We start from the raw sequence: 138,978 nt of genomic DNA on the forward strand, positions 1-138,978 counted from the left end.
GACAGGGTAAGATAGTTTTGAAAGTTGCTTGCCTTTGAAAATGGTGTGTCAGTTATGTTAGGCCTTAGCCAAAGTTGGTTGCTTCAACGCTGCTAATGTGACTTTGGGTGATTGCCTAGGTAGCTAGTTGTCTCTGTGATTTGTTGCATGTTTTGGAAGTTGTTTTACTGAACTTCCTAATTACCCAGGTAACATTATTTCCCTTCTCAGATCTTTGATGGGGTTGAAGACTATATAAATGTAGTTACTTTCTCTCATGACTTGGCCAAGTTATTTATTATACAAGACCTAAGCTAGTTAGAATAGCGTATTTGTACTTATTGTATATAATTTCATAGTAGGTTTAGAACTCTCTTATTTAAACAGAAGGGGGAGGTGTTGCGGGAGGTCCTCCCACTCCTCCAGCCTATCGCCGCTGAGATACCAGCCCCTTGGGGCGTGGTCTCTCTCCCTTTAAAAAAGCGGCCACTTCCCTCTCCTCTCTCTCTTCACTTCCTGCTCCGCCGGTGACTTGACTTCCTTCCTGGTTACGCAGAGGGCTGAAAGTGATCTGTAAGTTTTTCCCCTTTAAATAAATATCACCCTATTAATCATAATCCCAAATTGGCATTGTTTGTGACTTACGCCTTCAGTCGCACGCCTTTAATCCCAGCACTCCAGAAGGATCTCTGTGAGTTCAAGGCCCGCCTTTTCTTTCTTTATTTTTTCTTTCTTTCTTTTTTGTTTTTTGTTGTTGTCATTGTCTTTTTGTTTTTTGTTTTGTTTTTCGAGACAGGGTTTCTCTGTGGCTTTGGAGCCTGTCCTGGAACTAGCTCTGTAGACCAGGCTGGTCTCGAACTCCCAGAGATCCGCCTGCCTCTGCCTCCCGAGTGCTGGGATTAAAGGTGTGTGCCACCATCACCCTGCTCTTTTTTTGTTTTTTGAGACAGGGTTTCTCCATGTAGCCCTGGCTGTCCCGGAACTAGCTCTGTAGACCAGGCTGGCCTCAAACTCACAGAGATCCACCTGTCTCTGCCTGCCAAATGCTGGGATTAAAGGCGTGTGCCACCACCATCCGGCCAGGGCCTGCCTTTTCTATATAGCAAAATCCAGGTTAGGAAGGGCTACACCATGAACCTGTCTCCTTCTCCCTCCAAAATTTAAGTGATATTTCCCTTTTTAAATTAACATAAGCCGGGTGGTGGTGGCGCACGCCTTTAATCCCAGCACTCGGGAGGCAGAGGTAGGAGGATCTATGTGAGTTAGAGACCAGCCTGGTCTACAAGAGCTAGTTCCAGGACAGGCTCCAAAACCACAGAGAAACCCTGTCTTGAAAAACCCAAAATAAATAAATAAACAAATAAATTAACATAATCTTGGAGGCGGGAGAGATGGCTCAGCGGTTAATAGCATTGCCTGCTCTTCCAAAGGTCCTGAGTTCAATTCCCAGCAACCACATGGTGGCTCACAACCATCTGTAATGAGGTCTGGTGCCCTCTTCTGGCCTTCAGGCATACACACAGAAAGAATATTGTATACATAATAAAAAAATTAACATAATTTCATTTAAAAAGTTAACTTCACATCAATCAATTTCTTTTCTTCGTCTTCTCATAAAACCCACAGGAAGTGCGGGTGATAAAGTATTTAATTTTATAACTCACTTATGAGTTTGTTTTCTTGAAAAAAGTAAGATAGTTCTCACTTAGCCTTGGGTAGGCCTCTAACAATACACACAAAGCTCAAGTACAGAGGAAGCCACTGTAGAGGGGAAAAAAGCTGTCACAAAAGCAAATATCCAAGTCAGAGAATCCAGGCACATGGCACGTCTGCTGCCAGCCAAGGGAGATGGAGTTCTGAGCCCTCCGATCAATCAGTGTGAAGAACGGCCTGTCCGTACTCTGGAGGCAGGTATTAAGCTGGAAGAAACTGTTCAGGAGTGGAAATTCAGTTCTCTGGCACACCAAAAAGTACTTTCCCCTTTAAAGAATATTTATTAAATTCTGTTAGCAGCCAAACATGACTCCATTTTTTATTATTTTCATTATCAGTGTGTATGGTGTGTGTGTGTGTGTGTGCATGCCTATCACGCCCTGGGCATCAAGGGGCAGTTCATGGCTGCTGGTGGACAGAGGGACATTTTCTTCATGAGCTGACCCATGCTCCTGTAAACAGTCCCAGTGAAACTGCAGGGGTCTCTCACACACAAAACAATAAGCTTCTTTATACACGCATGCACACACTACTCCAGTGCTCGGTCTACCTTTTACACTTGGCCCCACACACCACAGAACTTAAAGATTCCTTTTCTCCTCACATATCTACACAGGGGCTTTCTTTGTCCAGTCAACCCACATGTCACACTTCATCTTTGCCTCTGTCTTCTAGGAGAGAGATGACACCCACAGTGGAGTGACCTGTGGCCTCCGACGGATCAAACACACTCCAGTGGATGGCCTCACACCCATGGGTACATAGACAGAATGAACCAAACTGAAGAGAGATATTTTTAAAAAGAGAAGATGAGATTATGAGGGGGTTGTCTATGGATCTGGGAGGAGCTCCAGAGAGAGGTGAGGAGAGGATATAGTCAAACTACCTTGGTATGCATGTATGAAATTCTCAAATAATTAATTAAAAATTATAAGTTTTACCATATTAAATATTTTAAAACACACGGTTCAGTGGCATTAAGAACATTCATTTACCTTGCTGTGATATAAGTTCCCAGGGATTATTTCTTGTAAAAAAGGAATAACTTCTTGATAAAAATAAAATTTTCAATGAATTAATTAACAGGTCAGAGTTATAGAATATATATATGTGTACTATATGTGTGTACATATATATAATATATGTGTACTAAACATCAACTGTGGGCCAGGTTTCCACATGCATCAGAAACACAATGAAAAAGAAACCATGTCCAGGATACAGCTCAGCACAGAGTGCTTGGGCAGTGTGTGCAAGGCCCCAGTCCATCCCTGGTCCTGTGAGAAGAAAAACAGCTCCTCCCTCCAGGAGCTTCCTAGTCTAGGTGAGGCAGGAGGGCGATAAGTCTCACAGCTGGATCTGAAAAAACAAGTTAGAAGGAAAGTCGCTGTGTAAAATAAAAGGTGACAAATTGGTTCCCGCCTAGGGGGACACAGCAAGAATCTAGGAAGGTGTGGCGACAGGAAACTGAATAGCTGGCAATGGGCAGAGAAAGGATGTTTTCGTAGACCCCAGGTCAGTGATGAATGTCACATGCTCAGCGAGCACCAGCCAGAGTGTCTGCTAAGAAGTATCATGCAGAGCTGTCCCAGCCACACGTGCCTGGTGTCACAAAGGGATTGAAACAGGGTGGCAACAGAGATGTGGAGCACGGTGAAACAGGAGGATACCACAAAGGAGTGGACAGCATAAGCCACGAGTCTCGGAGCAGAGGCAGAAGGAAAGAACGGTTTAACACTGCCTGGTCTCCGGAAGAATAACAAGATGGGCTAAGGACGGTAGGATATAGAGGGAATGAGAAAAGAAAACTTTGTTGTTGTTTTTCCAAGACAGGGTTTCTCTGTGTAGTTTTGACTGTCCTGGAACTAGCTCTTGTTTGTAGACCAGGCTGGCCTCGAACTCATGGAGATCCACCTGCCTCTACCTCCCAAGTGCTGGGATTAAAGATGTGCCGCCACCACCTGGCGAAAACTGTTTTATTTTTTACTAGTTTTTGAGTTTCATACATTGTCTTTTGATCATATCTGGCACTTCTCCCGACTTTTCACAGATATACCCCTACACCCATCTTTCTCAACCCACCCAACTCTGTGTCCTCCCCACCCTTTTCCAGACCAATTTGTACTGCCCAAATAGTCCTAGATGTGTGGCCTCCCACAGGTGATCAACTCATCCTGGACTACACGCTTAGCGAGAACAGTCTCTCCCTCCTCAACAGCTAACAACCGCCAATGACTTCACGGCTGAAGGTGGAACTGTGTGCCCAGCTCCCTCCTCCTGCTGAGGTTTGGTCTGGCTTGGGCTCACGCAGGTCTTGTGCAGGCTGGCCCAAACCCTGTGAGCTCATATGTGCAGTTGCCCTAGATGAAACTATTAAAAAACAAAACAAAAAAAAACCCAACTTTTACCCATCAGAATTTTCTGATTCTTCTATAATTTAACTACTCAAGCTGTGTTTCATTTTCACTTTTCCAATAAAGCTATTTTTTACAATTTGAAAAGTATTTTGAAGTTCTCAACAGGGTCATAGGAAGCTGAAGGGATAACACACAGCAGTTCCATGTACTCTTCAGCTAGTTTATCTATTTATCTATCTACCTACTTATTTATTAATTTTTAAGACAGGCTTTCTCTGTGCAACAGCCCTAGCTGTCCTTGAACTAGCTCTTGTAGGCCAGGCTGGCCTCAACCTCACAGAGATCTTCCTGCCTCTACCTCCTGAGGGCTTGGATTCCAGGTGTGCACCACCACCACCTGGCTCACCTAGTTTTATATAAAGCTCAATGTCAAGTTCAGGACCCACTAAGGGACATTTAGGATGTCCCCAGTTTGGGGCTGTTAAGAATAAAGCTGCTATGGACCACTGTGTATAGGTTTTGTATAAATGTACATTTTCATTTTTGAGATGAAGGACAGATCAATGGTTGCCAGGGGTAAATTTGTTGGGGGAAAAGAAAGGAAAGAATTAACTATGAAGGAGTAGATGAAATAGTTTTCTGTCTTGATTTCATCTTTTCTGGGATAATGTTCGGAAGTGACTTCTGGGCCTCAAATGTTTAGTCTGTCATCTTTCCCCCAACCTCTCCACCCCCCACCCCCACACAATATTGAAAGGATAATCTTTCCGTTGAATTATCATTTAATCTACATCTTAAAAGTAAGACACAAGAGCTTGAGGTGGTGACACACATCTATAACCCTAGAACTTAGGAAACTGAGTGGGAGGATTCTGAGTTTGAGACCAGTTTAGATCACATAATGAGTTCCAGGCCAGCCTTAGCTGCCTAGTGAGAATTATCTCAGAAAGAAATAAGAAAGGGAGAAAGCAGGGCTAGAGAAGGGAAAAGGAGGGGCTGGAGAGATGGCTCAGAGGTTAAGAGCACTTACTGCTCTTCCAGAGGTCCTGAGTTCAATTCCCAGCAACCCACATGGTGGCTCACAGCCATCTGTAATGAGATCTGGCGCCCTCTTCTGGCCTACAGGCATACATGGAGGCTGAACACTGAGTACATAATAAATAAATAAATCTTTAAAAAAAAAGAGAGAAGGGAAAAGGAGGGAAGGTGGGGGGTGGGGGAGGAGCGAAAGGTAGAGAGAAGAGAAGAAAAAGAAAGAACAGAGAATGATAGCCATTTAGTGGCTTTGGAGAGAAGTAGACTTGCAGCTGAATCTGATATTACTATAATCAGCTGTTGGACCGAGAAAAATCAGTTAACCCTGCTATAGTTTTGTCATTTTTTTTCTCAAGTGAAAATTTCTGTAACCTCTCGATGACTGCAAAATAGTACCCAGTATCAGCACGGTAATTTCCTAATTCAGTGTTTACAAAACAAGCAGAATTTCTGGGCGTGAGGTGCACAGTCCCACCGATTACTAAGTGAATAGGAAGTGGAGCTAAGTGGAACTGAGAGAGCAGAATACGGCACACTGAATACTTAAGGAGAAGCAGGGGGCTAGGCAAATAATACCCGTTACTCAAGAGGCTGAGGCGGGGCAGTTGAGCCTGCAGGTCCAGCCTGTGTAACAGGGTGAATAGGAGGCATACTGGAGACTTGGGAAGTGAGTTAGGAATCTGAGGAGCTGGCTAACGTCTAGAACTGGACAGCTGAAAGGGTCCCTAAAATAAAGTCTCAAGACTCACGTAGGAAAAACACAACAAAACTCAGGAAGGTGTGGAATGTGATTGCTAATTTCAGCCCGACACGTGTAGTGATATTTTATTTGCATTTTAATAAATAAAGCTTGCTGAAGATCAGAATGCAAAGCTAAGCCACTAGAGGCCAGGGAGTGGTGGCTCACACCTTTAACCCCGGGGCTCAGAGACAGACAGATCTCAGTGAGTTCAAGGCTACCCAAGATTGATCCAGAAACGGATCCAGGTAGTGGTGACTCACACCTTTAATTTGGGAATCACACACCTTTAATCCTAGCACTTGGAGGTGAGACGAGAGCAATATGGCTGGGAGGAGAGAAGAATACAAACGGGAAGAGACAGGACTCACTAGAGTGGAGTCTGAGGATTCGTGGAGACAGGATCGCACACTTTCGGTTGAGCGTTGGTAGATGTAAAAGGTCTCTCTAGTGGCTTAGTGCTCTTGGTTTTTATTATTCGTGTTACAGACAAGGATCTGGTTGCTGACAGTTTCCTAAACTACAGGGACTGTGAAACATTAAGACATGTAAACAAGGGGAAGGCAGGTGGATCTCTGTGAGTTCAAGGCCAGCCTGGTCTACTAGAGCTAGTTCCAGTACAGGCACCAAAAACTACAGAGAAATCCTGTCTTGGAAAAAGGGGGGCAGGGGGGAGGCTAAACAGTTTTTATATTCCATTCAGCAAACACTGACTCGTTCTTGGCATTAGGTCTATGGCTAAGACTAAAAACAAAGCCGTACCATGTTGGAGTGCTGTCAATGGATGACCTCACCGAAGAGAGGCCAGCTCTTGGTACAAGCCTGGGCAGGTAGAGAAGATCAAATAGAAGCAAAGACTTTTGACACTGTGTGTCAAGTTCAAGGGGACTAATAAAAGCTAAAGGGCAGAAATATTCCTAGATTCTAGTATGCACCGCATACAGCGACCAAACAAGTGACGTAGATACACTTCTGATTCCAAACAGGCTTCTTGAGGCCGAAGAGATGGGTCAGCACATAGAGTAGCCTGTTCCCACGCCCGATGATCTCATTTCAGTCTGTAGGGCCCACAGATGGAAGGGGACAATGAATTTCCTCAGTTGTCTTCCCACACAAACATCATGACATTCACACTACCCCAAAAACAAACAAACAAATAAAGTGCTAGAACAGATTTCTTATTATCTATGTTCTGCCAGCTGCTGCTTCTATGAAGCCCCAAATCCATTGAACATTAAAAAAGTAACCAAAGACCTACCTATAACTGACTTGAAATATGAAAAAAAACCCGAGATTATCTCATGTAAGATTATAAGATTAGTATAAGGTAATGTATGGCTTCATATACTTGGGGAAGAAAATAGCAGGAAACTCTGAGAATGTCTCCCACAATGACAAAAAAAAGTGTTTTAGTCTTGCGAAGAAGTCCTGGGTACTGGTCCAGGGAAGCCAAAAGCACAGCGCATCAATGGCCACAGGGCAAGTCCAGGCCACCATGCACTTGGTGCTTCCTGCCACCCTCCCCACACAAGCTGTTATGATCGCAGAGTTAAGATGCGTGTGCAGGGTTTAATCAAGGTAAACTCACGGCATTTATCTGGAAGGCTACAATCAAAAAATAGATAATTGATCCAGACTTTCATCAACCACTCTTTGGTTAGTTGAATTCTGAATGACTGAATTCTTCTTGAGGTCATCCTTTTGTATTTCCTGCTTTGCCAAACACCTCCTCTAAGGTCAGAATGAAACTTCCTCCACAGGTTTAAATGATTTTCCTTCACCTTCATTCCCAGGTACATGAGGAGATGATTCAAACTGACTCTTGTAAGAAAACGGGCTACGACATAAATTGCATCCAATGTTTCACCTAACCCAACCTTTTAAACTATCTGTGAGTGAGAGAAAGCCGCCCTGGAGACTTCTCTTTAGAACAGGGATTGTGTTTACATGAACACCCCAGGTGTCTGCGGGACCAGACGGCACAGCTGAGATCTCAGCGCAGATATTTTCTGTTTAGTGCTCTGTTTCCACGTGGGGACATTAAGTCAGCTTTCTCTGGCCTGCTCCAGATTTCACATATCAAGTCATCTTTTGGTACTCTTCTCATTTTTGATGAAGTAAGGGTTAGTTTTTAAACTGAGAGTTGCCACTGAGTGTGGTGATTACACCTGTAATCTCAGCACCTGAGTGTAAACAGGCTTTCTCTCTCTTTTTTTTTTTTTTTTTTTTTTTTTTTAGTTTTTTCGAGACAGGGTTTCTCTGTGGCTTTTGGAGCCTGGCCTGGAACTAGCTCTTGTAGACCAGGCTGGCCTCGAACTCACAGAGATCCGCCTGCTTCTGCCTCCCGAGTGCTGGGATTAAAGGCGTGCGCCACCACCGCCCAGCTTAACTTTTTTTTGTTGTTGTTGTTTTTTGTTTTGTGGCTGTTGGCTGGCTAGTGACTGCCTGGCTTCTGGCTCCAGCTATGTCCCTCTCTTTCTCCCTCATTCTCTTCTCCTCTTCTTCTTTTGTTTTCCTGAATCTAGATTTGTTTGTTTGGTTGGTTGGTTTTTTGTTTGTTTGTTTTTTAAAAGATTTTATTTATTATGTATACAGTGTTCTGTATGCATATACACCTGCAGGTCAGAAGAAGGCACCAGATCTCATAGATGGTTGTGAGCCTCCATGTGGTTGCTGGGTCTTGAACTCAGGACCTCTGGAAGAGAAGACACTGCTCTTAACCTCTGAGCCATCTCTCCACCTCCCCCCCCTTTTTTTTTAAAAGATTTTTTGTTTTTTGTTTTTTCAAGACAGGGTTTCTCTGTAGCTTTTGGAGCCTGTCCTGGAACTAGCTCAAACCTAGATTTTTTTTTTCCTCCAACTTATTCTCTCTGCCTGCCAGCCCCACCTATACCTCTCCCGGCTAGCTATTGGTCATTCGGCTTTTTATTAGACCAAGCAGGTGCCTTAGGCAGGCAAAGGGAAACAAATGCAATACATATTCATATAATTGAACAAATACAGCAAAACAAATGTAACGCATTCTTACATTGCTAAACAAATACAACATAAACAGATAGAACACACCTTTACACAGTTAAAGTAATAGCCCACAGCATAAGCAAATGTAACACATCTTTACAAAGTTAAAATAATATTCTACAAGACATGAGTCTGAGGCAAGAAGATCATCAGACCAAGGCCAGCATGGGCAACATGGAGTTCCAAAGCAGCCTGATTTCACCATAGCCCCACCCCCCTGAAATGGCAGCTAGGGTTACCTCTTCTGGGGGTGGGGGGCATTGATGAGGACAAGAGAGCATAGAAATAATGATACAGTTGGTGTAGGGACAAAAATCCCCATTCACGGTCTTGACCATAAGTCTAAAAAATATCTTTGGTCCTGACCTGAACGGAGGCCAGAAATGCCAAAACATGCTGGGTTCAGATTCCTACCATTGCTCCTAAATTATTTTATGGATCCCTCTTCAGACGAGGAACTGTTACAAAAAACACTGGAGGCCCAGTATTGGAAAGCTGTTGCCTTCTAGCCAAAACTTTGCAATCTACTTCTAGGCAGAAACATTCCACAGTCTCTACCTCTTAAGGGATTTAACCCAGTCAGGCCAACCAACCATCTGACCAATCGTGTTAATAAGGATGCCCTATAGGAATGTGTTCTTAATTTCTTTTCTATTCCAGTGATAAGAGACCATGACCAAGGCAGCTTATAAAACAGAGTTTAATTGGGCTTATGACTCCAGAGGGCTAGAGCCTATGATGGGGGAGCAAAGGCATGGCAACAGGTGGCCGGAGCAGCAGCTGAGAGCTCACATCTTGATGTCACAACCAGTGAGGCAAAGATGACACCAGAAATGGTAGGAATCTTTTGAAACCCCAGTGACACACCTCCTTCAACAAAGTCACACACCTAATCCTTTCCAAACAGTTCTACCAACTGGAAACCAAGTATTGTAATATATGAGCCTATGGGAGCCATTCTCACCCAGTCACCCACAGATGGATACACACACACACACACACACACACACACACACACACACATTTATGCCAGCTTATTAACAACAACTGAATCCGACCCAGAGGCTGCCAGTAGTTTTGTCTTTGAGGCTGGGTGGCTCAGCAGTTGGAGCAGTGCAGCAGGTGCTGTCTCTCACTGGGGAGAGCAGAAACCAAGTAGCTGAGCAGTCTACAAGGGTGAGCGCATCACCAGACCCAGTCTGGTTCTACAAACCTAAAAGGCTCTAGATGACCGGTGGGGTCTGTGGTCCATGATGAACGCCTTGGAAACGCTGTTGCTGGTGACAGAGAAGGGGTCAGCAGCAGTAATGGTAAATCAACTCGGAGGCAAGAAGTAAAGCCAGCAATGCCGGCCAAAACCCAAGAATGTCTTCTCTGGTTCTTTGGCCTTTGAACTCTTTCTCTGATGCTCCCCTCCTCGGCATGTGGCTGCTTGTCTGCCATATGATTGAACTCTATGCTGGCTTAACTCAAGCAGTATGACTTTCTCACTCTGTCATCCCAGTAGCTTGCCTGCCTGAAGTTTTTAATTCTTTTTTAAACTCTAATAAAAATGCCCTTGAACTTAAAAGGGGAGATAATCTATTTGAAACACTTGGGCGAAGCGTTGTACATGAGATCATCTCTGACGTCACGGAAAAAGGCAGTCACGAGTTATCTATTCTCCTTTGCTTTCTATTTCAGTGATAAAACACTGGCCAAAAGCAGCCTGCGGAGGAGAGTTTATTTGATTTACACTTCACAGGGCATCACTGAGACAAGCCAGGATAGGAACTGAAGGCAGGAACCTGGACACAAGAACTGAAGCAGACCCCATAGAGGACTGCTGCCTGCTAACTTAGGCTCCATGGCTGGCTCGGCCTACTTCCTTATACAACCCGGACCACCTGCTCTGGGGTGGCTCGGGGGCTGGGCCCTCCCACATCAATCAATAATGACCCAATCTGATAGAAGCATTTTCTCAATTGAGCATCCATCTTCTAAGATGCCTCCAGCTTGTATCAAAATGACAAACTAACCAGCACACTTCTATCCCTCCAATTTCCCACCATCAAATCGTCATTGTTGATCTAGATCTGGGGACCAAGTTCCTTGCCTCCTGCCCTTCTCCTGAAGCCAATCTGTCTCCTGCTGTCTTCACAGAAGCCTCTCCTCCAGGATCAGCCCTTTTTGTCAACAATCTCATCAACCAGGCTTTTCAACTCTGCTTGTTTCTTCCCCTTCACAGGTAAACTAAAGAACTGTCTGTGACTCCCACTTCTCCATGAGTTCCGCGGTTCAGTTCTCAGCTTCCTGCATCTTGTCATGCAAGCTGGCTCGCAAGAACTACTGATACACATCCCTAGGGGGGGTTGTGTTGTTCAGACTGAGACCTTTCAGGATGAAAAGGCACATTTTTAAATACTCAGGAATGGTAGGGGTTGTACCTGTCCCATATACAAATTAGGACCTAAGGCCAACCTATCCACGTCTTCACTGGGATGTTCCAAATTTCTCTCAGGATGAAAACAGGCCACCCATTTTCCTGACAACAGGACTTAGTCTTGTGTTGAAGCAGTGGCTACAGCAATGTGTGCTCGGCCATATGAGGTTAATGGTTGTTGTGGAACCAAAGGGACCTGTTTCTAGAGAGATTTCTGTAAAGTCTCGGGCCCACCTAACAGTAAAGAAAAATTTTATTGGTGATATTAAAGAAAATACAAAAGAATATAATTTGAGAGACAGTTTTGAAAAGCATGAAAACCATCCAAAAGATTGAAACCATCCAAGTTATGGAAGACAGGCAGAGTGGGGGGAAGGATTTGCTTTTGTAACTTAAAAAAAAAAAGATTTTATTTTATGTGCATGAGTGTTTTGCTTACACCTCATTCCTGTGCCTGGTGCACGAGGAGGTCAGAAAAGGGCATTGGACTCTATGGAACTGGAGTTATGGGTAGTTATGAGCTTCCATGTGGGTGCTGGGAATCGAACCCGGGTCCTCTTCAAGAGCAGCAAATGCTCTTAACCACTGTGCCATCTCTCCAGCCCCTGCATTTGAAACTTTTGATAATCATGACACAGCTGATGTCCTCCATCTCCCTCGCCCCCATATCTACTCCTCCATTTCCCTTAAACAAACAAACCCGCAGGCCTCCCAGAGATATCAACTGAACACAGCACACCAGATCACAATAAGACTGGGCACACACCCTCATATCAAGGCTGGGTGAGGCAACCCGGTAGGAGGAAAAGGGTTTGAAGCACAAGCAGAGAATCAGAGACATCCCCGCCCCCACTGTTAGGAGTCCCACAAGAGTTCTAAGCTACACAATCACAATGTATTCGCAGAGGACCTAACTCAGACCCATCCAGGACCCGTCACTGTCACTTCAGTATCCGGAGACCCTCTGGACCCTGCTTAGTAGATTCTGTGGGTCTCTGCATTTGCTCCCATCAGAGGAAAATGCTTCTCTGATGACCACTGGGCGAGGGAGGCACTGACTTATGAGTGCAGCAGAATATCATTAGGAATTCATTTCATTGACTTTTGTTTTTTTGCAGTCATATTTGGTTCTAACCCCTATCTTCCCAGACTCTGAAGCTATAGATTCAGAGTGTGGTGTCAATTGGCTGCCCGTGCCTGAGATCTTTTATCAGCTGTAGTTTTGCTTTGTCTTTTGCTTTTCACTGTGGTGGGAATATAACTCGATAAATAGTGGTAGTGAAGGCCGGGCGGTGGTGGCGCACTCGGCCTTCCCAGCACTCGGGAGGCAGAGTCAGGCGGATCTCTGGGAGTTAGAGACCAGCCTGGTCTACAGAGCTAGTTCCAGGACCCAGGACAGGCTCCAAAACCACAAAGAAACCCTGTCTCGAAAAACCAAAAAAAAAAAAAAGAAAGAAAGAAATAGTGGTAGTGATACCAGGAACTAAAAAAGAAATAAAAAAAAAGGAATTTTTAACTATTAAAAATTAACTTATAGATCAAAATTATCTTAGAAAATATTCTTACTTCATTTATAAGAGTTTTCTATTTTCTATCTATGGGCATCTCTCTGTAAACAATCAAATGTGGTGAAAGCTAGAGCCAGGAAAAGAGCGAGATGGGCAGGAGAGAAGGGACGGGAACGAAGGCGAGTCTGCACTGTCACGTATCTAGATTCCGAATATGGAAGAAAGCGTGAGGTTCCAGTCATTTCCTGTAAACGTTCTTTTCATCTTTCTTTATGGCAGAATAAAATCCCATTGTATACATGAACTGCACTTGCTTAATACATTCATCTGCTGATGGACATCTGGGGGGGCTCCATTTCTCAGCCATTGTAATAGCACAGCAGTAAACACGGCTGAGCAAACACTGTGTGGAATGTAGCGCCTGGCGGAGTCAAGCCATTCTGTAGTCCTGGCTTTGGCTCTGTCTTCTGTACCAGCCGACAGTCCCAGCAGGCTCTGCCTGCCTTATCTTTGCGGTCTTTTTTTTTTTTTTATGACATCCATTCTTCAAGCAGTGAAGAGACTGTGACCATCACTTTGTGGAAATGGAAAAGGAAATACCTGTCCTTTTCTGGGGACTATCTAAGCATGACATCTTCATTTCTTGTTGGTTTAGGTGGTTTCTTCCTTGAGAAGTGGTCATAAGGACATCACCGTGGTCCATGTGGTTCAGTCCTCTTTGCCTATAAATGAGTCAGTTTTAGATCAAACAGGTATCCAATGCATAGACCCAGGCTTGCCTGGGAGGGGGGGATGTGAAAGTGGGGATTACATAAGTAGCATTTAAAAACAACTAGCTGGGCAGGACTGGTCTCTCCTTTAATCCCAGCACTCGGGAGGAAGACACAGGTGGAGCTCTGTGAGTTCGAGGCCAGACTGGTCTACAAAGTTAGTTCCAGGACAGGCTCCAAAGCTACTGGAAAAACCATTTTAAAAGGAACAATTAACAATTATATTGATTGTATAAGTATATTCTTATTGTCTGTATCAGAAGTATTAAAAGGCATAATTACAGGGGCTGAGGAGATGGCTCAGTGCGCAAGGTGCTTGTGCGCAAGCATGAGGACCTAAGTTCAAGCCCAGCACTCATACAAAGAGAGAATGGTGGTGTGCACCTTGATCCAAGGACTGGGGAGACCAAGATGAACTTTGGGCCTGACTCAGTTAACTTTAGTGAGAGATGTCTAAAAAATACTACAGTGGAGAGCAACTGAAGAAGACACCTGTGCTGAGCTCTGGCTACGACACAAATGCATACATACTTGCACATACACAGGAACTAGTGCACACACATACATACATACAAGCATAATTAGAAGCCTGACTGCATACCTACTCTGCAACCTAAAATATTGAGGCATTGAAGGTGAAAATCATCTCTAAAAGTCTCCTGGATAGAAAGATTATATTAGCAGATTACATGGCCCAGTTCTGTGTTGTTTAAACCCTTAATTCTCCACTTAAACTAGACCTATTTCCTCCTTACTTTTCTCAATTCTATAAATGCCATTAATCTACTTTTTTTTTTTTTCAAGATAGTGTTTCTCTTTATACCTGTCCTGGCTGTCCTGGAACTCACTTTGTAGACCAGGCTGGCCTTGAACTCACTGAGGTCCAAAGCCTCTGCCTCCCAGTTGCTGGGATTAAAGGCGTGCGCCACCACCGCGCAGCACGCATCTAGATCTTAATCGAGTAAACTGAACATCACGCCCAGTACTTTGCCTTCCCCTCTGTCCAACACACCTTTTGAAACGTTTCAAAAATATACAGCTCACTCGCAGGCCACACCTGCCCAGATGACTGGGTAGGCCACTTGTGGCCCTTCTCCATTCTCTCTGTTCCCCCCAAACCCAATGGTGGGGTCACCCCTAGCACTGCGACAGACCATCTCCTGCTGGCCTCCCCTCCCCCCAGCCTCAAACAGCAGCATCCCCCCGTGAACATACCAGGTAAGCAGGCCATAGGATCTTCTCTGGATTTTCAGAACAAAACACTCACCCACCAAAGACAAACCCAGAAATCAGCACCTATAATCACCACAAACCCATATGCCTAGACACCAATATAAAAGCACAATCAATAAAAGCCAGGGCACTATGTCTCCACCAGAGCACAGCCAGGCTACCACAGCAGGTCCCAAACATTCCAACACTATTGAAGCATAAGAAAAAGACCTTAAAACCACAGTATCCAGACAATAGAGATCATTAAAGAGGAAACAAAGAAATTCCTTAAAGAAATCCAGGAAAACATAAACAATTGGAGAAAATGAATATCTCCCTTAAAGAAAGAAAAAAAAAAAAACACTTGGAGGAAACAAATAAAACTGTTCAAGGCCAAATATAAGCAATAAAGAAAACAACACAAACTGAGAGAATTCTAGAAATGAAAAATTTAGGAATTCAAGCAGGAACTACAGAGGCAAGCTTCACGAACAGAATACAAGAGATGGAGGAGAGAATCTCAGACATTGAAAATATGATGAAAGAAATACATACATCAGACAAAGAAAATTTTAAGTCTAAAAACTTACACAAAATATCCAGGAGATCTGGGACATTATGAAAAGAACAAACCTAAGAATAATAAGAATAGAAGAAGAATCCCATCTCAAAGTTCCAGAAAATATTTTCAAAAAAATCATATAGAATAGTCCTAATCTACAGAAGGAGATGCCTATAAAAGTACAAGAAGCTTACAGAACACCAAATAGATTGGACAGAAAAGAAAGTTCCCTTGCCATATAATAATCAAAATACTAAACATACAAAACAAAGGAAGGTGTTGAAAGGGGGAAAGACCAAGTAACATATAAATGCAGAATTACTTTATTACCTATCAGAATTACACCTGACTTCTCAGAAGGGCCTGGACAGATGTGCTGCAGACTCTATATGAGGATTTTTGCCTTCTCCTATTGTATCTTGTTTTTTGTTTCTCTCTCTGTGTGTGTGTGTGTGTGTGTGTGTGTGTGTGTGTGTGTGTGTGTTGTCTCTTGGAAGTGCTCTTTTCTGAAGGGAAACAGGGGGAGTGGATCTGCAGGAGGGGAAGTGGGAAGGTATGGGCGGAGTGGAACGAGGAGAAACTCTAGTCAGGATGTATTGTACAAGGAAAGAATATTCTCAATTTAAAAAAGAAAGAGATTACATTTTGAGAGCTCATGAATGAGTGCAGCACTGTTCACGGGTTGGGATGTGGACTGAAGAAAAAGGAAAAGTCCCTCAGTTGTCAGGATACTTACCACAGCTATACAAAGTGCTGGTTTCAATCCCTAGGACTGATAACCCTAATTCTTAGTATTTGTAGAGTAGCTAAACTACCCATTAAAGTTGCTTGTCTAAGACAGGTTTTACTATGTAGATCAGGTTGGCTATGAACTCTTTAATTCTTTTGCCTTAGCCTCTTGAGTACCGGGATTATAGTTTTGTATCATATACAACCACTAAAACGTTTTGTAGCCTCAAAAAACAATAACCTGTTCCCATGGTCATGTGGTGAAAACTTTGATTAGCTCAGAGAGACTGCCGACTAAACATAGACAAAGAAACTTTGCCTTCCTTTGCCCTGTGAAGTATTTTTGAACCTTCTCCCCTCCACATTTGAGAGTGGTTTTGCTGTTTAAAATAGACTCCCAAGCAGAGCTCAAATGTCAGCTAATGTTCATTCCTGACCACAAGAAAAGAGTATTCTTCAGGTACGAGTTAGTGTTGTTGAAACTGATGTTAAGGAATTAACAATATAAATTAACTAAGATGTTTTAAAACAGAAATACTTGTAATATATTGATTTGTTGATAAAAATGTTGACAGAGGCTCCTGGGAGCCTAATGCTTTATTTCTTCTAGGAACAATGGCTCATTATTTGCTATTTCATCGTTAAAAAAATGTATTGCCCAAGAACTACAAACAATAAGAGTCAATTTTGTTTATAAAATAGTGAAATACACATTGGGTTTTCCACTATAAAAAAATGTCAAGGGAAGTTGGGGAGGGAGGCAGATACAGGAAATAAACCAGGGTACACAGGTAGTCATGGAGGTTGTGACTCTGAACCAGAAAATCACAGCAAAATTAATGCCCAATGCCTTTCCCAAGTGAAATAATACAGCCTAGAACGCAGCATTATGAACAGGGAGCTGGTCTAGAATTTGAAAGGCAAGTTTACTGAAAAGAAGGAAGAGGAAAAGAGTACAGTTAGGATAAGAGAAAAGAAGACGAAGAGGATGACATTTAAATCCCTCCAGGCAGTCTTTTACCTTCTAGAAAAGTAACATTTGAGCAAAACTATCATCTACAATAGAGCAATAGGTAACTTGATGTCTTTTCTGTCAACCAAACATACGGACTTAATTAAAACACTTAATGGATTCTTAATTAAATGATTCGAAGTGGGAAGACTCATTTCTAATCTAGATCTTTTGAGGTGGGAAGATCCACCTTTAATCTGGGCCACACCTTCTGTTGTCGGCTGTAGAAGGAACACGGAAGAAGGAAGCCTGTTCACTTTGCCTGCTTGCTCTTACTCTCCATGGCAAATGCATTCTTTCACTAGCATTGGAGCCTACTTCTTCAGGATTCCAATTTATACTAAAACGTGCCTGAGACATTCAGTCTTTCAGACTGAACAACTACTGAATCGTTAGACCTTCCATTGGTAGACAGACATTGTTGGATCACGGCCTGTAAGCCAGTCTAATACAGCCCCTTTCCAAAGACAGACAGACAGACAGACAGAAGGATGGATGACTCATTCTACCAGTTCTATCTTCCAGAGAACCCTGACTAGTGCAGGTAATATTTGCCATAACTATTTATTATCTACAAAGTTTTAATATAAATTGTTGGATCAATTCAATGGCCCTTTCTTACAATATCATATAGTAATTTGCCAAAACATTTGTAATTTTTCTTTGGAATGTTTGTAAGACATGAATTAGAATGAGGTTTTCAATCCTACGAACTAGACAACAGTGGGTTTATCTTAAAATTTAACTTTTTGTCCATGGTGATCCATTCCTATAACCCAGCACTCTTCAGGCTGAAGTAAGATCACAAGGCAAAGTAAGCCTAGGCATATAGTAAAACTATCCCAAACAACAATTTTTTAAATTAAACCATTATTTTTTCTTAATAGTTTTTACCTTTCTTACTTTTGTTTTTCTTTTCTTTCCTTCTTTCTTTTTTGCCTTCCTCCCTCCCTCCTTCCTTCCTTTTTTTTTAAATTAAAGTCGAAACACAATCTATGGCTATCCTTTCCCTCAAGGCCTAAAATACAGCAGGAATTTTCTAAATGCGAAAACTCTAAAGTACCACTAGATGGAGCAAGAACAAAAGACATCTTTATCGCAAGTGAGGCTTTCCGAGGGTTTGGGCTAATCTTAGAGGATTTAAGGAGCTCAAGGTCAGCCTCAAAACCCAGGCTGTAGCTCAGTAGGAAGTGTTTGCTGAGCTTGTGAAGTCCAGCACAATAGGAACCTGCGCACCTGTGATACCTGCACTCAGGAAATACATCCCCTTACTAAACAGCAAGTTTGAGGCCCGACAGAATTACTTGGGACTTTCTTTAGAAAAAGGGGGAAATGGAGGATAGCGGCCATTTTAAGTGCTACCAATTCCAATCCTGCTTGACTGGTGTGCTTAGCAAGTTCCAGACTGCGAGGCTACAGTCTGAGACCTTAGATTTAAAAAGTTAAAAAACAGTTGTTTTTGTTTTCAAAAGACACTTACAGAGCTGTTACACCGAGAACGCGTAAGAGGGATTGCCACCAGAACTACACGCTTCCCACACCAGTGTTCTCAAAAATGCTGGCAAATTCTTACAGAACATTACAGTAAACCAGAATTGTAGGTCTTAAAACCCTTTCCGTTTTTGTATGTAGAATGCTCGTGTGTGTGAGCGCAGGTGTTCTCAGTATCTTAGGACAGAAACTTGGTTGATCTTTGCTGCTTATGCCAGCTCACACTTCCACTGCCACTTCCTTCCGTAAGAGCATTGGCCTGCTGGGATCGTAGGCCTGCACTACCACCCCCAGCCTCACTGGGGCTCTGGGGACTGGAACTCAGTCCTCACACTTAAAGTATTTTACCCACTGAATCATCTCTCCAGACCCATAGTTTATACTTACACACACACCATCACATATATGTGCTGCTGCTGCTGTGTGTGTGTGTGTGTGTGTGTGTGTGTGTGTGTGTGTGTGTGTGTGTATGCTGCGCTTTTTTGTTTGTTTTGTCTGGGTACTGAACCCAGAACTCTTGACATGCTGGGTAAGCTGTCTCTCTTGAGCTACAATCCAAATATTTTTCCCAGTCTTTTGTAACAGTAATACTAAGTAATATGTTAGCTGCAAGGGGTCTGTTTCAGGTGAGTTGCTATATGCATAGAGCACACATTACAGATATAACCCACTTTTTCTTCTCGATGCTTTTATACATAGGTTGTCTACCATCTCGGAATTGTACTCCCGAGTAAGGCAAGGTACTGCTTTGGGATGGAAGCCTCACAAACATGGAGCTACTTTGGGGGAATTGGCGGGCTAACCTGGACCAGTACTCTTCTTCCGGTGGACTTTTACTTGCACCATCATCGCCCTGCTGGAAAAGAAACCAAACTCACTGTGTGAAGACTGGCGGGAGAAGAGGGCATTCTATATTTCTCTAAACTCCTCGGCTTAATGTTTTGCATCCAAAGACAATAGCAATATTTTTCTAATTCTTCACAAAATGTTTAAGGACCTCATACACAAAAGAAATTATCCTATAGGACGGAAATAACCAAGACTACGGAGCAGCAGGACCTGAAGTTTAAGGACATGATTCGCTGCTAGTTCAGGCCAGCCAAGTGCAGCAAGAGCTGCGGGGCAGACACGTGACTGGAATACAAAAAGACCGAGGTTGGGAGTGAAGGCAAACGGCACGGTTCGGCTGCCACCTGACTCATTTCCCACTCCGGCCATGAGCACACACCTTAGCCCCATCCCTCTGGGTCCCGGGTGCTAGAGGCCCGCTCTGCAGCAGGACGTTTCCCCCGCGGGAGCGGGGGTTGTTGGAGCTGAGCTCTGGGTGTACTTCCTACAGCTCAGGGAAGCCACCGAACACGGACCAGCTCCGTTACTGTGCTTGCGGCGCTGTCCGGGCCTGGCCCCAGCCCCTGATACTCCGCGGCTGACAGAGACGAACTCTTCGCGGCGGCAGCGGAGTCCGGAGAACTCCAGGCCAACCGCGGCCTCAAGGCGGGTGCGGGGCTGGGCGGCCAGGGGGCCGCAAGGTTCTAGGCTGACGCGCTTTGCGCTGGCTTTTTTTGTGGTTGAGAACGACGCGACGATCTGCTGAGAGGTTTGAACTTTCTGGCCCGCTGAAAGCCAGCGAGAAAAACAGCGGGCGACGCTGAAAGAACAACACCTACAGCTCCAGCTTTTAGGGTTAGAAGAGGCGCGCGCCGCACGTCCGCCCGTCGGGACGGCCTTAAATACCCGGTCAGCGCGCGCGCTGATTGGTCGGCGCCCAACTCTCGCCCGTGCTTGCACTCTCGCGCTCGTGCTCTCCCCCCCAACACACACACACTTTAACCCCACCCCCTTCTCCCCCCACCCCACCTCCCCTTTCCCTTTCCCCGCCTCTTTTTTTCCTAGGCGGTCTCTCTCAAAAAATAAAATAAAACTGGGCGGTGGTGGGCAATCCCAGCACTGAGGAGGCAGAGGCAGATGGAGCTCTGTGAGTTCGAGGCCAGCCTGGGCTACAAGCGCTAGTGTAAGACAGGCGCCAAAGCTACACACAGAAACCCTGTCTCGGAAAAAATACAATAAAAATAAATGAATGAATGAATGAATGAATGAATGAACGAATGAACAAATGAAAAAATAAATAAAACGGCCAATTTCCTTCTGTGAGCACAAGCACACACACACAGGTTTGTGAGAACATCACTGAGACTTGGCTTCTGAAAAACATCAGAAGCCATCCCCCAGTTGGAGGCTTCATTACAGATGGTTGTGAGCCACCATGTGGTTGCTGGGATTTGAACTCAGGATCTCTGGAAGAGCAGTCAGTGCTCTTAACCTCTGAGCCAACTCTCCAGCCCCCACTGGTATGAATTGTTAATCCCAGCACTTGAGAGACAGGCAGGGGAATCTAGGAGTTTGAGGCTAGCCTGTTTTACATAGTTAGGTCCAGAAAGAAAAAGGAACTAGAAGGGTTGTGGGTAGAGGCACAAGCATATAATCCCAGCATTTAGGATGCTGGGGCAGGAGGTCAGCAGTTCAAGGGCAGCGAAAAGTTAAAAATCTCCTTTTTTGTTGTTTTGTTTTCAGGTTGAGTTATTTGCCGCCCACCCTTTTCACACCTGAGTTTTGTTTTTCCTCTGCTGTTCTCTGCCGGGCAGGGAAGGCTTCTAACCAACTTGGTGTCTACGGATCCACTAGGAGAGCACCACCGTGGACATGGAAGAGTACAGGCAGGGAAAACCTTCCAAGAGCACCGCTAGTGACGGAAAAAGACAAATTTTGTTGTTGCTATTTTTGTTTTTGTTTTTTCGAGACAGGGTTTCTCTACAGACTTGTAAGAATGCTGTCTGCTTGCAGAGCTCTCTCTAGCAGCTAGCTACACCATATACAAAGACCAGTGGGGAACATAGAAATTGTTCATCCCAACACAGAGTCTTGTGTCCCTTCCAGCTCTTTGTGGTACCTGTGAGTGACTGTGTTTGCCACAGCACCTAATATCAGTCAAGGTACACAGCCTCAGGGGCTTTGGAACTCACTACGGGGACCAGATTGACCTTAAATTTGCTTCAATCCTCCAGCCTTTGCTTCCCTTGAGAAGGCAAACAACTGGGTAAGCCACCACACCCAGCTTCTAAGACATTTAAATTCCAACCATTTCTTTTTTCTTTCTTTTTTTTTTTGTTTTTGTTTTTGTTTTTTGAGACAGGGTTTCTCTGTAGCTTTGGTGTCTGTCCCGGAACTAGCTCTTATAGACCGGGCTGACCTCGAACTCACAGAGATCCGCCTGCCTCTGCCTTCCGAGTGCTGGGATTAAAGGCATGCGCCACCACCGCCCGGCTAATTCCAACCATTTCTTTCTTTTTTTTTTTTTCAGAATTACACATGATTTTAATCAGGTGTGGTGTGGTCAAGCCTCCAACCATTTCTTAAACCCAATCCCAAGCCAAACCTCTCAGTGCCTTCCTTAAGCATGGGCTTGTATTGGACCCTGTGGTCATTTTACGGTTAAGTACACTAAATCTACCCTCTGCTAGAATGGAAATTTAGTGTTGAATGCTACATTTCTTACTAGACTTGTGGGCTTTGGTTTGCTTTGCTTTTGACAGTTTCTGTATGTTGTGGGGAGTAGAAGAAGCCCCTGATTGAGTGAAGTTGAGTGAATGTGACCTTTGACAGGTTACAACCATGACAAAGACCTGTGGATGGCCAAGGTCTCAGACCCATGGATGGCCAAGGTCTTAGACCCATGGCAAATTGGCAAAGCCATTTTCCCATCTGAGCCCGTCACATTCTGATTTTGATCCAAGTAGAAGTGTTTATAGACGTAAAATCCAACTTATATGTGAAAATTAATTGTTGTACCTAAACCCAACACAAAAATAATTCTAATGAACTCAATATACAATAGCTAAACACAATAGCTAAACCCAAACTGGGATTAGATACCTACTAATTAGACTTAAACCTTAATAACACACTAACAAAATTATTTGCCAGAGAACTACTAGCTACAGTTTAAAACTCAAAGGACTTGGCAGTACCATCTAGATCCATCTTGAAGAGCCTGTTCTATAACCAATAAAGTTCATTATACCTCATCATCCCATGCTAATTCAGCCTATATAGCACCATCTTCAGCAAACCCTAAAAAGGAGCAATCATAAGCAAAAGAATAACCATAAAATCATTAGCTCAAGGTGTAGCCTGTAATATGGGAAGCAATGGGCTGTAGTCTCTTAACAAGAACACCCACATTTCCCTTTATGAAACTGAAAGGAAGAAAAGAAAAAAAATAAAAAAAAGAAGAAAAAAAAACAAAAAAAAGGAAAAACAAAAAAGAAAAAAAAAGAAGAAAAAAAAAAGAAACTGAAAGGACCCAGGAGGAGTTAGTAGTAAATGAAGAAAATAGCTAATCTGAATAGAGCAATGGAGTATGCACACACCACCTGTCACCCTCCTCAAATGAGATACATGATACCTAATATATAATCACCCATCAATCAAACTATGAGAGGAGATAAATCATAAGGCAAGCATACTGGAAAGTGTGCTTGGAATAATCACAGTGTCGCCTAACCTCAATAGAGCATCTGTTCTACACCCAGAGGAATCCTCTTCTTCCTGGATGTTTACAGCCTGAGGCTACTCCCATGCAGAGAACTCCTGGCCACAGAGACCAACTCACCCCTCCACCTATGCGGCACCCAAGAACACTCTGAGGTTCTGAGTTGACTATTGGTTCCATTCCACTGGGCGAGCACATCTCTACTGACCCAGCTTTTCTGTATGTCTCTCTGGTTGTCTGTCCTTCTTCCAGTCCCTCACTGACCCTTGTCAGGGGTCCAAGAACCAAACTTTGAGGGAACAGTAGTATGTTGTCCAGGCTAGCCCTGAACATTTAGGTTTAATGAACCTCCTTAAGTAATAGCCTTAAAGACAGGAAACTCCTGGGTTAGCACTATTGCATTGAATGAGCCCATATTAAATACCTCGAATTATGTATCAGTATTTCTACTGTTGTCTCAGCTACAGGTCACCTCAGACCCTAATGTCTACCTAATTAGGTGTTTAATCTTTAGGCACCAAGTCTCATCAGTTTTTGTAATTTCTTTTTTTTTTTTTTTTTTTTTTGGTTTTTTGAGACAGGGTTTCTCTGTGGCTTTGGAGCCTGTCCTGGAACTAGCTCTGTAGACCAGGCTGGTCTTAAACTCACAGAGATCCGCCTGCCTCTGCCTCCCGAGTGCTGAGATTAAAGGCGTGCACTACCACCGCCCGGCTGTAATTTCTTTTTAATTCCTATTGTTTATCGTCTTGATTATAAGAATACAGCACTTTTCATCTGAATTAATAACTTTCTGACTGATCACTGAATCTCTTGAAACTTTCCAGTCCAATTTTATTCTCCAAATTAAGACTTCACTCATCTGAATAAAATCCCTGGCCTCCCGCAGTTAAGTCTTTGCTGCTCCCCTCTGCCTTGGAGCATTTAACCATAAAGACTGTGATGAGGCAGGATAGGGTAGAGGTTCCTTCATCTAGTATTCTTACTGAGACCATTTCAGATTTAACTAGAATTTGATCTTCTTGACGGAGAATCCTGTGGAAAATTACCCTACTCTATTCTAGGAACCCAAGGTCAAGATGCCCAAACTAGCTTATCTTAAGCTTCTGTTGAACTGCTTGCTTGTACAAACCTCCCCCTCCAGCTAATCACTTTATCTTAATTTCTTGTACAGAAACCTCTCCAGCTAACTCAGCTTTTGTTGAACTGCTTGCTTGTGCAACCCCTCTCCCCAGCTAACTGCTTATCTTAGCTTCTGTAGAATTGCTTGCTTACTCAAAACCTCCCCAACAACTATACGTCCTGGGTTTTGCTTTCCTAAACCTCACTCTCAGGACCTGAGTGTCATCCCAGTCAGCTAGAATAAAGAATTTCAGTTGGCTGTAAACTATCCGATTGGTCATCTGTGCTGGGCTGTAACAAGACTTCCATTTGTTAGCCTTAAATTACCTTCTGGCTAGAACCCTCCTCTTCATTCTAGTAAATATGCTTTTTCCTTGCCCCTGGTCTGGGTTCTAGTCTTGGGCAGGGCATTTTTCCTTGGCCCTCTTCACCCTGCATTACCTTAAACTTCAATAACCTTACATCTTATTCATTTCACATAGAAAATTTTAAGGTAGGTGCAGCGGTCTAGACTTGTGAAGTCAACACTCAGAAGGTGAAGGCAAGAGGAGAATTACTGCAAGTTCAAGACCAGCTGGGGCTACAAGTCTGGCAAGAACTCCCATACCAAGACAGTCTGTCAAAAATAAATAAATGGAACATGTACATTGCTCTCTTTCTGAGAAAAAAAAAATCAAAACTACTGCTTTCCATAAGAGCATTTAACTTTTTTTTTTTTTTTTTTTTTTTTTTTTTTTTTTTTTTTTTTTTTTTCTTTTTTAAGACAGGGTTTCTCTGTGGCTTTGGAGCCTGTCCTGGAACTCGCTCTGTAGACCAGGCTGGTCTCGAACTCACAGAGATCCGCCTGCCTCTGCCTCCCAAGTGCTGGGATTAAAGGCGTGCGCCACCATCGCCCGGCTGGAACTAGCTCTTGTAGACTAGGCTGGTCTCAAACTCACAGAGATCCGCCTGCCTCTGCCTCCCAAGTGCTGGGATTAAAGGCGTGCGCCACCATCGCCCGGCTGGAACTAGCTCTTGTAGACTAGGCTGGTCTCAAACTCACAGAGATCCACCTGCCTCTGCTTCCTGAGTGCTGGGATTAAAGGCGTGCGCCAACATTGCCCGGCCATTTAACTTATTTTTATGGGCAATTAATACCTGTTAGGTTTCAGGGAGTCCATATGTCTAGAAAGGAATTCAAGTTGGACTATAGAAGGATTTTTGGTAGTTAGACAAAAGTCAGCATTCCTCAGGTAAATGTTTTCTGTGCCCAGGAGTCATTTTCCCCAGCTACTCATCTTCCTTATTGTGTGAAGTGAGGACGTGACTCAAAGATGTGGGTGAGGGGAAGGTTGTTACAGTAGACCTATGGGAGAGAACAGACAGAGCCGTCTGGAGGAGTTCAGAGAAGGGAGAGAAGCAGCGTAGCACACTGGACATGGCCAGCCTACTGAACTAGCCCAGGAGAAAAAGCGTGGGAGGAGAGCGGGAGATCACAGAGGGAGGGGGCCGAGCGGAAAACCAGGGGAGCTCACGGCCAAAATCGCAGGGTTATATAGAAATGAGAAGCCGGGGGAAGGGAAGACCATGACTGGCAACGTTTAAGGTAAGGGACGGGTGAGAAGAGCTGAGAGGAGCCAGGGGTACCAAGTGAGCCTGGAGGCCAGCATGCTCGTTGGTATGTTGACGGGCACCAGGGTTCGCCATTCGTCTGGACTTTCTTTTGGACCTGACACTTAAACATCTGCAAGAATTGTCCACCCCTGCTCTTTCTCACTCTTTGCCTCTCTTGTAGACAGCCCTGGCCACGCCCAGTTGGCTTCTCTCTCAGCTTCGGACTTCTCCAGAAGCCTTGGATACTTCCCCCTAACGGAGTGGCCATTTTGGCAGTTTCTTTCCTGTACCCCATATCTCATACAACTGTGACCATTATTATTACAAAATTAAAAAAAAAAAGAATTAAGACACGAAAGAAGGAAGGACATGACTGCTTCTAGGTTCCGTGCGGGAGAAAGTTTATTGTAGGCAAAAGGGAGACATAGCCAGAGGCAGAGACAAATGGGAGCGTCCAGAGTGGTCAGGACCCTGAGCCACGTGCGGAGGGCAAGGGCAAAGAGGGGAACCAGGTCCAGCAGCCAGGAGGCCCAAGGAGAGAAGAGGTAACCAAAACGGATTATATAGGGAAGGGCAGATGGGAGGAGAGAAATTTAGGGTAGGGGTGGGGTATGCCATTCAGGAGGGCCCTGTAACAGGCAGGGATAGAGGAATGCTGGGAGGACCTGGCACTCAGTGTCCAGTCTGGTGTGTTAAATAGGCCCATTCACTATTTGTCCTGGGTTTGAAACCTAACAATTGCACCATTTCTTGCCCTGTTATATTGAGAACCAGGCCCAAAGTCACAAGCCTCTAAATTCCAGCCACCTGGGAGAGTGAAGCCCAGAGATCACAAATTAAAATCCAGCCTGGGCAATGAATGTAACAGGAGATCCTATCTCGAAATACAAAGTTAAAAAGAGGGCAGGGGATATAGGTCAGTGGTAGGGTGCTTAGCACACATGAGACTCTGAGTCCCAGAACTACCAAAAACATTTTAGAAAAGACAGTGGCCATCCCAATAACAGAAATGTTTTTTTTTGTTCTCCCAGAATTAGAATACCCACAGTGTTTTGTTGTGTGCACTCAAAAATGTTTTACTCATCATTTTTCGTCTGCATTTCAGAAGCATCTTTGGTGTACTATATTGGGTCCAACTTCTTCAAATTCTGCAGCAGTGATCCACATGTCTTGGAAGGCAGACAAAGATGCAAGAATAGACCCCCCCATCCACACTGATATTTGCCTCTCTGGGGGAGCGATAACCTGCACAGGGGTATTGGCCGGTGCCATCTTTGCCACATCCTTAACCAGTCGCTTATCTAAACCAGGGAAAGTGGTGGATCCTCCAGCAAGGATAATATTGGAGAAGAAGGCATTCCTGAGATCTGCGTCGCAATTCATGATGCTGCTGAGACACATCTTATCAATGCCAGGCGCATCAACATTCAGAAGCCTTGGCGAGAAGAGGGCCTCTGGGCAACGGAAGACCTGGTTATGGAGTTTGATAGTCTTCCCATCAGGCAGGGTGTACATTTTCTCTAGGCCAGGTTCCTTGGCCATTTCTTCCTCATAGTTCATCGCCACGTAACAGATATTCTCCTTAATGTCCGTAACAATCTTCCTGTCCCCAGTTCTAAGCAGCATGACATCATCGTCCTTCAACAACATCATGAGGTAGCTGGTGAGGTCGAGCCCCGCCACATCTAGCTGTTTTACACCGTGAGGTAGACAGTAACCCTCAAAGACCGGCACACACTGAGTAATCCCAGCGCCTGAATTCAGCACCAGGCCAGTGGTGAAGCCGGCAGCAAAGAGTGCCAACACAGCCTGGACAGACAGATAGAAGGCAGGGACGCCCAGGTTTTCAAAGAACACTTCAGAGATGTGCTGCCGGTCCAGCAGCGGGTTCAGTGCAGGCTCTGTAACCAAGACTGGGCCATCCCTGGGCTTCAGGTTCAGGCTACAGTCATAAATATGCTTCCACATGATCTCCATGTCCCCCCAGGAAGAAATGAGGCCCCGGTCCACCGGATAGCTGGAGGGAGAACAACAAGATACGTAAGGCTTTTGTGCTTTTGTGGTTGTTGTTAATGGTGGTTTTTAGATTTTATATAAATTATATATATGAATTAGATAATATAAATATATAATTAATATAGAATGGGATTTATATACATAATATATTATATATAAATATATATTATATATATTAAGTTTGATCGTTCTTGTTTTGATTCAGTCTTACTGCATAGCTCTGGCTAAGCCTAGAATTCAATTTGCAGACCAAGCTGGTCTGGAATTCAGACTCTTGCCTCTGCTTCTGCTGGGATTAAAGGTGTGCTACATAGACCTTTAATATGTGTCCTCTCTGGTCTGTTTCAGCTAATGTGAGTATTGATCAGTATTGCTTTCTGGTCAACAACAGAAGATAAACGCCAGTAAATGGCTACCTTTCTCTACAGGCATTTTGCTTAGCCAGTTTTTTTCCTCTTTGGAGAATGTGACTTCAAAAAGTTGGGAAATTTCCACATTCTGGTAGAGTTGTAAATAGTTCAAGAGACCATGCTAAAGCTATAAATTAAGTCACATTCTTAGGCGGACACATATACATTTGAATACATTTGTATAAAGAGAACAGAGGTTTTCGTGAGGGGGTTTCTCTCCCTGGTCCTTTCAGGGTGGCTTTAGCTCTGGACTCTCCGCCCTCTCCCACACCCACCCAGGCTGCAGCATCTCCTGGTACCTGATGGACAGGAAGCTCCTGCGCTCTTGAGCTTGGTCACCCACACACAGCTCCAGCGCGCAGTCCACTGCAGTGTTGTGGCCCTTGGCCCGACCCAGAATGTTCGGGTAAACGAACTGGGGCTCCCGGGTCCCAGCCAGGCCCGCCTTGATCATTCCCGAGCCACTGTCGATCACCACCGGTGGCTGGTAGCCGCTCATGTCGCCGGCGGCGCTGCTGCCTCTGCGGCATCGGGGCCGCCCCTCCCGGAGGGCCTGTGCCCGGAGCCCCGCGTCACAGAGGACCCAGCCACCCGTGTGGCCGCTTCTCTGGGCTGAGTCTCACTGCAGCCGCTGGAAACTCATAACCTGAACACCAGAAAACCAGGCCTCCCTAGCGAAACATACGAAAGCTCATGATTTGCGAGGAACTTTCTAGAAAACTTTAACAAGCTATTAAAAAAAAAATGACTGTCCCAAAGTCCTTGAGTTACCCGGAGTGTTTCTGGGCCACGGAGAGACCCTTGAAACCGGGGGATGGCCTGGGAATATTGCAGGAACGCTCAACTTCGGGGGTGCTGGGGTGTGAAACGAATTTATGTCCTGTAGGTATCGTAGATAATGCCACGTCTTTCCTGTAGTTTCTAAAGGTGTACGCAATTAAAAGGGCAGAACGCTTTTGGTTGTTTTGTAAGACATTTTATCAAGGCTGGCCAAGATAACTCACTAGAATTCCCCTCTTCAGCCTCTAAGTTCTGGGGTGCTTAGCTTCTCCTCCTTCCCCCCATCCTCTTTCCCATTCCTCATTCCTTCTTTCCTTCTTTTCCTCTTTCATCTTTTTGGATTCTATCTCTAGGTTCTCTGAAGCGAAGCTAATTTTCATTTCCTGGGGTTGATTTTTAGAAATAAGGACACGTCCGTCAGTTGGTAAGAAAAGAAATTCCTTAGATTATTATGAAGTTCAGTTCAGAAGAAAGTACATTGCGCGGCAAACAGCGTCTTTGGTGTCTGATCTGGCGCATCCCTCATTTAGGGGTTTTAAAATTGGCACAAATTAGGACCTTTGGTAAGTATTCGGAAGCAGTATGGGAGAAGAAAATGTGATTTACACGTCCTCCCACCAGAAGCAGGCCGAGGGGAGGGGACCCTGGCAACTGCACGCCACAGTTTCTCCAGCAGGAGAGCGTAACCTGCCAGAACTGAGTCGAAAACCAAGCAAAAGGGCTAGAAACGAGGGTGCCTGGTCTCTAGCGGCAGGGATTTGCAAGGAGTTTGCAAACAAGTTCAGACTTTGAAATAGTTTCTTTCAGCACCATTTAGTTAACGATGTGACCCTCCCCCCCCCCCCCCCCACTTTCCCCACTGAAAATTACATGAATCTTAAAACATTTGCAAAGCGTATATGAGAACATCACATATCAAGAGCCATTCACCAGCCCCGGCCAGCTGAGTTTCCGTAGTGTAGTGGTTATCACGTTCGCCTAACACGCGAAAGGTCCCCGGTTCGAAACCGGGCGGAAACACACGCTCTCCCTTTTTTTTTTTAAACCTTCTTAACTATTGTTGTCTGGGCTTTTCAAAAGCTAGGCTCTCAAAACCATGATGACAAATCCTGCAAGTGGCAACTTGCCACCCGGGGAAATACGCTAAAAGAAATCTGTTTTTACTCAACTATTTTAATGTTGAAAACAAACACCCCGAGAACACCAAGCAAAAAGTACTGATGAGGTGGCTGTTAATCCACCAGCGAAATAAAACCAACTGTTAGCTCTATCGCCTCTGAACACTTTTGTATTAGCCACTTACTTTTTCCTCTCGAGATTCCGCTTTCCCTTCCATTGCCAAACTGTGTTTTATTCTTAATCTGTATGACAAGTTCACTATATATTTCCGAATTAACTCGTTATCGAAAGGAGCCCGACAAAAGGGTAAAATTAAAAATAAATTTATACTCAGAAATATAAAATAAAGTAGCCTCAACATTATTCTTACTAACACGTCTATGGTTTTATTCACGAATTCTTACAGAGATGTTATAATGCAAAGATTCCGGTAGGAAAAAAGTCTCAGATTCTCTGAGACTGTCTTTTAAAATAAGTCATGGGTAAATTCCGTAAGGTCCAAAAACAACTTTTTAAACAACAAAGTTGTGGTTTTTAAGATTTAAAACGTCCGCAGAGTCTAGGGAGGAATCTACCTGAACACATCAAAACTTGCTGGCACTTTCGTGCAGTGCAGCGATAACTGTGCGCTTCTTCCTTTACTGCAGAAAATCTGAATTTGATGTAAATAATTGTGCTAAAATTGTCCTGGTTCAGACGCTGGAAAACCTTTTTCCGGTAGAAAGCCCACCTTCCTCTCATGTTGCGCATGCCCAGTGCGCCCTGCTGGCTTGCTTGGCTTTGGTGCTTCTCTGTCTTCTGTCTGCAGGTAAGGGCCTCCTGGAAGATGAGCGTCAGCGGGCCGGCTCAAGCAGAACTCTGGGGGTCCCAAGAGCTTTCGGGTATGCAAGAGAGGAAGGAGTGATTGGTCTTGACTCAAGCACATCCCTCCCACCGGCCACGGTCAAGAGCCAGGGTGCACAGCGCCGCCGTCGCCACTGGAGGGGCGCTAATGAAGAGAGGATGACAGGAGAGGAAGAAAACTACAAGTCCCAGCATGCAGTGCGCAGCGCGGTTCCCGCAGAGGCCGGCCGTGCACTCGAGCCGGGGGTCGGCCCAGATGCTGCGGGCTGACCAGGTGAGCGTCTGGCGTAGGATGTGAGTGAGCACTGGAAGTGTGTCCCGGCGGCCGGGCATGCCGGGACGGTAGGCCTCTGAGAATCAGCTCGCCCGCCCTGGCGGACCTCCGGAGTCCTAGCGCCGGTGCCCACCCCGGACCGCACGTCCGGACGTGACGCCGCAGCGGAGGAGGAAGGGAGAGGCGGGGCGCCGCGGTGACGTCCTCCCAAGATGGCGGCGAGAGAGTGAAGAAACTGTTTCCCTTGGGCGGCTACCGGTGAGTGCCGCCCTCTGCCCTGCCCGCGGTCCTCGCGATCTTGGCTCCCAAGGTCCTGCGTGGCCTGGCGCCTCGGAGGTCGAGCGCGTTTCGGGGTGAAGGAGCTGTCCTGGGAGGGGCAGCGTCCGCGGTGGCCGGAGCTGCAGCCCGTGCCGTGGGAACTCGCGGGAGTGCGAGCTGGGAGGAGGGCAGGGCAGCGGAGGCCCGGGCGGACTGGCTGGGGCTGTCACCCGGCGGCTGCCAGGCTGGCCGCAGGCAGGCGAGGGGTGTGTCCGCCTCTGGGGAGTGGCGGAGCCTTTGACAGCCCTCATCTGGTCGGGGCGTTCCCGCCCCCCTAGCACCTGCCTAGCGCCAGGGAGGACCAACCCCGTCCAAGCCTACAGGTTTCAGTGACCAGAGAGCAATGAAAACACCTCGCATCGCGTTCTTATCCCCGCTGCCTCAAGGAGTCATTCCTTAGTTTATTTGTTTAGGCACCTTCAGGTAAATATTTCTTCTGAGCTTGAAAGTTTGTGGGGTCAACTCTAAAAGTTTAGGATTTTAAGACCTTTTTTTTTACAACTCATGAAATCGACTTTGTTCGCCATTATTCATTGCATTTGCGTCCTAGTTCAGTAAAACAAAGAAAGACAATCGCCGCGTGTGTTTGATGAGGCTATACGGGAGGGGGGTGGAGGCTCTAAGTAAGAGCTCTCTCTGTTAGTTTAGCCTTTGACCCTTCTCCCCCCTCCCCTACCTCAGCTTGGGTGGATGTCTCATGAAAGCCGATGCTTATTGACTTCACTGTCTCTTCTTGTCTTTCAGATCAAGGGTAAAATTCTGATACCAAAATGCAGTATTCGCACCACTGTGAGCACCTTTTAGAGAGACTGAACAAACAGCGGGAAGCGGGCTTTCTCTGTGACTGTACCGTAGTGATTGGAGACTTCCAGTTTAAGGCGCACAGGAATGTGCTTGCCTCCTTTAGTGAGTATTTTGGTGCGATCTACAGAAGCACTTCTGAGAACAATGTTTTTCTTGATCAGAGTCAGGTGAAGGCTGACGGATTTCAGAAACTGTTGGAGTTTATATATACAGGAACTTTAAATCTCGACAGGTAAAGTACACGTTTTTGCTCGGTTATGAAAGCTAGGCAGATGGCCTTGAGAGCTCCAGTGCATTCATATTTCCCCATTCACTGCATACTCATCCTCAGTCTTGATGTGCACCATATATACATGCATGTACATGTGTGTTTATATGTGTGTATATGTATATATGTGTATGTGTGTATATAAGTATACATACTATATACAATACTCGTACACACACATGGCTTCAGTAGCTCTGTTTAGGATGAAAAGATGTTTGATAATCACAAAAAACACACTTTAACATCAAGAGTTCTGTCCAACGTACTTATTTACTCAAAAAAGAAAAGATCTTTTTTTGAATTTTGCAAAATGTGAATTTTAAATGGTAGATTCTAAGTGAATTTCAGTTTCCCATTGCTTTTGGGCTTCGTGGTCCTCAGGCCTTCTGCTTATGAGGTGTTTGGAGTAGAGTGTTGAAAGGACCACCTCTGGGCTCACATCCTGGCGCCTTCCATTGCAGCTCTAAATAGCCATGCGCAGAGCGTCCTGACTGTGGTTCTAAACCAGCACGTTGTGCGAAGATGAGGAACAAGAACTCTGTTGCTGTTATTAACCTACCCAAAGCTTAATCAAGCCAGAGGTTTGCTGTGCTTCTCTTAAGACTCTAAGTATTGAGCTCCAGCGACGCCTCCAGTGGTTGGGTGCCAGCCATGTCAGAATGAGTAGCTGATTTTAAGTCCCCAGCACCAACACGAAAGCATTTTTGTAAGAACAGTGCGCCAGGGTGGGCACAGGTGGTTCTCTGGATCCCACTAGCCAGCCAGCCTGCCTGCCAAGCGGTATCTGTGAGAGATCCTGTCTCATAGGAGGAGGTGAGGAGTAGCAGAGGGAGACAGCTAGTGTCAACTGTGGCCACCGCACACAAACACACGTGCATCTGCATGTATGCGTGCAGATGAGTGCACACGTACTGCTATGTCAGAAGATGCTGCTGCCCCTTCTATAGTAGGTTCTTCAGACTCTCATTGTGCAGATATATTGTGTCCTTCTATACAAATTAGACTAACAGTGATACATTCCTTGGTAGAGAGGGCAAAAACAAAGAGAATTTGGTCAAATTATGCATGCTTTCTTTCCTTCATTTCTTTTTTTTTAAATTTATTTATTTATTATGTATACAATATTCTGTCTGTGCGTATGTCTGCAGGCCAGAACAGGGCACCAGACCTCATTCCAGATGGTTGTGAGCCACCATGTGGTTGCCGGGAATTGAACTCAGGACCTTTGGAAGAGCAGGCAATGCTCTTAATCACTGAGCCATCTCTCCAGCCCCCCTTTCCTTCATTTCTTGTATGAAGCATGAACACGAGTAGAGTATTGATTGATAGAACAGATTTATAAGTCAGTCATGTGGTACAGGCCTTTAATTCCAGAGTTTGACATGCAGAGGCAGGCGGATCTCTGTGAGTTCCAGGCCAGCCGGAACTACTAAAAGAAAAAAAACATTACAGGCATTGGAATTAGATCTTCCTGGCTGGGTGGTCCTATATCTCCTTTAATAAGCCCTTTGTGGGCCTTAGTCTCCTCGTAGATGTGAGGTGGTCATTACTATTGGTATTGCTTTAGAGGCGAAGTGAAGACTTACTTCAAGCCCCGCCTTGCAACAAGCCTTAGTTTACTTTATATTTTACATTCTTTCCTCTTGGCCCTGTTTGCTTCTACATTCCTCAAATGAAGATTAGAAGGAGGAAGAACTATAAAATTCTGCTGCCTGCTGGAAAGCACTGTTTTTGTACACATTCTTTTCCAGGCCACCTCTGCAGATGTATGCATGTACACAGTTGAGATCCTTTCCTTGTGTCTTGCAGCTTCTTATGAGAATGTACTCTTTTGGTTTTTCGAGACAGGGTTTCTCTGTAGCTTTGGAGCCTGTCCTGGAACTAGCTCCTGTAGACCCTGCTGGCCTCGAACTCACAGAGATCCGCCTGCCTCTGCCTCCCGAGTTCTGGGATTAAAGGTGTGCACCACCAGCACGCCTTTAATCGTGAGAGAATGTACTTCTTACTCATGCTAGAACCAAAATGCTTTTTAATTTTTTTTTCTGAAAAGGAAGTATTCATGTTTTAGACTTGTTTTATGGGAATAATCAGCGGTGATAAATTAATCTCCCACAGTTATTTAAAAGTGGTAAATAATTGATTAATTGGACGTTTTGATTGATTGCTTCTGGTTAAAGATTGTAGGAGCTCCCCTCCCCCGACTCAGTTCTCGCACTTTCTGAACCATCTGGCACCTGCCCTCTTCATCCAACAACAGCTAGTTGGTGAGTTTTTTCTTACTAGCCATCCTGACTGCCCCCAGGACATCAGGTGATGACTGTTGACCATTCTGTGTGCCTGCTCTGCCTTGTGAGGGCGGAAAGATGCACCTCACCATGCTTTCCAATATGGCTGGCAGGCACATTCCATTCAGTTTAGCTTGGCTGGAGGTCATTCTGCTAAAATCCAGTGTCTGTTCCTAACAATTGTTCCAACAATTCTGTCAATGGGTCCCTGGGTTTCTTTTCAGACCAGTTTGCCTCCTTCTTGGTGGCAGAGCTTGGGTGACAATCCTTTCTTCCCAATGACCTCCATATTGACCACCCAAGACCCTGGCTTACCAACCACCATTAGTAATGAGATTGGCTCAAGAAACTCCCACTCAAAGCCAACATTACCGGTGCACCGTAGCACTCAAGAGTGGTCCTTATATCTCCTAGATTATCAACAAAAGGAAGCTTTGCAGTCTCTGTGGGTATGGAGAGACTGAAGGAGGCTCCCTTTCACTCTTCTCCCTCCTAGCCTTCCTCTCAGAGATTCTGCATGTCTCCACTTTCTTCTACCTCTGTGCGAAGCCCTCTTGCCCTTACACCTTCTGTTTCCTGTCTTACATCCTAGCGAAACTGCTGCCTCCCACCCAGAAGCCAAACTAAACCTTTGGTCCCACCGATAAGCGCACCCCCCTTCTATCCTCTCTCTCCTCACAGCCACCTTCTGTCCAGTCCCTTCACCTTTCCCTCTGCCTCTCATCTTGGCCCAGGCTGCTCCTCTTGGTTGGCACCCTCCTCCAACTCAGGTTCAACTCTGGATTCTCCCAGATGTCCTGCTTCTGCCTATTCTCTCCCTTTTATCTACAATAAACCTTCTCTTCCACTATACCTAGGAGCGGTCATGTCCTTTTTATTTTTTATTTTTATTCAACTGCTCTTGCAGATGACTCTAGTTAAGTTCACAGCACTCAGGGTGACTCACAACTTTCTGTAAGCTTAGCTCTAGAGAAATTTGATGCTCTCTTTTTCTGTGGGCATCTGCACTCAAATTACACTTTCTCTACACATACACATAATTAACAAAAATATATCTATTTAAAAAAACCTACTGTTTCATATGTATGGGTGTTTGTTTTAGCCTGTGTATATGTCTGCATCACTTGCATGTCTGGTGCCCATGGAAACCAAAAGAGGGCGTTTGGATCCCCTGGAACTGGATGAGCCACTATGTGGGTGCTAGGAGTGAAATCCAGGTCCTTTGGAAAAGCAACCAGTGCTCTTAATTGCTGAGCCATCTCTCCAGCCCCCCAAAATGAATGTCTTTCTTTCTCTCTGATAAAAAGGAAGGGAAAGAAGCAACATAGTAGAAAATTAAGTGATCTTAAGAGCTAGATTGCCTTGGTTATTTCTTGGTTCTAACAAGTTACTTAATTTCTTTGGATCTCTTCTTGGTGGGGATGGGGGAGACAGACAGAGTGGGGGCAGCAAGGAAAGGAGGGAGGGCGGGAGAGAATATGTGTTTGTATTGATTAGGATTGAACCCAGTACTTCTTGTTAAGCTACCCAAGCATTCTCTCCCACTGAACTTCCCCAGGCACAGCCCTTGAGAATTGTTTTTTTTTTTGTTTGTTTGTTTGTTTCTCGAGACAGGGTTTCTCTGTGGCTTTGGAACCTGTCCTGGAACTAGCTCTGTAGACCAGGCTGGTCTCGAACTCACAGAGATCCGCCTGCCTCTGCCTCCCGAGTGCTGGGATTAAAGGCGTGCGCCACCACCTAGCATTGCAGCTGCAGATTCTCTGGCACTATCAGTGATGCCCAAATTTTAGTCTTCATTAACAAGACCCTTCATGATTCATATTAACAATAAAGTGTGAGAAGCATAGTTAAAAATACCTCACAGAGCAGAAAGGGGAAGTGGGAAGTAGTTTTCACTGACTCTGTTGCCAGTTCAGAAAACTTGACTGAAATCTGAAGAAGCCTCAGAGGAAATGGGAGGAAGCAATGTATTGTCAACAACATTAAAAAAAAAAATTAGCAGGGCATGGTATGCATGCCTTTCATCCCAGCACTTCGGAGGCAGAGGGAGGTGAATGCTATGAGTTTGAGGACAGTCTGGTCTATAGTGAGTTTCAGGTTAGTCAAAACTACATAGTGTTACCCTATGTATGTTTTTGTGAGTGCAGATGCACCCGTGTGTACCACAGAATACATGTGGACGTCAGAGGACGATTCTGGGACTAGTTTCTCTTTGTTGCTGAGGCAGGGTCTTGTGTCTGTCTCTGCTGTAGGAGCACTGAGATGCCAGGTATGCCCAGGTATGCACCATCACATCGGATCTTCCGTGGGTTGTTGGGTCTTTGGGCTTGCTCAGCTAATGCTTTTACCTGTGGAGCCAGCTTGATGACCACCCAACAACCATTTTTCAATTCAAATGTTTTTGTTTTGTTTGTTTTTTGTTTTTTTAAGCAGTCAGAAAATATAACATTTTGTTATTCATCAACATCTATAAGTAGGCATTCTTTTTATTTTTTTAGTATCTATATAATCAGAGATACCTATAAATTTGTTACTTAGTTTAAATCTTTCCAGAATTCTGCTTCATTATTTCTTTAAAAGGCATTCAGGTGTATGTGCAGTTGCTTCAGGTTTTCCTTTTGATCAGAATATTGTCATCGAGCCTTGTTTCCTTACAGTTGGAATGTTAAAGAAATTCATCAGGCTGCTGACTATCTCAAAGTAGAAGAGGTAGTCTCTAAATGTAAAATAAAGATGGAAGACTTTGCTTTTATTGCTAGTCCCTCTTCTACAGAAGTATCTAGTATTACTGCAAACATTGAATTGAATCAACAGACCTGTCTTCTAACTCTTCGAGATTATAACAATCGGGAGAAGTCAGAAGTATCCACAGACTTAGTTCAGGCAAATCCTAAACAACGGGTATTGGCAAAGAAATCGTCTCAAAGTAAAAAGAAGAAAAAGGCTTTCAATCCACAGAAAGCAGGACAGAATAAAGCAGCGCAATACCCCAGTGATGTTTTAGAGAGTGCACCTGTGGAGCTGTTCCTAGATACAGGTAAGTTGTCCTCACCTGTAGATGAACAAGTCATCCAGGGAAATGATAATTCAGAACTCGAGTTGACCTCAGTTGTGGAAAATACTTTTCCAGCACAAGATATTGTGCAAACTGTTACAGTCAAACGGAAACGCGGCAAGTCACAGTCACACTGTGCTCTGAAAGAACACTCCATGTCTAATATAGCCAGTGTAAAGAGTCCCTATGAACTGGAGAACACTGGCGAAGAGCTGGATCAGCGGTATTCCAAGGCCAAGCCAATGTGTAACACGTGCGGGAAGGTGTTTTCAGAAGCCAGCAGTTTGAGAAGGCACATGAGAATACATAAAGGAGTCAAACCCTACGTCTGCCACTTGTGTGGAAAGGCTTTTACCCAGTGTAACCAGCTGAAAACACACGTAAGAACTCATACAGGTGAGACTGCTTTGTTTTCCTGCTCTGCGATGGCTTGTGTTGTTTTGGTTTCTGCTCTGTTTGGTACTAGGGACTGAGCCCAACTCCTCCACTGAGCACACCCTGTGCTACTAAGTTGCATCTCCATCCAGTAGAGATATTAGCACACAGCATTGATGGCCTTTCCACAAAATTGGCCATGTTCTTTTATTTGTAAAATGTTTTAGCATTAGACTCTTAAAATCCTTTTTTTTTTTTTTTGGTTTTTCGAGACAGGGTTTCTCTGTGGCTTTGGAGCCTGTCCTGGAACTAGCTCTTGTAGACCAGGCTGGTCTCGAACTCACAGAGATCCGCCTGCCTCTGCCTCCCGAGTGCTCGGATTAAAGGCGTGCGCCACCACCGCCCGGCCAAGACTCTTAAAATCTTATTCGTAATTGTAATCAAGTATTAACAGCTTGTTGTTATAATTGATACTTTAAGTTCTAGTGCATCAGGTTCTTGCACCATTTTCTCTTATAAGCATAAACTTGGTCCTAACCCCAGGCCCTAGCTGGATATGGAACCTAGGGCCTTGAACATGCTGTGCAGGTACTCCACCACTAAGCTATAGCGCTTCACCCTTCCATAGATGGCTTTTTTATTTGAGACAGTGTCTTGCTAAGTTGTTCAAGATGGTCTTGAACTTACCTTGTCAGTCTTGGATTTGCAGTGCCCCTGCATCCGCCTCCAGAGTAGTTAGGATTTTAGAGCTGTGCCATTAGGCCTGGCTTGCTTCTAGCTTTTAAAGTATTTAACAGAGACAATATCAAAACTCAATCCAATATTTACGCATTACCAATACTTCTTTTTACTTGCTCCTAGACTTGATTGGTTTTTGAACATCGTTCTCTATCAGCTTCTCTGTTTATCTGTTTTACATGACCTGCTGGCAAAGTGTGAGCATCCATTAGTATACATAGTACACATTATGTTTTATACATTTTTCTTGCCTTTCACTGTTATGATGAATTTCTTTCCTACTAGTTAGTGTTTTCAGTAGTCTGAAAGGACATCCCATTTGCTTTTGTTACTTAGCAGTTACCATTTTCTCTAAGACAAAAACCAGTACTGTTAGTGCTCTTAAAGCCTTCAAAGTTTATATCTTTAGCAAGTTGAACAGGATTTTTTTTTCCTTCCTAATACAAATGTTATTGTTCTTTCAGGGGAAAGGCCATACAAATGTGAACTGTGCGATAAAGGATTTGCTCAGAAATGCCAGCTGGTCTTCCACAGTCGCATGCATCATGGTGAGGAAAAACCCTATAAATGTGATGTGTGCAATTTACAGTTTGCAACTTCTAGCAATCTCAAGATTCATGCAAGGTAAAAAAACCAAAACACTCCGAGTTGTTTGATCTTTAAGTAAGTTAATTAGTTAATTATTATAATTTAATGAGTACTTTTTTTTGTTTTTTGAGACGAAGTTTGTCTGTGTAACAGCCCTGGCTGTCCTGGAACTCCCTCTGTAGACAGGCTGGCCTCGAACTCACGGAGATCCACCTGCCTCTGCCTCCCGAGTGCTGTTATTAAAGGTGTGTGCCACCACTGCCCCGCTGGGGTGGGCTTTGTTGTTGTTGTTGTTTTTTGTTTTTTTTTTTTTTTTGGATGAGTACATTTTTTTATGAGTGCCCAGAGCAAGCCTCACGTTACACCATGCTGCTGATTTTATGCTTGCCCTACCGAGATTTCACCTTTCATCTTCCTTGCATTTCCTCATTCCTCTCTTTTGGAATGGGAGTTGTGCTGTAGAATGTGTGTAAGCTGTGTTTTCATTTTTACAAGTGCTCACAACTCAGGTGCCCCAATCTCTAAGACTTTAGACCTGGACTTCTGAGAGATTCTCTGACTCTTAGAGATAGAAGAATGCATTCCCATGGGGATGGGCTTGAACAATTAGGGCTGGAGGTAGACTTTAGTTTGGATCTGAAATACCTCCCGGATTCTCATTTCTGGAAGGTGTAGTTCCAGTACAACGTTCAGAGATGATTTTTCGGGAAGTGGCTCTGACCTAATCAGAGATTTAGGGGTGACATTTTAGGTGTTAAGACCTAGTTAAATACTGAGTCCTGAGCCTCTGGGGATTGTGTTTTGCCTCGCCCACCCCCACAACCTCTTCCTCTGCTTTTTCCTGGTTGCTGTGCTAGCTCCACCATGATCTCCCAAGGGACTGTGGCTACAGTAGACTCTGAGTGCCTCTGCATGTGGGCAAGGTGCTAGTACTTTAGTCTCAAAGCAAAAGAACTTACATTTTCACTTTTCACACCCTGTAGTTTTTGATGGGTAAAATTTGACCATTTTTTACCCTCTTGTTTTTTTTGTTTGTTTGTTTGTTTGGTTTTTTTTGTTTTGTTTTGTTTTTTTGAGACAGGGTCTTGCCATTTATCCCAGGCTCGTCTCAAAACCCAAATCCTCCTATCTCTCCCTCCTGAGAGCTGAGATTATAAAATATACCATTGGTTGGAATTTTTGTTTGTTTTATTTGTGGTGGTAGAAGTTAAGCTGAGGGTCTCTTACATGCTAGACACGAGCTTTACAGTCTCACTGTTCAGGTGTGTTCTTTTTTGGGCCCTGCTTATCTGCACTGCTTTTCTAGCCAAACCTCCAAGTTTTTCAAAAAGTCCCACTTTGCCTTGACTTTGAATAAATATGGCTAAAAGTCACCCATGACACGACGCCTTTGTACTGTACAGCCTTGAAATTTCTTCCAATGGAATAGTTAAGTCTTTTTTTTTCTGTATGATTTTTTATTGATATTTATTGAGCTCTACATTTTTCTCTGCTCCCCTCCCTGCCTCTCCCCCTTCCACCTGCAATCCTTCCCGAAGGTCCCCATGCTCCCAATTTACTCAAGAGATCTTGTCTTTTTCTACTTTCTACTTCCCATGTAGATTAGATCCATGTAAGTCTCTCTTAGTGTACTTCCTACTTTCTCTTCTTTAAGGTTCAGTGTGGCTGGCTTTAGGTTGAGGTCTGTGATCCATTTGGACTTGGATTTCGTGCATGGTGATAGATATGGGTCTATTTTTATTTTTATACATGTTGATATCCAGTTATGCCAGCACCACTTATAAATATGCTTTCTTTTTTCCATTTGATATTTTTGCAAAGATCAGGTGTTCAAAGATGTGTGGATTGATACCCGGGTCTTCTATTCGGTTCCATTGGTCCTCCTGTCTGTTCTTATGCCAGTACCAGGCTGTTTCCAGTACTGTAGCTCTGTAGTAGAGTGTGAAGTCAGGGATTGTTGCCTCCAGAAATAGATAAGTCTTTCAACCCAGTTCAGGGTCTTGCAGCATGGATAAAATGTACACAGGTTATTTGCCAGCGTGCAAAATTGTTCTCAAGTTCAGTTCCCGGCAGCACTGTTTTCTTCTACAACTCATGAACACGGTCTTTGTTGTCATATTCCCTTTGCTGTTTCTCTCTTCCCCCTCCCCTTTCTAAAAATTGTGGTCCAGTTGACCTCAAACTTATTATTTCCACCTCAGCCTCTTGAGTGTTGGAGTTATCAGTATGCTTCCCTCAATCTACTTGTCCACATTTCTGTGAGAATTATGGTCTTCTGAATTTGTATCAGAATGACCCACTAAGCTCTTCTTGTGTCTTCCTAGAACTTCCCTAACCTGTATCTCTAAAGTTTCCCTAATTCCTCCTAAAGTCAATTCTAAAAGCTTCTGGACCACATTGTGAGATACAGTCCCAGTGAACTCATCACTGGGACTAATGTTTTCTATATACCCAGATGTCCCTGAGACAATGTCTGAGGCAGCTACCCCAAAATGGAAAGATCTTTGTTGGCAGATAGTTCTATTGGCTTCATAGCTTCTGGGCCTTAGGTAAAGCAAACCAATATGGCAGAGGGTGTGGTGGAGGCCACTGCTCATCTTATGGTAGCCAAGAAGCAGAAGCTGAAGAGGGGACTTGGAACAAGATATATCTTTCAAAGGTATAATCTCAGTGACCTACTTCTTCTAATGAGGCCCTACCCAATATCACCACAAGCTGGGGACCAAGCCTTTGCACTTGGCCTTTAGGGAGCATTCTAGATTCAACTATTATTAACACTTGGAGTTAGGGGATTTGTTTAGTTTAGCTAAAACAAATTGAACATTCAAATGACAGAAGGAAAATGAGATATATATGCACCGATGCTATAGGTAGGATGCAATGATATGGAGCTTTCCTTTCTTTAAATTACATTTTTATTTTGTGTGTGTTTGTGTATATCTTTGCAATGCATGGCATGCCTGTGGAGGCCAGAGGACACTCAAGGGAGTTGGGAACCCAATGATCACACTTAGGTGGCAGCAGTCCTTTCTGCCTACTGAGCCAACTCACTGGCCCCAGATTTTCTTGTGATTTAGTAAACTATGAAGCAACTGTCAGCTGGGTGTGAGGAAGAACTTTCAACCAGTAAGATGGACTGGCAAAGGAATTGCTGTATTTGGGGTTTGGTAATAACTATTGTGCTGCTAGTTGCTTGTTGTCAACTTGACACAAACCTAGACATGTAGGAAGCTGGAATCTTGGTTAAGAACATTCCCTTCATCAGGTTGCTTGTAGGCAAACCTATAGGTCATTTCCTTGATTAACCATTAATGGGAGAAGTCCCAGATCACTGTGGTTGGTGCCATCCCTGGGGTGTGTAAGAAAGCAGGTTGAACAAGCCATGAGGACCAAGCCAGTAAGCAGCTCCCCTCCATGGCCTCTACTTCAGTTCTTGCCCTGTCTTCCCTCAGTGATGGATTGTGATATGGAAATAGAAGCTGAAATAAACTCTCTCCTCCCCAAGTTGCTTTTGGTTATGATCTTTATCACAGCAGCAGAAACCCTAAGACAACTATATAATGATGATGGCAAAAGTTTTTTGTTTAATTTATTTCAGAACTGTTGTTTTGATAACTTAAAAAAATGGGGGGTGGGTTTTACATAGAATCAACTATTGAATTTAAATGTGTAGTCTTAGCCTGTTAAGATGAAATAAAATGCTGCATGAAAAACTATGTAAAAAATACTTGATGTATGTACTGACCTCTAGATTACTCTACTTACCATTGTATTACTTTCTGTTTACTAACAGGAAGCACAGTGGAGAGAAGCCATATGTGTGCGATAGATGTGGGCAGAGATTTGCCCAAGCCAGCACACTGACCTACCATGTCCGTAGGCACACTGGAGAAAAGCCTTATGTGTGTGACACCTGTGGAAAGGCATTTGCGGTCTCTAGTTCTCTTATTACTCATTCTCGGAAACATACAGGTAAGAGTTACACACAGACCGGCTGTAGTAAGAATACAGATAAAAGAATGGGAATTGGGCTCTTACCAAAGGTAGATTATAGACCTCTTAGTTAGATATCCACATTTGGTATTTTTGGAGCTATGTTCATGATTTTCACATAACTCTTAGATTAAATACAAGGTAGGTGAAAGTTTTATCTTGTAGCTTAGGCTTGTTGAAGTAGGGTAATTCTGAAGATAATATATGAATTGAATTGAGACATGTTTTTATGACTAGAGAAAACCTCGTTAACCTTTTTTTGAGAAATTATCTCCTTTGAATAAGCGTGTGAAGGGGGAATTAAGCTGGAGGTGGGTTAGACAACTTGTTTTGTGACCTGGGACCTCCTTTGCATAAACACTCAGAGATTTGGAACACAGACAGATGCATCAAGTGCAAATTACCAGTTCTGAAACCAAGGGACCCTTTGTTTGTAAGGTGGACTGCTAATGATCTTCCTCACATGTTTATATTCTTCTTGGATAATAAAGTAGAAGCAAAATTTGAAATGTGGCTTTAATTTTTTATTTTTTTGGTTTTAAGAAACACATTGCCCAGGAGATCTCTTCTAGGAAAGATAAGACATTTGCAGAAGTAATGTTTTAGTATGGGAAAAATATCAAGCTAGACAGATGATATAAAACTATAGTTTGTTATGTTGGATTACTGAAAATGCCTCTGATACAATGTAGAAAGGCTTTCATATAGATGATATTTTTAAAAGCTTACTTTAGATCACTTGTAATTGATAATATTACATTGGTATAGTATGCCACTTCGCTATCTTTTATTTTCCATCTAGGTGAAAAACCATACATATGTGGTATTTGTGGGAAAAGTTTTATTTCCTCAGGAGAGCTCAACAAACACTTTCGATCCCATACAGGTCTGTGTTTAGGGAGAACGTATCATTTTTTGTTCTCTCTTAATTCCTTTGTATGTAAACCTTGACTTTGAAACCATTGTGGGCTATATAGTTTCTAGTCATAACTTTGTGATAATAAGGTTTTAATGTATACATGTCAGGTTTTTATTTGTTCATTTCTTTATTTTTTAAAGTTGTTTAGAGTATAATTTAAACTTGGTTAAGAATGGTGTAGATTTTCCAAGAAATATGCCAGATGTCTATTAAACAAAAATGTTTGTAGTAAATGAATAAATATATAAAAAAGATGAATAGATAACACCAGGGAGCTGTCAGAATTAGCAGGTGGTGTTCTTATATGCAAGTTTCCAGAATAGATATAATATCAACATGTTTATTTTAACATGTAATATGTAAATAGCATGAAGAAAATGTTGAATATTAAAAATCAAAAGAAAGGAAAATGCTACTTTTAAAATATACTGTTCATTTCTTTTCAAAAACCTGACTTCATAATTCTTGTCCAGAGTAATAGGAGGGTCTTGGTGAATTCATTGCAGCTCCTGTATCCTCATGTTCCTTGGTTTTGGGGTAAGGCATTACATGGTTCTTCAGCCATCACCCCACCCCCGTAGTGCTGGAGAGCAAACTCAGAGCCTTACAGGTGCTGGGATTGCAGCCTAACTTTCCACTACATCCCAGCCCAAACAGTTCTTATTTGAAAGCACTTACATTGTAGAATATTGTCAGTCTTCCTTGGAAGACTTCCTCATTGTTGAGGTGTATGAGAGCAAAAATTATAGCTATACTTTTTTCTAGTTCTGTAGCCAGATTTTAGCATATGAATGGCATCTAATATTTATCTGATAGCAGTAAAAAAGATTATTTTTTGAGAATTTCAGATAATGAACATGCTTAATTTCCCTGTGATTGGCTTCTACTTTCTATAAAGTAAAGTGAACCTGTGTCTAGGGTCTCATCTCACTTAATTTCCTGAGATTGGTTTCTACTTTCTATAAAGTACACCTTTGTGTCTAGGAAGCTCATCTCACTGTCACAACCAGTGATTAAAGTGACTTTTTCGCTTTATTTTTAGAACATTGGATAGTTTTGTGTCTGCTGGCATGTTGAAAATACCGAGTTTTTAAAGTTTTTATCTTGTTTTTCAGGAGAACGGCCATTTATCTGCGAATTATGTGGAAATTCTTACACAGACATTAAAAATTTGAAGAAGCACAAAGCAAAGGTCCATTCTGGTGAGTGCATGTGCTTAAAGCCTGTGCTGCCCTCTGGTGGGGCCGGAGCAGGTCAAGAGAGACATTTCAGCAGTGTAAGTTAGACAGGTATTTAAAACTAGATGTAGGCAGATGTGGTGGTTCATGCTCATCATCTCAGTAGGCAAGTAGCTGAAGCAGAAAGATCTGAAAGAAAGACCAGCCTGACTACAAATCTAGTGAAACCCTGTCTCAAGCAACAGATAGAAAATCCCAAAGAAAACAGGGCTCAAGGCTCCTGTGCTTAGGCCTAATAACCTAAATTGGATTCCCAGATCTCACAGATAACATGAGAGAACAATTTCTTGAGAGTTGTCGTCTGACACGCATACACACACACACACACACACACACACACACGCACACACACACAAAACAAACAAGTAAATAAACTGAATTTTAGAAAACAAAAAGCAAAACATAGATATATACATATAAAGTAGCTTTATAATTTACAGAAAATTTGTCTTTCCAGTTCTTTTGAAATATTGAACTTCAGTTTTTTAAAAAGAAAACACAAAATCTCCAGGGTCTGGAGCGATGGCTCAGCACTGCTGCTCTTGAGAGGACTGGGTTAGAGTAGCAGCTCTGACACGGCAGCTCACAACTGTCTGTAACTCCAGTTCCAGTGGAGGGCTCTGATGCCCTCCCTCTACTGGCCCCACAGGCGTCAGTTACATGTGCAGGCAAAACACTCGTACATATAAAATAATAATAATAATAAAATACTTCAACTATTTCTTTCTTTAAAATTATGATTTGCCAGCCTGGCAGTGGTGATGCACATTTTTAATCCCAGCACTCAGGAAGCAGAGGCAGACAGATCTCTGAGAGTTTGAGGCCAGCCTGGTCTACAGAGCAAGTTTCTGGACAGGCTCCACAGCTATACAGAGAAAGCCTGTATCTTAAAACAAGCATATATGTGTATATGCATACATACGTTTATACATACACACACACATGATTTGCCGCAAAGCATGGTGGCACATATCACACACTGAACTTAGAGGACAGGCAGGAAGATTGTAGTTTAGTGTGAGCTACATGGGCATCCCTGCCTCAGAACAAACCATGACTTCGGAGTAGTTTCAAAAATGAAAGTTAATATAAGCAAGCTAAGTAGCATTACTCTCCAGAATGCAGTCTGGGTGATTCAGACAGTGGTTAGAAAGAAAAGAGCTATCGTGAAGAAGAGCCTAGAAATGTGGAAGGAAATAGAACTCTGGTAGCTCAAAAATGCTCCGTCAGTGTATGCAGCCAGAGTGCAGACTTGTAGGCCTGTGACTCACTGTACTTACGGCATTCTACCAAGATGAAAAGTATCACAAGTATGGAGATGACGATAATGGGTGTGATGGAATACTTACCTAGCATGCATGAAGCCCTAGGTGCAATATCCAGCTCCAAAAACTAAACATTCTGTTAATAAGTCATTGTAAGGGTTAAGGCAGAAACCTCTGACAGCCGCAATGAGTGTTCAGCAGTCTAGTTAATATCTGTGGAGTACACATAACTGCAGGGCAGACAGAGTTGAGCAAGATTGTCAGACACGATGAATACAAGTGCTAAGTAAGAGTTCTTCTGAAGCATCGGAATGGGCTTACGTTTAACCTAGACATGGCAGCCCATGCCTGCAGTCCCAGCACTCAGGATGCTGACGGAAAAAAGTGGCTGACTGCAAGTTCAAAGCCAGCTTGGGCTGCATAATGATAGTATCTAAAAATGGGGAGGACTGTCAGAAAAGAAAGAATTTATTCTTACGAAGTTTAAGAGAGAAAGGTTCAGGAAATGGAGATAGCAAGATGGGTCATTTCAAGCAGAAGACATTGTGGTGACTCACCAAGATGAGACAGCACAGGCTGTTTGTTGACTGGTTAGGCTGAAGAAGACAGAATTGCAGCTTAGTGAGACAGGTGATGTACTGTTAGCTGTCTGCTGAGGCTGCTGGAGTCCTGTCAGCATTTCTGGGGTGGCAGCAACATGTTAAAAGCAGTAGGAAAGTCAAGCAAAGGTGCATCGTTAGTCAGTGTGACAATCTCTCACCTCGGGAGAAATGATAAGCATTGTACTGCAGACTTAAGCCACAGAATAACAGAAACTGCTTGTTAAAATAGCCAGTGTACAAAGGTTTATTTACTTTACTGCCCGTGTTTGGAGGGAATTAGAAAAGTTTAGCTGAGCATTTAGCCTCAAGGAATGTCTACCCCAGTTAAGGATTTGAGGCATGACTGAGTGGAGTGTTAAACAAGAGTAAGAGGGATGGGTGCCACAGGTACGAATATGAAGTTTGATAAATATGTAATAAGGTAGATGAGAAAAAGCTCACCCAGGTTTCGAATGTTAAGCCTATTTATGTACTGGTATTTGTGCGTGACTCTACTCTTGAAGCCCAGATATGCCCAACACTAAGTTTCAATACAATCAGGCACATTGGTGAGAGAGGAACAGGTCGCACATGGGTTTGGAGACTAAGCGTAATTTCTAGGACTTGTAAGTAGATTAGCCTACCTCAGACAGTTCTCTAGTTTGTATTGTTAAAGACAGGATACTTTCTGACTTCCATTTCAGGTGCAGATAAAACTCCAGATGGCAGTGTAGAGGACCATGCTTTAAGTGAACAGGATCCCACACAAAGAAGTCCTTTGTCAGAAACTCTAGACGTGAAGCCTTCAGAGATGACTCTCCCCTTAGCGCTTCCACTGGGAACTGAAGACCATATGCTTCTGCCTGTCACGGACAGTCAGTCTCCAACGTCTGACACACTGTTGAGGGCAGCTGGGAATGGATATTCAGAGCCACAGTTGATTTTTTTACAGCAATTATATTGACTTTGAGGGCGTGGACCTGCTCAGACATCCCTGGTAGTAAACAAACATCGCTGGTAATGTGCGTATTCATATTACTCCCCATTCACTTGAGCTGGGTGGCCATTATGTTATGTTGAAGTAAAAGCACCTGACTCTGCATCCATCGGTGCTCATGTTGGTTTTGGCTCTCATTGTAAACAGCCTTTCAGGGAGAGACTTCCACTGTGGCAGCACTATTTTGGGTGGTAAGTTTTAGACACTGTTAAAGCTGCCTTAATTCCATTCTTATTTTTGACTTCTTTGTTCCTGAGGTAAAATCTGACCTGTGGATTTTTTTTATTGTTCTTTCCTAACTGTTTAAGCAAATCTACAGTACTGTCAACTTCAAAGTGTTTCTGTTTGTAAACCCTGTGGACCAGTATATAAACTGTTGGGGGGGTTAAATTTCATATTTATACCTATGAAAATTTAGATACTAAGGAAGAATTGTGCTATTTATTAATATATTCCTTTAGAGGTAACTTTTCTAATAGAGCCAAAAGAAGTATTTCTCTTAAAACCCAGAAAAATGTATGTACATTTTTGTTCATTTAGAATGAACTTTGTACTCTGGACAAAGCCAATAGTCAAATCAGTTTTTGTTTTGAGTTGAGACTATATTTTTTTAAATAGATATTTGGTGTTTTTAAGTGGTCAAAAGACGGTTTTGAAATTTGATTCATTTTATATTTTATTAGATTTTTAGATTATTGGAAGTGAATATATAACAAGTTTGAAAATTTTGATAAGCCTATCTTTTATCGGATATGCACTTTTTAAAATAAATGTTCTAGAAAGAATTTTCTAGATATAAAACACATACTAGAAATCACTTGGCTTCTCAATTTGATATTATTGCATAGAAAAATCAAGAAACTTGAGTAGCTTGCCTAAAGCAACACACACACATACACACACACAAATAGGATTACTATCCTAACTTCAATTATAAGCTACACTTTTTGATTATCAGTTTATTTACCATTTTATATTTGAGTTTTCTATAGGTATGGGCTTTTAAATTTTATAAATCAAACTACAACTTTTGGTTGTTGGCTCTAGCTTCTTAGTGGTCCTCTCATCCCAGGAGGGCGTAGGGAATCCAGTGTCGCCCCATCCTAGACGCTTGCCGCCACTTTCCTCCATGTTATTTTGTCTCACTGCCTCACCCTTGTATTTTAGATCACAGTTTCAGAAGGTTAGTTCCCGTAGGACTGATGAAAATCGCGACTATTTCTCATTTCTGCCATAAGTTATGCTTACTTGTTTTCATGATTTAAACTACACTGAAATAAATTCAATATGTTTACCAATATTGAATTCTTTAGTCATAATTCCCTGTTTGGGTTCAAGTTTCAGAAATGAGAAGACATAATAAAAGCACTCGGTTCTTCTAGACTGAAGTAGCGATACCTTTTCTAGAGCATATAGCATTTTCACAGTAAATTACCACCAGTGAACAGACTTAACTGGAGAGAATGTGAAATAACCACCTTTGTGTAATGAACTTATTATTTTACTATTAGCTAAGAAATCTGTGTGTATGTTAAATGAGCATTCTGAGTTTGAATAAAATTTGTAAGGTTATGAAATGTTCAGCTAATTATTCTGGTTTAAGATCAATAACAATTTGCTGGAATGTAACAAGACTAAAGAAAATTTGAGAGTCAACCCCTTTTAACAAGTTTGCCCAAGTGGAGAAGTTATGTGTAATTCACATCTTTATTCATCCAAGTGTCTAATTCTTGGAGCCGCCAGCCAGCTCCCAAATAAAGACATGGAGACTTATTTGAATTATGAATCCTTGGCCTAAGTTTAGGCTTGTCCCACTAGTTCTTAACTTAATTCTACACGATTCCATGCATCTACGTTTGCCTCAGGGCCTTTTACCTTTATTTCATTCTGTATGTTCTACTCTTCTGATTCCTCCATATCTGTCTGTCTGACCCCTGGCATCTCGCTGCCTTCTCTCTCTCTCTCTTTCTTTGCTCCCCTAGCCTAAATAACTTCCTACTTCCTCTCCCTGCTGGGAAGTCCTATCCCTCCTCCCTTGGTGTTAGCAGTTCACCTTATTAGACCAATCAGGTACCTTAGGCAGGCAAGGTAAAACAGCACACATCATAACACAGTTAACAAATGCAATACATTTTTACATAGTTAAACAAATATTCTGCAACATAAACAAATGCAACACATCTTTGCATTTTTTAAAGTGCTATGACTGACATAGTATCACGTATGTGCAATCACAGCATTCTGTAAAGTTGAGACAAGAATACTAAAAAGAGTCTAAAAACTGCTATGATGATGTCATAGTTATATAAGGGCAAAAATTGCCCAGCTTTCTCAAATGTAATGATAGTCTTTTTGTATTTATCTTTTTAAATTTTCAGCTAGTTTCACTTTATAGTCCAGACTGCCCTAGCTCTTCTGTGCAGCCTAAGGTGCCCTCATATTCAAGACTCTCCTCCCTCATCCTCCAGACAGGTAATACAATGGCTAACCTGGTAATTAGCATTTTGAAAGCTTCCAAATTTGTCATTTTCAGTATTATTTTATATGATTGCAATATGGAATAGGTAAGTTTTCTTTTTAATTTGCATTACCTGCATAGCTAAAAATTTTAAGTTGATGTGGCTTTAGTTATCATTTGCTCTTCTAGAATTTCATGTGAAGAAAGCCGAAAGCCTGGGTGTTCTCTCTTCCTTTTTCAGTACTATGCTGTTCCTTATTCGAGCCTGTGTGTATTGTAGATGTATCTGGTCATCACCCTAACACACAGAATCCCTGGGCTAAGTACTTTGTTTTGTTGTGATGTGGTGTTTTGGGAAAGACCTGTAAGTATTATAGAAGGTTTTGAAAGTCTTTAAAATGATGGATATCTTAGAAACTATGTTCTAATTTTGTTTTGTATTTGTATTATTTAACTCTAGTGTTAGCTTTTAGACTTTTTAAAAAAGAAATTATAGATTATATATTATATGAATTTTGCTGTTTATCAAGGTTTATTTTGGGGTTAAGCCCACTAAACCTCTCAGGGTCCAAAAAGATTCACTACAGCAGGGGAAACTGGCTGGGGAAGGACAGCCCGACTGACTTGAGCACGGTCCTCCTGCTTGTTTCTTTATTGCTTGGGGGAAGGAAGGGAAGGAGGGGGAAAAGGGGGCTGTGCTCCACAAAAGCTTTCAGTTTTATAGGCATACAGACAAGTTAGCAGTTCTGTAGGCGGTAACAGTAGTATCAAACGTGCATTTTACAGAATCCAAAACAAAACAAAACAAAAAAACTGTGGGCCTGACAAGGAGGCATCTTCACCTCAGACGGGGTGTGGCTGTGAAGCTCCCTGATAGCTGGGAACACAGCCTTGGTAGCCAGGGCCTGGGTGGGAGGCAAGGTGCCTGATTTGCCTCAGTGTAGTTGTCTGAGTTAAAAGGAATCTCGTTTGAGGCTTGCTTTTGACTCCAGCAGGATATCCAAGTGAGAATTCTCCTCTCTGAAGCTAGTTTTAGGAACTCAGGCCTTTTTCCAGTATAAGCAGTTCATTAAAATGTTAATCAAAACCAAGGTGAAGGGTAATAACAGCATATTAGCAGTTTGTTAAGGTAGAGCAGACCAGTAGGTTACACCTTTCTGAATTTCTGTTAGAGCAGACATACTGCCTCCTGTTTAGGGTTCCTTTCTCATCAGTGAGTGCTGTCAGTAAAGAAAGTTGGGGGACTAGTTTTATGTGGATTTGGGCTATGAGAACAAAGGTTTGACCGAGTGAATGCTTTCACTCCAGGGCTTCACAGTGTGGGGAAGGCATTCTGTTGCCCTACAGGAAAAGTCAGATATACACTGCTGGATACTATAGGAGGGAGAAATGCCGTAGGTTTCTACAGAATTCACAGTGACGTTTCCAAAAGACAGGTAGGTGTTCCCACAGCTCTGCTGAACGGGCTTCTCCATGTGAATCCACTTCCCATGGGTCGGTCTGTTGGTCTGCCCGCTGTACATTTGCTCACCACAGTTGAATAGTATTTGTGTTTAATTCCATGGGATCATTTCAGTAGACCATTTTAGGAAGCTTTTTCAAGATGGAAAGTTCTGTCAGTTTATTGCAAAAATAGCTTATTGTTTCTGTACATTTTAATCCTACAGGACTGGCACTACCAGAATAGTTAAAGCAGGTAGTTAATTATATACACTAATTTTTAAAATATCTTAGGCCAATAGTTGTAATGCCTTTACTCCTATCGGAGTGGCGTTTAAGAATAATGACATCCATACCCCGCTCAGCTTCATCCACTGAGTCAGACGGTGCTGGGCAGATGTACTAGAAAAGCCCTGCAGCTGATCTCAGCATGTCCCATGGCCCTGGAGCTGTCATCCTGAGCACTCCTGGTGCTCTGTCTTTGAAAAGCACTTAAAATGGAATTCTTGAAATAGAATTTTTTATCTTTTACATGGAGATTTTAGTCTATTTGGCTGGAAATACCACCAAATAAAACAACTAAGTTGTGTTTTTCACTTACTCATTTGAACAACAATGAAGTTAAGTTATAGGAACATTGTTTTTGTTTGTTTGAGACAAGGTTTTACCATGTGTAACTGTGTTGAGCTTGGATGCATCAAATAGCCCAGAGTAACCTGAAGTCACAGTGATCTTCCTGCCTTAGACTCCTCTGTCTTGGGATTATAGCTATGCATTCATCTCTTGAGGCCATGGTGTCTTTTGCCCTCTTCAACCTTTTCCCACATTTACTGATGAAAGATTTGCTGTATTTAAGGATTCATCAAAAAAACATAGTAACTCTACCCTCCTTACAGTTAGGTGAGAAAAATCAACAACAGAAAAATAAGCCATAATGCCGAGTACAGTACAGGAGGTTAAGAAAGGAGGTGTGAGGGGTCAAGAGCAGTGGAACGGAGAGAGAAGGGGCCATTGTTCACAGGCAGACAGTGAACTGATTGACGGAAGTGACATGTGGCTGATGGAAGAGGAGCTAGGCAGAATGCAGAAAGTGTCTGATGAGAAGCACCCATACCTAATTATTTGAAATAGTTTTTGGATAGGGTGACATAGCCACATTTATAACCCACGATATCACACCCTCTGGTGGTTGACTACAGGTTTGTGACCTCAGTTGACCCAGTGCCTTACCAGGAGAAGTGGTCCTTAGGCTGGCAGCCGGTCGCATTCCCAAGAACTCGGCTTATGAAATGCAGCAATATTAAGTCAGATAGGGAAATGAAAAGGCCCTTCAGAATTGGAGACAGTCCAAGTCTACAGGAAGTGAAGTGTACTAGAGAAGCTGGTGTTGTAACCAAGAGATGGTGTCTCAGACAGAGACACAGTGACCCCGTTTCATAGAGCAGCATGAAAATGGGAGTGTGCAGGGTAAATAAGGTCAGCAATATTAGGTTTTGCTTTGCTTTTTTCCTTTTTTATGCAATGTATTCTGATCATTGTTTTGCCCTCCCTCTAATCCTCCAAGCTCCTCCACACTACTCTCTACCTGTATCCAACTCCAGGCCCTTTGTCTCTCTCTTAAAAAAAAAAATGAAAAAAAGGAAGAAAGAAAAAGACACAAAAATGGAAGCCAAAATATACAGCAAAAGACCAAATTAGACAGAAAATACCCAAAAATCAATTTGAGACAGTCTACAAAAAAAAAAAAAAAAAAAAAAAAAACCATTAAGGTTTTTTTCTGTTTTTTTTTTTTTTTTTTTTTTTTTTCGAGACAGGGTTACTCTGTGGCTTTGGTTCCTGTCCTGGAACTAGCTCTGTAGACCAGGCTGGTCTCGAACTCCCAGAGATCCGCCTGCCTCTGCCTCCCGAGCCATATAAGTTTTTGACGTTTGTTTGTGTTTTTAAACAGGGTTTCTCTGTTAACGGCACTGGCTGTCCTGGAACTTGCTTTGTAGCCCACACTGGCCTCACACTCACAGAGATCCACCTGCCTCTGCCTCCTGAGTGCTGGGATTCCAGGCGTGCACCACCACCACACAGCCTCCTGATAGCTTTTTGTGTCGGCCATCTAGTACTGGGCGTGGGGCCTGTCCTGAAGTGAGTGGATGTTGGTAGCGGAGAGCTTCTTGTTTAGGGGTGTGAGCCCATCTGCTGCCTCTCTCAGCGCTGGGACCCTGTTTGACTTTAACTGTGCAGTCCCTGTGAGTACACCAGACCTGTTGCATCTGGAGGATACTGTTCCCGTGGAGTCGTCCACCCACCCTGGTGGTTGTCTTCCTCCTGAGGTGTGCAGAGGGCATTCTAGTGCCATGAATGCTCATCAGTAGCACCCTCTGGCTAACAACTGAATTTTATGTAATCTATTCCTGGCACTGGAAGTTTCACTTGGTGGTGGAATATGTCTAGTTGGGGCATTCTCTCTCCCCTGCTGTTTGGTGACCTCATTTAGACTTCTTTCATGTATGTATATGTTTTAGGAAGTTTCTATAGTAGTGGGGTTTTTAGTGTTAGCTGTTCCTCCTTCGCCTCTCTCTTCCTCACCCACCCCTTCCCAGTCAGTCCTCCCACTCTAGGCCCCTCCCACTGCCATCTCTTCATAACAATATATTCTATTTCTCCTTCTTTGGGAGATCCTCTCCTCCCCACTAATCCCTTACTGGTACCTAACCTCTGGGTGTCTGGGTTGTAGCACACGTATCACAGGCTTTAAAGCTAAATTTTACTTACGTATTCTCTAGAAAAACACCTGATAGAATGAATATATATATATATATATATATATATATATATATATATATGGGATTTATTTGAGTGCTTATAGGCTATAGCTTGGCTAGTTCAACAATGGCTGTCTCAGAATCCTGAAAAAGTATACTTCTAATACCAGTTTCTGCCAATTATGAATAGAACAGCAACAAACATGGTTGAGCAAGTGTCTCTGTAGTAGGATGTAGAGACCTTTGGGTATATGCCCGAATGTGGCAAAATCGGATTTCCAGGTATAGCTTCCTGAGGAACCGCCACACTGATTTCCATGGTAGCTGTACAAGTTTGCACTCCCTTCAGCAGTGATTAAGTGCTCCCCTTATCCCACATCCTCAGCAGCATGAGCTATTGTTTTTTATTGATCTTGCCTGTTGCAAGTAGTATCAGATGAAATATCAAAGTAGTTTTAATTTGCATCTCTCTGATGACTAAGTGTTGAAACGTTGAAGTGTTTCTCAGTCATTTCTATTTTGTCTTCATATTATTTTTAAGGTGTGGCACTTAACTTTTTGCCTTCAGAGTTAAATCATTATTAGTATAATGTGACTCATGACTTTAATCAGCTATATTTAAACAGGATCTCAGAAGATGATTGCTAAAAGAGAAGTAGAAGTTGTGATACGTTGTAATTTTATCCAGTATAAGATGTAGAGAGGAAGTGGAGTTCTCCTGCGGAACTTGTGTATCTCCTCAAGCCCTTGCCTGACTAAGGTAACTAAGGGTTAGCCTAGAAGGAAGCAGCAGCTTAGCCTGCTCTCGCTGGCCTGCTCATCTTTTGGAAGAATGCTTTCTGTCTTATCTCTCAGATGGTATCCAGATGTAGAAAGGGGCCTAAATGACAATAGCATCAGAATAAATGGGTCTGAGCATTCTGCTGGCCTCTGAGGCAGTAAACAATGACTGATGTGGGATTTCCCTCTGTGTGCTGTGATTACCATTAATGAATAAGAAACTGCTTTGGACCTATAGAAAGGCAGAATTTAGCTAGGCGGGAAAAACTAATCTGAATGCTGGGAGGAAGAAGGGCGGAGTGAGAGAGATGCCATGGAGCTGCCACCAGAGATAGACGTGCTGATAGGCCCACAACCTCATGGTGATATACAGATTAATAGAAATGGGATGTAAGAGTTATTCAATAAGAAGCTAGAGCTAATGGGCCAAGAATTGATTTAATTAATACAGTTTTTGTGTGATTATTTTGGGTCTGGGCAGCCGGGAACCAACAAATAACCTATAAATTGCATCATCAAAACTTTTCTAAAAAAAAAATAACTGGTTCCTTCCCAGAACCAGTAGATGTCTGCTGAGCTGGCCTCACTCCAGTGAAGTGTGGCCTACTCATTAAGATGCCATCTTTGGTAGCTCAATATAGGTCCAAATGTAGGTTGGTCATCTTCTGTGCCCATCTCGTGAGAGCCCTACTGTAGCACCTAGGAGTAGACCGAGACCTGAGAAAGCAAACTGCATTGCTAAGGGATTTGAGTATCTAACCCTGAAAGGCCATCTCTTGACTGACTCAGTAGACCCTCACTCGGCATATGATGGAATGCTTCTCCAGGGCCGTAGGATGGGTTACAGTTAACACTGATAACAGTGGATTGCACTAATAGTGAGTGAACAAGAGCCAGACACAGAAAGGGAGTATAAACCCAGGATAGCCACTGTCTTTGCAAGGAAGCTTTCTATTTTCTTGTTTTATTGGTATTGACACCTGTCTGCAATGCCTAACAGTCTATGTGGAATACTTTTGAACTTTGAACTTGGGAATCTCCTGAAATCCACTGGGAGTTTCTGAGCTGCATCTTTTCTGTCCTACAGTTTGGTTAAGATGTCTTTAGTGATCTTTGCTTATTATTCTATTGTCTGTGTTTTATTGTGTGTGTTTGTTACTTGTTTTTCATTATAAAAAGAATTAGAATAGCTCCATGGTTTCTTTGGATTGATTGTTTAGTCTCTATATTAAGAATCAGTTTTTTCTCAACAAGGGGCAAGTACACAGAGTTTAACAAATTTGATAAAAATAACTTGTTCTAATTTATAGAAGAAAAATAGACTATAAAATATTAGTCTCTCAAAATGATGAGGCAAGTGTATGAGAACGATTTTCACGCTTGTTTCTTATAGATGTTGCCCAACTGGAACAAGAGCAAAGCCTGCGTTAGACGAGTGGTCGTAAGCATTGCCATAAGTTGGTGGCCAGTAGTAATGCCTTTTAAGGCCATTGGAGACCTCTGCGAGGTAGACACGTCCATCCACCACGTATGGCTCCACATCTGTACTGTCTGGCTTTAGCCGGCCACTCTCCATCAAATCTGAATACGCCTAGGATTTATAGAAAACTGTCATTAGTAATATCATTTGTTCGGTTTACAGTGCTTGTGTAAACACGTAATCAATTTAGCTGTGCTATTTTGTAGATGAAAATAAAAATTCTTTGCTGGGCAGTGGTGGCGCAGGCCTTTAATTCCAGCCCTCAGGAGGCAGAGGCAGTTCAAGGCCAGCCTGGTCTACAGAGTGAGTTCCAGGACAGGCTTCAAAGCTACAGAGAAACCCTGTCTCAAAAAACCAAAAAATAATAAATAAAATATTCTTAATAACATTGCTGAATTTCAGTATTGTTCTTGATATAAGTAAATTGTATTATTTATACATAATGAAAGCATAATGTTATAAAACTGATTTCTCAGTTTTACCATATAAGGCATTCTTTCATACGTAAGTCCTTGTGAATCTTAGTTAATTCCCTGTAATGGTAATTTTGTGATCCGTGGTCATATTTTTCATGTACCCTTAAGAGGTGGTGGTAGGCAGAGTGGGGAGCCCCATGTGCTGGCACATGCCTGTATTCTTAGCTCTGCAGAAGCTGAGGCAGGAGGATGGCTGAGTTCAAGCCCAGCTGATTGCATAGCAAAATCCTGGCTTCCTCAAATAAATCTGATGATTAGTAGGACCTCACACCTCAGAATAAACAAACAAACAATAAATAAATAAACAACCCCATATGGAGTTCAGTTCAGATGAGTCCCCCGAAGTCAATATGGAAGTTTAGTTTTAAGAAAAGACAATTCCATAGTATTAGATGTGACCTACAGTAAAAGAATTATTGTAGAGTTTTCTTTGTGTGTCCCTATGGCTTCTTGGTCTTAATTGCAGCATACACTCTTATGAGCTGTTTTGTCAATAAAGTTGCCACTGTAGAAAAGTGGGAGAAATTTTGACATGAAAAGATTTCCAAGTTTGGTTTTGCTTTCTCCAACAGAAATTCATTACTTTTGGCTGCATAGTTTACATAGCTTGTGCTGTGTGGACTCCCAAAGGACACGAGTATTTCTCTGAAGATGATGGGTAGGTTTTTAGGACACTTATTTTTGGCCTTTCCTTCTACAAATCTTACGCTATTTTCCTCTTCTCCTTTCAAATGAGAGATTTTTTTTTTCACTATGCTTTCTGTCTCTAAAGGAGCATGATTCTCAGCAGCTCATGGAACTTTTTCCAAAGCTGACCACATACTCGAACACAACACGAGTCTCAACAGATACAAAAAAATTTGAAATACCATCCTGTGTCCTGCCAGACCACTATGAATTACTGCTATATCAACAACAACAGAAAGTTTGCAAATTCATGGAAACTGAATAACTTGCTACTGAATGAAAAGTAGGTCAAGACAGAAATCAAAAAGGAAATTAAAAACTTTTTAGAATTGAATGAAAATAGCTGGGCGGTGGTGGCGCACGCTTTTAATCCCAGCACTCAGGAGGCAGAGGCAGGCGGATCTCTGTGAGTTCAAAGCCAGCCTGGTCTACAAGAGCTAGTGCCAGGACAGGCTCCAAAGCTACAGAAAAACCCTGTCTCCAAAAAAAACTAAAAAAAAAGAAAAAAGAAAAAAGAATTGAATGAAAATGAAAACACACCATACCCAAATCTATGGAGCACAATGAAGGAGAGGCTGTAAGAGGCAAGTTCATAGCACTAAATGCCTACATCAAAAAATTGGAGAAATCTCATTAGTAACTTAACAGCACACCTGAAGGCTCTAGAACAAAAAGAAAAAAAATAGCATTCAAAAGGACTAGGTGGCAGGAAATAGACTCAGGGTTGAAATCAATAAAAGAGAAACAAAAAACCAACACAAAGAATCAATGAGACAGAATTGGTTCTTTAAGAAAATCAGTAAGACTGACAAACCCTTGTTAAATTAATTAAAAGGTGGAGAGAGGAGATCCAAAGTAATAAAATTAGAGATGAAAAGATACTGATCCCAAGGAAATTTAGAAAATCATAAGGACACACTTGAAATATCTGTGCTCCAGGAAATTGGAAAATTTAAAAGAAGCAGATAAATTTCTTCATATGTACCATATACCAAAGTTAAATCAAGATCAGTTTAAACAGACCTATAGCCCCCAGTAAAATAGAAGCAGTAATTAAGTCTCCCAGCTGGACCTAGAGAGATAGATGGCTCAGCAATTAAGAGCACTGGCTGCTTTTCTAGATGTTCTGAGTTCAATTCCCAGCACACACAAGGCAGCTCACAACCGTCTGTAAACTGCAGTCCCACGGTAACCAGCGCCCTCTTCCAGCGTGCATACATGCAGATAAAACAACCTTATACACAAAATACATAAACCAATCTTTTTTTTTTTTAAAATGTCCCCTAACAACAACACCAACAACAAAAAAGCCCAGGGCTTCAGCACAGACTTTCAAGGAAGAATTAATGCCAATGCTCTGTCTCGCTAATAGAAGGGCCATTGTCTAATCCTTTTCTACAAGGACACATTTACCCTGATACCTAAACCACACAAAGAACCAACAAAGAGCACAAAGTCCACCCACCACGATCAAGTAGGTGCCATTCCAGAAACACAGGGATGGTTTGGCATAGGTAAGTAGTGTGAAGGACTTGGGGTTCACATGCAGAACACTAAGCGCCACACAGCTTCTACAGTGTCCTGTTCCTGTGTTGACACAGGTGGAACGTTGCTACATCAAATCAGGTATAATTTCTGTTCTCATTTGGAGGAACTAGAAACTGTGACTCAGTGATCCTTAATACCTGTACAGAGCATCTGCTATCTTTCCGAGCAGCGACTTTGTTAGGGTTTAAGTTAAAAATTGCCCAAAGGTCCCAGCACTCGGGAGGCAGAGGCAGGCGGATCTTGTGAGTTCGAGACCAGCCTGGTCTACAAGAGCTAGTTCCAGGACAGGCACCAAAACCACAGAGTAACCCTGTCTCGAAAAAACCAAAAAAAAAAAAAAAAATGCCCAAAGAATACTGTGACACCATTCTTTGCATCCACATATAAAAGGAACTTAGAGGTATTGGAGAGCCCAACAAAAGTCGGAATTGAAAACACTTACCACACATGTAGCCTCATCGAATTTATTCCCCCAAATGTAGATATGAGATAATACGAAGTTTGTTTTCATCGACTGTGAAAGTGCAACGAGCCCTTCGCCTTCTATCTTGTTGCTCACTACGGACAGTCTGTAGAAAGAAAATAATCATGGAATTCTGAAATCCCACAAACAATCTTAAGTCAGCATCAGCACTTCTTAAATCCATCTTATTAACAGGTTTTAATGTGGTCATCCAAATATTGGCTGTTTAGGTCCTTTAATCCAGGGAACCCATAACCCATTTTCTAATAAATGTGTCATGGACCCATGAATGGTTCCAACATTTTGAAATTAGCCTGAGCCCCCCCCATTAAGCTTTATTTATGCATTTGGGTGCTTTGTATGTATGGCTGTACACCAGAAGAGGGTACCAGATCTCACAGATGGTTGTGAGTCACCCTGTTGCTGGGAACTGAACTCAGGACCTTAACTCAGTGCTCTTAAGCACTAAGTCATCTCTTCAACCCCTATTTGGTAAATGTTTGACTACATTAATACATTACATATGTAAGTAGTGTGTTAAATACTTATGAATTTCTTGTTAGAATTCAGGATTAATAAGAGTTTTCGGGGCTGGAGAGATGGCTTAGCTCGGAGCATCTGCAGCTTGTGAAAGGACCAAGGCTTTGTTCCCAGCATCTGCCTTGGGCAGTTCGCAGCAGGTTTAACTCCAGGTCCAGGGCTGTGATTCCCTCTTGGGCCTCTATGTACACATTCGGTGCATGTGAGAACACATATGCATAAATAAAAGGAGAAATAAAATTTTTTTCTCATGAGTTTGAATACACAATTACCCTATTAGATTCACCCAATTTTTAAAATATACTACTTAGAATTTTTACTTATTTTGATTAAATATAAAAGCCATACTAACGCTTTAAGACTCCTGTTGTGGGAAGTTAGAGTTTCACTGAGGTACTTTGCACCTGCGTTTTCTATTCTGTTAAAAGAAAGATCTATTACTTCCAGGGTAGTATTGCTTTTCAGTACCTCGGCCAAATACACCATTCCATCGCGAGTTATTTTATTGCTGGGGAAGGAAGCATATTTAGCAATATTTTAAAAACACAAAAGAGTATTCTTATATTCATAAAATACTTGAGACCATATAGTAAGCTTTTTATTTTCTGTTTGCTGAACTTTGAAAAATAAAAATTCCCCATGAGGGGCCAGAGAAATGGCTCAAAGGTTAAGAGCACTGACTGCTCATTCAGAGGTCCTGAGTTCAATTCCCTGAAACCATATGGTGGTTTACAATCATCTTGTAATGAGATCTGGCGCCCTCTTCTGGCAGGCAGCCATGCACACAGGCAGACCACTGTATCTATAATAAATAAATAAATGAATCTTTAAAAGAATTAACCATCCCAACATTTTAAAAAATCTCCATGAAATAATGCTCCCACCTGTCTAGCAATCAAGTTATCACAGATGTATTACAGTATAAGCTAACCTAATACAGCCTACAATAAAAGTTGACCAACAGTTATGATTGATAGTCACTGAAAACAGTGTCTAACATGGATGAACATTTGTGGAGAGTATCCCCAAGACTGAATCTTTGCATTATCATGTAAATTAACGCTCACCAGCTGACATCCAGGTAGCGCAGGCTGCTGTTCAGAGTCAGTGCACTGCACAGCTGCTGCAGGCCAAAATTTTTCATGTCATGTTTACACATGTGCAGCTCAACAAGGACGTGATTTTCTTTCAACATGTGGCCCATGTGAACTGTAGACTCTTCCTAAAAATAGGTAAGATCTTTTCTGAGTTTGAAATATTACTTTTCCATTTCAAGCGCGTATATATTCTTGAAGTTAGGTAGAATTTTGTTTTGTTCTGTTTCTTGGTACAGGGTGTCGTTTTATAGCTAGACTGGTGGTTACAGGTGTATGCCACCACGTCTGGCCTTAAATTAGCTTGTTAAAAATATTACATTAAAGGCAAAACTAGGCCGGGTGGTGGTGGCGCACGCCTCTAATCCCAGCACTCAGGAGGCAGAGGCAGGCAGATCTCTGTAAGTTCAAGGTCAGCCTGGTCTACAAAGTGAATTCTAGGACAGGTAGGGCTACACAGAGAAACCCTGTCTCCAAAAGCCAAAACCAAACCAGCAGCAAAAACACAAAGAAAAAAAATAGGAAGATTGAGCAGTGGTGGTCACACCTTTAGTACCAGCACTTGGGAGGCAGAGGAAGGCTGATCTCTATGAGTTCAAGGCCAGCATGGTCTACAGAGTGAGTTCCAGAATAGCCAGGGCTACATGGAGAAACCCTGTCTCAAAAAAAACAAAACAAAACAAAAATTCTATTAAGACTCTTAGTTTAGGGCTAGAGATATGGCTCACTGGGTAATAAGGGCCTGAGTTGAGATTCCCAGTATTCATATAGAAGCCAGGGATGACCATATGTTTTCCTGAGACCTCATTGTTGGCTGGTAAAGACAGGCGGATCATGGGAGCTCATGTCCAAACAGTGAGCTTTGTTCAGTGAGAGGCCCTGTCTGAAGGCAATAATGCAGACAGTAAATTAAGAAGACCTCTGGCATTCTCCTCGGACATCTTCACACACCCTCACAGGCACACACAATCACATACCACAGACACATACAATCACATACCACAGACATACACAATCACATACCACAGACATACACAATCACACAATCACACACCACAGACACACACAATCACATACCACAGACACATACAATCACATACCACAGACATACACAATCACATACCACAGACACACACAATCACACACAATCACACACCACAGACACACACAATCACATACCACAGACACACAATCACATGCCACAGACACACACAATCACATACCACAGACACAATCACACATCACAGACACACACAATCACATGCCACAGACACACACAATCACATACCACAGACATACACAATCACATACCACAGACACACACAATCACACACAATCACACACCACAGACACACACAATCACATACCACAGACACACACAATCACATACCACAGACACACAATCACATGCCACAGACACACACAATCACATACCACAGACACACACAATCACACATCACAGACACACACAATCACATACCACAGACACACACACAAAAAACACTGCCATATTTGCACTTGACACCTTTTTTTTTAAAAAAATAAAACCATCTACTGTCTCAGATCATCTTGTGTGTGTTTGTGTGTGTATTTGTGTGTGTACTTATGTGTGCTTGTGTGTTTGTGTGTGTTTATGTGTGCTTATGTGTGTTTGTGTGTGCTTATGTGTATGTGTTTGTGTGTATGTGTGTACTCGTGTGTGTATGTTTGTGTGTGTATTTGTGTGTGTGTGTGCCTAAGGGGAGCACAAGGGAGTGGACCAGGTCTCATGGCATAGCCTGGGCTGGCCTGGGAACTCATCATCCTACCTCGACCTCCCAAGAGTACTGGGATTGTGACGTGTACCACCATGTGTAGGTTCCAAATGAAATGTGTACCTTCTTAGATGAGTAGCAGGAACTTGTAAAAAGTAGTAACTAAGTGACGGAAAAAGAGGATGGGTAATTTGGTTTACAGTGACAATAATAGTTATTTTTAGAGGAAACCAACAAAGCAATTTGTATATCTTATTTGTGTAAACCTTCCCCTATTCCCGTAGTATTTCCCTGGCTTTGTCACCGATCATCATCTTGGTGGCTTAAGACCCAGATATTTCTCAGTCTTACTCTGTTTTGAGACCCTCAGCTCTGCTTTGTCTGCCTGCCTTCCATCCTTTCATAGTGATTTAAAGTTATGGAATAGGTCTGTTCAGTTCTAAAGTTTACAGTCTAGATGTCACTAGGCGAAGGGCATGCATGCGCACACATATTTCCTCCTCAGGGATGATCAACACCAGGTAATTTTAAGTTTTTATCCAAAGCAATTTTGTTAAGAAGTCCCTGTAACATACTTTGTGAACAAGTCACAGTATTTTCCTCATCTTTTTAAAAAACTGTTTAGACTTATTTGTGTGTGTGCATGCTTTGCCACTTCTGTCTGCCCACCATGAGTGTGTCTGGTGCTTGCAGGAGCCAAACATGAAAAGCAGCACTTTAAAACATGCTAAATCCTCAGTGACAGAAAGGAGGAACAATGGTATAGGTGATTTTAAATTACGGGTGATACTTTGAAAGTTCAAGGTTTATTTGAACAGTGGCCTGTAAGTGCATTGTTTGAACCAGATAAAATGCTCCGGGCCTTTCTTTTGTCTTCTGTTGAGACCTCTAAAAGAATGGGTTCTTACTGGTTTTGTTTCGTTTTGTTTTTATTGAGCTATATATTTTCCCCCATTCCCTTTCCTTCTACTCCCCTTCTACCCTCTTCCAAGGTCCCCATGCTCCCAATTTACTCAGGAAATCTTGTCTTTTTCTACTTCCCATGTAGCCTAGGTCCATGTGTGTCTCTCTTAGAGTCCTCGTTGTTGTCTAGGTTCTCTGGGATTGTGAATTGTAGGCTAGTTTTCTTTGCTTTAAGGGTTCTTATTCTTTATGAATTTTTCTTTCTTTCTTTTTTTTTGTTTTGTTTTTTTTTGTTTTGTTTTTCAAGACAGGATTTCTCTGTAGCTTTGGTTCCTGTCCTGGAACTAGCTCTTGTAGACCAGGCTGGCCTCGAACTCCCAGAGATCCGCCTGCCTCTGCCTCCCAAGTGCTGGGATTAAAGGTGTGCGCCACCACCGCCCGGCTGAATTTTTCATTTTATCAGAGGGGGTGAGCATGTGTGTGCATGCGCATGTCACAGTGTGCATGTGGAGGTCAGAGGACAGCAGACAGGAGTCAGTTCTTCTACCCTGACCTTCAACTCAGGTCGTCAGGTTTGGCAGGAACATTTTAGTCCCTGAAACGTCTTGCCAATCCAAGTTCTTATTTCCTTAAGGAGAAGAATCCCACCCAAAAGCCAGCCACATTGTCATCTTCCTCCAACAAGAGTCTTAATCTATAGATCAAGTTCAGATTTGCCAACTATACATGCACTTGCGTTGTTTCAAGATGTAATGGCTGAACCATACCAATACAGCAAATGATAAAACAGTGGAGACTGGGCTTCCCACCTGGCTTCAAGAATACATACTCTCTTTCACCTAACTGTCGTACACAGGTTTACACAGAACCTAAGTTTCACAAGCTTGCTGCGTTAAGTACCAGCAGCTAAATACTTGCAAGTCACCAAGAAGTGGCGTAATTTTCCTTTAATACCTTTACAAGTATTAAAGTTCTAAGAATGCAGTGTATTCATGCACCATAAACCCCAGCTGGACCTTAGTCCGGTGCACAGTATCGTCACTTTGAATACTGACCTGTTCTCCATACAGTATAGGTCGGTTCAGGTTTATCGCCTTGATCACTTTGTTCTGAGTCAGCACTGTGGCAAATGCTATCACACTTTGCAGTCCCTACAAACAGGCAAATCGATCGAGAAAGTTGACAGTGTATCAATCTCCCTGTATTACAATCACAAGATAACGATCTGAGTTCTGATTAAATTGTTTGTACAAAAGTTAAAACATCCCTTCTCGGAACTGAGTTGTTGCCGTATTCCTCCACCCCACCCGAAAGTCTGCCGCGTGCGTAGGGGAGTTCCTAACATTTCAGTGCCCGTTTCCTAGGCGTGACCCTGGGCTTGCTCCTAAGTCCTTTAGGCTCCTCACAAATGAAGAGATAGACCCGTGGACCGCAGCTAAGTCTCATATGTGTACATCCTGTGCAAGCATTTTTTTTTACATTCTTACAGGTACATTATGTGAGTGCAACTGGGCAGGTCATTAAAACACATTTATTTATTTGTTTATTATGTATATAATGTTCTGTCTGTGTGTATGCCTGAAGGCCAGAAGAGGGCACCAGACCCCATTACATATGGCTGTGAGCCATCATGTGGTTGCTGGGAATTGAACTCAGGACCTTTGGAAGAGCAGGCAATGCTCTTAACCGCTGAGCCATCTCTCCAGCCCCATTAAAACACTTTTTATAGCTCCTGCAGGTCTCTCCAACTCTCTCACTGGAGGGCCTGCCCTCTCTCACCTTTGTGATGGACAACCACACACACACACACACACACACACACAGCCTGTGGTGCTGGTAAATAGCTTTCTCTCACCACCTCTCATCCAGCTGGTCAATAGTCTGAACACCTGCCTCCAAAAGAAGCCTCCGATCAGCTCATCTCTGAATATCTGCTCCACCTGCCCAAGCACCCCTTGCTGCAAACACGGACGGCTGCAGCAGCTCTCCCAGTGGCCCACCGGCTTCTCTTTGCTGCCCTCCACTTTCCTCAGAGAAACTGTCAGATTATGTCCCTCAGCTTCAAGCCTGCCCATGATTCGCATTTATATCAACGTCCCATTCTCTGTCCCCACAACCTTGCCATGAACTTCTGCTCTTGAGGGCACTCCTAACTCTGCTCACCCACCCACCTCCCTTGTGACCTCTCATAGCTTAATGTGGGGAGGAGTTTGGTACCGTTTTGCTGTCTAATTAATCCACCCTGTTCATTTGGGTTTTATTTATTGTAGTACTGAGGACCGGGCCTAAACTCTTATGCATGCTACATGTGGACTCAAACTCGGCCCTTTTTAATTTTATTTTTTTATTTTGAGACAAGGCCTGGTGAAGCTGTCCAAACTGGTCTTGAATTCATTCTGTAACCCCAGGCTTCCTGACTCCTAAGTCTTACCTCCTCAGGTGTCAGACATCCATCTCATCCAACAAAATTACCTCCTCCCCAACATCGGAGTAGCTGGTTTTTTTTAAAGTACTTTCCTCCGTTGACTGACATTTCTCCTGAGTAAACTACAAACCCTCATGGGGACAGAGACTATCTCAGATTCATGGTTGCAACCTTTTAGTATCTCAAGTGACTGGTGTGTAAAGAGTGACCCTTGATTCACTGCTTCCCAGAATTATAGAGGCTACATTTACCTTTAAAAACATCCTTCCACTCAGGAGGCAGAGGCAGGTGGATCTCTCTGTGAGTTCGAGGCCAGCCTGGTCTACAAGAGCTAGTTCCAGGACAGGCTCCAAAGCTACAGAAAAACCCTGTCTCGAAAAACCACAAAAAGGGGGCTGGAGAGATGGCTCAGAGGTTAAAAGCACTGACTGCTCTTCCTGAGGTCCTGAGTTCAATTCCCAGCGACCACATGGTGGCTCACAACCATTTGTAATGAGCTCTGGTGCTCTCTCTGGCGAGTAGGCATATATGCAGACAGAACACTGTATACATAATAAATAAAAACCTTTTTTTAAAAAACGTCCTTCCAACCCATTGCAGATTTTGTGTCCTGCTGATGTGGCATTAATCAGAGGTCATACAACAGTTTTAAAGGTCTCAAGATTTGAAAGCATGATCAAGAAAAGTGCAATTTAGAATTTGAAGGCATGCAAAAAATGCAGGTCTTATTATCTGGTGGATGAAGCCTCCAGAGCAGCTTTTAGCCTCAACACAGCTTTCCCAGGACAATGTACTCATTGTGAAATAGCTTCTGTCAGAGGAAATTTATATTAATACCAATGGAGTGGTATTTGTTGAATGTAAGTGAGCCTGTCTATTTCTGTAAGTCACATATAGGTTAAGATGAGTTATGCTTAGAGTTTAGACATCTCTTTATTAAGCTAGTTAGATCCCCTAGAACTGGAGTTATAGATGGTTGAGAGCTGCCACATGGGTGCTTGGAACAGTCCTCTATAAGAGCAGTAAACGCTTCTAAGTGCTGGGCCATCTCTACAGTCCCTATAATGTGATTAACAGTCCACATCACCGCGTGAATGGAAAACCGCATTTCCCAAGGGGCAGGGTAGCAGTATATGCATACAGTTCCAGCACTTGGGAAACAGGGACAGGAGAACTCTGAATTCAAGCTGGCTTGGGCTACATGGTGAGACCTTTGCTCGGGAACAAACCAGAAGAAACCCATCCTCTAGCTTCTTGCGCTGTTCCCCTGGGAGAAGAACCCACGGCGTGAACCGGCTCACCAGGTCACAGTCGCCCAGGTCCAGTTTCTCCAGGGACAAGTTAATCTGCAGCATGGCAGCAAAAAACATGCCACCCGTATTTGCAATCTTATTTCCCGTCATTCTCAAGTATTTGAGAGTTTTGTTTTTCTGGGGGGGAAAAAACAATCAAAACTCAGTTGCTTAAATTTGAATCCACAAAATTCTCAATTAAATCAGTCAGGAGGTCGTATTACTATCTGCAAATTCATTTTTATAAAGAAAGAGTAAGATATATTCTGAAAAAGTAACATCTAATTTCTCATAATAGCTGAGTATTTTTTAAAAGATGACCAAGCAACAAACACCCAGGAAATGGGAGATTTTAATGAACTTTTATGGAAACTCTGTAGGTCTGTTTCATAAGAAAAGCGTATTCCCGAGCTGAAACTCACATGGCGAGAACTGGCTGTTCTACAGTGTTCTACAGTGTTCAGTCACCAGGCTGCGCAGCCAGCACTCTAACTACTTCCCGGACACTTCCCATCATCCCTTGAAAGCTGCCCTGTATCCAGCTGTCCTTCCCCATGTCCCACATTACTTGTGTGTGTCTGTGTGTCTGTGTGTATCTGTCTGTGCAGCTGTGCATGTGTCTGTGTGTCTCTGTGTGTGTGTCTGTGTGTGTGTCTGGGTATCTTTGTGTGTGTGTGTGTGTATGTGCATGTGTCTGTGTGTCTGTGTGTGTGTCTGGGTATCTGTGTGTGTGTGTCTCTGTGTGTGTCTGGGTATCTCTCTGTGTGTGTGTGTGTCTGTGTGTGTGTCTGGGTATCTCTGTGTGTGTGTGTGTGTGTAAGTGTGTGTGTCTGTGTGTGTGTGTGTGTGTGTGTGTAAGTGTGTGTGTCTGTGTGTTGAGGATCGAAACCAGTGCCTCACATGTGCCAGGCCAGTCGTTCTCAACTTGTGAGTCGAGGGTAAAAGACCGTTTCACAGGGTTCACATATCAGATATCCTGCATACCTGATGTTTACATTGTGATTCATAACAGTAACAAAATTACAGTTATGAAGCAGCAACAAAATAAGTATATGGTTGGGGTCCCCATGCCATGGAGTATTAAAGGGTCGCAGCACTAGGAAGGTTGAGAACTGCTGTTTGGCAAATGTTCTGCCATTGAGATATATCCCCAACTCCCATTTCCATATTGTGTGTATGGGTGTTTGCCTGCATGTATGTACTTGCACCATGTATGTGCCTGGTGCCCATGGAGACCAATGGAGGATGTTGGATCCCGTGGAACTAGAGTTAAAGTCAGTTATGAGTTGCTATGTTGGTGCTGGAAACAGAGTCCAGGTTTCATGCAAGAGCAGCAAATGCAGGAAAAAATAAAATAAAAACAAATAAATCTTAAAAGCAAGTACACATTGAAATAATGTCAGAAACAGTGGCCTTCAGGACAAACTTAGAAGACAGAGACCCCACATAATCATAAAGGGAGCACTCCACCAAGAAGATACAGTGATTCAAATATATTGGACTACTGGACATAAAGTGGAAGGCCCAGATACAATGAGCTCTAAGCTCAGAAAACCTATCTCAAAAAATAAGGTGGCCAGTGATAGAGGAAGACATAACATCAACCTCTGGCCTCCATACACACACACACACACACACACACACACACACACACACACGAAAAAGCAAGAACAACCCAAATCCAAAAGTGATGAAATGGACACTAAGAGGATAATCCATAAACTCTGCTAAACAAAAAGTTGATTCTTCGAAAAGATGAACAAGAGGAACAAACTCTTAGCCAGACTAACGAGAAGAAAGAGAACACTCTACAAAGTTAGTGATGGAAAGGGTTTGTTACAAGATGAAATCTAAGATTTTTTAAAAAATATTTATTTATTATGTATACAATATTCTGTCTGTGTGTATGTCTGCAGGCCAGAAGAGGGCACCAGACCTCATTACAGATGGTTGTGAGCCACCATGTGGTTGCCGGGAATTGAACTCAGGAACTTTGGAAAAGCAGGCAATGCCATACACAGAAAGTCCTAAGTGGTCCACCCCAAAAAGCTGTTCAAACTGGTAAGTCCAGGGAGAGCAAAATGCAAGACTTACCTAAAATCAATTTTATTTCTTCATTCTAGAAATGAATGACCCCAAGTAATGTTAAGAAAATAATTCCTGGGAGCATGGGGACCATGGGAGAAGGCTGAAGGGGAGGGGAGAAAAAGAGGAGGTAGCAGAGAAAAATATATAGCTCAATAAAACCAATAAAAAATTTAAAAAATAATAAAAAACTAAAAAAATAGAAAAGAAAAGAATTCCAAGCCAAGTGTGGTAATAAGCATCCTTAATCCCAGCACTCAGGAAGCAAAGGCAGACATATCTCTGAGTTTGAGACCAGCTTAGCCTATACAGTTCTGTGGTGTAGGAGGTCCTTCTGTCTATGTGTTGCTTCATTGGTTAATAAAGGAACTGCTTTGGGCTTATAGCAGAGCTGTAGGGGAACAGAGCTAGGCAGAGAAAACTAAACTGACTGCTGGGAGGAAGAAGGGGGGAGTAAAAGACAGACACCGTGGAGCCGCCAGAATCAGACATGCTGAATCTTTGCATGTAAACCACTGCCACATGGTGATATACAGATTAATAGAAATGGGTTAAATTAATATAAGAGTTAGCCAATAAGAAGCTAGAGCTAAGCCGGGCGGTGGTGGTGCATGCCTTTAATCCCAGCACTCGGGAGGCAGAGGCAGGCAGATCTCTGTGAGTTCGAGGCCAGCCTGGTCTACAAGAGCTAGTTCCAGGACAGGAACCAAAAAGCTACGGAGAAACCCTGTCTCGAAAAATCCAAAAGAAGAAAAGAAAAAAAGAAAAAAAAAAAGAAGCTAGAGCTAACGGGCCAAGCAATGCTTTAATTAATACAGTTCCTGTGTGATTATTTTGGGGCTAAGCTAGCAGGATTGCTGGGAACCGAACAAGCAGTTCCTTGCAACAGTTCTAGGCCATCCAAGGCTACATAGTGAAACCCTTTTAAAAATGAAATTGTTCCATTTTAGTAGAATCAAGCTGCATAAAATATAGGGGAATAGTTAACAAAACAAGGACAAGACTTGCATACTGAAGGATGTAAACCACTATACATTTCAAAGGAGATAAAGAGCCAAGTAGTCAGAATATCTCATGTTCGTGGACTGGAATAGTTGGCATTATTAAACTGACAGGATTCCCCAAACTATCTACAGACCTAACTAATCAAAACCCCAGCTGCTTTTCTTCTTGAAATTGACAAAGTGCTCTTAAAATTTGTATGGAAATGCAACTGACCCAGAAGAATCAATATGATCTTAAAAAATGATTACAAATCTATGACTCCTATCTTCATTTTAAAAAGCTACAATTTAGAAACAAGATAGCATGGTATTCGAGTAGAGACAGAGAGTGGATTCTCAGAGCCTGAGAGCACTATAGAAGCAAGCCTCACATGGATGCTCAACCATTGTTTAAATTTATTTTATATTTGTTGAGATTATGGTATAATTATATTGATTCCCCTTCTTTTTTTTTTTTTTTTTTGGTTTTTCGAGACAGGGTTTCTCTGTGGCTTTTGGAGCCTGTCCTGGAACTAGCTCTGTAGACCAGGCTGGTCTCGAACTCACAGAGATCCGCCTGCCTCTGCCTTCCGAGTGCTGGGATTAAAGGCGTGCGCCACCACTGCCCGGCTTTGATTCCCCTCCTTGCTCTCTTTCCCAAATGATGTTTTGAAAAAGATGCCAAGACAATTAAATGGAAGAAGGAATAGTTTTTAATGTGTGTCTGTGTGATAACAAAATATTCACATATAAAGAATAAAGTTAGACTCCTACTGCTCACTATATACAAAAATTAAGTCATGATGGGTGAATGAAAGAAAACTCTAAGAATCAAACAGGCATGTAAATCCTTGCAACTTTTGGTTAGCCAAAGCTGCTTTAGATAGAACACTTAGATTAAGGTATAATAATCCTACCAACTAAATAAATGTGAGCCTTGTTGAGACAAAACATTTTGTTTAAAAGAGCATCAAGAAAGTGAGGGAAAATATTATCAATCATAAATCTGATGTTTTTTTCCCTCTGGAATATATAAAGAACACTTACAACTCCAAAAGACTGCCTGCCAGTTACGGGTGCACCACTGTAGCCCGTGTGCTCGGACACCTGAAGCCAAAGGATCACTTGGGCAGAGGTTCAAGATTAACCTGAGCAAATGGTGATAGCATCTCAGAATGGACAAAATCCAGGCTCTGGAAGGCGGCAAACGATTTGAACAAAAGCTCCTCCCGAGGAAGAACACATGAGAACCAAGGGAAGGTGTTAACATCAGTCATTGGGGGCTCCTCACACACACACGCAGATGGTAGGGACTAAGATGGCTAAAAGGTGCGACTACTTTGGAAAACAATTAGGCAGTTCCTTAATGTATTTTACAGACAGGAAGCAAACAAGTGAACTCCCTACTAGACTCCTACACAGAGAAGCAGAGACACCTGAGTGTTCAGTGGCTAGCCAGCCTAATCTAAATGGAAGGCTTCCTACTTTCTGAGAAGTTTATTATGGCAATAATGTCGGGGGTCACAAAGGAAGACACTGGACTTCCTGTTCTGACTTCCATATGCAAGAACACAGGCACAAGCACCCACATAGGCCTGTAAACCTCTCCCTGAGTGATCACATACATATACACACACATAAAAATATTCTAAAAATAATGGTGGTGGTTACACAACTCTATAAATAAACTTATTTATAGACAGGGTCTCACTATGTAACCCGGGCTGGCCTGACTCCGTATGTAAACCACACCAGCCTCAAAGTCACAGAAATCCTCCTGCCTCTGTGTACCACCATTCCCAGTCTCTCAAAATACACTTTCCTGGAGTTGAAAACTTTGGAAGAGTTATGCTTTGTGTATACAAATTACATTGCAATCGATTTTGTTAATTTTTTTAAGGAAGAAAAGGCTTGCAGTTCAGTTTGGAGATGGAGTTTATCATAGCAAGAGAGTGACGTGAATGGTCACATTGCAACCACACTCAGTAGGCAAGGCGAGATGGATGCTGGGGCTCGTCAGACTTTCCCATTTTCCATAGTTTATCCACTCTACAACCCATAGCTATGGAATGGTGCCTCCCGCATTTACTACAGACTCCTCAGAGGTATGTCTCCTGTGTGATCCTAAGTCCAGTCAGGTTGACAGGGACCTTTAAACATAAATCTACTCTTTGTCAACTTGAAACCTAACCATATCACTTATAAGCGACACCATCACCGTTTCTCAGAGGCACGTGGCCATCTCGTAAGCGTCACGCAGTGATCTCATTTCTAAGTTCCCCCTAAGTCTTAGCAGTTCCCACTTCATACTAAAGTCCAAGATCAGAAATCTGCTCTGACACTCGAGGTACTCTCAACTGTGAGCCCCTGTAAAATGAGAAAAGACGTTGCACACTTCCAGTATCCATTCCCATTCCAACAGAGAGGAATAAGAGGATATTGAAGGAGCAGACAGATGGACGACAGCAAGATCCAACCTGAGGCTGCATGTCCAGCATCTGGTCTCCACTAGGGTTAGGTCTCTGCCCTTCCAGCTCTGTTCTCTGCGGCCAATTATGGCCTCTTTCAAGAGCTGGCTCCTCTTGCTGCCTGCAGCTTCCCTCAGTAAACATCCCATGTTTCTAACGTGCCCAGCACCCTAACTTTCCATTATCACTTAGACTCCACCTCTCATACCTGCATGCACAGCCCAGAAGCCCCACAGAATGATCTGCACACCAGAAGAGGGCACCAGATCTCATTAAGGATGATTATGAGCCACCATGTTGCTGGGAATTGAACTCAGGACCTCTGGAAGAGCAGCCAATGCTCCTAACCACTGAGCCATCTCTCCAACCCTGTTTAGTAATTTTTTTAATGAGTCCAAAGCTCTTAAGTAAGAGCCACACTCATATAAACTGAACTACACTAAAACTTTATTTATTTATTTATTTATTTATTTATTTGGTTTTTCGAGACAGGGTTTCTCTGTGGCTTTGGAGCCTGTCCTGGAACTAGCTCTTGTAGACCAGGCTGGTCTCGAACTCACAGAGATCCGCCTGCCTCTGCCTCCCGAGTGCTGGGATTAAAGGCGTGCGCCACCATCGCCCGGCTCCTAAAACTATATATTTAAGGAGCTAAAGAACTGTCTCCATGGTTAAGGGCTATCACTGCTCTTACAAAAGACCTGGGCTTGGTTCCCAGCACTCACATGATGGTGACAGTCACCTGCCACTCTAGTTCCAGGAGATCAAATGCCCTCTTCTGACCTCTGCAGGCACTGCATACACATATATGCAGGCTCATACACATAAAAAATAAATAAATTTTTGGGACTGGAGAGATGGCTCATCAGGTGAAAAAAAAAAAGCTCTTCCAGAGGACTCAGGATCTATTCCAAGCACCCATAGGCATCTCACAACCATATGTAACTCTAGTTCCTGGGCATCTGACTTCCTCTTCTGGGTTCTGCAAATACTAGGAATGCATGTGGTGCAGAGACATGTATGCAGACAAAATACCCATCTACAGACACACACATACACGCATGCTCACACGCACGCATACACACATGCCTGCACACGCACGTACACAGTCACAAACCTCCACCCAAAACTGAAATAACATAAAGCTCACATTAACTTTGGTTATGCTGTTTCTAAACTACAAGAAGTTAAAATTCACAGATCCAATACAACTCTGCGGTATATAAATGCTTACATGTAGTGCTTTAGCAATCAATTCTCCACCTTCAGGTCCAATATCATTAAACATGAGGTTTAAGTAAGTGATACTTGGCTGTTTCTAGAAGAAGAAGAGAAAGGAGCTATTACATTTTTATTACTGGAAATCAATTCATCTATGCACACAATTTATTTATTTATTTATTTATTTTTAATATTTATTTATTTGTTTATTATGTATACAATATTCTGTCTGTGTGTATGTCTGCAGGCCAGAAGAGGGCACCAGACCTCATTCCAGATGGTTGTGAGCCACCATGTGGTTGCCGGGAATTGAACTCAGGACCTTTGGAAGAGCAGGCAATGCTCTTAACCACTGAGCCATCTCTCCAGCCCCTGCACACAATTTATTTAATTAAAAATATCTCCATAGGGGGCTGGAGAGATGGCTCAGTGGTTAAGAGCATTGTCTGTTCTTCCAAAGGTCCTGAGTTCAATTCCCGGCAACCACATGGTGGCTCACAACCATCTGTGAAGAGGTCTGGCGCCCTCTTCTGGCCTGCAGACATGCACACAGACAGAATATTGTATACATAATAAATAAATAAATAAATAAATAAATAAATAAATAAATAAATAAATATCTCCATATAAAATCTAACAGAATTCCAGCAAAGGCAATCACTATTTAAGGAGAAAATCCAAAGGAAGTCACTCTTGTCTTTTTTTTTCCTTTTTGGTTTTTTGAGACAGGGTTTCTCTGTAACTCTTGTCTTTCAAACACTGCAATTGCAATATCATTGAAAGGAAAAGACTCGGTTTAGTTTCCCCAACAACTGAACGTATGGACATCTTTGAGGATTTAACCAGGGTGTACATACAGGTTTGCAAAAGACAACTCAGGAGCTCCAGGCTTCAGCTCTCCTGAGAGCAAACACAGGTGGATTTCCTTGCATTCTGAGGATTAGACATACACCTGAGACTTAGCATCCTTGTGTTTCCATGCTTAGTGTTTGCCTGTGGACCATTGTCTACATGGGTTCCTCTCAGCAGAATGGCGGATGAGGGCTGTTTGGCGGCAATATAATACCTGAAGTAGTTTTGCAGCGTAGTAGGCACCAACATTGCCTATGAGGTTATACTTCACATCCAGACCTGAAACACACGGGGGAAGAGAAACCGGTGTTCCTTACAAAGAATGCTTCAAATCAGGAAAATGAAAAGCAGATGCTGTTCATTCTTACGCATACGTACCAGTGATACACGTCAGGTTACCTAAAACTTTGGAAAGAAGCCAAAAATCTTCACCTGTCATTCTTTGTGTTGGGACTAAGCGGTTATTACCAGCAATATTTAATGTGATTCCTTCCTCTGGTCTGCCAAAATAAGAAAGACAGAAAAAGTGAGGAGGAGACAATGTTGACAATGAGACAAGAGTTAAAAACCCGTCACATGCAAAAAGTAGTATCACAGAAAGTCAGAAATCAGTTTAACATAGCTAAATTCCCCACCATTTAATTTCTCACATACACCCCACTGTCCAGCTTTTTATTTCTTTTGTAATAAAACATTCCCGCAAAAAGAAATTTAAGACCCAGGCCCTGTTGGTGAACACTTTTTTTTTTAATTTATTTATTTATTTATTTATTATACAATATTCTGTCTGTGTGCATGTCTGCAGGCCAGAAGAGGGCACCAGACCTCTTTATAGATGGTTGTGAGCCACCATGTGGTTGCCGGGAATTGAACTCAGGACCTTTGGAAGAACAGGCAATGCTCTTAACCACTGAGCCATCTCTCCAGCCCCCTGAACACTTTTTTTTTTTGGCTTTTCGAAACAGGGGTTCTTTGTGTAGCCCTGGCTCTCCAGTCTGGCATCTAACTCACAGGCTCCTGCCACTGCGTCCTGAGAGCTGGAGGTAAAGGTTTGTGCCACCACTGCCCCAGCTGGTGCACTTAATCCAGAACTCCAAAGGTAGAGGTTGGCAGATCTTTGTGATTTGGGGGTCAGCCTCTTCTATAGAGCAAGTTCCAGGATATCTAGAGCTACACAGAGAAACCCTTACTCAAAACAAAACAAAACAGGGGCTGGAGAGATGGCTCAGTGGTTAAGAGCATTGCCTGCTCTTCCAAAGGTCCTGAGTTCAATTCCCGGCAACCACATGGTGGCTCACAACCATCTGTAATAAGGTCTGGTTCCCTCTTCTGGCCTGCAGATATACACACAGACAGACAATTGTATACATAATAAATAAATAAATATTTAAAACAAAACAAAACAAAGAAACAAAAACAAAAAAAAAAGGAAAGAAGTGGGGGCCAGAGGAAGAAATTTTTTTTTTTTTTTGGTTTTTCGAGACAGGGTTTCTCTGTGGCTTTGGAGCCTCAGAGGAAGAAATTTAAGGGAGAATGTGTTGGTTTCAGCATTTGATTCCAAGTCATCTACCCTTGAAGAGAATTTGCAGTGGAAGGAGCCTTAAGCAGCTGGTTACATCATACCCACAGTCAAGAGCAGACAGAAGCCAGAGGTGGAGCGTTTGTTTTTAATCCCAGCACTTGCTCAGCCAGCTTTCTTTTTTTTTTTTTTTTTTTGGTTTTTTTTCGAGACAGGGTTTCTCTGTAGTTTTGGAGCCTGTCCTGCAACTCCCTTGGTAGAGCAGGCTGGCCTCGAACTCACAGAGATCCGCGTGTCTCTGCCTCCCGAGTGCTGGGATTACAGGAGTGCGCCACCACCGCCCGGCTCAGCCAGCTTTCTTATACCACTCAAGACTACATGCCCAGGGCTGGCACCGCTCACAGTGGGCTGAGCCCTTCTACATTCACTACTAATCAAGAAAATTTCCCCCCTGGCTTTGGTACAGGCAATCTGGTGGGGGCATTTTCTCAACTGTGGCATCTCTTTCCAGGTAAATCTAATGTGTCAAGTTGACAAAATAAAACAGAAACAAGAGCATCAATTAGAACAAAGGATCTGCCTGAGTTCTCCCAGCCACAGGAACCAAGATGGGGGCTCTGGCTTAAGGGCTCCTGGTCCAGTGCTCTCCCCAATGTCAGATATCGCACCGGGGATTTCAAAGCCTTACACGTCTACCTAGGTCCCTAAATCAAAAGCTAGGTCTACGTTACCAAGCTATCTTCAAATGGGAATAAAGCCACTGGATTTCACAGACACGAGGGTCCGCGAGTACTTTTGATACAGCTGAATATTTATCTTCCTTACCCCTTTTTAATTTCTTCATCCAGTTTTTGGAGTATATCCAGTACAAAAGGGTTAGGTTTCCGTAAGTTTTCGGAACAAAAGTGATGGTACTGTTCCTGGAGGTTAGCCATAGACTCTGGAGCTCTGGAAACATAAATGCTTCATCATCACAGATGATCATCAGTTATCCCCAAAGTTTCAACAACTGAGTTTCTTTCAAAGGAGTGTGTGTGTGTGTGTGTGTGTGTGTGTGTGTGTGTGTAGTGAGGATGAGGAAGAAAGAGAGAGAACTTAGAATGGAGGGAGGGGACCAAACAGGCTATAAATCCACCAGAGAGTGGGAAGGCGGTGGTTATGGGGGGGGGCAGAATATGCACCAGAGGGGGGGGGAGACTGTGACTATCTGAGGGGGGTGGGCAGACTGTGTACCAGACCCGGGGGGGGGGGGGAAGGAGTTGTGGTTATCTGAAAGGGGGGCAGACTGTGCACCAGAGGAGGGGAGACTGTGGTGTCTGAAAGGAGGTATGGGCAAATTATAGCTCCAGTTAGAACCCTAGCTGAAAAGGAGCTCGCGGGTGGGGGGTACTACACTCTACCATGAGTTAGTTGTTCTTAGCCAAGGAGAAAGAGAAGCCAGAGCAGGGCTCCCTCCCACTGAACTACTTTCCTCCGACTACTAACTTCTTGAGATGGAAGACCAGCGCTTCTGGTGTCTGCTCCTACAAGCGCCAGGGAGCAGAGACAGGCGTTGACTCTCTAAGCTGGACCTTTGAGAAGGCAGCCGCTGCACCCTTGCAAAACAAACAGCCTTATTCTCCCCTGTAGGGAACAGGACGCGAGCAGTCAGGCGGTCAGCCCCGCCCAGTCCTGCTCCATCAGGCTCCACCCCTGGAAGACGCAGGGTCAGGACCTCTCCCTTTGTCATCTTATTTCCCTTATTATCCTTTCTCCAGCCAACCCCCAACACACACTTTAAAACAAACATCCCAAGCCAAAGTGGTGGCAGGAGCTCTGATTTCTGTGGGTGCCAGGCAAACGCTCATTGAGTACATCCCTTACGCTTTATTTGTTAAATTCATGGATGCAGACATACTCAAAGTGCATGCGGAAGTATGGTATGTATGAATAAAAACATCACGATGAAACCCCTTCTTCTATAAGCTAACTTAAAAATAAAAAAAATAGATGAAGAAATTAAAATAAAAGAAAATATGGGTGGTCTAGAAGTGGGAACCCAGAAACCTCTCAGGAGCCTCCTGCGTGTCTGGGATGGTTTCTTGGGGCTTCCACATACTCGGGCGCAGAAGAGACCCCACCACCTTCCCCAGACCCTAAAAGCAAAGCCACAGATACTACTCTGCTACCCTCCTCACAAAGTCAGGAGGATCAATGGCGGTCAAGGGCACCCCAGAGTTCTGCCTGTACCTGAGGCTTCTGCAGGTGGGATCCACCGCCCTTTGACCTGGAGCTACAGGGCCGGGTTCCTCTAACCCCGCTAGCCCTGCCGGTCTGGACCGCTGAAGAGTAAGGTTGCGGCTGGACTTTCTCAACCTGCTCCTACCAGGCCAGCAACCCGAGTTGCTCCCATGGCAACCACAGAGCTTCCTCCAGAAGGAAGGGGGAAGAGGCGGGGCTACAGTTGAGAGGGCGGGACACACTGTAATCGGTAGACAGTGATCACTCACCTTAAATTTACCCACTCTGGATTATAGACACCGAGGGAGAGTTTGTAGGGCAGGGAGCCTACTCTGCTGGGCTAGGGACCAGGGCTACAAATCCCGGTGACCCAGCCCTCCTCCCCCAAAAGGAAGCGAAAGGTTAAACTCGGAATCTGGTGATAGAACCTTCAAGAGGGGTTGTAATAGCTTAAAGGGTTTTGTAAAGGAGTGAAGCCCCCTGGAGGGGTTTCCTGGAGAAGGCGACTTCCGGAGTAGTCTGAGATAGTCCGCCCCAGGGCCAAGCTGCAGAGGCACAGGTACACACAGTATCTGGTTTATGGAGGCAGGCAAGACCATATCCGTGAGGAATCTGAGCATCTTCTTTATAGTAAGGCAGTGAGGATCGTGGGTCAGGATGTTAGAGACCTTTAGGTGCCGATTGCAGATCCACGGATGGAAGGTGAATTTGGAGTATCTAGTCCGGAAGAAGAGCCTTGAAATAGCCCCCAGAAGCCCAAGAGAGGCAATAAGGCCTCAGCTAGCGTTGGAGCCAGGGACTCCCAAAGGAGTATTGTAGGATGGCACGGTCAGGGGGCAAGCGACACAGAAAGACTGAGACTAAGATCCCTCTTAGCCCAGTTTGCACCTTCCTCAAAGACCTCTTGGCGCTATCCAGTGGAGAACTGACCCTGCGCTTGAGAGCTCTCCAGACTGAAAGAACTGCCCCTCTTGACCCACGAGTGTCTATTACAAGTCGTTTTCTTTGGCAGGTTCTCCTGTCCCAGGCATGGTTTTGTTCCCTTGGTTGGCTTTTGGTTTGCCTACGGAAGGCTGGCTTCTCTGTCTACCAGCCTCACCAGGCAGGAGGGAGACTTCCCACACAGGCCTTCACTTATGGAGACAAAGTGGCTGAACCCTAGATTTTTTCACCCCTTAGCTTGATTTGCAGTGACAACTCTGATGACTTTATGAAGATATCTAATATAGAAATCTCCCCAATATTTTCAGGAGGTGATGGCAAGAGCCATGATCTTTTTTGCAAATTCCCACAATTCATTTGAGACTAAATCGAATAGAAGCATCGTAAAAGTTAATTTGTTTCTTTTATTCTGTTGTTCTCGAAATAGGGTCTCACTGTGTAGCTCTGGCTGTCCTGAAACTCACTATGTAGAGCAGGTTGATGTCAAAATCACACAGATCCACCTTCCTCTGCCTCCCCCGTGTTGGGATTAATGGTGTGCCCCACTGTGGCCAGTTTTGAAGGATTTTTTAAAATTATGCATATATGGTGGGGTATGTATGAGTTCAGGCGCCCAAAGAGGACAGGAGAGTATGTGTGATTCCCCTGGAGCCCCCAACTGGGGGATGGGCCACCCGCTGAGTTCCTCTGCCAGAGCAGTAAGTGCTCTTAAAGGCTGAGCCATTTCTTTAGTCCCCAAACAAGCGATTAAAAAAAAAAAAGAAATTAGGTGATCTGTGTGTTAACACAGGCACACAAACTTACTAGAAAGAGGAGTTTGCGCTTTAACTCTTTTTTAAAAAAAATATTTATTTATCCATTTATTTATTATGTATACAGCATTCTGCCTCCATGTATGCCCACATGTCAGAAGAGAGCGACAGATCTCATTACAGATGGTTGTGAGCCACCATGTGGTTGCTGGGAATTGAACCCAGGTCCTCTGGAAGAGCAGCCAGTGCTCCATCTCTCCAGCCCCCTGCGCTTTAACTCTTAACCTAACATGAAATGCAAGAAAATGTAAATTTTGCCTTGCAAAATAATTTCAGCCACTTAACCATTTGCCCGTCGTCGCCATCGCCCCCGCACCCAGTTATTAAATCTGGTTGTCAGGGAAATCTGTTTTATTTTTTTCCCTCCCTTTCACAGTATTTTAGATTTGGGGTCATGGAACTTTCCTTAAAAGTCTTGTCAAAAGAAGTACTGAAACCAGAACAATTTCCCAAGGTTCTTCAGAGAAATGACTCCCAGCGGGTCACTGATAGAACCTATTTCGTTGATGGTTCCAACCAGGGTCTGAAAACCATCCCGTCAGAGATTTTGGCATTGAAAGAATTAGAAGAACTGCATCTGGAGAACAACCAGATTTCAGAAATCCCCCAGGACATTCAGAATTTAAAGAATGTCAAGGTCCTCTATCTGCACAAGAACAAACTGCAGTGTCTAAGCCTGGAGCTGGGGTTTCTGCGCAGCCTGGAGTCGCTGGACCTGAGTAACAACCCGCTGCTCTACTCCTCCCTGCGGGTACTCAGTTGTCTCCGCACGCTTCGGGAGCTGCGGCTCTACCAAACCGGCCTGAGAGAGGTTCCCTCGACGATCTGCAAATCGCTGCACCACCTGGAGCTGTTAGGGCTGTCGGGCAACAACCTGGAATCGCTGCCCAAAGAAATCGTGAACCAGAGCAAGCTCAAGGAGATCTACCTGAAACACAACCAGTTCTCGGCTTTCCCTAGAGACCTCTGTGCCCTTTCCAACCTGGAGGTGATCGATCTGGACCACAACAAGCTTAAGGCCATCCCGGATGAAATCGGGAACCTGGTGAGGCTGCAGAAATTCTACGTGGCGTCTAACAACCTGCCTCTTCTACCGGAGTCTCTGAGCCGGTGCACCAAGCTGTCGGTGCTGGATTTGACCCAAAACCTCCTCCGCATTCTCCCGCCCAGCCTGGAGCTGCTCACCGAGCTCAGTGAAGTCGGGCTGAGTGGGAACCGCCTGCAGAAGGTGCCCCGCCTCCTGTGCCGCTGGACTGCGCTGAACCTCCTCTACATGCGCAACACGGGCCTGCGCGTACTGCGGCGCTCCTTCAAGCGCCTGGTCAACCTGCGCTTCCTGGATCTCAGTCAGAACCACATTGACCACTTCCCCGCGCAGATCTGCGCGCTCAGGAACCTGGAGATCCTGGCGCTGGACGATAACAAAGTGACACAGGTATTACTTCCTTCCCGCTGTCACTCTGCTTGCCGTTCCTTGATGTGGCACTATGTCCAGCCAGTATATTGAACCAGCTACCGTCAAAACAACAAACAAACAAACAAACACAGGCTTATCAAAGATAGCTATTCCACAAGGTGGCACTTTCTTTTCTTCCTTTCCAAATGATAATTCTAACCTCCATCTCGTGTTCTCTTAGGACTTGGGGCTGCAGCCACTGGGGTGTTTTCATTCTTAAGGGCATGTGAGGCAAAAACCGAACTGAGTTGTTTTAAGGATCAGAGTGCCAAGATTCTAGCCCAGGTTTTGGATTCCAGGGTCTCTCCTACTAACACAGGCCACCCGACAGTTTCCATAAAGCATGGGCTTTAGCCCCTGGCCTCTGAAAATACTTTAGTTCTTAACTTCCCATCCCCAGGACACTGAAGAACAGGTTGGGGTTTGTTTGTGTGTTTGTTCTTTCCTGGAGATGCACTTTGGAATTGCTCAGCACGGCATTGTTGAGCATCTGGAGACAGGTAGAGCATAGGCAGAGAAGCTGCGGGATCCTCATAGAATGTGATCTAAACAATGTAAGCTAACTGAAGCTGTATGTGCCCCTGTGGAGACAACACAAATAGTGAATGCCTATAGAATAAGGGGGGAAAACCCCGATAAACAATATACCTTCATTCATTGCTGAACTGCACAAAATTACAAATATGGAGGCTAGAGACATGGACCACTGGGTAAAAGTGTTTGCTGTCAAGCTTGGCAACTTGAGTTTGATCCCGAAGAGGCAGAGGGAGCATTGTGGAAGGACAGAACTGACTTCCACACTTACTGTGAAGCATACAGGCTCACAGGCACACCTACACAAATAAATAAACATAATAAGCTTTTAATATTACACATATAAAATGAACAAACACATATATACCACCCACTTAATGAATATTTATAACAATAAAAGCATAAAAAGCAATAAAAACATAAAAAAATATGAACTGGAAGGAGAGTAACCAAGTTCCCAAGAGTGGCAGCCTTGGGGAGGAGGGGTCAAAAAAGGCATTAAAGCCCCATGCTTGTCTGGCATGTGGAAGTTCCTAGTTCATTCTCCAGGGCTATAAATAAGCAAATAAATAAATAAGCACACTAAGCTAGGGGTCTGGAGACATGAAAGCTGTCTGCAAGCTAGTGGCTGGCTAGCTGGAAGCACAATTCATTGGAAACAAGAGAGACTCTTAGAGGTGGAAGGTGAACACTCACTTCCAAAAGCTGCCCTCTGACCTCCACACTCACTTCCAAAAGCTGCCCTCTGACCTCCACACACATGAACTGACTGTGCCCCAGCACACACCCGGGGAGGCACTGAGAGAGAGTCAGAGAGACAGAGATGGGGAGAAATTCCTTTCCGTGGAGAAAGTGTTTCATATAACAGCTGGAGTAACTCAAATGAAGTACTTGTAGGAAGATTCTCTAGTTTTGCCCTCTGTTGTTACCATAACCACCGTGACCAACCACAGCTGGAGGGGGGAAGGGGTTAATTCATCTCATACTTCATGGTCAGTCCATCACTGAGGGAAGTTAGAACGGGAACTCAGACAGCTACTGAACAGCTACTGAGGAAGCAGCATCCACGAAGACAGCTCCCCACGAGGACAGCTCCCCACTTGCTGCTCCCATGCTTACATCTGGTTACCTTTCTTAGACAGTCCAACCCCCCCCCCCCCCGCAGAGGGATGCCTTGCACAGTGGGTTGGGCCCTCCTGCACCCATTAGAAAGCAGGAAAATACTTCCACAGACATGCTCACAGGCCGCTCTGATGGAAGCAATTCCTCAAGTGTGGCTCCACCTTCCCGGTGTGTTCAGTTAAAATCAAAATGAGCCACGGCAGAAGGATAACACTGTCCTAATCATGACTGAGTCATGAACGATAGCTAACCTTTTCTTTTTCGTTCTTTTCTTTTTTCAAGACAGGGTTTCTTTGTAGCTTTGGAGCCTGTCCTGGAACTAGCTCTTGTAGACCAGGCTGGCCTTGAACTCACAGAGATCCATCTGGCTCTGTCTCCTAAGTGCTGGGATGAAAGGCGTGGGCCACCACTGCCAGCACTAACCTTTTTCTTGAGAGAAACTTTAAATTCTCAAAGGAGAGACCTGCATGAGTTCTGCTTGCTAACAAGAGAAACCCCAGCTTACCTCATGAACCAAACTGTGCTGGAGAGTGGACATGTAGACAAATAGGATTGGACTGACTGTGAAAAACTTGATGACCTGTTCCTCATGGTTTTCAGTTATTCTGAATGTATTGTTTGTGCTTTTGTCCCCTCCACTATCAGTTTGTGTGACGCTAGGACTTAGAATCACAGGCTTGTTTTCCTTCCTTGTCATATGTGACCTTGAGACCCACCTGATTGGTTTCTGGCTCTGAAAACTTGGCAGTAGCTTCTCGCCTTGCCGAGCTAAGTGTGAAAATAGTGTTCATTAGGTACCTAAAATGATTTTACCTCTGTAGTAAATTACTACTAAAAGAGAAAGCAAAACCAGAGTATTCAACCTCAAAATGTTCAACTATGGTGTCATAAGCAATTGCTCCACGTTGATACTCTGCAGATTCTGTGTCCAGAGTTTTCAATTTTTATAGTTTTTCTGTGCATATGAACGGATGCAGGATATGATGTGTGTGCATGGGGCTGTGCACCACAGCAGGCACACGGTGCTCGGATGACGACTTTGTGGAGCTGTGCACTCACCAAAGACTGGGCAGACGCTAGGAGGAAGACAGGGAAATGAGGGAGGATTTCCCACGAAGAACGAAATCAGACAAAGGAGTGTGCAAGGCAAGAAATGGCTGAGTATGCATCTAGAATTTTCTTTTTAACAGCAAGGGGGAGCATCTTTGTTGCACAGTGAGTAGTGTGGTTACGTAAGTCAGAGGAAGGTTTTCCATGAGATTCTAGAGGCCCAGAATGAGAGAGTAGTGAACCTGACAGCGACGTGGCTTAGTGAGGATGTCTACTCAAGGTGATGCTCTTTTCTGTCTGGGAGGTGGTGAGGAAAAGAGGGCTGCGGAGCTGAGCCAGCAACACATTCAGCCACTGTGTTAGGGTTAGAACACAGAATCTGCTTAAGGCCTTCCTTTAAGTTTGGTAGTCTGGAAAATAGAACCTAACTTCCAAATAAGGTGCAAAAGCCTTGGTGTTCAATAGAAGGCAATACATGAAGAGACAGGGGGCTGGAGAGATGGCTCAGAGGTTAAGAGCATTGCGTGCTCTTCCAAAGGTCCTGAGTTCAATTCCCAGCAACCACATGGTGGCTCACAACTATCTGTAATGGGGTCTGGTGCCCTCTTCTGGCCTGCAGGCATACACACAGACAGAATATTGTATACATAATAAACAAACAAACAAACATGAAGAGACAGATCCCAGGATCTACAGGGATCCTACAGGGAACATCCTAATGAGAAACACTCTGAACCCGGATCTGCTTCCAGTGGAGTTCAGAGCAGTTTCAAAGCTGTCGGGTGAAAGACTTCTGGAGCTAAAACCAGGTGTCACCAAAGGCATCAATTCCAAGAAATAACTGTATTATGACTCTTGTTGTTATAATATTCCATATCATTGTAGTGCTCTTTCTTCCAACATCATCAAACGTTCTCTAGGTAACACGGGTACAACGAAGCAACCTCAGCTGAGCCAGGTTGTGGAAAGCAGAGGACTGTGGACTGAGGCTGGCCCTGTGCTTTCAGAGACTTGACTTCTGATCCCATACCCATTCTCCAAAGAAGCAAGACGATGTTGTTCAAGGAAAGTGATAGCACAGATTCTAGACAGATACACTGTCCGGATCAATAGACCACACGAGTAAGGATGCTCATGGCCCACTCACTGTTCGATGCCTCATTCTGTGGGTTAATGAGAAGGAGGGACTAGTCCCTGGGGGGAGGTAGTCTGGATGGCTTTCTGTTTTGATTGAGAGATTAGGTCCTATATTCATTTATTTCCTGCTACACATGGTCCTTCCTATAATGCATCTAGTTTTAATCATGTCCTCACCTAATTATACAAAGACATAAGATAGTAAATAGACTATCCTTAAAGGTTACTAGAGAACAGAATATTGCCTTACTGCACATGCACCCCTATCTAGTTGATTGGCCCATCTATTCATCATGCCTGAATATACAGGTAATATGCTTGACAAGATCCTATCAGAACTGGATTGTCAGCAGCACAGGACAGTTTGTACTTTCGTTCAGAGATGTGAGTACACATAGCCTGATGTAGGTGAGAGTTCCGGGGGGGGGGGCTCTGAGCTTGCATTGTTTGGAGATGGATGTATGTGCACAGGCAGAAGACCTAGTGCCTTATTACAAGAGGAAAATGGGGTATTGCTAACCCCAAACCAAATACTGTCCTACACTTGCCTGCCTCAACGGAAAACAGGTAGAACCCCAGACTGCTGATCTGCAAACATACGTGGTAAATTTTTTTTTATTTATTTTTTATTTTTATTTTTTGGTTTTTCGAGACAGGGTTTCTCTGTGGCTTTGGAGCCTGTCCTGGAACTAGCTCTTGTAGACCAGGCTGGTCTCGAACTCACAGAGATCCACCTGCCTCTGCCTCCCGAGTGCTGGGATTAAAGGCGTGCGCCACCATCGCCCGGCACATACGTGGTAAATTGTATAGTACACCTGTAAACATATATGGAAGCTGTCTGTTGCTAGGCGACACTAAGCAACTCTACGTTTAACAACTTGTTTCAAAGCCAAAAGCTCAACTTTAAAATTCTTGCCATGAAATTTAGTTAGCACTGGGAGTTTGTATACAACTTGGGTGGCGCTAACGTCAATACTGATCACCCACGACTGCCAGACAACCCAGAAAACTTAGTTTTGAGTGTTTAAAAACAGTCTCAACCTTAACGGTAGCTTTCTGGAATACTTCCAGTTACCACCGACCATGAGCTCACTTTCAAAACTGAAGATACTTGGACTCACAGGGAATGACTTTTCATCCTTCCCAGAGGAAATCTTTTCCTTAGTGTCTCTGGAGAAATTATACATCGGACAAGACCAGGGATCCAAGTTTACCTACCTGCCGGAAAACATCAAGAAATTGCAGGTAAGCCCTCTCAATGAACAGACAAGAAGTGTATACCGCCCTCCCCCACAGCCGATGCCGAGAGAACTCGAGGCAATGTTTCCAACACTGCAGAAAACATGCATCTGCTTTAGATTTCCAGTCCCAAATCATGGGTTTCACATTTTGAGGCTCTCACTGTTACTGAATAAGTCCTATAACACTCTACTGTGATAGTTATTTAGTGTGTCTTGTAAAAATTCTTTTTCTGTCCTGTCAACCAGCTCCCAAATAATAACATGGAGACTTACAAACCATGACATCCCAGCCTATAGCTTAGGATTATTTCTAACTAATTCTTAGAACTTAAAACTAACCCGTTTATATTAGTCTTCATTCTGCCACATAGCTCGTGACTGTTACCTCTTGTCCTGCACTTCCTGTATGCTCTGTGTCTCCTGGTATCACTGCTTTTCTGTTTCCCAGAGTCCCCTCTGTCCCCGGAGGTCTCACCTAAACTCTTCCTGTCTAACTATTGGCCATTCATATTCTCATTAAAAGAATCAGAGGCGCCTTGACAAAGACACATCTTCACAGGGTAAACAAATATTCTGCGACAATGTCTTTTTAAAACATATCTTTTATTTATTCTCTGACAATTTTTTTTTTTTGGTTTTTCGAGACCGGGTTTCTCTGTGGTTTTGGAGCCTTCTCTGACAATTTTATACACATATGCAATGCATCTTGATCATAGCCACCTCAGCTTCCCTGCTTATTTCCACAAGATACTCTCCCAGAACATCTGCCTCTGTCTTAGGTGACTATGGCTGTGATGACAAACCATGACCACAAGCAGCTTGGGGAGGAAAGGGTTTATTTCACTTATAGTTCCATATAACAACAGTTCATCCTCAAAAGCCGTGAGGGCAGGAACCTGGAGGTAGGAGCTGATGCAGAAGCCATGTAGAGGAGCTGTTTACTGGCTTGCTCCTCATGACTTGCTCAGCCTGCTTTCTTATAGAACCCAGGACCACCAGCCCAGGAATGGCAGCACCCACAATGGGCTAGGCCTTCTACCATCAATCACTAATTAAGAAAATGCCTCACAGCTGGATCTCATTTTCTTAATTGTGGTTTCCTCCTTTCAGATAACTCCAGCTTGTATCAAGTTGACATAAGACTAGCCAGCACACCCTCCAACCTTCATGCCCATTCTTTTTCTTTAAAAATCTGACGGTGTCCACTATTGCTGCCTACCGGAATGTTGACTGACCTTTGTGTGGATTGAATTTGTGCAGGCAACCACAGCTTCTCCTAGTTTGTAAGTCATGTCATGTCCAGAAAACAACATTCCACAGCACCCCGCCCCATCTTCTGCTTTTCTTTCCACATCCCCTTCTATTGTATTCCCTGAGTTTGATGGGATCACTATTGATGTCATACACGGACTACTTAATTTTACCAGTTATGAGTCTCCGCATTAACTGTTGCCTAATATAGGAAGAAGCTTCTCTGGCCAAGGTTGAGGGCAGAACTAATCTGTGGGTATAAATGTAAGTATTATAAAGGCAGTTGACAACATGAGCATTCAGGAAAACCACAGCAATAATTTTTTTACTGGTGCTATGACCTCCCCAGCCATGGGATTTTGACCAGGTTTGTGGTACCAGGTACACATTCCCTCCTGTGTAGGCCTCAAATCTTAGCAGAGTGGTTGGTTACCCCATAATTCCCATGCCACTACTGCATCAGCGGCTCTTCAGTATGTCTCTCTACTGTTGTATTTTGGTGTGTTCTATTTGTAGAAATGGACTCATACCATTTTCTATTTAATTTATATTTTTCATAGGTATCCCCTTGAAAATGACATTGCTCAGAAGTTAAAGTATCCTATGAGTAACATGATTGGGAGCCTAAATTTTGGTACCCGGGATTCCCTGCAAGAAGCAATGTGACCTGACCTTCTTGTTTAGTGATAGGTGATCTGATGACGGGTTCATAGTTCTCTGCTGAATCCTAGCAAGATAATTCCATTTACAGTAGTGTCTTTATAAAGTATGGCTATATGTAGTTTGTCTTTATGTAGTTTGGCTAATTTAACCTCTATGATTTGGGGCACTTAGTTGAAGAATTATAGCCATTTCCAAAAATAACTAGCTATTGGAAGGGAGTAAATGGTACATGCTGTAATGATCCAAGTTACTTTTCCCCGAGGTTCAGATAAAATTTAGTCACAGTATTCTCATTTCCTCTGTAAGTCCAATGGCTTTGTTCAAAAGCAATTGTTTTCCTTGATATTAACTCTGCCAATATTTATTAGTTATTTTTCTTGCCATGGGAACCAGTCCACCTCACTAAACCATCCAAGGAAGGATGGTTGATTTGGGCACACATGGGAGGGCTTTCAGTCCATCACTGGGAAGACATCGTGTCAGGACTGGGAACCAGTCCACCTCACTAAACCATCCAAGGAAGGATGGTTGATTTGGGCACACATGGGAGGGCTTTCAGTCCATCACTGGGAAGACATCGTGTCAGGACTGGGAACCAGTCCACCTCACTAAACCATCCAAGGAAGGATGGTTGATTTGGGCACACATGGGAGGGCTTTCAGTCCATCACTGGGAAGACATCATGTCAGGACTGGCTTTGGGTATGGCAGCAAGAATATGTGGCAGAGGTTCCTTAACCTCGGCAGTCCAGGACACAGTGAGGTAGGCCAAAGCTAGGCCAAGTATGACCTCCCACGGTCTGGATTCTGCCAGTCAGGCCCACTTACAGGCTCCACCAGCTTCAGGAAGCACCACAGATTGGGGAGGAAGCATGAAACATGAGCCTCGAGGGACAGTTCAGATTCAAACTACAACAAACATGCTTCTCCCATTGTTCCAAGGCATAACTTCCCTCCTGCACACGAATGGGCACTCACAGGTAAGTCTGGTTATTGTAATGCACTTGCTAAGATGACTGTCCTCACCCACACGCTCTCATGTTATGACAGAAGCTTAAAGAGCTATACATAGAAAACAATCAACTGGAGCAGCTGCCTGCATCCTTGGGGTTAATGCCAAACCTGGAAGTTCTTGATTGTCGGCATAATCTTCTCAAGCAACTCCCAGACGCCATTTGCCATGCACAAGGTGAGGAACTTCCCAGGTCCACAGCCCAGTAGGAGGAGTCCCGCACTGTTCATGAATGACTTCTTTGCCTTAAGAAAGACCAATTTCAGAGTTTGTAGGGTTCAGTCCTGTACTATTAGCCGCGGACAGGCTCTCTAGCCACCCGAGGGAAGCCAGGCGCCTCTGTATTTGTATAGCTAAGATCTTGCAAAGGTATTTATAAAGTATTATAACAATTATACATTAGAATGAAAAAGCGAAGCAAATAGTGGTTGCTATGAAAGTTAGCATATGTCTATACTTATTTCATTACACCAGTGCCAGCTACCTCGGCTGAACACATACGACATGGCAGCATTTAGAGTTCGTGTAATTATTTAATTATGTAATTTTGTTTACGTAATTAGGCACGTTTATGTAATTATGATGTAAATGTTTATCTAGATCACTAAGTCATTTGAAAAACCCAGAATGATGAAATCAGGGGATATTTGTGATTTTTAGATTGACTTGGAAAGAACAATTACACTTGGTTCCTAAACACCCAAGTATTGCTTGGCTGAGTCATTCCTTATCCATGTATCATCCACCTGCCCTCCCATCCAGCAAGTCTTGGCTGAGCACTGGCTGGCTTCTCTTTATGCGGTGGAAGAGCAGACATAGGCAGACGTTTGATTTGATGGTACTAGATGCCAGGGATCTGGTGCCTCCCTCCTCTCCAGCCACTTACCAGTGGATCTCACCTGGATGACTTGCGTCATGGCGACCCTAAGCTACGTCGACCAATTACAATGAAAATCTTTGTAGGTTTGAGAGAGCTGCTGCTGGAGGACAACTTACTCACCCGCCTCCCGGAGGACCTGGACCAGATGGTGAACCTCAAGGTCCTAACGCTGATGAACAACCCCATGGAAAACCCCCCAATGGCAGTGTGTGCCCAAGGCAATGATGCCATATGGAACTGCCTGAAGGAAAATAGACTTAGGAAAATAATGGCCACGAAGGTACGCGCAACACAGGTTCTTTTTTTTTATTTAAAAAGTTTTATCCTTGGACAACTTTATGCATGTATATAATGCATCTTTTTTATATTTATTTATTTATTATGTATACAATATTCTGTCTGTGTGTATGTCTGCAGGCCAGAAGAGGGCACCAGACCTCATTACAGATGGTTGTGAGCCACCATGTGGTTGCCGGGAATTGAACTCAGGACCTTTGGAAGAGCAGGCAATGCTCTTAACCACTGAGCCATCTCTCCAGCCCCCTATATAATGCATCTTGATGATGCCCCTTATTCCCCTCACCCCTGCCCTCAGACCTCTCCCAACCTGTCCCCCTCCCACCTTCATGTCCCTCCTCTCCATGCCTGCCTCCTTTAATAACTTATCAAGGTCAATTAATGCTACCTGCAGGCCCATGGATGTGGGGCAGACCCTGGAGCACGGGAAACCTACTAGCACTCACACCCTGAAGAAAATTGATTCTTCCAGAAGCCACCAACTGCCAATGACCCCTCAGCTAGGTAGGGGCTGTCCATGCTGAATTTTTGGTGGTTTGATCTTGTGCAGGTCTTGGACAGGCAGTCACAGCTGCTGTGCCATGAGCTCATGAGATTGAAGGCCATGTCGTGTTTAGAAGCTGACCCACCCTCCTTGGGTTCTTACGTTCTAGCCACCCCTCTCTTCTGTGATGTTTTCTGAGCTCAGGGACCAGGGACTGATGGCTCAACAGTTACTTGTTCTCAACTCTTTGACCAATTCTCATTCTCTGTACTGACTGCTACCCACTGCTGTAAGAAGAAGGCTGGGTGCAGCACTAACCCCTTCCACTGTGTGTGTCTGGGCATTGAATTTGGCTTGTCAGAGTTGGTGGCAAGTGTCTTTACCCACTGAGCCTTCTCAATAGCCCTCTTAAACAATTTTATTGGAGTGAAAAAAAACCTTGCATGAACAAAAGCAGTGAGATAAGATTAAGACACCAGAAATAGAAGCATTCATGGATCCGAAGGCTAGAGACCAGGATCTTGCCATGAACTAGGGTCAAAGGGGGAAGAGCCTTAGATCTTGCTCTCATCCAGTGACTCCATGAGACATTGGGGACCTCAGACAGGCAGGAACATGTTCTTTTCAGTCAGCATCTTCTGTTCTTCAATCGGTCCAAGCCAACATCATTTCATACCCAAACAATATGATTGCTCCCCAGCTGGCACCCTGCTTCCACACTTGCTTCCCCACAGCATCCCTTCTCCTCGGCAAACCCACGGAAGTGGGTCTCACTAGTCTCTGGTGAAATTGACACATCTTTGCCCTTCTGGAATAATAGTCAACTTCCTGATTCGATCCGATTCCCTATCACAAATCAGCCGTCCACTTAAAATATCACAAATCTTCAAACAGCCGTCCACTTATACTAAATAGTAATACTTCCTTTTCTTTGTCAAAATTAAACTAAAGCAATCATCATTAAATTTTAATACATCAAAACAATACCTAAGCTGCAATATGAAGGGAAGTAAAATTAGATACTTTTTTTGTACAAATTTTTTTTTCAAGGCACACCTACTTAAAATGACTGTTCTAAAAGAATGAAAATGGTATTTTATTGGTTATTTCCTAAAAGCATTTTGAAAGGACATGTGCTCTTCTTGCATATTTTATTTTATTTATTTTTTTTGGTTTTTCTCTTTTTTATAATATTAGGTTTAATAATGAAAAGATATTTAATAATGAAATAATAAGAGGTTCCCGAGGAGAACAGGAAAGCAGAAGGGAAGGCGGGGAGCACACCAGGAATATTTATTAGTAAGAAATATCCTCAGGGGACCACGCCCTACAAGCAAGGTGATTGGCTGGGGACCTTCCCCCTACTTAGAAGGACACGTGTGGACCCCAGCGGCCTTTCTGGAGGGCGTGGCCACCTCTGCTACAACAGCATCCTGGAAGGCAGGAGGTAGAGCAGCGGAGGCAGTACAGTGGGAAGGGAGGTTGTTCACTGCTAACAAAACCAAGGGCTTCCTCAGCAAAGCTCGCTTCCGGTGGAGCTACTTGGGGTCTTGTCTGGCGCGTTTGGGGCTCTGCTGTTCCTCAGGCAGCGGATCCCTCCTCACAGAGACATTCCTGAGGGAATGCAACCTCTGCACTTTCTGCAGGCGCAGGGCGAGCTCTGCGCTGCAGGCCCGCTGGACTGTCTCTGCTTTCTTTATGTCCCAGCTCAAGGCAACAGCCAGGGCTCTGGGGTCCTCCTTGGAGACCAGCTCCAAATCCTGATTAGATAAGCACAGCTCTGGGGCAGGCTTCTCCTTCAGCACAGTGAGGATCTGGCCTGTAAGTGCCACTTCGGAAGCTATCTCTTTGCTGATGCCCGTGTCCACCGCATCCGCGTCTCCACCGAGGGAGGCTTTGGGCTCTTCCTGGTTGGAGAAGATGGCGCCCTCCTTCTCCAAGGCCCGGAGATACAGTTCTAGGAGCTGCTTGGACAGGCGGACCTCCTCTCTCTGGTCAAGCACCCGCTGGAGCGCGTCCTGGAGCCTTTGGACAGTGGCACAGCTTTGGCAAAGCTCCTGAGCCAGTTCTGAGCACGGGATGTCAACGAGCACTTGGAGGTCCTCTTCTGAGAGCAGGATGATGCTGGACAGGTCCTCTTTCAGCTGCCTGGCTACATTCTTCCACTTCGCCCCGGCTCCGCTGTCTGTTTCGTCGGCATCAAAGGACTCTTGGGAAACCCAGGCTGTTCCTCCATCCGAATTGCTATACGTCCACTTCTCATTACAGGCCAATGCCACAAACTTGGTATTGGAAGGGAGACAAAGGAAGTAGTCGTCATCGTCCACTATTGTACCGTCCTCTGCCAGGACCAGGGTGACTGGTGTCAGGGACTCATCAATAGCCAGTACTTCGCAAGCTTTGCGCCTCAGCTCCTCGAGGCAGGAGGCCGTCACGCCGTGCTGATCGCGGTTGTGGTTGCGGCGCAGCAGACACGGCTTGAGAGGCCGGATATCGTCCGGGTCCGGGTCCGGGTCCGGGTTGCTGGCTCCCCGCGACAGCGCCATCCTCCTCAAAGTGCAACCTGATAGACTGGGAAATCGCGGGCAGTCCAGAGCGGCTTTCCAGGTCGCGGGCACCCCTCCTCCCGTGGCCTGTCGGGAGATGTAGTTCTCGCCACAGCAAGTGACGTGACAGCAAGGCACGCCGGGAGATGTAGTGCTGGCTAATCGCGTGCGTTTCAGGGCACTACTGGAGTCCTGTGGTTTCTGGAATGTTTCCATCTTTGTCAGTATTCTTCTCTGCAGCATGTTCTTCTTCTCGGGGAGAGTGTTCTTCTTCTTCTCGGAGACGAAAGGACGCAAGACACAACAAAACCCACGTGGCGAGGTTTATTGCAGCGTGCTCAACAGTGAAGGGATTTTTTTTTTTTTTTTGGTTTTTCGAGACAGGGTTTCTCTGTGGTTTTGGAGCCTGTCCTGGAACTAGCTCTTGTAGACCAGGCTGGTCTTGAACTCACAGAGATCTGCCTGCCTCTGCCTCCCGAGTGTTGGGATTAAAGGTGTGTGCCACCACCGACCGCCCGCCCGGCTTCTTGCATATTTTAAAAATGGGTATCCAAATATTCTTGCCATAAAATTGAAATAATTACAAAGAATTCAGTTTTCACAGCATTTTAAATGTTGACGTTTAAATATGGTTGACATTTTAAATATAGTTCATTATTTTAAAAGTCCCTAGTGGAATCTCAATGCCACTACAAGACCATTATCAATATCTATTCATATAAATTTGGATAAACCTGTTTTTCGTAGGCAGAAAGTTTGCGCTATGTTTTTTTCTTTCTCGAATATGGATTACACCATCCGCCTGCCTCTGCCTCCCTCTGCGATTGTTCATGAAATCTCAGTTCTTGAGAGGCAGAGGCCAGTGAATTTCTGAGTCCCAGGCTGGTTTAATCTACATAGTTCCAGGCCAGCTACACAGTCAGCTCCAGGTTAGTCAGGGATAACTAGTGAGATCTTACCTTAAAAAAAATAGAAGGAAGAAATGAGTGTTATTTAGGGGCAAAAATCAAGGTAAAGGGAACTGAGATTGCTAGAAGCAATCTTATTCAGGGTGGGTTGGTGGGTAGATGTGTGTGAAGGCACACGGGTGCCACACTCAAGAGTGGAGTCAGAGAGTGGGAGAAACAATCTAATACCAAATGGTCAGCTCTGAACACGCATAGGTCACATTATACAGACTGAGCAGATTATGTTTAGGAATATCTCCATATATATATATATATATTTGTACATACATACATGTCACAACAATTAGGGAAAAATAAGACATTAATTTGAAAAAGAGCAAAGAGAATATATGGGCGGGTTTGGAGGGAGGAAAGAGAAGGGAGAAATGATGTGATAATATTATAATCAAATATAATAAAAAATCAAAGAAAAAGAGTTAAAAGAAGAGCAGAGGTCAGACAAGAATCTGCAGGGGTATGTTCTCTTTTTTCCAGCAAGTGGATCCTGGGGATCAAACTCAGGTCACCAGCTTGGCAGCAGCTGTCTGTACCTGAGGAGTGTCTCGCACCCCATTGTTCCTTCCTTTCTTCTTCTTTACCTTCCTCCCCACTCTCTCTTTCCCCATTCGTGTGTGTGTGTGTGTGTGTGTGTGTGTGTGTGTGTGTGTGTGAGGGTTTTGCCTGGGTGATCAGTCATCTTTGCAAAGATGACTGTCTTGGCTTGGGCGCAATAACAGATACCACAGAACGGATGGATTAAAGGGCTGGATTTAACTTTCTCCTAGTTAAAGAGATGGGGACTTTGACATTAGGCTCCAGCCTGGCTGGGTTCTAGGGTTCTAGTGTGGTCCATTCCATTGGGGGCAGGCAGGGCTTCAACATAAAGGGGGAATACAGGTCAGTCTGCAGCAATAAGTGAGCAAGCTCTGGAGAGCACACGCTGCCTGAATACTGGACAGAGGACTTGGGGCAGAGCAAACAGCTGAAGCAGAGGCCCTGGGTCAGCATGGTGCCTGGCGTATCCAAGCAAGAGAGTGACCCAAGTGTCCAGAGCAGATGACAAGGAAAGAGTAGATAAGAGAATCAAGAAATGATAGGGTACGGTCAAGTCAGATTGAGCCTTGAAGCCATGGTGAGGACTTCCGCTTTTGTTTGGGGAGAAATGAGGAGCCAATCGTTGGAGGGTCTGAGTGGGGTGCACCCTGAGAGGACAGGTGCTCTCATGTAGGTGGGCAGCAGCAGGGTCTGGGGAGCCTTGGGGGCTGCTTTTCTGCTCCTTCAATGAGAATGAACAGAGGGCACACTTGAGGTTTCTCAACTGTCCATACACTGTGCTGTCATCCCTTACTGCTCTCAGTATTTGTGAAGTCAGACATTTCCTTATTTATTTTAAGGCAGGGTCTCATGTAGCCCAGGCCAGCCTGGGACTCAGTGTATAGCCAGGGAGATCCCTGAACTTCTGACCCTCCTATTTCTATCAAGCATGGCCACCAAAACAATTTATGTGGCATTGGGTCTCAGACCTAGGACTTCATGCTTGGGTCAGCCAAGCTCTACCTCAAGCCCCTGTCATACACCTAGTGACCCTCCCACCACTGCACGTGGCCTTCAGAATTCATGGCCCTGTGGAGGCCCAAAAATATGAGCCTATTTTCTTTCACTTTGTCTGAAAGTCAGAGAGTTTGAGGTTGCTCAAAACTGTTGACAGCCCGGGTTAAACAGCCTGACCTAGGGCGTGGTTACTTGGTTCTTTTGACATTAAGAGGGCCCACTTCACCCTGACCAATAGTCAGGAAATTCAGTTCTTCTGCTCCTTCTTTTGACTTTTGACATAGGAGGTTTGACCTTGGAGTGATTGCCTTTAAGATACTTGGTCCAGGGTGGGTTCACAGTAAACAACTGAATGCTAATGACTTGGTATCTCGAAGTATTGAAGCAAGTAACTGTTCTAGTTGCCGTGCGGCTCACGTTAAAGCAGTCTTTTGTCTTCTTCCCCCTGGGGTCTAAAAGTACGTGGGAAATTAAATGCAGGGATTTCACTATTCACTGGAACTCCCTCCTGGGCGTCCTCCCTCCTGTATTTTCTGTTTTCTTATTTTCACTCGCGTCCTTGTCCTCCTTACCATTTTACTGATCGCCATTCCCCTACCCTGGTATACTGATCCCCATTCCCCTACCCTGGTAAGTGGTATCTTTGTCAAAGCTGGTCTCTGACAGGCCCTCTACCTGATGGCCTAAAGACACAGTCTCTCACCCAGCTGGAGGATACCCTTTCTTTTAGCCTAGCTGGCCAGTGAGCTCTGAGGATCTGCCTGCTTCTCCCGTCCAGTGCTGGAGTTACAAGCACACGACACAGAAAATGTTGGGGATTTGAACTCAGCTTCTCACAGCTGCACAGCGAGTGTTCTTCTCCATGGCGTCTCCCAACCCTTCACGTAAGCTGCAGTCAGACCGGGGCAAACTATAACACTGAGTTTGGGTCCACCTTGTTTTCAGATTCAGGCATGGTGGCGTGGAAACATGGTGAGGAAAGGATATGGGAGTTTTGAAGAGCTACTGAGAGCCCGAAGAAAAGGGAAAACCTCTCCAAAAGATAAGAAAGGGAAAAAGGCTGCTGCCAAAGGAAAACCCGCAAAAAAGAAATAAAAAATAACTGTGGAAATGAATGAAGGTGAAGATTTTTGTTTTTTTGTTTTTTTTTCTTTTGGTTTTTTCAAGACAGGGTTTCTCTGTAGCTTTGGAGCCTGTCCTGGAACTAGCTCTTGTAGACCAGGCTGGTCTCGAACTCACAGAGATCCACCTGCCTCGGCCTCCCAAGTGCTGGGATTAAAGGCGTGCGCCACCACTGCCCAGCTGAAGGTGAAGATTGTTAACAGAGCAGGAAGGCCGCGTGTCTAGAGCCCAGACACAGCTGCAGGAAAATTATCCACCAACTTCAGGTTATCTGCAATAATGAAAGATTCTTAATGTTGCTGAAATGTTTATGGGAAGCATGACGTAACACCTGGTAAGTGTTTCAAGATAGCTTGCTAGAGGAAAAGAGGACATGGGTTCAGATGAAGCGACAACCACGGAAGTGGGTGATGAGCATGTGGGGCCTTGCATTCTTCTGTCTATTTAAAAGCATTTGGGGAAGTCAGGTATTTACAAGAAGTTCCAGGGAAACATACAACAGATCCAAGAACCTTTCACAGAGTACACAATGCTAGGGTAAATAAAGCAGAACACTGATGTTGGTTCAGCCAACAGCACTTACTCAGATTCCAGCAGTTATGTGTGCATGTGTGTACCTTGTGTAGCTCAATGCAATTGTGTCACACACAGCTTTGTACAAACACCGCTGTAGTCAGACACGCTGCTCTTCACAAGTCTCCACTGTGACATCCTTTTGCTGTTACACTGCCACTTCCCACCAAATCCTAACTCACCCTCCATTTCCCTCCAAATGATATCTACCTGCAATTTCCCTAAAACTTCGCATTGTATTTATTTACTCTGTGTGTGTGTGCGCGCGCATGCATGCGAGCATGTGCATGTGTGCATGTATGTGTGTGTGCGTGTGAAGGTGAAGGCGTAAGTCACAAACAATCCCACACCAGTTTGGAATTATGATTTAATAGAATGGTTATTTATTTAAAAGGGAAAAAACTTACAGATCACCGTCCCAGACAACAGCCCTCTGCACAATCAGGAAGGGAGTCTAGTCGCTGGAAATGGAGCAGGAAGTAAGAGAGAGCGAGGAGGGAAGTGGCCACTTTTTTAAAGAGAGAGACCACGCCCCAATGGGCTGGTATCTCAGCGGCTATTGGCTGGAGGAGTGGAAGGACCTCCCACAATGTGCGTGCATGCTTGCGTGCGTGCGTGCGTGCGTCCACCATGTGAAGGTCTTGTCATCTCACGCAGGTCAACAGGCCTCGTGGCAAGTACCTTTATTTAACCAGCTCCAGGAATGACTTTTTAATTCTTCAAACTTTTATTGATTCCCTGCAGATTTCACACCATTTATCTGATCCCACCCATCTCCTCGCTTTGAATTCACCCTCCACCTGTCCTTGCAACTTCCCCCCCAAATAAAACAAAATTTAAAAGAAAACCCCCAAACCAAGCAAAGCAAACAAAACAAAAGAAACAAAAACCAAAATGAAACAAAAAAGGGAGGGGGGGAAGAATTCAGTCGTGGAGGCAGTAAGTGTGGCCGAGGGTGTTATGCAGCTCACCCTTTAGTCCTTCTTCCTCGCTTCCAAGCCTTCATTGTCGTGACTCAATGGTCTGGTCTGAGGTCTCTGGCCCCTGCTACACCACCAATCCTGCAGTTTTGGATCTGTAAGTTCATCCCCTTCTCCTGCTCCAACAGGTCATAGATGGGGTGGGTGTTGGGGTGGGCTAACTCAGAGCCCTGGTTCTGGGCCTGGGTGGTAGCTGGACTAGCAAGCCCACCAGCTCTCCCCCACCATCACCACCCAGGTGAGCTCTCCAGCACTTCCTTAGCAAAGCCCATCCAATGCAGCCTACGCCAGAGTGGAGCCAGTTCCCCTGTCCTCAGGCCCTCAGATCCAGGTCACCCTCATTCACACCAAGGGGGGCCAGGGGCAACTCTCCTGCCCTCAGGGTGGGCTCCTCGTCCCACCACCAACAGGATCAGCTCCAGTGTCCACTTTCCTGTGTGATGCCCGCTGTGGGCAGCGAGTGGGGACACCTTTCCCTCATCCAGGGCACCAGATGGCAGACAAGGGGGGACAGGGCCAGCTCTGCTGCTCTCCTGCCCTCAGGGCTGGCTCACTTGTGCCCCCCCAACAACAGGGTCAGATCTAGTGTGCTGCCGAGGTGAGGTGCATACCCATGGTGAAGGGTGGGGCCAGCTTTCCTGCTTATGGGGTTCAGCTCTCCTGCCCATCTCCCCATGGTAACACAGGAACACAGGCATGGACATCAACACAGACCGCAGCCACAGCAGGACCATGAACCCAGACATGGCTCTCGGCAGCAGCCTTGGCCTTAATGACACCATGGCCCCGGGTGACAGCATAGGCCACCCAGATCAGCATGGCCCGCAGCAGCATGGCCCGCAGGCACCAACATTACCACAGGTTATGGCCCAGACCCAGGGCAAACATTTGGCACTTGGTGGCAACATGGGCCACAGGCATCAGTAGAGACCCCAGCTATGATAGGACCACGGACCAGACACGTCCCTCTGCGGACCTGGCCCAGATGACACCATGGCCCCAGGTGACAGTGCTGGTCACTGAGATTGCCATGGCCTAGCAGCGGCATAGCCCTCGGACACCAACATGGTCATAGGTTGAGGCCTGGCCCCTGGGCATCCGTGTAGCCTTTGGTGACACCATGAACCACCAGGCACCAACACAATTCCTGATTGTAGTAGGTCCACGGACTCAGACATGGTCCTTGGCAGCAGCCCAGGTCCAGACATCACCTTGGACTTGGGTGGTCAGCAGGCCATTTACATTAGCGCGTATAAATAAATTCGTCTTTGGGCTGTCGGCTCACAAAAAACAACACAGAGACTTATTAATTATGAATGCTTGGCCTATAGTTTAGGCTTGTACCACATAAATTAACCCATTTCTATTAACATATGTGTTGCCACGTGACTAGTGGTTTTCACTTCTCCTCCTGCATAACTTGCTCCCTCTGCATCTGGCTGGTGACTCCTCCTTTTTTCTACCCAGAGCTCTCTCTGTTCAAAAGTCCCGCCTATACCTCCTGCCTAGCTATTGGCTATTCAGCTTTCTATTAAACCAGTCCAATGACACATTTTCACACAGCATAAAGGGATATTCCAGAAGCGTGTTCCTCACCACCCTCACCTCTGCTGATTCACACCTCTCTCCAGTCCATGAATGGCTCCACCTCACTCTCTCCTCCACCTCCCCACGCTCTGCTCGCTCACTATAATGGTGTTCGACTGTCTGGTGCCTCTGCACTTGGTTGAGTTCTTGCACCCACCAGCAGCCACAGGGCATGGTGCGGAGCTGTTGCTGTTGCTGTTGCTGCGTCTCTGGCCCAGGGCTAGAGAACGCCCTGGGACTGACTTTGTAAAGCAAGCATAGTCTTTTGCTTAACTGGAAGCTTAACTGACCAGTGGGTCTGGTCAGTTTGTGTGTGGCCTTTGCTGTTGGGCACGTGGCCTAGGCTTGCAATCTGTTTAAGCATGTACACATTACTGAATGGTTATTCATTATGAATAAAAGGTCTTTGTATAAACACAGATGCTTATGAGTGCTGGGATTAAAGGCGTGTGCCACCACCACCCATGAACACTTTTGGTGAACTTCCTACACAGTATATGGATTAGTTATATTTCCCGAACAAATGAAAACTCTGGTCTAAAACATCATATTCATTTTGTAAGACTGACTAAAGACATGCTCACATTGTTAATATTATTTTGTGTGTATATGTGTATGTGCATGTACAGGTGTGTGTGCGTACAGGCATGTTTGCTTGCTTATACAGGTGTGTTTGTGTGTGTGTGCAAACCACACAGCAATCTCTGGTACTGTTCCTCTGGGGCAGCACCCACCTGGTTTTTTGAGGCATGGTCTCTCTCTAGGCTTGGAACTCAGCCAGGGAGCCTCAGGGATCTGCCTGTCTTTGCTTCCACAGCGCCTGATTACAAGGACATCATCGTGACTCCTTGTGTTTTCATGTGTCCTACTTAGATCAAACTCAGGTCTTTATGCTTGCAGGGCAAGCACTTTCTAGACCGAGCTATCTTCCCAGTCCCATATACGGTTATTATATACCAGTGGTTCTCCCCCTTCCTAATGCTGCAACCCTTTAATACAGCTCTTCACGTTGTGGTGACCCCCAGCCATAAAATTATTTTGCTGCCACTGTTATGAGTCATAATGTAAATATCGGATATGCAGATCCTGTAAAAGGGTCCCTGGACCCCAAAGGGGTCATAACCCACAGGTTGAGAACCACTGTTATATATGCTAATCACAAAAATCTTCAAACATAAATGCTACTAAACAACACAGCCTGCACTCTGCCGACAGTGGAAATCATTCATATTCTTTTCCTCCATTAGAGAACCTCTCATTACTTAGGAAGCAGCCCTCTGAGCCCTACCATGGTCAAGTTGAATGCCCCTTCTGTGGGTGTGGGCAAAGCATTCTAATTCTTCCCCACGCGAGGCTGGGGCAGCCCATCTTCTCATCCATATTGTTGGGTCCTTAGAGGACAGGCCTTGGCACCCCCACTTGATCTGTTTTGCACTCTTGAGGTTGGTTGAAAACAGGAACAAATACAGGAACAATCTGTTGTTTTCAACAATGTTTCTAGGGATGTTTACCCCTAAGACATTGCGTTATGGTGATGAGCTTCCTGCTATTGCTGATTTGGCCTCCCCTGCTGAGGGCAATATATACTTGTGAGAAAGTGGAATAAAAGGCTTCTCTGCAGAACATGAAGTTGTGTTGCCTATTAATCCCGATGTCCCTCGCTCAGAAGAATGACAGTTGCCTTGCTGGCGCAGCAAAGTGGAGGTTCCCACCGAAATCTGAGAAAGAAGGGGTAGCAGACAGGGTCGTCCTAGGCCGGTAAGGACGGATTGGGGTAAAATGGGATCCTCAAGCAGTAAGAGAGACCTGATATGTCAGATACCAAAATTATTAGAGAAACAAGGAACCGCGGTCAAAGAGAGAATTATAGAAGATTTTCGTAAGAATATAGCCGCAGCAAGCCCATGGTTTTTGACAGGTGGAGGTTTGAACATCTCCGATTGGAAACAGGGAAAAACAGATTTGCAGAAACGGCTGCAAAAGGAGGTGCCGATAGCGTCCCTGTATCTACCTTTTCGCTATGGCACCTGGTTCGCGATGCCCTACTTACTGATAAAGTGAAAATGAGACCGGAGATCATCGCGGCTAAAGAGATACTTGTAGAAATACAGGAGGAAGAGACTCGCTGGTCCATAGGATCGGCAGAGTCACATAGGGACCAAAAGGAAATGTCAGAGGTGCCAGGGGGAACTTTGGAATCTGGTGCGGGACTGAGGCTAGCGCCAAAGTCTGCCCCGTTCGGGTGCAAAACCAGATAGCAATAACCTCCGAGTCAGAAAATGGGGAAGGCAGCCTCAGCTCTAGTACAGAGAATAGTTTATCTGATGAGGAAGCACAGCTAATGCAGGAAATTAAGGTACTTCGGAAAAGGCTGAAGCGCTGTAAGGCGAAGGATTCCTTATGTGTGCAGTCAGCCCCACTTGCTTTTAATGAGGATTGGGGAAGGAGGGAGTCCCGTTGGGAACTGACAGATGACAGGGAGGCCGAAGAGGGTTCAGGAAGAAGAGGAGGTGTCTGTTTTCGGCCCCGGCACACAGTTGCTCCGGTTATAGAGGTACCTGATCCTAACAATCTAGGACAGGTGCTGAGACAACATGTGGCCTTGAGCTTTAAGGAGATAAAGCAATTGAAAGAGGCTGTGGCGGTATACGGCTCTCAGGCCCTGTTTACTCCTGCCATGGTAGAGTCTTTTGCGGCATTGAATCTTACTCCTAGTGATTGGCAGCAGCTATGCCGTGCAGTTCAATCAGGAGGAGATTACTTATTGTGGAGGGGAGAATATCAAGAAAATTGCTTACAAACGGCTAGGTTAAATGCTCAAGCGGGACTGGCACAGCGCAATCTAGACTTGCAAACTGGAGCAGGAGCTTATGCTGACTTGGCCGATCAAATTGTGCTCGATCCTGTCGTATATCTCCAAATGGCCGCTGCGGCTACCAAAGCTTGGAAAGCCCTGCCAAACAGGGCTGCGGGGGATCAGCTGTCCAAAGTTTGACAAGGGCCTTCAGAACCTTTTCAGGACTATGTGGATAGGATATTACAGTTGGCAGGGAGATTATTTGGTGATGTGACCACAGCTATGCCCATAGTTAAGCAGCTGGCATTTGAAAATTCCAGTAAATATTGTAAGGAAGCCTTGTGGCCACATAAGACAAAAAGCTTAAACGAATACATTCGGATCTGCCGCGATATTGACGGGCACTTCATTCAGGGCCAGGTGATTGCCGCTGCCATCAGGCCTGGGCTAGGATCCAGAACTGGGGATAAAACCTGCTTTAACTGTGGTGCCCGTGGACATTTTAAAAAGGAATGTCCACAACTCACTCGGGGAACTACTGCCAGACCAGGAAAGTGCCCACGATGTAAAAGGGGGGCCCATTGGGCAAATGATTGCAGATCTAAGACAGATATAGATGGAAGGCTTCTGCCCATCCAAGGCCAACAGCAGGGAAACTGGTGGAGGGCCCCGCTCCAGGGCCCCAGAACCTCAGTGTATGGAACAATGACACCAGGAGTCAGGGGGTTCCACCCTGGCAATGGCCATTCCAGTTTGTTCCACAGGGCAATCCTTTTGCTTTGCAGACCTTACCCACGCCACCCCAGGAAGTGTAGTACTGGACCTCAGTACCTCCGCCCGAGCAGTCTTGACAGCCCAAATGGGGGTTCAAGCTTTACCCACTAATGTTTTTGGGCCGCTCCCTAGATGGACCTTGGGACTTATCTTGTGAAGAAGCAGTACCATCTTGAGGGGAATTCAAATTCATCCTGGGGTTATTGATGCAGATTATCAAAGAGAAACAAAAATTATGACATCAATTTCTCAAGGAATTAAAGTAATTCCTCAGGGCGATCGTATTGCCCAGTTGGTCTTGGTACCCTTAGTTAACACCTCCAACCCCACGGCCAGGTCTAGTCGGGGTGTTAAGGGTTTTGGATCATCTGGCACTACAGCCTTTTGGGTAGCTCATATGAAAGAAAGGCCACGATTGGAAATGACTATTGATGGGAAGTCATTTAATGGGATTTTAGACTCTGGAGCTGACGTCTCTGTCCTGTCCTTAGAATTCTGGCCTAAGAAGTGTCCATTAGAAAGTATTACTGCCACCCTACAAGGAATAGGTCAAGCAAGTCCCAAGAAGAGTGCAAAAATATTAAGATGGCAGAATAATGAAAGCCATGAGGGTCACTTTCAGCCATCTGTCCTCCCAGGACTACCTGTTAATTTCTGGGGAAGAGATGTCCTGAGTGAGATGGAAGCTGTCTTGACCACTCAGCCCACACCACCATCACCAGCATCCCAAATTATGCAGCAACTGGGATGGAGATCAGGACAGGGGCTGGGAAAAAAATCTTCAGGTCCAGTTGCAGCCAGTGACACCAGATAAACAAATTACCAAACTGCTGGGAGACCGAAGTGGTCTAGGCCATTTTTAGTTAGGGTCACTGTTCCCATGCCTGCCCCAATTCCTATAACTTGGAAATCTGATGGTCCAGTTTGGGTGGAACAGTGGCCCTTGACTCAAGAGAAATTGCAGGCTGCTCATGCCTTGGCCCAACATCAGCTGCAGGCTGGGCACATTGTCTCCTCTACTTCCCCTTGGAATACACCCATATTTATCATTAAAAAGAAATCTGGAAAATGGAGACTATTACAGGACCTCAGGGCTGTCAATGAGGTGATGCAGCCTATGGGTCCTCTTCAGCAGGGATTGCCCTTCCCTTCAGCCATATCACTGGGCTGGCATGTAGTTATAGTGGATTTAAAGGATTGCTTTTTTAGTATTCCTCTAGCCAAACAGGATTGCCCTCCTTTTGTTTTTAGCCTCCCTTCAGTTATTTTTAAGGAACCAGCTTTGCGATTCCATTGGATTGTACTCCTACAGGACATGAAAAATAGTCCTACAACATGTCAAACTTACGTTGCTGCTGTCTTGGAGCCTGTCCACTGTCAGTTTCCACAGTTATATATTGTTCATTATATGGATGATTTACTAATAGCAGGGCCTGACCAAGATCAACTGCTCAGGGCTTATACTCAAATGCAACAGGATTTGGAGAAGGTGGGGCTGATCATAGCTCCTGAGAAGGTCCAAATGCAAGCCCCATATTCCTACCTTGGGTACCAATTGGCCATGGATGGAATTAAACCAAAAAAATTAACTATTGACACCTCTCATCTTAAAACCTTACATGATTGGCAGTAGTTACTGGGAGACATACAGTGGATACACCCCTCCCTAGCAATCAAAACAGGTGACTTAAGACCATTGTATGATATGCTCTTGGGAGATCCTGACCCAACTTCTCCCCGAGTATTGACGCCTGCAGCCAGGCAGGACTTAAGGCTTCTTCTGGACAACATTGAAAGGGTCCATCTCCAGCAGATTAATTATGATCAATCATTAAATTTTGTAGTTCTTGCTTCCAACTTTGCCCCTATGGGAGTCTTTTGGCAGGATGGGCCTATTTTATGGGTACACATGCCTGCCTCTCCAGTGAGGGTAGTCACCCCATACTAGAAGCTATATTACATTTACTTTGGAAAGCTAAGAAGGTTGCTACCCAGACATTTGGGAAGTACTCTGACAAGATTATAACACCTTATACTAAGGACCAGCTAGTACATTTACAGCAGTACCATGATGAGTGGACCCTTTTTCTCGCCTCCTTTTCTGGAAGTTTTGATTCTCATTATCTTCAGCATCCATTAATGGTCCTATTTAAGAATCACCCCGTTATACTCCCCCGAGTGATTAAAGAATCTCCCATACCCTCAGCTCGTGCCGTCTTTACAGATGCTTCCCCTAAAGGGAATGCAGTAGTGTTTTCTGGAGGAAAAGTATGGAAACGTCCTGTGGGGGATGTATCAGCCCAAGCTGCAGAGGTAACAAACAGCCTGCCTCCTTTCACTCCAGCTCTTCCCTGGGGAACTTGTAAATTTGTATACTGACAGTGTGTATATGGTCCACATCTTTAAGCCATTGGAGACATCTGCCTATATATCACCTACCTCTAAGGTCCATCATTTGCTCAGCTGTGTTCAGCATTTGTTTTGTCAGGGAACTGAGCCTTTGTTTGTCGGACATATCCGCAGTTATACCCAGCTGCCTGGGCCATTGTCAGCAAGTAATGATTTAGCTGATAAAAATACACGTGTTTGCTTTACTTCTGACCGCGCCCAAGAAATACATGATAAAATTTCACCTTAATGCGCACTCCCTTCGGCATCGTACTCGATGCACGCGAGAAGTAGCACAAGTCATTACATCATCTTGTCCTCAGTGTGCTCCTTTCCTAAGCAGCCCCAGTTTAGAAGTTAACCCACGAGGATTATGACCAAATCAGTTATGGCAGATGGATGTTACACACCTGCCTGCTGCAGGGAAACTTAAGTTTGTCCATGTGTCAGTAGATACCTTTTCAGGAGTAATTTTTGCATCCTTGCATTCGGGAGAACGAGCAAAAGATGCCATTGCACACTGCCTATCGGCTTTTGCCTATGTGGTCAAACCTGAGGTTATTAAGACAGATAATGGCCCAGCATATATCAACAAAAAATTTTCATCCTTCTGTTCATTCTATGAAATTTCCCATAAAACAGGCATCCCATACAACCCAATGGGTCAAAGCAATTGTGGAAAGAGCCAATCAGACCCTCAAGCAATATTTTCAAAAATTAAAATGGGGGGGGGGAGTTCATATTCTCCCCAGCAACTCAATTATCCACCATTCTCTTTATTTTAAATTTTTTGACTGTGGATGTTGAAGGGGCGCTCGCCTATGGAATGCCATACACAAGTTAGGGCTCAGAGCCTAGGATGGGTTCGTTGGAAAGATCTGCAAACAGGAAGATGGATGGAACCAACCCCCTTGTTGGCAAAGGTGAGGGGGGTTGTACAGGAGTTGATAAACCAATTTGGGTGCCAGAGCGGTGTGTAAGGCCAGTGACCCAGGATGAAGACGGCGATGCTCCTTCTACTTCAGGTGATGACTCTGGCAACAACACAGAATTATGAGTGATGGGGAGTCTGGTGAGAAACCCCCACTTTTAACGCCAGTTAGTATTGTATAATACCTATGGTCCCAAACCTGCTCTCTGGTGTTGGGATGCTGATAGAAATTTTAATCTCCACCCCACAGTTATGTGGGGAGAATGTATCACTCAAGAGCCTGATTTGTTATATTACTGGACGCAATGACTATTTGATCCTCTGCTTGTGTCCCTGCCCCATTTTTTCTTTGTATCGTGGAATGGCACTTTGGGGGGCGATATTCTTAATTGTTCTTCCAGGATCTGCAAGCCGAGTAATGGCTGGGACGGTTCTGATGGAGCTTTGATTGTTCGAGTGCCTGCTGTGATTCCTCTGCCAGTGCTGGTGTCTCAAGAACATCAAGAGATCACCCTTTATCGACAGCGGGCGAGCAGCTGCAATTGTTGCTGCTATTGCTGTCACTGCCACTGCGGCTACAGTTGCTGCAGTTGCCATTTCGCAGATCGCTGTGACTACAGAGACTGTGGATCAGCTGTCTGGAAGGGTTAGCGAGTCCCTACAGACACGGAGTGCTCTGGACTCTCATATTGGACTCTCATATTGGACTTGGACTTTTAAATTTAAATCAACAAACTGTGCTTTTGCAAGAACAGGTAGATTCCTTTTGACTCCTGCAACAAGCGTTTTGTACGTTATACCTGCTAATGCTATATATGCTTCTGATGTGGTTAAACAGTTGATTGCATGTTTAGATGGCCCTTGGAATTTCTCCTTTTTGAATTTCACCTTGTAGACAGCTTATCATATTGTTAGTATTAATAGCACATGGGTCCCTGCTGTGTCTGGATCCAGTGAGTAGAATGCCATGGCCCAACTTGGGGGCTGGGCCCAGCAAATGTCTGGAATGCTCTCACTTGTACTAATATTGCTAATGGGGTTATCTGTTTTTGGATTCTCTGATGCTCTATGCGGCAATCCCACGCAGCACACTGTGACTTGACAAGTGTTTCTCGGGTACTCTTCCGGTAATCAGGAAGTGCCCCAAGTCTGGCTGCAGATGCTGCAGAAGTCATGAGGGATCCCTATGATGGGCAACTGTCCTGGTATAGAGAGCTCACCTATGACAGGGATTAAGGCCTCCCATAGATGGGTAAGAGTCTCTATCTGGGGGAGTCCTAAGACAGGGGCTCTCATACTTTTAATATAAAAAGGGGGAAATTTTTGGGTCCCTAGAGCACAGGCCTTCGCACCCCCACTTAATCTGTTTTGCACTCTTGAGGTTGGTTGAAAACAGGAACAATCTATTGTTTTCAACAATGTTTCTAAGTATGTTTACCCCTAAGCCATTGAGTTATGGTGATGAGCTTCCTGCTATTGCTGATTTGGCCTCCCCTGCTGAGGGCGATATATACTTGTGAGAAAGTGGAGTTGTGTTGCATATTAATCCCGACGTCCCTTGCTCAGAAAAGCGACAGTTGCCTTGCTGGCGCAGCAAGTGCCTTCCAGGCGCAGCAAGTGCCTTCCACATAAAACAGTACAGAACAGAATCATCATTGGGTAGGAAGGACTAGACAAATCAAAACATATTTTATGTTCTAAGTTGTGGGCTAATTGGTGAGAAGTCTAATTTTCCTGCTCCCTGATAGCACATACCCAAATTACACATCACAGTGGGAAGGAAAAGAATGACTGCCTTCAGAGTAGAATCAAATGGTAAAAAGGAAAATAAAAGAGACCTTTAACTATCTTACTTTACAAAAGGACCAGGCATCGAGCTGCTACAATTCACCGTAATTACATATCACTCATTATATTGGACATATGAAATCGAGACTTGGAGGATTTTGAAATAATGGGCTTAGGGTATAAAAGTGAAAAAGCAGACCACCATATTGCATGATGCTTGGGGCCAGAGAAAACGGGTAAAGTCAACATGCACGCATCAGGTGTACATCTAAAGTGGGAATAAACGACTACAGAAAATTAAAATAGTCAACAGACCTGAGTGGTAGAATTCAACTTTATTGTCTTTATCTTGTCTGTAGTTCCCAACTTTCTACAGCTACAACGGTCTGAAATTCCCCAGTGTCACGGGAACCTGTATCTAAGCGCTTATCAATTTGAGCACTTCTCTCTGGTCTAGAAGGCTCTAAAATAACAAGTCACGTAGTAAATAACGCCAGACTTGAAGTGGCCTGCAGTCTCCTGCATCCCAACTCTGCCTTGCTCTTTCCATCTTAACTGCAGGTGTGGCAGCCATCACTTGTTGGCTAACCTGAACCCCACTCCCACTGTCACCTCCACTTCATGGTACCCCAAAGCTGCACTTGTGTATCCTGGCACCCCAGCAGTGGGTTACATTTGTGGCCAGCGCTATGACCCATGAAACATACACAAACAAGCCTGGGAGTTTGTGCTTTCCCAAGATACAGGTCAACAATAGGAGCTCAGATTGTAAAGCCGAGGTGCTGCCTGTACCCAGACATCCCTAGGAGCAGTGAAATAAGAAGCACCTTTGTATCTGTGTCAAGTCCTGCACGTGGAAGGAGGGAGGGGGGCTAAGAGACTTTTGGGAAAGCCCTGTGTGAGGAGACTCAGGCATGGGGACCCCAGGAGTGACCTCACTTCCTTAACAGTGACATCACAATGCAGAACCTGCAACCAGGCAGCCAACTGCTTACAGACAGCCCAGAAGGCTCACTTGTCTTGAGACAAGAGTGACGATTAGTCATGAGTTGCTGTAGCTGGTGGAGTTGCTGCTGCGTGAGTAATGAGAGAAAGAAGAAAAGAAGGCATGGTCTAGGAGGTGCCTGGAGCCGCCTGGTTCGAACTTGGCGCCAGCACCTCTGGCCATTTGGCCAAATGAGAAGGGGCAGCGAGAGCCAGGCCAACGTAGGCCAGGTAACCACTCTGAAATCTCGGTTTTCCCAAATTTCACTCTTGGTGTGTAGCAGAGTGAAGGGGTCAGGAGAACGTGGAATGTAAATAACCAATCGTGAATTGCAGTCCTGTGCCAGTTTGAACCACCCACCCTGATCTCTCCTCAGGTGGCAGAAGACCAGAAGAACCGCTGCCCTGGGGACCAGAAGGAGTCAGGCTCCGGGGACCTTACTGAGTCCGCCCCCAGGGACCAGAAGGAGTGCCTCTCCGGGGACCCAATGGTCTCCTCCCCTGAGGCACAGCTGGAGTCCCTCCCCAGAGACCCAATGGGCTCCCTTCCTGGGGACCAGATGGGCTCCGGCACGGAGGACCAACAGGACTCTGTACCCGGGAACCCAAATGATTCTGTCCCCGGGGACCCGAAGGGCTCAGCATGGGAAGACCAGCCGGGGTCTGGCCCCAGGGACCCAATGGGCACCACCACAGGGGACCAGTCAGACGCGATCCCCGGGCCCGCGACTGGGTCTGTACTTGGGGACCCTATGGGCCCCAGTACTGAGGACCAGCTGGACCAGCAAGACTGCGTCCCCGGGGACCCGACTAATTTGGTCCAAGGGGGGACAATGGGGCCCACCCCAGAGGACCAGCTGGACCAGCAAGACTGCGTCCCCGGAGACAGAACTGAGTCTGTCCTTGGGGACCCAATGGGTCCCATCCCGGAGGACCAGCTGGACCAGCAAGACTGCGTCCCCGGGGACTCAACTGAGTCTGTCCCCGGGGATCCAACTGAGTCTGTCCTTGGGGACACAATGGGACCCACCCTGGAGGACCAGCTGGACCAGCAAGACTGCGTCCCCAGGGACCCGACTAATTCGGTCCTTGGGGGGACAATGGGTCCCACCCCAGAGGACCAGCTGGACCAGCAAGACTGCGTCCCCGGGGACCCGACTAATTCGGTCCTTGGGGACCCAATGGGTCTCACCCCGGAGGACCAGCTGGACCAGCAAGACTGCGTCCCCGGGGACCCAACTAATTCGGTCCTTGGGGACCCAATGGGTCTCACCCCGGAGGACCAGCTGGACCAGCAAGACTGTGTCCCCGGGGACCCGACTGAGTCAGTCCTTGCCGAACCAATGCGCTCCACCCCTGAGGACCAGATGGAATCCATCTGCGGGGACCCAGTGGACTCCACTCCGGAGGATCAGCCTGAGGCCGCTCCTGGCGACCCGATGGGTGCTGACACAGGGGATACATTGGGTTCGGCCCCAGAAGACCAAGGCCAGCCGGAGTCCATCCCCGGGGACCCGATGGACCTTGCCCCCGGGGACCTGACTGAGTCCTTCCCTGGGGACCCAGTAGACCCCGCCCCGCAGGACCAGCTGAAGGACCAGAAGGACTCAGTCCCCGGGGACCCTAAGATCTTAGACTTCGGGGATCTGGAGAAAGTGGTGGAAGACCTGATCACTTCCCTTCAGAACGGGGACCGCGAGCATCTCATCGCTTTCCTGAGCACCTACCCTGCTCATACCACCATCGAGCAGGTGCTGGATGTCATCTTCAGGCGGTGAGTGCCCACTTCCGAGCTCAGAGGCCCCTCTTGTCGTTTATGGGAAGCCTCTGCTTTTCTCTGAGCCTACCTAGTTGCTAGAGTCTTGTCAGAAGCCAGCAGCATGTAGTCAGACATTATTACCTCCAGGTTGGGCCCTAGGGACTGCTGTGACCCTAATGAGTGTGAGTGTGGGTGTCCTCTGCACCTTCAGGAAGCTCTCTATCCTTGGCCAGTTTTTCTGAAGCATTGGTCAAAGCGCTTCTCCCATTGTAAACGAGGTTCTAGAATTCATATTGGAGCACCCGATAGAGATGGGTCTTGAGTGGAGACCCGAGGAGGATAATCCGAGGGAACCTGTGTCCACTGAGATGTCCGGGTAGACATACTGCACAAACATATTTGAAGCACCTACAGAATGCAGGTGAACTAATAACCTGCGACTTTGATGCTGCTCCAGGAGTCAGCAGGCTCCCCAGATGTCTTTTAGGTAGGGAACTGGGACTCCACAGGTAACATCCTTCCTGATCTCCTCCAGGTATGCATGCTTCCGCCCCGGCTGCCAGGAGGATGAGCAGCTCAAGAAGTAAGTGAGCTTTACAACATGAGAAAGAAAGGCCTTGGCTCTGCAGGGTGGGCTCCCTTGGGTACCAAGGGTGAGGGATGGCCGATGCTTGGGGCTCACGCTCCACGTTTCTACCACCATACACCATACTGAGGTCTAAGCATTGACTGGAGGGTGAAAAGAACTGCATGGGCACGGTCCTTGCCAAGTGGGGATATGGGGAAACCTGTGGCCTCCGGTGGAACTCTGAGACTCTACTACCCTCCTCTCAGTCCATGGCGTGAAGGCTCGCTCAGCTGTGCTCCATTAGAGCCTGAGCATGGGGCATATGGAGCTCCCTGCTCCCATGGACCGACCTCTCAGCCCTGCTCATTGTATGGCTAAGGGCTGGATAGCCTCTCCTTTGCAGTCTCACATGCACGGAGTCTTGGGCGGGGTGGCAAAGGAAAGTCCAGGCCACTGGGTGCCCTGTCTGTCCCTTTCCACCAGCACCCTCTGCACCCTCCTGGACACGTGGACGAGCGTCTTCCCCGGGGACTTTGCCACGACATCCGGCATGTCCGCGCTGAAGAAGGTAAAGACCTACCTGATAATCCATCTGCCGTACTCGGACGTCCTAATACATGTGCACGAGCTCCTTACGAGACTGCTCTCAGAAACTTCGGAGGAGAGCGATTAACAACAAACCAGGTAGGTGCTTGACACTGTGAGGAGGTCTCAGGACCTGGTCTCAGGTCTCAGGAATGATTGGGAGAATGCCACACTGACTCCAGTGTCGTCTGTGTGACATGACATAAGCCATTATGCTGGACGGGAGCTACGTGTCCTATGGGACCAGGCTTCCTGGAGGTCCATGGCAGACGGCCCGGTATAGGCCGCCTTTGAGGCATAGATGGGTTTCTCGATTAGCTGGCTATGCAGGATATGGGCTTTGCACGATCTCTTTTGTGATAATGATATTCTTTATATCTACAAGACAAGGATTATCTCTTCAGGAACAGCTCTGGGATAGGGAAGCACAGTATGCGAATGTATAAGACTACAGCAGAACCCTTGCCATACACGGGGGTGTATGATGAGCAAGGGAACAGAAGGGTTAATGTTGATGGACAAAGAGCGGTATAATATACTATGAATTTTATGGATAGGCTTGCTAGATCCCAACCCCCATGGTGTCTGCTGCATGTGAAGGTACAAAAAAGTATATTTCAGCAGGTGCAGAGAGCTGTCAGGCACATTTGGTCACTAGATGAGATAAAGAAAGGGTTAGAAAGAGAAGCTTGGGGGAGGCCCAGATAGCTCCTGATCTCTTATTTCCTGTGGCGTTTGTGAGTCATCGAGCTAACTGTGTCTGGTTCCAGGGTGACACATCTGGAGACTGCGAAAACTCTGCTGCTGCTCCGTGGAGAAGAGGACGACTGGGGGAGCCAGGAGCGCATGGTGCCGCCGCCTCCATCAGCTGCCCTCAGTGACCTCAGCCATGCCCTCCTTCTTGTTCCTCACAAGCTGCCTTACTCACGGGAGCATGCTAATCACCAGATGTGTCACAGATGACAATAGTGCACCCTCCTGATCTCCCTGTTGACTTAGTGCTGGCCTTAACCCCTGTGTGTGTCTTATTGTTATTGTCTGTAGCGGGGTCAGATTGCTTTTTATAATCATTTTAAAGCTTCTTTTATGTTTAGTCAATAAATAACTCTGACCTTGACCAGAACCTTAGCTGTGAAATTGTGAACTCATGGAAATGCTGCCAATCAGGCTCAGTGTTTTATCAGACCTACGACATTATGAAGGTGATATCAGGAAGTTTAATGACAAACAAACATTCCCTTCCCTCGGAATCCGGTGTGCATCGGCAAAGCTCATCTAACATTGATGCTCTTTTGAAACCTGGCACTTGACAGTGGCATTAGTAAGAGCTAAAATTATAGTACATCTTGGAGTACTGAAAAGGCAGCCCTGCCTGCAAACCAAATTTCCTAATGGAGCAAGATGAAGGATGGTGAAGGCATGGGGGTTTGGGGAGGTGTCCTGACTGGGCTTGGGGTGGAGTAGCATGCAGGTGCATTTGTGCGCACGTGTGTGGAAGGGTGTGCGTGCGTGCATATGTGCATGTGCCTGTGTGTGTGTGTGTGCATACGTGTGTGGGGTTGTGTGTGCGTGTGTGTGTGCATGCAGATATGTTTGAGTGTGTGTGTGCGCACGAGCGCGTGTGTGCATGTGTGTGTGTGTGTGTGTGTGTGTGAGTTTCCTTGTGATTAAGAGGAAAGAGGTTTATTTCCTCATCAGCTCAGAATCCTGTGTGCTTCTTACTAGCAGAAAAAGTACTTTTTGCACAATCTAAAATTTCAGAGTGCTAGCTTTGACTTTTGCTCTTTGCTCTCTCTCCTGTGAAGTAATAGCACAGACAGTAGTTTTAGAAGCATTTCTTCAGCTTTCCTAATCCTTGCCTTTCAGTTTCCTGCATCCAGGGTGCTTTTTTGTGGAGTTATTTGCTATTTGTACTTATGCTACGTATTCAGAGTTACCTTTTTTCTAAGTAAAATATTAATCTCCCTTCAAAATATTTAAATAAAAGCAATCTTTTCACAGCCTTCAGTGTACAATGAAGTGAATAGACTTCCCCCCAGCTCTATACTTTCGACAGAAAGAATCAGAAACAGTAACAACTGAAGAACTTTTTCAAGTGGACACAGAATTCAATTGTCTACTAGCACTCTCCTCAACTATCAGTAACTCATAATAGCTACTGCAGACAGCTCTTCATGAAAATGTATCATTTGGAGCACCTGCTGGGGTTTCAGTATCAGAAAGACTGCCTTAAGACAGTAGCATCAGCAATTTGCATTATAGAAAATGCAAACAGGTTAATAGAAGATATTCTGAAAACTAGATGGGATCTTAAATAAATAAATTATTTGCTTAAAGTCATAAAGCTCTGTAAGCTAACAAGAGCAGTACCCTCTCCAATTTGCTTCTTTTATAGTTCCTGTGGCAACAGGTTTGCTATATACTGCAAAATTCTTTATTAACCCTGTATGTTGCAGTGGGGAGAGGATGAAGTTTCAGACTGAGGACTGGATTTAGAGGTTCTTTCCTTTCCTTCAGAAGGTCCTAAGAAGTCAGACCTGCAGTCTGGCTGAACAGTTCCAAACATTTTTCTTTTCTTTCCTGAAATGCATATAAACCCATGGCAAGTCAGGATTTTACTGCCAGGGAAACAGATGGGCAGAACAAAAATGATTTACGGAGGTTGTACAAGTTCTAAGACACTAAAGTCATCTGAAGATTTCAGAGTTGAGCTAGTTTCTATAGACAAGCGGGATACTAGATGGAATGATTCTCTGAGCAGGAATAGTGACACTAAATCTTTGCTAAAGTATTTTATATTTAGAATTGGGGGGACTGGAGAGAGAGCCCCGTGGTTAAGACACACACTAGCATTCTTCCCAGCACCTGTCCTGGGTGGCCAACACTGCCTGTAACTCCAGTTCCAGATCTGATGCCCTTTTCTGTCCTCAGGTGCACAAAGGTGCACAGATATCCACAAAGATACACAGGCATATACAAAATTAAGCATATATTTGTAAAATACTGTGGGATTAAAGTATTTAAAAACCATTTTTAATCACTGATAAGATGTGAATTAGATGATTACTCTAAATCCAATTTTACTAACTTAAAAGGCAATCCTAGTCCAAGTCAAACAACCTCACTGGACATCAGTTCGTCAGAAAAATGAGGGTGAGATCAGTAAGCTCCAAGCCTACTACGGACTGAATGTATTCTCTCTCTCTCTCTCTCTCTCTCACACACACACACACACACACACACACAGAGAGAGAGAGAGAGAGAGAGAGAGAGAGAGAGAGATTCAGAGAGAGAGAGAGAGAGAGAGAGAGAGAGAGAGAGAGAGAGAGATTCAGAGAGAGAGAGAGAGATTCAGAGAGAGAGAGGAGAGAGAGAGAGAGAGCATGTGCAAGTAGAAGTCAGGACAGTTCTAGAGATCAGTTTTCTCTTGCCATCTTGTGGGATCAAACTCAAGCCATCAGGCACATGCCTCTGCCCCGAGCCATCTCATCTCGTGAGACTAAATTGAAGACAGAGAATTCCGAATAAGTTCTATCAGATCCTTTTCCATTTTTAAACCTCATGATACTAGAATTCTAAATCAATGCTTTTAGTGCCTTGTTCATCCATAAAGTCACTGTATTTCCTAAAAATAATTATTTTTGTTGTGTTTTAAATATTTCATTAGTCTGGCTTGACATCACTTTCATTAGAATATCTCAGTTGTTCGAATTCTACAACACAACATCAATTAACACATAAGCTCACTTCACGGTTTAAGTGACCTGATCTGAGTCCGAGAAAGAAATGTGAATACAGTTCCCGTGCTTCCAACTCTGCTGGGGAACCAGATTCCAAAGTTGTTCTGTCTTGAAAAAAGAAAATGAATTCGCTACAAAAATAAAACAAAACTCTCAACCTAAGTGTTTGTATCAAACATCCCTCCCCTCCCAACAAAGTCGCTGTAATTCAAGATCAATAGAATCTATTTAAAAATCATTTCTAAACAAAACCATCAAGTAACAACAGGAAACTCTACAGTTAAGTGTACAAATGCTTTTTTCTGTAACAAACTCTGAATTTAGTCATTACACTCGATCTTTTAATCTCAAGGAATGCCAATATGAGAGCTTTTGATTCTTGACGAGAATAAAAGAACTGAGGAATGCCCTCCTTGGACAGCTGGAAGAGGCTGAAGCAATGTCTCAGTGGTTAAGCATGTACTGTTTTTCCAGAAGACGTCAGCTTGGATGCTAGCACCCACTGTCAGGAGGCCTGTAACTCTAGCTCCACAGGAGCTGACACCCCTTTCTGGCCTCCACTGGCACCTGGACCCTTGTGCACATAACCACACATAAGCAAAAGATAAGCATTAAAAATTATTGGGCTGTTAACAATGGTACTGTCAGATCTCCCACAAACATTCTATACTGCCATACAGAAATTAATGTAGAGAATAAGAAAAAATTTAATTTCATAGTATCAAGCTGACTTTTAATAACTTAGAGTCTCAAACTAAATAGCCATATCTCATATAATTTACAGCCTAATGGTTAATTTACCAAATAGGTGGCTGTTAATTATTTTTACGTTTATTAAGGAGTGATAAACAAAGATCAATATAACCTAACCCTATTTCTTTATTCTGGTGAAGGAGGGCAAGAAAAAAAGTTATGTACCAAGCAGTTTTAAAAACTGTTAATAAGTCATTCATTTACTTAATGTTTTCATATCAACTCTACAACTCTAAAAAGAGTATTCTTAAGATAAACAATCCCTGCAAAAGCAGAAGTTGAAGTTAAAAAAAACAAAACTTCCAAGCCCTTGCTAACTAGTGGAGCTGGAGTACAAACAAGTCCATGATGTCTGAGTGGCCCCCACCTTAGAGGGCTATAAAGACTCTTCACCTACTTTCCAGTTCAACCTAGGTTCATAACTGAAATATGAGCAGCCATTTAAAAAGCACATTATTACCTTTATGACAATATTGAAGAGCAGATGAAACTATAAAATAATGTGTATTAAGGAGAAAAAAAAGTACAAATTTGTATTGCCAGAGGTAAATATAGGCAGTACAGGAGGTACAACTTCAATAAAAATTGTAATACAATAATTATCCATGTTAGACCATAATACTAAATTTCAAAAGCCTAGGGATAGCATCGTCAGAAACTGCTGTTGCCTTGACACTTTGGTGTAAAGACCTATGTGAAGTTGGAATATGTCTCTAATTCCCTTCTGTACCCTGTTCAAAATTACTGTTATGGCAGCCATGTTCCAAACTTACTGAGTGTTAGTATCTTTCCCACAGTATTTTAAAGGGTTTTCAACTTTAATTTACATAGTTCAAAAAACCTGAAGGTCAATTAATCAATAAAACTTTACAAATAGACATAAAATGAAAAAAGAAAACGGCATCTTGAGCGAGGAACAGAAAGACAAGAGCGAGACAACTTGTGACTGGTTTATTAACAGCCTACAAACCACAACCCCAGAGAACTTGACAACAATGTGGACACTAAGAGAGACTCACATAGATCTAATCTACATGGGAAGTAGAAAGTGGAAAAGATCTCCTGAGTAAATTGGGAACATGGGGAGCGTAGAGGAGGATTGAAGCGGGGAGGGGAGATGCAGGGAAGCAAGCAGAGAAAAATGGAGAGCTCAATAAATATCATGGAAATAAATAAATAAATAATAAAAGAATTTGCAGTGTCACACAGGCTGGCCTCAACTTTGACCCTCCTGTCTCTGCTCTCCAAGGGCTCACTTGAGATGTGCCCAATCTTTACAATGTCACAGAGTTGCACCCTTTTAGTTTTTGTCTAAAGTTATTAGACAGAGGGCTGTTAGCCAGGATGCAGGTCGAAATAAGGCCCAGATGTGACAGTGGCTGGCCTGAGGAGCTGCGCAGGCTTAGGCATGGAGGTTATACTTAGGCATAAGGCACCACGCTTGGCTTCTAAACATCGCTTCACAGATGCTGATTTCCTGGCTTCTTGCTGGTTTTAAACAGTGAGAGCAACAGGCAAATCTGCTGGGAGAGATTCTCCTTCCTTCTAAAAGATGGTCAACATGTAGAACTGATTTAACCTTTTCTCCTCTTCCTGTTGTGAAAACGAGGTTTGGAGCCACAGTAGCCACCTTGTGATGATGAGGTAATGAGCCTAAGAAGGGACAACTAAGCACAGTGTGGCAGGAAAACAGAAGGATACAGGTCCTACAAATCACCACGTCACCCCCACAGAAATAAAGCCCAACTGTTAAAGCCAAGATGAGGGCTTTTTGTCACTTGCCACCAAACTAATTGTCAACTGGCACTGACAGCTGCACTGAACGGATGCCTAGGAATCTTAGGGACCAATGTGCAGCAAGTTCTTAGAATGTGGCCCTCCTTGGCGCCTGACAAGACTCCAGCCTGAAGACTGGACCTTTGAGGGTGAAGGGACCGCTGAGGACACCTAGCTTTGTAAAATAGCAGTAGCAGTGTCAAGAACTCTGCGATTTCTCCTGATTAAACTGTGGAAACTGATTTTTCTCTGGGGCAGGTATCTGTCCAGATTTGCCCATGTTCTTTCCAGATTTCCCAAAGTACTGGTCTCAAGCAGTTGGTTTTTTGTTTTTGTTTTTGACTTACCTCTTCTCAAATGAGACACACTGCGTGTCCCAAAGATGGTACTAAACTTTTCCTCATCTGTCCCCCACTTCAGCTCCCCAGCCTGGAACAGCGCCTGTAATGAACCACCCTGCGTGAGTCAGTCACTTTTCTTGTTTCCCAAGCACTCTGTACCTTCCTCAACAGTGAATCTGCCTGCTTGTGTACCAAGTTAACGGGTCACATACAAAGCACAGAAATGACACAGAAGCTCATTCCAAAATGTTGGCAGGAATATCCCATCTTCTAGGAGATGCCGTGGTCTGCGAGAGTTCCTGCCATCTCGCTGTTGAACACTGGTTTACAGACAGGAAAGTAACTCAATGAAGAGTTTCTGGGCTTTGTTTTGCTCATCCTTTAGTTGCTGTCATGTCTATAGCACGTGACAAAAAGCAAACTCTATAATTCCTGTTTACATCAGTGATGTAAGCAGAGTTAGCTATAGAACACCTCGGTACACAGCCACACGGTTCATGGTGAAACGCTTAACGTTGCAGGAGAGCACAGTGGTTGGGATCTATAGGGCACTTATACTCTTGAAACCACCCGAGTACCCATATTTACTTTTGACATAAAAAATAGAAATACTCACAAAGTTCATGCACACGTTAAATAAATTTAACCTAGATTTAATAAATTACAAAACTTATCATGAACGTTATGAAACCTAAGGTCACCTGAGGTGTACCAACCTTTACAAGGTCATACCTTTTTAGTTACTGGGTTGTGTGTTTGTTTTGTGTTTTTTGTTTGGTTTTTCAGACAGTGTTTCTTTAGCTTTGGAGCCTGTCCTGGAACTAGCTCTTGTAGACCAAGCTGTCCTCGAACTCACAGAGATCCGCCTGCCTCTGCCTCCCGAGTGCTGGGATTAAAGGCTTGTGTCACCACCACCTGGCTTTTAGTTACTGTTTTAACAGACTTAACCTTGTTAAACCGAAGGAATGTAATTTGCTTGGAGATAGCCTTGTTCCTCAAGGACACTTCAAATAAAGACAAGACAGGACAGTAACTTGCCTCTTGATCTTGGTGGTACAAGCATGTGATTATAGTGATCTAGAGCTATTTTTTATTTTACCAACAGAGAATTAAAAGATAAGACCCCTCCATGCATCCTTGTGCTCAATAAACACAATTCCCTTTTCCTCCTCTCTCCTTTCTCTAAGAGTCCAATCCTCTGTCCAGAGCAAGAACTGGGCAAGAAAGATGACAGACATCAGTTTTAACATTCTTAAAATATTAAATCAGTTTAACACATTTAAAAAAGGTGAGACTGGGGGCTGGAGAGACGGCTCAGCAATGAAGAGGACTGGCTGCTCTTCCAAAGGACCCGGGTTCAATTCCCAGCAACCACATGGCAGTTCACAACTGTCTGTAACTCCAGTTCCTGGGGATCTGACATCCTCACACAGACAGACACACAGGCAAAACCCCAATGCACATAAAATAAATAAATTATAGAAAACATTTTTCAAAATGTGAAATTGATTTAACAGGTTTAAAGTAATAATTTAAAAGAAGTGAAATATTGCCCGTGAGATCAGTACCCTAGTGAATGACTCACTGTGGCTTTTCAGATTCCCAAGATAACAGACCTGCCTCAGTGCCAAGTATCAGTAGAGAAATCCTCCAAAGCCCTCTGTCTCCACTTCTGCCCACTAAGACATCACAGGTTCAACCTTTGAAGCCAGTCTCGCTGCCTTTGCTAACAGGTAGGGGGGGGGTGTGTGGCTCCCCAGACCTGAGAGAAGCAGACTGCACAAGGCTGGGTCACTGGTGCGAACAGTCAAGAGGACGTGGCCAGTGTGGCTTGCTCTCTGCTGTTCCTGGCCACGGTGAAGGAAGGAAAGCCTGGGTTCTGTCGAGGGATATTGAAGTCCGCCCCATGCGGCAGAATTCACATGTGCAAATTCTCACTTTCGGTATCCTAAATGGTCACATCTGCTGCATGACAGGGAAGTGATGTGTCCACGGGCTGGGTAATCAACACAGTTCCCAGACAAGGACATTGGTGCCTGGGAGTCTGTGAGATCCATGGCCCCATCCTGACCTGAAGGGCCAGAACTGAAGCCCAAGATCTCCAGTGACCAGAGAACAGGAGAGACGGTTCCATGCAACATAAGGTGAGAGGAAAAAAATCAATGAGAAGGTTCAAGGAGAGTGTTTCCTCTAGGCCTCACACAACACAGTGCTGATTACATCTGCTGGGAAGTCTGTCCATGGGGCCCTAATGTAGGTCTCCCCTCTGTCATCTGAGACTACCTAGAGTTGGCTTCCCAAGCCGTAGACACTGAAAAACCTCCACAGCGCCGAGTCCTGAGAGCAGGAATGTGAGAACTACACTGTCTCTCACAAAAGCCTAAAGAAATCCATGCCTGGAAAGCCAAGTGGTCATCTGAAACAGGGTGAAGCCCCTACCTGGGGGATCGATAACTCCATCGATGTCTGTTCTTGCCCTTCTTCTACGAGAAGGTGGACTTGTTGGATCTGAGCTTTTAACATACAGTTAATAAATGCTTCATAAGATAAGAAACCAGAACAGGGAGCTGACATTGACCATGAGGCTTGTTTGGGGGAAGAGAGAGGATGCTGGGGTCACAGAGTCAGGCTGGGATTGGAGAACCTGGGCTTGTTTCTTTGATCACAGTTGGGAAAGGCCTCCTGGACAGAGTGTGACCCTTACACATCAGTGACTGACTGAATGCCAGCGCTATTGTAGGAGCCGAGGCTGGCACGGAACTGACACGGGGCCCTAGATAGGTAAGCTGAGGCAGGAAGACAGGGCACTGGCTATCACTGCAAGGGAAACACAAGTATCACTTCTCAAAGACAGTACACTGCTGCCTGCAAGGGTCTGTGAACAGAGATTTGCTTAGGAAAAGAGGGGGGAAGTGCGGGTTAAAGACATATTGTATCATAAAGGTCAAGATAAAGAATATGTAATCAATCAATATTGTCAAATACCAAATGAATGCTAGCTGAAAGAAGATACTGGACTTGAGAAATGAAATATTCTGGATGGGAGAGAGAAAGAAGAAACCAATTGTGGTCTAGCGTGCACAACAAGGAGAACATGAAGCTAATAAATTAAATCTCTTCTGAAGGTAATAAAGCCGTAGTGTGAGAAGGAGCTCATAATGGTTAGTTTTGGTACTGGACTTGACTGAATCTGGAGTCAACTGAAAGGCAAGCCACTGGTCACATATATAAGGGATTTTCTTCATCGGTATATCTGAAAGGAGAAGACCCACCCCAAATGTTAGTGGTAGATTTTTGAGGCAGCCTCACAAAAGGAAGTAGAAGGAAGCTCTTGCTTCTGCCTGCTTTCCTTCACTACCAAGGGGAAGCTCATCTGCCCTGCTGCTGCTGCTGCTGCTGCTGCTGCTGCTGCTGCTGCTGCTGCTGCTGCATCCCTTCATTGTTATTAGGGTGCAAATGCCTCCAGATCCCAACATGTACCAAACACCAAGACAGCTCTAGGAATCCTCCAGGTTTTCAGCACTAGACCTGGGTGCTTGACTACCCAGCCTCATGGACTGAGCCACTACCAGGGCTCTCATCGTCTCCACAGTAAGACAGTCATTGTTGGACAACCCAAATAATAATAATGTAATAAATTCCCTTTTAATATACATTTTATATATTAAATATTATATATACACACCCAACCCTTTGCATTTGGTAAACACTCAATCTCTACTAAATGAAATAGTGTTTTCATTTACAGATCAACTGACCTATAGAAACAGTCCAGTGCCTTCCACATAAAACAGTACAGAACAGAATCATCATTGGGTAGGAAGGACTAGACAAATCAAAACATATTTTATGTTCTAAGTTGTGGGCTAATTGGTGAGAAGTCTAATTTTCCTGCTCCCTGACAGCACATACCCAAATTACACATCACAGTGGGAAGGAAAAGAATGACTGCCTTCAGAGTAGAATCAAATGGTAAAAAGGAAAATAAAAGAGACCTTTAACTATCTTACTTTACAAAAGGACCAGCCATCGAGCTGCTACAATTCACCGTAATTACATATCACTCATTATATTGGACATATGAAATCGAGACTTGGAGGATTTTGAAATAATGGGCTTAGCGTATAAAAGTGAAAAAGCAGACCCCCATATTGCATGATGCTTGGGGCCAGAGAAAACGGGTAAAGTCAACATGCACGCATCAGGTGTACATCTAAAGTGGGAATAAACGACTACAGAAAATTAAAATGGTCAACAGACCTGAGTGGTAGAATTCAACTTTATTGTCTTTATCTTGTCTTTAGTCCCCAACTTTCTACAGCTACAACGGTCTGAAATTCCCCAGTGTCACGGGAACCTGTATCTAAGCGCTTATCAATTTGAGCACTTCTCTCTAGTCTAGAAGGCTCTAAAATAACAAGTCACGTAGTAAATAACGCCAGACTTGAAGTGGCCTGCAGTCCCCTGCATCCCAACTCTGCCTTGCTCTTTCCATCTTAACTGCAGGTGTGGCAGCCATCAGTTGTTGGCTAACCTGAACCCCACTCCCACTGTCACCTCCACTTCATGGTACCCCAAAGCTGCACTTGTGTATCCTGGCACCCCAGCAGTGGGTTACATTTGTGGCCAGAGCTATGACCCATGAAACATACACAAACAAGCCTGGGAGTTTGTGCTTTCCCAAGATGCAGGTCAACAATAGGAGCTCAGATTGTAAAGCCGAGGTGCTGCCTGTACCCAGACATCCCTAGGAGCAGTGAAATAGGAAGCACCTTTGTATCTGTGTCAAGTTGTGCACGTGGAAGGAGGGAGGGGGGCTAAGAGATTTTTGGGAAAGCCCTGTGTGAGGAGACTCAGGCATGGGGACCCCAGGAGTGACCTCACTTCCTTAACAGTGACATCACAATGCAGAACCTGCAACCAGGCAGCCAACTGCTTACAGACAGCCCAGAAGGCTCACTTGTCTTGAGACAAGAGTGACGATTAGTCATGAGTTGCTGTAGCTGGTGGAGTTGCTGCTGCGTGAGTAATGAGAGAAAGAAGAAAAGAAGGCATGGTCTAGGAGGTGCCTGGAGCCGCCTGGTTCGAACTTGGCGCCAGCACCTCTGGCCATTGGGCCAAATGAGAAGGGGCAGCGAGAGCCAGGCCAACGTAGGCCAGGTAACCACTCTGAAATCTCGGTTTTCCCAAATTACACTCTTGGTGTGTGGCAGAGTGAAGGGGTCAGGAGAACGTGGAATGATAATAACCAATCGTGAATTGCAGTCCTGTGCCAGTTTGAACCACCCACCCTGATCTCTCCTCAGGTGGCAGAAGACCAGAAGAACCGCTGCCCTGGAGACCAGAAGGAGTCAGCCCCCGGGGACCTTACTGAGTCCGCCCCCAGGGACCAGAAGGAGTGCCTCTCCGGGGACCCAATGGTCTCCTCCCCTGAGGCACAGCTGGAGTCCCTCCCCAGAGACCCGATGGGCTCCCTTCCTGGGGACCAGATGGGCTCCGGCACGGAGGACCAACAGGACTCTGTACCCGGGAACCCAAATGATTCTGTCCCCGGGGACCCGAAGGGCTCAGCATGGGAAGACCAGCCGGGGTCTGGCCCCAGGGACCCAATGGGCGCCACCACAGGGAACCAACCAGACGCGATCCCTGGGCCCGCGACTGGTTCTGTACTTGGGGACCCTATGGGCCCCAGTCCTGAGGACCAGCTGGACCAGCAAGACTGCGTCCCCGGGGACCCGACTAATTCGGTCCTTGGGGGGACAATGGGTCCCACCCCAGAGGACCAGCTGGACCAGCAAGACTGCGTCCCCGGGGACCCAACAGAGTCTGTACTTGGGGACCGAATGTATCCCATCCCGGAGGACCAGCTGGACCAGCAAGACTGCGTCCCTGGGGACCCAACAGAGTCTGTCCTTGGGGACCCAATGGATCCGACCACGGAGGACCAGCTGGACCAGCAAGACTGCGTCCCCGGGGACTCAACTGAGTCTGTCCCCGGGGACCCAACTGAGTCTGTCCTTGGGGACACAATGGGACCCACCCTGGAGGACCAGCTGGACCAGCAAGACTGCGTCCCCGGGGACCCGACTAATTCGGTCCTTGGGGGGACAATAGGTCCCACCCCAGAGGACCAGCTGGACCAGCAAGACTGCGTCCCCGGGGACCCGACTAATTCGGTCTTTGGGGGGACAATGGGTCCCACCCCAGAGGACCAGCTGGACCAGCAAGACTGCGTCCCCCGGGACCCGACTAATTCGGTCCTTGGGGACCCAATGGGTCTCACCCCGGAGGACCAGCTGGACCAGCAAGACTGCGTCCCCGGGGACCCGACTGAGTCAGTCCTTGCCGAACCAATGCGCTCCACACCTGAGGACCAGATGGAATCCATCTGCGGGGACCCAGTGGACTCCACTCCGGAGGACCAGCCTGAGGCCGCTCCTGGCGACCCGATGGGTGCTGACACAGGGGATACATTGGGTTCGGCCCCAGAAGACCAAGGCCAGCCGGAGTCCATCCCCGGGGACCCGATGGACCCTGCCCCCAGGGACCTGACTGAGTCCTTCCCTGGGGACCCAGTATACCCCGCCCCGCAGGACCTGACTGAGTCCTTCCCTGGGGACCCAGTAGACCCCGCCCCGCAGGACCAGCTGAAGGACCAGAAGGACTCAGTCCCCGGGGACCCTAAGATCTTAGACTTCGGGGATCTGGAGAAAGTGGTGGAAGACCTGATCACTTCCCTTCAGAACGGGGACCGCGAGCATCTCATCGCTTTCCTGAGCACCTACCCTGCTCATACCACCATCGAGCAGGTGCTGGATGTCATCTTCAGGCGGTGAGTGCCCACTTCCGAGCTCAGAGGCCTCACATCCTCTTGTCGTATATGGGAAGCCTCTGCCTTTCTCTGAGCCTATCTAGTTGCTAGAGTCTTGTCAGAAGCCAGCAGCATGTAGTCAGACATTACTACCTCCAGGTTGGGCACTAGGGACTGCTGTGACCCTAATGGGTGTGAGTGTGGGTGTCCTCTGCACCTTCAGGAAGCTCTCTATCCTTGGCCAGTTTTTCTGAAGCATTGGTCAAAGCGCTTCTCCCATTGTAAACAAGGTTCTAGAATTCATATTGGAGCACCCGATAGAGATGGGTCTTGAGTGGAGACCCGAGGAGGATAATCCGAGGGAACCTGTGTCCACTGAGATGTCCGGGTAGACATACTGCACAAACATATTTGAAGCACCTACAGAATGCAGGTGAACTAATAACCTGCGACTTTGATTCTGCTCCAGGAGTCAGCAGGCTCCCCAGATGTCTTTTAGGTAGGGAACTGGGACTCCACAGGTTAACATACTTCCTGATCTCCTCCAGGTATGCATGCTTCCGCCCCGGCTGCCAGGAGGATGAGCAGCTCAAGAAGTAAGTGAGCTTTACAACATGAGAAAGAAAGGCCTTGGCTCTGCAGGGTGGGCTCCCTTGGGTACCAAGGGTGAGGGATGGCCGATGCTTGGGGCTCACGCTCCACGTTTCTACCACCATACACCATACTGAGGTCTAAGCATTGACTGGAGGGTGAAAAGAACTGCATGGGCACGGTCCTTGCCAAGTGGGGATATGGGGAAACCTGTGGCCTCCGGTGGCCCTCTGAGACTCTACTACCCTCCTCACAGTCCATGGCGTGAAGGCTCGCTCAGCTGTGCTCCATTAGAGCCTGAGCATGGGGCGTATGGAGCTCCCTGCTCCCATGGACCGACCTCTCAGCCCTGCTCATTGTATGGCTAAGGGCTGGATAGCCTCTCCTTTGCAGTCTCACATGCACGGAGTCTTGGGCGGGGTGGCAAAGGAAAGTCCAGGCCACTGGGTGCCCTGTCTGTCCCTTTCCACCAGCACCCTCTGCACCCTCCTGGACACGTGGACGAGCGTCTTCCCCGGGGACTTTGCCACAACATCCGGCATGTCCGCGCTGAAGAAGGTAAAGACCTACCTGATAATCCATCTGCCGTACTCGGACGTCCTCATACGGGTGCATGAGCTCCTTACGAGACTGCTCTCAGAAACTTCGGAGGAGAGCGATTAACAACAAGCCAGGTAGGTGCTTGACACTGTGAGGAGGTCTCAGGACCTGGTCTCAGGTCTCAGGAATGATTGGGGGATTGCCACACCGACTCCAGTGTCGTCTGTGTGACATGACATACGTCATTATGCCGGTCTGGAGCTGTGTGTCCTATGGGACCAGGCTTCCTGGAGGTCCATGGCAGATGGCCCGGTATAGGCCGCCTTTGAGGCATAGATGGGTTTCTCGATTAGCTGGCTATGCAGGATATGGGCTTTGCACGATCTCTTTTGTGATAATGATATTCTTTATATCTACAAGACAAGGATTATCTCTTTAGGAACAGCTCTGGGATAGGGAAGCACAGTATGCGAATGTATAAGACTACAGCAGAACCCTTGCCATACACGGGGGTGAGCAAGGGAACAGAAGGGTTAATGTTGATGGACAAAGAGCGGTATAATATACTATGAATTTTATGGATAGGCTTGCTAGATCCCAACCCCCATGGTGTCTGCTGCATGTGAAGGTACAAAAAAGTATATTTCGGCAGGTGCAGAGAGCTGTCAGGCACATTTGGTCACTAGATGAGATAAAGAAAGGGTTAGAAAGAGAAGCTTGGGGGAGGCCCAGATAGCTCCTGATCTCTTATTTCCTGTGGCGTTTGTGAGTCATCGAGCTAACTGTGTCTGGTTCCAGGGTGACACATCTGGAAACTGCGAAAACTCTGCTGCAGCTCCATGGAGAAGAGGACGACTGGGGGAGCCAGGAGCGCATGGTGCCGCCACCTCCATCAGCTGCCCTCAGCGACCTCAGCCATGCCCTCCTTCTTGTTCCTCACAAGCTGCCTTTCTCACGGGAGCATGCTAATCACCAGATGTGTCACAGATGACAATAGTGCACCCTCCTGATCTCCCTGTTGACTTAGTGCTGGCCTTAACCCCTGTGTGTGTCTTATTGTTATTGTCTGTAGCGGGGTCAGATTGCTTTTTATAATCATTTTAAAGCTTCTTTTATGTTTAGTCAATAAATAACTCTGACCTTGACCAGAACCTTAGCTGTGAAATTGTGAACTCATGGAAATGCTGCCAATCAGGCTCAGTGTTTTATCAGACCTACGACATTATGAAGGTGATATCAGGAAGTTTAATGACAAACAAACATTCCCTTCCCTCGGAATCCGGTGTGCTTCGACAAAGCTCATCTAACATTGATGCTCTTTTGAAACCTGGCACTTGACAGTGGCATTAGTAAGAGCTAAAATTATAGTACATCTTGGAGTACTGAAAAGGCAGCCCTGCCTGCAAACCAAATTTCCTAATGGAGCAAGATGAAGGATGGTGAAGGCATGGGGGGTTTGGGGAGGTGTCCTGACTGGGCTTGGGGTGGAGTGGCATGCAGGTGCATTTGTGCGCACGTGTGTGGAAGGGTGTGCGTGCGTGCATATGTGCATGTGCCTGTGTGTGTGCATACGTGTGTGGGGTGTGTGTGTGCGTGTGTGTGTGCATGCAGATATGTTTGAGTGTGTGTATGTGCTTTCGCGCGCGTGTGTGTGTGTGTGTGTGCATGCAGATATGTTTGAGTGTGTGTGTGTGTGTGTGTGTGTGTGTGTGTGTGTGTGTGTGAGTTTCCTGGTGATGAAGAGGAAAGAGGTTTATTTCCTCATCAGCTCAGAATCCTGTGTGCTTCTTACTAGCAGAAAAAGTACTTTTTGCACAATCTAAAATTTCAGAGTGCTAGCTTTGACTTTTGCTCTTTGCCCTCTCTCCTGTGAAGTAATAGCACAGACAGTATTTTTAGAAGCATTTTTTCAGCTTTCCTAATCCTTGCCTTTCAGTTTCCTGTATCCAGGGTGCTTTTCCGTGGAGTTATTTGCTATTTGTACTTATGCTACGTATTCAGGGTTACCTTTTTTCTAAGTAAAATATTAATCTCCCTTCAATAAATTTAAATAAAAGCGGGGCTGGAGAGATGGCTCAGAGGTTAAGAGCACTGATTGCTCTTCCAGAGGTCCTGAGTTCAATTCCCAGCAACCACATGGTGGCTCACAACCATCTATAATGAGATCCGGTTCCCTCTTCTGGCATACAAACATACATGGAAGGAATGTTGTATACATAATAAATAAATAAATCTTTAAAAAAAAATAAAAGCAATCTTTTCACAGCCTTCAGTGTTGTACAATGAAGTGAATCGACTTCCCCCCAGCTCTATACTTTCGACAGAAAGAATCAGAAACAGTAACAACTGAAGAACTTTTTCAAGTGGACACAGAATTCAATTGTCTACTAGCACTCTCCTCAACTATCAGTAACTCATAATAGCTACTGCAGACAGCTCTTCATGAAAATGTATCATTTGGAGCACCTGCTGGGGTTTCAGTATCAGAAAGACTGCGTTAAGACAGTAGCATCAGCAATTTGCATTATAGAAAATGCAAACAGGTTAATAGAAGATATTCTGAAAACTAGATGGGATCTTAAATAAATAAATTATTTGCTTAAAGTCATAAAGCTCTGTAAGCTAACAAGAGCAGTACCCTCTCCAATTTGCTTCTTTTATAGTTCCTGTGGCAACAGGTTTGCTATATACTGCAAAATTCTTTATTAACCCTGTAGTTGTAGTGGGGAGAGGATGAAGTTTCAGACTGAGGACTGGATTTAGAGGTTCTTTCTTTTCCTTCAGAAGGTCCTAAGAAGTCAGACCTGCAGTCTGGCTGAACAGTTCCAAACATTTTTCTTCTCTTTCCTGAAACGAGGCATATAAACCCATGGCAAGTCAGGATTTTACTGCCAGGGAAACAGATGGGCAGAACAAAAATGATTTACGGAGGTTGTACAAGTTCTAAGACACAAAAGTCATCTGAAGATTTTAAAGTTGAGCTAGTTTCTATAGACAAGTGGGATACTAGATGGAATGATTCTCTGAGCAGGAATAAGTGACACTAAATCTTTGCCAAAATATTTTATATTTAGAATTGGGGGGACTGGAGAGAGAGCCCCGTGGTTAAGAAACACACTAGCATTCTTCCCAGCACCTGTCCTGGGTGGCCAACACTGCCTGTAACTCCAGTTCCAGATCTGATGCCCTTTTCTGTCCTCAGGTGCACAAAGGTGCACAGATATCCACAAAGATACACAGGCATATACAAAATTAAGCATATATTTGTAAAATACTGTGGGATTAAAGTATTTAAAAACCATTTTTAATCACTGATAAGATGTGAATTAGATGGTTACTCTAAATCCAATTTTACTAACTTAAAAGGCAATCCTAGTCCAAGTCAAACAACCTCACTGGACATCAGTTCGTCAGTAAATTGAGGGTGAGATCAGTAAGCTCCAAGCCTACTACGGACTGAATGTATTCTCTCTCTCTCTCTCTCTCTCTCTCTCTCTCTCTCTCTCTCTCTCTCTGTGTGTGTGTGTGTGTGTGTGTGTGTGTGTGTGTGAGAGAGAGAGAGAGAGAGAGAGAGAGAGAGAGAGAGAGAGAGAGAGAGCGAGCGCATGTGCAAGTAGAAGTCAGGACAGTTCTAGAGATCAGTTTTCTCTAGCCATCTTGTGGGATCAAACTCAAGCCATCAGGCACATGCCTCTGCCCCGAGCCATCTCATCTCCTGAGACTAAATGGAAGACAGAGAATTCCGAATAAGTTCTATCAGATCCTTTTCCATTTTTAAACCTCATGATACTAGAATTCTAAATCAATGCTTTTAGTGCCTTGTTCATCCATAAAGTCACTGTATTTCCTAAAAATAATTATTTTTGTTGTGTTTTAAATATTTCATTAGTCTGGCTTGACATCACTTTCATTAGAATATCTCAGTTGTTCGAATTCTACAACACAACATCAATTAACACATAAGCTCACTTCACGGTTTAAGTGACCTGATCTGAGTCCGAGAAAGAAATGTGAATACAGTTCCCGTGCTTCCAACTCTGCTGGGGAACCAGATTCCAAAGTTGTTCTGTCTTGAAAAAAGAAGATGAATTCGCTACAAAAATAAAACAAAACTCTCAACCTAAGTGTTTGTATCAAACATCCCTCCCTTCCCAACAAAGTCGCTGTAATTCAAGATCAATAGAATCTATTTAAAAATCATTTCTAAACAAAACCATCAAGTAACAACAGGAAACTCTACAGTTAAGTGTACAAATGCTTTTTTCTGTAACAAACTCTGAATTTAGTCATTACACTCGATCTTTTAATCTCAAGGAATGCCAATATGAGAGCTTTTGATTCTTGACGAGAATAAAAGAACTGAGGAATGCCCTCCTTGGACAGCTGGAAGAGGCTGAAGCAATGTCTCAGTGGTTAAGCATGTACTGTTTTTCCAGAAGACGTCAGCTTGGATGCTAGCACCCACTGTCAGGAGGCCTGTAACTCTAGCTCCACAGGAGCTGACACCCCTTTCTGGCCTCCACTGGCACCTGGACCCTTGTGCACATAACCACACATAAGCAAAAGATAAGCATTAAAAATTATTGGGCTGTTAACAATGGTACTGTCAGATCTCCCACAAACATTCTATACTGCCATACAGAAATTAATGTAGAGAATAAGAAAAAATTTAATTTCATAGTATCAAGCTGACTTTTAATAACTTAGAGTCTCAAACTAAATAGCCATATCTCATATAATTTACAGCCTAATGGTTAATTTACCAAATAGGTGGCTGTTAATTATTTTTAAGTTTATTAAGGAGTGATAAACAAAGATCAATATAACCTAACCCAATTTCTTTATTCTGGTGAAGGAGGGCAAGAAAAAAAGTTATGTACCAAGCAGTTTTAAAAACTAATAAGTCATTCATTTACTTAATGTTTTCATATCAACTCTACAACTCTAAAAAGAGTTTTCTTAAGATAAACAATCCCTGCAAAAGCAGAAGTTGAAGTTAAAAAAAAAACAAAACTTCCAAGCCCTTGCTAACTAGTGGAGCTGGAGTACAAACAAGTCCATGATGTCTGAGTGGCCCCCACCTTAGAGGGCTATAAAGACTCTTCACCTACTTTCCTGTTCAACCTAGGTTCATAAGTGAAATATGAGCAGCCATTTAAAAAGCACATTATTACCTTTATGACAATATTGAAGAGCAGATGAAACTATAAAATAATGTGTATTAAGGAGAAAAAAAAAGTACAAATTTGTATTGCCAGAGGTAAATATAGGCAGTACAGGAGGTACAACTTCAATAAAAATTGTAATACAATAATTATCCATGTTAGACCATAATACTAAATTTCAAAAGCCTAGGGATAGCATCGTCAGAAACTGCTGTTGCCTTGACACTTTGGTGTAAAGACCTATGTGAAGTTGGAATATGTCTCTAATTCCCTTCTGTACCCTGTTCAAAATTACTGTTATGGCAGCCATGTTCCAAACTTACTGAGTGTTAGTATCTTTCCCACAGTATTTTAAAGGGTTTTCAACTTTAATTTACATAGTTCAAAAAACCTGAAGGTCAATTAATCAATAAAACTTTACAAATAGACATAAAATGAAAAAAGAAAACGGCATCTTGAGCGAGGAACAGAAAGACAAGAGCGAGACAACTTGTGACTGGTTTATTAACAGCCTACAAACCACAACCCCAGAGAACTTGACAACAATGCGGACACTAAGAGAGACTCACATAGATATAATCTACATGGGAAGTAGAAAGTGGAAAAGATCTCCTGAGTAAATTGGGAACATGGGGAGCGTAGAGGAGGATTGAAGGGGGGAGGGGAGATGCAGGGAAGCAAGCAGAGAAAAATGGAGAGCTCAATAAATATCATGGAAATAAATAAATAAATAATAAAAGAATTTGCAATGTCACACAGGCTGGCCTCAACTTTGACCCTCCTGTCTCTGCTCTCCAAGGGCTCACTTGAGATGTGCCCAATCTTTACAATGTCACAGAGTTGCACCCTTTTAGTTTTTGTCTAAAGTTATTAGACAGAGGGCTGTTAGCCAGGATGCAGGTCGAAATAAGGCCCAGATGTGACAGTGGCTGGCCTGAGGAGCTGCGCAGGCTTTAGCATGGAGGTTATACTTAGGCATAAGGCACCACGCTTGGCTTCTAAACATCGCTTCACAGATGCTGATTTCCTGGCTTCTTGCTGGTTTTAATCAGTGAGAGCAACAGGCAAATCTGCTGGGAGAGATTCTCCTTCCTTCTAAAAGATGGTCAACATGTAGAACTGATTTAACCTTTTCTCCTCTTCCTGTTGTGAAAACGAGGTTTGGAGCCACAGCAGCCACCTTGTGATGATGAGCTAATGAGCCTAAGAAGGGACACGCTAAGCACAGTGTGGCAGGAAAACAGAAGGATACAGGTCCTACAAATCACCATGTCACACCCACAGAAATAAAGCCCAACTGTTTAAGCCATGATGAGGGCTTTTTGTCACTTGCCACCAAACTAATTCTCAACTGGCACTGACAGCTGCACTGAACGGATGCCTAGGAATCTTAGGGACCAATGTGCAGCAAGTTCTTAGAATGTGGCCCTCCTTGGCGCCTGACAAGACTCCAGCCTGAAGACTGCACCTCTGAGGGTGAAGGGATGGCTGAGGACACCTAGCTTTGTAAAAGCAGCAGTAGCAGTGTCAAGAACTCTGCGATTTCTCCTGATCAAACTGTGGAAACTGATTTTTCTCTGGGGCAGGTATCTGTTCAGATTTGCCCAAGTTCTTTCCAGATTTCCCAAAGTACTGGTCTCAAGCAGTTGGTTTTTTGTTTTTGTTTTTTACGTACCTCTTCTCAAATGAGACACACTGCATGTCCCAAAGATGGTGATAAACTTTTCCTCATCTGTCCCCCACTTCAGCTCCCCAGCCTGGAACAGCGCCTGTAATGAACCACCCTGCGTGAGTCAGTCACTTTTCTTGTTTCCCAAGCACTCTGTACCTTCCTGAACAGTGATTCTGCCTGCCTGTGTACCAAGTTAACGGGTCACATACAAAGCACAGAAATGACACAGGAGCTCATGTTTCCAAAATGTTGGGAGGAATATCCCATCTTCTAGGAGATGCCGTGGTCTGCGAGAGTTCCTGCCATCTCGCTGTTGAACACTGGTTTACAGACAGGAAAGTAACTCAATGAAGAGTTTCTGGGCTTTGTTTTGCTCATCCTATAGTTGCTATCATGTCTATAGCACGTGACAAAAAGCAAACTCTATAATTCTTGTTTACATCAGTGATGTAAGCAGAGTTAGCTATAGAACACCTCGGTACACAGCCACACGGTTCATGGTGAAACGCTTAACGTTGCAGGAGAGCACAGTGGTTGGGATCTATACTCTTGAAACCACCCGAGTACCCATATTTACTTTTGACATAAAAAATAGAAATACTCACAAAGTTCATGCACACGTTAAATAAATTTAACCTAGATTTAATAAATTACAAAACTTATCATGAACGTTATGAAACCTAAGGTCACCTGAGGTGTACCAACCTTTACAAGGTCATACCTTTTTAGTTACTGGGTTGTGTGTTTGTTTTGTGTTTTTTGTTTGGTTTTTCAGACAGCGTTTCTTTAGCTTTGGAGCCTGTCCTGGAACTATCTCTTGTAGACCAAGCTGTCCTCGAACTCACAGAGATCCGCCTGCCTCTGCCTCTGCCTCCCGAGTGCTGGGATTAAGGGCTTGTGTCACCACCACCTGGCTTTTAGTTACTGTTTTAACAGACTTAACCTTGTTAAACCGAAGGAATGTAATTTGCTTGGAGATAGCCTTGTTCCTCAAGGACACTTCAAATAAAGACAAGACAGGACAGTAACTTGCCTCTTGATCTTGGTGGTACAAGCATGTGATTATAGTGATCTAGAGCTATTTTTTATTTTACCAACAGAGAATTAAAAGATAAGACCCCTCCATGCATCCTTGTGCTCAATAAACACAATTCCCTTTTCCTCCTCTCTCCTTTCTCTAAGAGTCCAATCCTCTGTCCAGAGCAAGAACTGGGCAAGAAAGATGACAGACATCAGTTTTAACATTCTTAAAATATTAAATCAGTTTAACACATTTAAAAAAGGTGAGACTGGGGGCTGGAGAGACGGCTCAGCAATTAAGAGGACTGGCTGCTCTTCCAAAGGACCCGGGTTCAATTCCCAGCAACCACATGGCAGTTCACAACTGTCTGTAACTCCAGTTCCTGGGGATCTGACATCCTCACACAGACAGACACACAGGCAAAACCCCAATGCACATAAAATAAATAAATTATGGAAAACATTTTTCAAAATGTGAAATTGATTTAACAGGTTTAAAGTAATAATTTAAAAGAAGTGAAATATTGCCCGTGAGATCAGTACCTTAGTGAATGACTCACTGTGGCTTTTCAGATTCCCAAGATAACAGACCTGCCTCAGTGCCAAGTATCAGTAGAGAAAACCTCCAAAGCCCTCTGTCTCCACTTCTGCCCACTGAGACATCACAGGTTCAACCTCTGAAGCCAGTCTCGCTGCCTTTGCTAACAGGTGGGGGGGGGTGTGGCTCCCCAGACCTGAGAGAAGCAGACTGCACAAGGCTGGGTCACTGGTGCGAACAGTCAAGAGGACGTGGCCAGTGTGGCTTGCTCTCTGCTGTTCCTGGCCACAGTGAAGGAAGGAAAGCCTGGGTTCTGTCGAGGGATATTGAAGTCCGCCCCATGCGGCAGAATTCACATGTGCAAATTCTCACTTTCGGTATCCTAAATGGTCACATCTGCTGCATGACAGGTAAGTGATATGTCCACGGGCTGGGTAATCAACACAGTTCCCAGACAAGGACATTGGTGCCTGGGAGTCTATGAGAACCATGGCCCCGTCCTGACCTGAAGGGCCAGAACTGAAGCCCAAGATCTCCAGTGATCAGAGGCCCATGGACAGGAGAGACGACGGTTCCATGCAACATATGGTGAGAGGAAAAAAATCAATGAGAAGGTTCAAGGAGAGTGTTTCCCCTAGGCCTCACACAACACAGTGCTGATTACATCAGATTACATCTGCTGGGAAGTCTGTCCATGGGGCCCTAATGTAGGTCTCCCCTCTGTCATCTGAGACTACCTAGAGTTGGCCTCCCAAGCCGTAGCCACTGAAAAACCTCCAGAGCGCTGAGTCCTGAGAGCAGGAATGTGAGAACTACACTGTCTCTCACAAAAGCCTAAAGAAATCCATGCCTGGAAAGCCATGTGGTCATCTGAAACGGGGTGAAGCCCCTACCTGGGGGATCGATAACTCGATCGATGTCTGTTCTTGCCCTTCCTCTATGAGAAGGTAGAGTTGTTGGATCTGAGCTTTTAACATACAGTTAATAAATGCTTCATAAGATAAGAAACCAGAACAGGGAGCTGACATTGACCATAGGGCTTGTGGGGGAAGAGAGAGGGTGCTGGGGTCACAGAGTCAGGCTGGGATTGGAGAACGTGGGCTTGTTTCTTTGATCACAGTTGGGAAAGGCCTCCTGGACAGAGTGTGACCCT

The 138,978-nt window shown here is 44.6% G+C and overlaps 4 protein-coding genes, 1 non-coding gene and 1 pseudogene across 17 annotated transcripts; 3 read left to right on the top strand and 3 right to left on the bottom strand.

Moving 5' to 3' along the window:
- Positions 1 to 26,199: 26,199 nt before the first annotated feature.
- Actrt3 (actin related protein T3) lies at positions 26,200 to 30,944 on the bottom strand. 2 transcript variants are annotated; one of them, XM_075950984.1, is made up of 2 exons: positions 28,537 to 29,167; positions 26,200 to 27,828 (listed from the first exon to the last, which is right to left on the bottom strand). In XM_075950984.1, exons 1-2 carry the CDS (start codon positions 28,734 to 28,736, stop codon positions 26,913 to 26,915), a joined length of 1,116 nt encoding a protein of 371 aa, XP_075807099.1. In that variant the 5' UTR covers positions 28,737 to 29,167; the 3' UTR covers positions 26,200 to 26,912. The 2 variants fall into 2 exon arrangements, with proteins under 2 accessions (XP_075807099.1, XP_075807100.1); XM_075950985.1 differs by lacking the exon at positions 28,537 to 29,167 and adding an exon at positions 30,867 to 30,944 and having other exon boundaries at positions 26,212 to 27,828.
- Trnav-aac (transfer RNA valine (anticodon AAC)) lies at positions 29,965 to 30,037 on the top strand. Its single transcript has one exon. It is a non-coding gene; the product is annotated as a tRNA-Val (tRNA).
- Mynn (myoneurin) lies at positions 30,891 to 57,619 on the top strand. Of its 12 annotated transcripts, XR_012908125.1 has the most exons (10): positions 30,942 to 31,511; positions 32,316 to 32,607; positions 37,586 to 38,379; positions 39,561 to 39,720; positions 43,478 to 43,656; positions 44,480 to 44,563; positions 45,712 to 45,798; positions 48,385 to 48,702; positions 51,056 to 51,149; positions 57,505 to 57,580. XR_012908125.1 is itself a non-coding variant. In XM_075950976.1 (9 exons), exons 2-9 carry the CDS (start codon positions 32,342 to 32,344, stop codon positions 48,642 to 48,644), a joined length of 1,737 nt encoding a protein of 578 aa, XP_075807091.1. In that variant the 5' UTR covers positions 30,942 to 31,511; positions 32,316 to 32,341; the 3' UTR covers positions 48,645 to 49,971. The 12 variants fall into 12 exon arrangements, 10 of the variants coding, with proteins under 10 accessions (XP_075807088.1, XP_075807091.1, XP_075807092.1 ...); XR_012908126.1 differs by lacking the exon at positions 51,056 to 51,149 and having other exon boundaries at positions 57,505 to 57,619; XM_075950976.1 differs by lacking the exons at positions 51,056 to 51,149; positions 57,505 to 57,580 and having other exon boundaries at positions 37,586 to 37,965; positions 38,059 to 38,379; positions 48,385 to 49,971.
- Lrrc34 (leucine rich repeat containing 34) lies at positions 57,200 to 80,194 on the bottom strand. Its single transcript, XM_075950986.1, has 11 exons — positions 80,128 to 80,194; positions 78,724 to 78,846; positions 76,758 to 76,879; positions 76,594 to 76,658; positions 75,541 to 75,624; positions 68,783 to 68,911; positions 66,112 to 66,207; positions 62,373 to 62,527; positions 61,658 to 61,813; positions 60,745 to 60,871; positions 57,200 to 57,702 (listed from the first exon to the last, which is right to left on the bottom strand). The coding sequence occupies exons 2-11, from the start codon at positions 78,831 to 78,833 to the stop codon at positions 57,499 to 57,501; spliced, it is 1,248 nt and encodes a 415-aa protein (XP_075807101.1). The 5' UTR covers positions 78,834 to 78,846; positions 80,128 to 80,194; the 3' UTR covers positions 57,200 to 57,498.
- Positions 80,092 to 113,508, top strand: Lrriq4 (leucine rich repeats and IQ motif containing 4). The gene is made up of 12 exons (XM_075951054.1): positions 80,092 to 80,142; positions 82,249 to 83,307; positions 88,243 to 88,416; positions 91,376 to 91,514; positions 92,301 to 92,497; positions 98,988 to 99,122; positions 101,043 to 101,166; positions 101,261 to 101,315; positions 101,404 to 101,578; positions 109,676 to 109,840; positions 112,344 to 113,017; positions 113,166 to 113,508. Exons 1-12 carry the CDS (start codon positions 80,092 to 80,094, stop codon positions 113,506 to 113,508), a joined length of 3,291 nt encoding a protein of 1,096 aa, XP_075807169.1.
- LOC142836483 (DNA fragmentation factor subunit alpha pseudogene) lies at positions 94,277 to 95,636 on the bottom strand (annotated as a pseudogene).
- Positions 113,509 to 138,978: the final 25,470 nt, after the last annotated feature.

Source organism: Microtus pennsylvanicus, chromosome 16, assembly GCF_037038515.1.
Source record: "Microtus pennsylvanicus isolate mMicPen1 chromosome 16, mMicPen1.hap1, whole genome shotgun sequence".
NCBI lineage: Eukaryota > Metazoa > Chordata > Mammalia > Rodentia > Cricetidae > Microtus > Microtus pennsylvanicus.

Excerpts from the sequence above, each read along its gene's own strand:
- Mynn (XM_075950973.1), top strand. The coding sequence starts at position 32,342 with ATGCAGTATTCGCACCACTGTGAGCACCTTTTAGAGAGACTGAACAAA. Across the intron at positions 38,380-39,560 it reads ACACGTAAGAACTCATACAG|GGGAAAGGCCATACAAATGT; the intron begins GTGAGACTGCTT and ends TTGTTCTTTCAG. Across the intron at positions 43,657-44,479 it reads TCATTCTCGGAAACATACAG|GTGAAAAACCATACATATGT; the intron begins GTAAGAGTTACA and ends TTTTCCATCTAG.
- Actrt3 (XM_075950984.1), bottom strand. The coding sequence starts at position 28,736 with ATGAGCGGCTACCAGCCACCGGTGGTGATCGACAGTGGCTCGGGAATG. Across the intron at positions 27,829-28,536 it reads AGGAGCTTCCTGTCCATCAG|CTATCCGGTGGACCGGGGCC; the intron begins GTACCAGGAGAT and ends TTCTCCCTCCAG.
- Lrrc34 (XM_075950986.1), bottom strand. The coding sequence starts at position 78,833 with ATGGCTAACCTCCAGGAACAGTACCATCACTTTTGTTCCGAAAACTTA. Across the intron at positions 76,659-76,757 it reads TAACCTGACGTGTATCACTG|GTCTGGATGTGAAGTATAAC; the intron begins GTACGTATGCGT and ends CGTGTGTTTCAG. Across the intron at positions 61,814-62,372 it reads CGCTACCTGGATGTCAGCTG|CAATAAAATAACTCGCGATG; the intron begins GTGAGCGTTAAT and ends TTCCTTCCCCAG.
- Lrriq4 (XM_075951054.1), top strand. The coding sequence starts at position 80,092 with ATGGCGGTCAAGGGCACCCCAGAGTTCTGCCTGTACCTGAGGCTTCTG. Across the intron at positions 99,123-101,042 it reads CTGCTGCCAAAGGAAAACCC|ATCCAGGTCACCCTCATTCA; the intron begins GCAAAAAAGAAA and ends TCAGGCCCTCAG. Across the intron at positions 101,167-101,260 it reads TTTCCTGTGTGATGCCCGCT|GGCTGGCTCACTTGTGCCCC; the intron begins GTGGGCAGCGAG and ends TCCTGCCCTCAG.